At 47.3% G+C, this 130360-nt stretch overlaps 11 protein-coding genes across 15 annotated transcripts; 6 read left to right on the top strand and 5 right to left on the bottom strand.

The window, feature by feature from the left end:
- Nucleotides 1–33619: 33619 nt before the first annotated feature.
- LOC120678589 (14-3-3-like protein GF14-A) lies at nt 33620–36117 on the top strand. The gene is made up of 4 exons (XM_039959839.1): nt 33620–34454; nt 34590–34712; nt 35581–35697; nt 35775–36117. The coding sequence occupies exons 1-4, from the start codon at nt 33969–33971 to the stop codon at nt 35826–35828; spliced, it is 780 nt and encodes a 259-aa protein (XP_039815773.1). The 5' UTR covers nt 33620–33968; the 3' UTR covers nt 35829–36117.
- A 5298-nt stretch (nt 36118–41415) lies between these two features.
- Nucleotides 41416–47333, bottom strand: LOC120678820 (pentatricopeptide repeat-containing protein At1g09410, mitochondrial-like). 2 transcript variants are annotated; one of them, XM_039960208.1, is made up of 4 exons: nt 46561–47333; nt 43974–45209; nt 43829–43887; nt 41416–43255 (listed from the first exon to the last, which is right to left on the bottom strand). In XM_039960208.1, exons 1-2 carry the CDS (start codon nt 47285–47287, stop codon nt 44257–44259), a joined length of 1680 nt encoding a protein of 559 aa, XP_039816142.1. In that variant the 5' UTR covers nt 47288–47333; the 3' UTR covers nt 41416–43255; nt 43829–43887; nt 43974–44256. The 2 variants fall into 2 exon arrangements, with proteins under 2 accessions (XP_039816142.1, XP_039816143.1); XM_039960209.1 differs by lacking the exon at nt 41416–43255 and adding an exon at nt 43489–43629.
- LOC120678821 (WEB family protein At4g27595, chloroplastic-like) lies at nt 41484–43628 on the top strand. 2 transcript variants are annotated; one of them, XM_039960211.1, is made up of 3 exons: nt 41484–41653; nt 41722–41851; nt 42036–43628. In XM_039960211.1, the coding sequence occupies exons 2-3, from the start codon at nt 41832–41834 to the stop codon at nt 43333–43335; spliced, it is 1320 nt and encodes a 439-aa protein (XP_039816145.1). In that variant the 5' UTR covers nt 41484–41653; nt 41722–41831; the 3' UTR covers nt 43336–43628. The 2 variants fall into 2 exon arrangements, with proteins under 2 accessions (XP_039816145.1, XP_039816144.1); XM_039960210.1 differs by having other exon boundaries at nt 41609–41851.
- Nucleotides 47334–48128: 795 nt separating the features above from the next.
- Nucleotides 48129–50320, bottom strand: LOC120679483 (U-box domain-containing protein 15-like). Its single transcript, XM_039961088.1, has 4 exons — nt 49983–50320; nt 49773–49889; nt 49265–49693; nt 48129–49180 (listed from the first exon to the last, which is right to left on the bottom strand). The coding sequence occupies exons 1-4, from the start codon at nt 50310–50312 to the stop codon at nt 48140–48142; spliced, it is 1917 nt and encodes a 638-aa protein (XP_039817022.1). The 5' UTR covers nt 50313–50320; the 3' UTR covers nt 48129–48139.
- Nucleotides 50321–53744: 3424 nt separating this feature from the next.
- Nucleotides 53745–55472, bottom strand: LOC120679429 (homeobox-leucine zipper protein HOX20-like). Its single transcript, XM_039961015.1, has 3 exons — nt 54888–55472; nt 54441–54793; nt 53745–54301 (listed from the first exon to the last, which is right to left on the bottom strand). Exons 1-3 carry the CDS (start codon nt 54964–54966, stop codon nt 53885–53887), a joined length of 849 nt encoding a protein of 282 aa, XP_039816949.1. The 5' UTR covers nt 54967–55472; the 3' UTR covers nt 53745–53884.
- An 8193-nt stretch (nt 55473–63665) lies between these two features.
- On the bottom strand, nt 63666–69019 carry LOC120679059 (dicarboxylate transporter 2.1, chloroplastic-like). The gene is made up of 4 exons (XM_039960553.1): nt 68184–69019; nt 65933–66246; nt 65063–65511; nt 63666–64563 (listed from the first exon to the last, which is right to left on the bottom strand). The coding sequence occupies exons 1-4, from the start codon at nt 68961–68963 to the stop codon at nt 64448–64450; spliced, it is 1659 nt and encodes a 552-aa protein (XP_039816487.1). The 5' UTR covers nt 68964–69019; the 3' UTR covers nt 63666–64447.
- Nucleotides 69020–71432: 2413 nt separating this feature from the next.
- Nucleotides 71433–75413, top strand: LOC120678806 (probable bifunctional riboflavin biosynthesis protein RIBA 1, chloroplastic). Of its 2 annotated transcripts, none has more exons than XM_039960186.1 (7): nt 71433–71818; nt 72319–72673; nt 72781–73002; nt 73234–73559; nt 73851–73980; nt 74418–74714; nt 74784–75413. In XM_039960186.1, exons 1-7 carry the CDS (start codon nt 71778–71780, stop codon nt 75054–75056), a joined length of 1644 nt encoding a protein of 547 aa, XP_039816120.1. In that variant the 5' UTR covers nt 71433–71777; the 3' UTR covers nt 75057–75413. The 2 variants fall into 2 exon arrangements, with proteins under 2 accessions (XP_039816120.1, XP_039816121.1); XM_039960187.1 differs by having other exon boundaries at nt 71501–71818; nt 72271–72673.
- Nucleotides 75414–76219: 806 nt separating this feature from the next.
- On the top strand, nt 76220–77328 carry LOC120678205 (receptor-like kinase TMK3). Its single transcript, XM_039959355.1, has 2 exons — nt 76220–76782; nt 76842–77328. The coding sequence occupies exons 1-2, from the start codon at nt 76220–76222 to the stop codon at nt 77326–77328; spliced, it is 1050 nt and encodes a 349-aa protein (XP_039815289.1).
- Nucleotides 77329–82455: 5127 nt separating this feature from the next.
- On the top strand, nt 82456–96820 carry LOC120677474. 2 transcript variants are annotated; one of them, XM_039958627.1, is made up of 19 exons: nt 82456–82737; nt 83303–83801; nt 84208–84299; nt 85435–85599; nt 85690–86077; nt 86166–86284; nt 86420–86492; nt 86568–86782; nt 86883–86927; nt 87004–87085; nt 88145–88333; nt 93900–94003; nt 94113–94203; nt 94420–94551; nt 94777–94899; nt 95200–95370; nt 95641–95700; nt 95788–95982; nt 96245–96796. In XM_039958627.1, the coding sequence occupies exons 1-18, from the start codon at nt 82664–82666 to the stop codon at nt 95920–95922; spliced, it is 2757 nt and encodes a 918-aa protein (XP_039814561.1). In that variant the 5' UTR covers nt 82456–82663; the 3' UTR covers nt 95923–95982; nt 96245–96796. The 2 variants fall into 2 exon arrangements, with proteins under 2 accessions (XP_039814561.1, XP_039814563.1); XM_039958629.1 differs by lacking the exon at nt 88145–88333 and having other exon boundaries at nt 82493–82737; nt 96245–96820.
- Nucleotides 96821–98175: 1355 nt separating this feature from the next.
- Nucleotides 98176–99061, top strand: LOC120679977 (arabinogalactan protein 1-like). The gene has a single exon (XM_039961628.1). It carries the CDS (start codon nt 98320–98322, stop codon nt 98734–98736), a length of 417 nt encoding a protein of 138 aa, XP_039817562.1. The 5' UTR covers nt 98176–98319; the 3' UTR covers nt 98737–99061.
- A 3296-nt stretch (nt 99062–102357) lies between these two features.
- Nucleotides 102358–103696, bottom strand: LOC120679659 (blue copper protein-like). The gene is made up of 2 exons (XM_039961299.1): nt 103381–103696; nt 102358–102983 (listed from the first exon to the last, which is right to left on the bottom strand). Exons 1-2 carry the CDS (start codon nt 103541–103543, stop codon nt 102613–102615), a joined length of 534 nt encoding a protein of 177 aa, XP_039817233.1. The 5' UTR covers nt 103544–103696; the 3' UTR covers nt 102358–102612.
- Between the last annotated feature and the right edge of the window lie 26664 nt (nt 103697–130360).

Genomic DNA, 130360 nt, shown 5'->3' with positions numbered 1-130360 from the left:
TCGTTTCTAGAATTCGTATTTGTATATGGAGCAAAGCAAAAAAATATATTATATACATACATGGATAAAAGAAATATTAGAAATTATATACATACATGGATAAAAGACAATAATATTTACAAGTATGAATTCTCATAAGTTTTTTCCGACAAATTCTTTAATAATTCTAATCATCTTCATCGTTATCGGCACCGGCATCCTTCTTGCTGCGTTTGTTGAGTTTATCAGCTCGAGCCACACTTATCATTGGATCGGAATGAAATTCACCATTTGGATTTATCACCTCATCCAACAGGAATCCACAGAGTGCTTCTTGAATTGCCCTGATTCTTTCCGGTTCGATGAGGTTCTCTTTCAGTCTCCAAATCTGTCACCAACAAATAAACACCAATAGTTTAATTTAGTACCTGCATGGAATTAGATACAAGAAATTATTACTAATGTTATACGTACTTCGAATTTTTCTTGTGTCACCCTCTTGGTATCTCTGCAAAAAAAATGCATTTGCTCACATACGTAGTATCCGCAGAGATTGGTTCCTTGTTTCTGTCTCAAACACTATATACATATATACATGTTATGAAATATTCATGCTGTTTGAATAAATAAAAGTAGATGTGTGATATTCGTACCGGCTTGTTATGGTTGAATTCAAGCTCAGTCGGTGTTGACGCGACTCCTAATTGTGTTTTGAGGAACCGAGACCATGCCCTTTGCATGATGTCTACGAGATTTTGATATAATTCTGGTGGCTTATTCAAGGAGTCCCACACAGTAACTCGGGACCGATCGATTTCGATCACAAGTAGGATCCAGTGGAAACTGTTGATACATACATATGGATACAAGAAATGTTAGATATATACACTTATTGGCTAGTTGAAGTGACTCAAAAAGTGAAAGGACTCGCTTGAAGTTGTACGGCAACAGAATGAATGTGCGATCATGCTGCCCTACCAAGGACATGACTAAATTATTCTCGGTCCGATTAGGATATTGGCGTACACACTCCTCATGTATAACATTCGGATCTATGAAGCCAACGTTGTAAATCCCGCTCTTCCAGCATTCTTGCATTTTCATCCTGCACGATTACAAATAAAAGGAGGGAATGAGAAATCTAAACGACTTAGTAGAGGTAGAGTATACAATTGACAGAAAACACTTACATAGACCATACACTGACGAGGGACTTGTCTAGGGCGTCTTGATGGAATAGAAACAAAAAATGGTCAAAATCAATCCAAATGTCATCCATTCCCCGATAGAAATGGGTATGTTTAATTCGAGCAGCTAGCATTATATACCCCTCTGCACATGCTTTCAAGTACCACTGATGTAACTCACGCATTCTTGTTGGTAGGGTGTCAATCAACTCTAGACACATCAGAGGTTCCCCCAGTACAAATGGCTTTCTTCCTGCCCCTTGGTGAACCGGGATTTTTTCCTGACCTAGGAGCTGAGCTTTTGTGAGGTTTGTTTCCTTGACAAACTCAGCACTAGCTTCATCCTCTTTTGAAAGCACTACTAGAAGGGGTACGCTTTGTTTGGGTTGTTCGCCGAGCTGGGGGACTTGGTTGTACCTCCGATTACTCTTCTTCTCCCATGATTTTGTAATCGAGCGGTCATAGTCTGACATCAGTGGAGGCTTTGGTTGGCACATCAGGGATAGATAGAATTTCTTCGCTGCCTGATCCACTGGTTCCTTTGGCGGAGGCTTCTTTGGCTTCAACTGCTTGCGCACGTCTTCTTACACCCAAGCATCCAATTCCTCTGGAGTCATTTTGTAACCTGACTTCTCTGGCGCGGGCTTCTCTTTCTTCTTTCGTTCTCGGGTCTTCTTATATCTTGGAGGTGGCGGTGGCGACACCCAAGCAGATTTCTTCTTCTTTGCGGGGCGAGGAGATGGCGGATGCGGACTAACACTAGGCTCCCCGGAAGCGGCCGGTGACGGCGATGGACTAACGCTGGGGTCCTGGGCTGCGGGCGGTGACGGTGGATCCACACTGGACCTCGGAGACCCTTGAGCAGCTGGTGGTGACCTCAGAGACGGGCTAGGATCCCTTCCTGCAATTTTTATGTACTATTTTTTTCCAACAGATCCAAGTGTGGAGGGCCTGTCCTACTTCCTCTTCTCCATCTCCTCCGGGGATCTCGAGATCGAGGTCTTCCCATCCTTTCTCGACACGGTCAACCATGACTCTAGCATATCCTTCTCTGTCGGCTTCGATATGTCTCTATGTCGCCACTGAAGCCATACTTCCATGGAACTACGCCCATGCCTCGCACACGTCCTGTGTGTTCCGGTGTGCCAAGAGCGTACGTCAGCTCGTCTTTCTCTCTGTCTGACTTGAAGCTGCCTTCGGACACGGCCTTTATTGCCACATCGAGCCTGTCGGCCGCTTCCCTTATGGCATCGCTAGTGACGAACGACCCATCTTCCAAATTCAATGAGCCTCCATGAGCATAGAAGTAATGTTTTGCTCGCAACGGCTAGTTGAAAGTCGCCGGTACGATTCCTCTGGCAACAAGATCATCTTCCATCTTCTGCCATTTCGGAATCGCCGACGCATATCCTCCTTGCCCAAGATGATGGAAGTGCTTCTTTTTGCTCCCATTCTCCTTGGCTTGGGATGTCTTCTTCTCGCTATCCTCGGACGACTTGTACTGCACGAATGCCTCCCAATAAGGACGTTGATTCTTGAAGTTTTTCTCGAAGTCCGGCGTGAGTCCCTTTTTAACATAATCTTTGTTCAACTTTTTCTTGAATGTCTGAAAAGCAATAGCCATCTTCTTCATGACCCAATCCTTAAACAGATGTTCTTTGTCCTCCGGAAAGGTGAAGTGCCGTTTGACATCTGCCCATAACATTTCTTTCTCAGTCTCGGGAACGACGTCAGCATCGATATCTGTGGCTTTACTTTTCTTCCATAGCTTGAAGCCAATGGGAATGTGGTCCCTGACATAACATCCACATTGATTCACCACCGTCGTCTTCACACCCTTCGGAGACTTTGGTTCACCGTCAGGATGCAATGAAGTGATAATAGTGTGCCCCTCCGTGATTTTCTTTGACCCTCATTTCCGTTTTGGTTTCCTAGTCGATCCGGATGCCTAAAAAATATGTATTTAGTATGTATTATACTTACATACAGAATTAATACGTATGTTTATATATATAAGCACGAATTGTATATACCTATGCGCTATCATCTTGCACAGTCGTTTGTTCTGTCTGGTTATCATCGCCATCGCCAGTATCATTAAGGTATTGGCTGCCATCGTCCTCGGCAGCATCCTCTTCGTTGTGGTGCGTGCCCGTACCAATTATGTCCGCAAGAAAGGTCTCGTCGTCATCACGGTGAAAGGGTTCCATTTCATTTCCTAGGTGAATCAACATATGTTTGATATGCAATTTTGTACTAATTGACAATGTATAAAAAATTTACAAGTGCACCTTCAATAAAGCCGTACAACGCATACAAGATCAAAATTTCTAAAATTTACATCATATACATCTTATATAAAATGTGCCCTGGAATTTTATAAAATGTGCCCTGAATTTTCTAAGATTTTCTACTAATACACAATTCAACCTAAGCAATATAACTTCAATAAAGCTGTAAAGACATGAATATTTTTGTACAATATACCAAAGCAATAATTTTCCATACATTTTCCATAATTTTCCATAATTTCTCTACATTTTCCATACATTTTTCATAATTTCTCCACAATATCCATAATTTTCCATAATTCCTCTACATTTTCTATAATTTTCCATACATTTTCTACAAATTTAGTACAATTTGCACAAATATCTATAATTTTCTACGAATTTTCTAAAATTTCTAAAATTTTCACTATTGCGTATCAATTCCAAACATTTTCCTACTATTTTTATTATTTCTACGTATATATCTACCAATTTTTTACAAATATCTACAAATTTACTATAATTTGAAAAAATATCTATAATTTCTACTATTTACTTCATTTGTATAAATATCTAATAATGTTCGACAAATTTACTATAATTTTTTACATGAAAAATATTGTAACCGTTCGTACTATTTTCTATAAATTTTTACTAATGTTCACAAATTTTCACAAATGTTCGATGCAATTCATCATTTTCTATAAATGTTCACAAATTTGTACAAAAGTTCACAAATTTTGTCGATTTTAACAAATGTTCACAAAGTTCATAAATATCTATTGACATTCCATCGATTTGAACAAATTTCTAACAATTTCATCAATTTTCTGCAAATTTCTAACAATTAAATAGCTTTGCTGACGTCAGCACATACTCGTGCTGACGTCAGCCCCAGTTCTCACAATGGCGACGGCGGCAGTAGCGGCGGCGGCTTTCGAGGCGGCGGCGCGGAGGTGGTGCTGCGGACGGCCTGGGGCAGCGCAGGAGCCGGAGGCGGAGGGGGCCGGGAGCCGCGCGGCAGCGAACGGCGGCGTGCACGCGCGAGGAGGCGCCGGCGGCCGGCGTGGAGATCGGGGGCGCCCGCTTCCGAGGAGGAGAGGGCCCGGCGTCGCGGTGGAGGAGGCAAAGGCACGACGGGGCGTCGGCGCGGAGACGGAGGCGCGGCGCGGCGGCGGGGCGGAGGCGGAGTGGCGACCGGCGGTAGCAGCGGCGGCGAAATCGATCTGGGCGGAGGCGAGAGTTGAAGGTGAGGGGGAACGGCCGGGGCTGTGTTATATATATAGGGGTGCCACTTTAGTACCGGGCCGTGCCGTGGCTACGCCCAGTAATAAACTGGCACCAGCGCAGATTAGTACCGGGCGTAGCTACGGCCCGGTACTAAATGACCACATTTAGTATCGGTCAAGGGCATCGCCCGGTACTAACCTGCCCCATCTTGCGGGAAAATTTTCACGTAGCTCTTTAGTATCGGGCGTAACCACGGCCCGGTACTAAACAACTAATTAGATAGCTCTTCTGTTTTCTTTTTGAGTGTTTTACATGTTGTTTATTCATAATAAATTAATTATAAATACAAATATATGTTGTTTTCACCATGCAAAATTATATTTCTGTATTATAGGTCACTATGTTGGATATATTTAATGTGTATGCACTTAATTTATCATATTGAGTCCAAATTTTTTTATATCTGTTTTAATTGTGTTTTCTGTGCAAACTATTATATAAATGCATAAAAAATTTAAATCTCAGTTATTTCATACATGTTAATTATACAATTAATTAAATAGATTTTCTGTTTTTTGGGTGTTTTATCATATATGTGCATGCACTTAATTAAATAGGTATTCTTTTTTAATTATGTTTATCACATTGAGTATGCACTTAATTAATTTATCATATTGAGTCTAAATTTTTTTATATCTATTTCAATTGTGTTTTCTGTGCAAACTATTATATAAATGCATAAAAATTAAAATATAAGTTATTTCATACACCATATATTACATCAATCACTTGGTTACATGAACATGAAAGTATAACATAATGATTACACATCATTGTTTAATGGAACGTTGACAACCTTTCTTTTTACGAATGTCCCTTGATCATGATCGAGGCGTAAGTAAGGAGCGTCCTCTTTGGACAACAGGATGCTAGGGTCAACATCGACAGAGAATGGAGGATGGTCGTAAAACTGATCAAAGTCTTCTGACTTGTCCGAAATGTCTTCAACTCCAATGATTTTTCTTTTTCCTGGAAAAACTATGTGGCGTTTTGGCTCGTCGTCGGACTTGCCTTGATTTTTCTTATGTTTGCTTGACATGTCCTTCACATAGAAAACCTGTGTCACATCCTTGGCGAGGACGAATGGTTCGTCTTTATATCCAATCTTTTTGAAGTCCACTATTGTCATTCCATACCGGTCTATCATTACACCACCACCTGCTCGGTTCACCCATTGGCATCGAAACAAAGGAATATTTAAGGGGCCATAGTCAAGCTCCCATATTTCCTCTATGACACCAAAGTAACTGTCCTTATTTCCATCATGGCCTATTGCATCAATACGCTCACCACTATTTTGGTTCGTGCTCTTTTCATCTTGGGCTCTTGTGTAAAACGTATATCCATTGATCTTGTATCCTTGGTATTGCATGATTGTGGCCGATGGTCCCATAGCAAGCCATTGTAGTTGTACATCAATCGTGCTGTCACCTATGAGTTTTCTTCTCAGCCAAACCGCAAATCTATCTATATGATGACGTTTAATCCATGCCTCAGACTTCCCTATGTTTTCATATCGGACAATATTGATGTGCTCATCCATATATGGGGCCACGAGGGATGAATTCTGTAGAACGGTGAAATTTGCTTTGCGGATTTCACTTTCAGGGATGTGCATATTAGATTTCTTACCTAGTGTGCCCTTTCCTTCCAATCGCCCATCATAGCGTGACATGGGGACCCCAATCGGACTAAGTTCATCATCGAAATCAACACAAAACTCAATGACCTCCTCTGTTCCATAGCCCTTGGCGATACATCCTTCTAGCCGAGAACGATTCCGAACGTACTTCTTTAAGACTGTCATGTATCTCTCGAAAGGGAACATATTGTGTAGGAATACAGGGCCTAAAATGTTTATCTCTTTCACAATATGAACCAGGAGGTGGGTCATAATATTAAAGAACGAAGGTGGAAAGACCATCTCAAAACTGACAAGACATTGGACCACATCATTCTGTAGCCTTGTGAGCTTATTTGGATCGATTGTCTTCTGCGAAATTTCATTAAGAAAGGCACATAGCTTCACCACTGTTAATCTTACATTTTCTGGTAGAATACCCCTCAACGCGACTGGAAGCAATTGGGTCATCAAAACGTGGCAATCATGAGACTTTAGGTTTGTGAACTTTTTCTCTTTCATATTAATTCTTCCCTGCATATTCGAGGAGTAACCGGACGGTACCTTCATACTGTTCAAGCAATCAAACATGCTTTCCTTCTCCTCTTTGCTGAGAGTGTAGCTAGCAGCACGTAAGTAGTGCTGTCCATTTTCTCTCTTCTCAGGACGTAGGTCTTCTCGTTGTTTTGTTTCTTTCAAATCACGTCTTGCTTCTAGTGTATCTTTTGACTGCCCATACATACCAAGGAATCCTAGCAGATTCACGCAAAGATTCTTCGTCAAGTGCATCACATCGATTGCGATGCGGACCTCCAGGACATCCTAATATGGGAGCTCCCATAGTATGGACTTCTTCTTCCACATTGGGGCATGGCCGTTTTCATCATTCGGAACTTGTTTGCTTCCACGGCCCTTTCCAAACACGACATGGACATCCTTCACCATCGAGAAAACATGCTTCCCATTTCGTAATATAGGCTTAGCACGAGTTTCTGGTTCTCCTTTGAAATGTTTTTCTTTTCTTCTTAAGGGGTGGTTGAGGAGAAGGAATCGACGATGACCCATGTATACGACCTTCCTACAATTTTTTAGATACAAGCTGTCGGTTTCTTCTAGACAATGAGTTCATGCCTGGTATCCCTTATTCGACTGTCCGGACAGATTGCTAAGTGCAGGCCAATCGTTGATGGTAACAAAAAGCAATGCTCGCAGGTCAAAATTCTCCTGTTTGTACTCGTTCCAAACACGTACACCTTCCTCCTTCCACAGCAGCAAAAGTTCATCAACCAACGGTCTTAGGTACACGTCAATATCATTGCCCGGTTGTTTTGGGCCTTGGATAAGCACCGGCATCATCATGTACTTCTGCTTCATGCATAGCCAAGAAGGAAAATTGAACATACAGAGGGTCACAGGCCATGCTGCCCCACTCACCGAATGGATTCATTCCGTCCGTACTTAAACTGAACCTTATGTTCCTTGGGTCGTTATCAAAATCTGGGAAATCTCTATCCACGTTTCTCCACTGGGACCCATCCGCAGGGTGTCTCAGCATCTGATCTTGTTTACGCTCTTCTTTGTGCCACCGCATCAATTTAGCATTGGGTTTATTTCTGAAAAAGCGCTTCAAACGTGGTATTACTGTGAAATACCACATCACCTTAGCGGGGACTTTTTTCTTGACGGACTCCCCGTCGACCTCACCAGGATCATTTTGCCTGATCTTGTACCATTTTGCATCACAGACAGGACAAGCATCCAGTTTCTCATATTCTTCGCCTCGATAGAGAATACAATCGTTAGAACATGCGTGAATTTTCTGTACCTCCAATCCAAGAGGGCAAACAATCTTCTTTACTTCGTATGTTGTAGAGGGCAGTTCATTTCCCTCTGGAAGCATGTTCTTTACGATTCCAAGTAGCTCCTCAAATCCCTTATCGGTGACACCATTAGCTGCCTTCTACTGCAGCATTTCAAGTGTGGTACCCAACTTTTTAAGCCCCTGCTTGCAATCTGGATACAATAATTTTTTTTGATCCTCCAACATCTTCTCAAACTTTCTATGACTCCTTTAAAGTTTCACAGTCTCTTTGTGAATCCACTAGAACCTGACCTAATTCATCAGGTGGTTGGTCTTCTGCTGCATTTTCTCCAACCTCGTCCATTTCTTCAGCATCGTCCATGGGTTCATCTTCAAAGGCTCCCGCTTCATATAAATGAGCCCAGTCTGCAATATTATGATCATCATCTTCTTCACCATCTTGCATCACAACTCCAGGTTCACCGTGCTTGGTCCAAAGAGTATAGTTATCCATGAAACCCTTTTCATAAATATGGGCGTGTAGAGTGCTCCTCTTAGAGTATTCCTTTTTATTTTGGCAAACGCGGCACGGACTACACATAAAACCTTTCGAAGACTTGTGGGCCTCCGCCGCATCGAGAAAAGACTTTAGACCATCAATCCACGCCATGGTGCACCGGTCGCCGTACATCCATTGTCGGTCCATCGATCTACAATTTTGAATTAAGTTACAACATTATTTTACTTGTATTCATATCATTTGAATTGGCACATAACATAATGAAATACAAAAGCCATTTTTGCGAATTTAACATTGAAATACAAAATTAATAGAAGTCCAAATTAATAGATACATTACACTACATGCTTAAATTATAGAACATGATAAATAGAAGTCCAAATTAATATATACATTACACTACATGCTAGCTACCTAATACAAACTACTCATCATGAGATCTTTGGACCAATGCCTCGTGAACTGCCTCGCGAAGTCTTGACACGGAACGGTCGTATTCCGCCAGCCCCCACTCTTCACGTCTTGCATTATATAGAGCCATCAACTCACGATCATCATCAGTACCATGCAACTCGACATTAAATTCACGACAAAATTTATGGCTTTCTATGCCAAGGGAGAATATATAAAAAGCTTTCTTAATCAAACGACGAATACAACCGCTAACAAGACCAACACGCTCTGCAGGGTGGAACTCAAGCGAATGACCGGTGCGCTCCAATTGATTGCGTACCGCCGCCTGAGCCGCAGCTCGACGCTCAAAGGCATCATGTTGCAAAGGCATTTCTAATAAGTAATATTAATAACATGTCAATTATATGTCTCATTAAGAAAAAAAACTAATTTCAGTAAACTAATCAAATAAATATAAAAATCTGAACAAATTATTAGAATTAAAATGAAAACATAAATTGTAAACCATAATTATTTTGACACTCTTCAGTTCAATGCGAACACGTCGTTCCACGCCATAAGGGATGCGCAATCAATGTTCGCAGCTTTGTTTCAGACTCACTTTCTCTAAAACCATCGTGAAGAAAAAATATTTGTTTCAAAACATGTCTATGTCGTTAACCTTGACCCTGCGGTGACGACACTGACATTCGGGGGCTAGTATTGACATCCACGACACTGTGCGGTACAATAGGACCCGATGAAAGATTTCATTATTGGGACCAAGACCGTACTCCTTCATCGCGTCCTCATATATACCGCACCGCATCGTGGATATCGATGCTAGCCCCAAACAGCAGAGTTTTCACCGAAGGATCAAGGTTAACGACATATTCATGATCCAAAACATACATTTTTTAAACTTCTCGATGGTTTCAATATAAGCCCTAATAAATACATCATTAGAGTGACAAAATAATGCAACTAAATGCATAACAAATACCAAACTAATTAACCATGCCACTTGAAAAAAATTGAAAAAAATATGAACAAATTATTAGAATTAAAATGAAAACAAAAATTATAAACTATAATTATTTTGACACTCTTCAGTTCAACACGAACACGTCGTTCCACGCCATAAGGGATGCGCAATCAATGTTCGCGGCTTTGTTTCAGGCTCACTTTCTCTAAAACCATCGAGAAGAAAAAATATTTATTACGAAACATGTCTATGTCGTCAACCTTGACCCTGCAGTGATAACACTGACATTCAGGGCTACTATTGACATCCACGACACAGTGCGGTACAATAGGACCAGATGAAGGAGTACGATCTTGGTCCGGATAATTTCATTCTTAACTGGCTCAAAAGGTGTGGATTTCATAATTGAGACCAAGACCGTACTCCTTCATCGTGTCCTCATATATACCGCACCGTATCGTGGATATCGATGCTAGCCCCGAATAGCAGTGTTTTCACTACAGGATCAAGGTTAACGACATATTCACAATCCGAAACATATATTTTTTAAACTTCTCGATGGTTTCCATATGAGCCCGAATAAATACATCATTAGAATGCCAAAATAATGCAACTAAATACATAACAAATACCAAACTAATTAACCATGCCACTTGAAAAAAATTAAAAAAATCCCTATAAATTATCCACATTGAAACTATCCAATACACCTTCTCCAAATTCAAGTAATGGATTCTATACATCTCAAATTCATGCATAAATCAAAGAAATCGTGCTCATTCTATATATTTCTAAAAATCACAAATATTTCAAACTACAGAGCATGAAACAAATAATAAATACCATCAAACAAGAGAGGATGATGACTCCTAATTATTTTGACACCCTTCAGTTCCAGGAGAACACTCTTTTCAATATCCAGAAACCATCTCGAAGAAAAAAAAACTTTATTTCGGAAAATGTATAAGTCGGTAACCTCGACCCTGCGGTGATGACAATGCCTTTAGGGGGGACACGGTGCGGTACAAGGATGTCACCAATCGGCCAGTCGCAGCACCAACATTTCCGGTTAATAAGAACACAGCACTAGGCACAGGCAGCGTGCTCGTTGATATGCTCTCAGTGCAACAACGGTCACGCTGACTACGTCAAATGCTGTCTTCGTATCAATCGGAAGTGCTGGTGATGCGACCAACCGATTCGCGACGTCCATATAGCGCATAGTGTTTCCCCGAAAGGTAGTGTCATCACTATTGGATGTTGATTAACGACGTATACTTGTTTCGAAATAAAGATTTTTTTAGCTTATAGATAGTTTCAATGTGAGCCTGAATGAATACATCACTAGAGTATCAAAATAATCAATTCATAATAAAAAAACTATTATAATTCTTTCATTAGTTCATTATAAAAAAATTAACTATCCACATTATGGTTATATCTACTACAATCACATGTTTTGTCTACACTCATTCTAAAAATTTCTACTATCCACATGCTCATCTGAATCTAAAAATAAAAAATGTGCTACGGTCATTTGTAATATATAGAAAATGATTGAAAAATATGTCTATAATTTTTTCATATTCAACCTAGCCAATAAACCTAATCCCACATTCAAGTCATCGGTTCTATATATCTCAAATCATTGCATAAATCAAAGAAATCATACTCATCCTCACTATTTCTAAAAGTCCCAAATTTCTCTAACTATAGAGCATAAAACGAAGAATAAAGACTATCAATGAAGAGAGGATGAAGTTGCAAACCTTTGGCGTACTTGGATAACTAGAACACTCACTAAAACTAGAACAAATGGCGGCAACTCTCTAAGGGAAGAACAACCCCGAGCTCGAGCTTCTCTGGTGAAATGGCACTGGCTCGGGGAGGAAGAAGGGTGCCAATTTATAGTGGGCGCATTAGTACCGGCTGGTGGCTCCAGCCGGTACTAACGCGCCACATTTAGTACCGGCTGGAGCCACCAGCCGGTACTAAATTTCCTCGCGGCAGTTTAGTACCGGCTGGTGGTTCCAGCCGGTACTAAACTGTCACTAAGCTATCGGTGGCCGATGTCAGAGCCTGTCGGTGGCGGACTTTAGTACCGGCTGGAGCCACCAGCCGGTACTAATAGGCTCCCAGGGCCACTGTTCCTTTGGCCCGGTACTAAATTTGCACGTTAGTACCGGCCAAAGCCGTGATCGGTACTAACGGCCGCGGACGAATGTGCGTTTTTCCAGTAGTGAATTGTTCCCTCCATGGATGCTCATCCTTCGCCTCTGGGTTCACCGCGCCCCGCGCCGTATTGACACTGCTCCCTTGCTGCTCCGGTGTGGTGTGAGTCTCTAAACCATGTAATGTAACGTGATCCTACGTGGCCAGATCTTCCACCCCCCCCCCACCCCCACCCCCCAAAAAAACATTATCCCGCCATAGATTTGATTAGATACAACCGTGTAAGATTAAGTCCAAGTGAATGCATGCATTCTAGGGCAGCCTACACTCCACTTTGTCAGCAATATATATGATCAAGTCCAACTCAACCCCCAATTAGTCAACATGCATGCAAGATTAAATCCACAGGCGAGTGGTTACATTCTCAGATGAGAGCTTACACTCCACTGCATGCAAGTCAAGATGCATAGATACAGGCAAGTCAAGATGAACCGTAATCAAACCATGCAAGTCAAGTTGATCTAAATATATCTCGGCAGAGAGCTCAGTCCACAGCATGCAAGTCAAGATGCATAGATGCGTGCAACAAGTCAAGATGCATAGATGCGTGCAAATCAAGATGAACCGTAATTAAACTATGCAAGTCAAGTGCGAGTCTATATAAGCCAATGCCCATCCCCCCCCCCCCCCACCACCACCACCACCACCACAAAAGAACGCAACACGTCATCATATTACCAAATTCTCATTTTGATTTTTTCTTCTGCACCAATCGCTACTCCACCTTTCTACGGGTAAGCAGGTAAGCATTCGTAAATTGCTGAATTTTTTGTGTGTTTTTTAAAGTGTCATAATAAGTTCCTAGTGTAGCTAAATGGTATGTTCTACAGAGCGACTTCATATCAATCTGAACAGCTACTTTCATATCATTGGATGATGACTTGAGTCGTCCTAATAATTCTTATGTTGACGTGATTGCTGTTGTTGCTGATGTTGGGGCCCTGGACCGTGATACATTCTTTCCCATTGGGATTAGAAAAGTCACCATAAGAAGAAGTAGTCCTACTTCAGTTCTACAGATAGTTTCTCGCACTCCATAAGAAGAATTCAAACTATATGTAGAACTAAAGTAGTATCACTTCTTCTTATTGTGACCTCCCTAATCCCAATGGGAAAGAATGTATCATGGTCCGGGACCCCAACATCAGCAACAATAGCAATCACGTCAACATAAGAATTATTAGGACAGCTCAAGGCATCATCTAATGATATGAAAGTAGCTGTTGAGATTAATGATATGAAAGTAGTTGTTGAGATTGACATTGTGTTGCACTGTAGAACAGACCATTTAGTTACACGAGAAACTTATTATGACATATAAAACACACACAAACAATTCAACAATTTATGAATGATTACCTGCTTACCCATAGAAAGGTGGAGTAGCGCTTGGTGCAGAAGAAAAAAATCAAAATGAGAATTTGGTAATGTGATGATGTGTTGTGTTCTTTTGAGGGGGGTGGGCATTGGCTTATATAGACCCGCATGTATTTAGATCAACTTGATTTGCATGGTTTAATTACGGTTCATCTTGACTTGCATGCATCTATACATCTTGACTTGCATGCAGTGGACTGTGAGCTCTCAGCCGAGATATATTTAGATCAGCTTGACTTGAATGGTTTGATTACGGTTCATCTTGACTTGCATGTATCTATGCATCTTGACTTGCATGCAGTGGACTGTAAGCACCCAAGAACATAACCATTCGCTTGGATTTAACCTTGCATGCATGTCGACTAATTCGGGGGTTGAGTTGGACTTAATCATATCTATATTGCTGACAAAGTGGAGTGTAGGCTGTCCTATGAGAACACATGCATTCACTTGGACTTAATCTTGAATGGTTGGACCTAATCAATTATCTCTGAGAACGCATGCATTCACTTGGACTAAATCTTGCATGGTTGGACCTAATATTTCTATGGCGGAATATGAACTTGCCGAAAATAAAGCATGGATTTTGGGGGTGAACGAATTATAAAAATGATAATTGAAATACAACTTAGACAATGATTGAGGAAAATGTTAAATTAAGTGTCACGATACATATGAAGCTCTCTTCTTCTAATTTTGATTAGACAATGATTGCTGATCAGGAGAACACAGTAATTTTGATCTCACACATAAACTATGACGCATATGCTACTAAAAGGTAGATAAAATATTTTTCATCATGATAACATCCCGGTTGCTAGGTATGCGTTGCTGCGATAAGATTATATGATCAAAAGTTGCATGTATTATCGGTTATAATCTAAATGTTGCTCATCTAACCTCGGCAAAGGTGCTGATGAAAAGCTAACTGCAATTCCTTCACCCAGCAAACGCGCTTTGAAATAAAAATAAAATAGCAGGCCAAATGGTGCCATGGGTGAAACAAATAATAATTTTAATAGCAGGCCGTAGCAATGCACGGGCATTGATGTCGGTAAAGGACACAACACTTAGTCAAAAACAACACCACACATCTCAATATAAAACCTCATATTCTTCAAAATAAATAGTGACTCCAGCTTGATCCATTATGTCGGTTTTTGCTAGCTTGCAATGCATCTCGCTCTCAACATCTCCATCAATCATGCATTCCTGCTGAAGAACACTAAAATAGGCATGTCATATTTATTTTGCACACATACACACACATTGGCAGGTCTATACAAGTACTACCAGGAAAGGCACACATACACACATAATGGCTTATTTTGCACACATACACACACATTCCAGGGAAGGTAACAAACAGTGGCTGCAGCTAGCAAGCAACAGCCCAGCCGATTGTATAAGGCAGCCAAACAGGGTAAGCCAACGAAACCCAAAAACCATTTCTCAAATACCATGCTGGAGAAGACACTCATAGGGTCAAGTAATCATTGCAATTTGCAAGTGTACCAACCTGCATTTAGAGCCTTTGTGCACATGGTTAAAAGAATAGAGGATACATGGAAAATGCAGTGACCATTTACCAAGAACTGCAAATTCCAGAAAAGATCAAAACAAATTCATCACTTCCAGTGTCCTGGCCGCTTGTTCATGACTAATTTTACTGCAGGCATAAATTTTTGGGGCATCAGGGACAGAATCCATATACATATACTACACCCAATCGGCACATCAACATCCTCTCCTTTTTTTTCCAATGCATGCTTCCTGTGAAGGAGGGGAGAAGGCTTGCCAAGTGCATACCAAAATCATGGTATTGAAGCAAATCCAAGTAGCAGAAATCCCTGAGTGCTACCAGGTACGATGGTCAACCTCAATTTTTCCTACGAAGTAGTCCATCTCGCAGTCTAAGTGCAGTTGACAAATAGTTAATTAACAATCACTAAGCATTGCAACAAACATCAAGGTGATGAGTCCAAAAAGAAAAATCAAGGTAAATACAGTAGTATGCAGGACCTGGACGAGATTCCATGCATTTAGGGAGGGTACACAAAATCCATGCTTAGAAGATTTAAGTTTTTCTTATCACTCAATCCTGAGGAGTAAAGCTAATGCTTAAATCTTAATGCACAGATGATTCATACTATCTCAGACCATTCTTTTTTTAAGTAATCAGATCATTCTTCAAAACACAAGTATATTAAGACCAGCATATACCTCAGTAAAGGGGAAGAAACAACCAGCTCAATCTTCTTTTTTACTCCACTTTTCACAAGCTCCTGTAGATCCTCAACCCACTCAACAATTCATGAATATTGAAAATGTCATGAAAAAATTATGTAAAGACCCAAAATAAAACTCAGCTAATGTAAAAGGAGTCCTTTAGATTAATTTTTCTTTGTTTTAGTACATTGGCATTTGCTTCTGAATTAGCCAAAGATAGTTTGAAGTACAGGTTGCAAACAAAAAAACTCACCATTGGCTGCGTAGCTTTTTACAAATTGGGTAGTACAGAGTAAACCACAAGACAATCCTGATAATAAGTCTAGGCGAGAATCTGAAGTTGAAGCAATAGTAGCAACCGAGCCACTTCGAAGTGAATTGAAGCCTACATTTTTGCAGAAAAAATGGTACTTGCTATGTTCTCGCAAAGAATCTACTCTCTACTCCAGAGAATAACATGCTTCCTGTTAGTTCCTGAGCGGCCCAGCCTAAACCTACAAAAGAACACAGAATCTTTAACTTAAGAATCTCGCTAAGCCTTTTGGTTTGCTATGGCAAATTGCTTTATAAAAGGCGCTACTGCAGAGGTTGAGGAATATTACCTCGAAGCCACTATTGGATTGCACTTGCAGAAAATTATTGCATCAGCACAATGAAACTCCAAACAATCGTAGGTAAAAATGTAAGAGAAGTATTGCTAGATAATGATGACTTCCCGTCTTCCCTGTCTGATGCCAAGTATACTTCACCATTGCCAAGTATATAGCAAGTACCGTCCTAATAATTCTTATGTTGACCACCAGCAATGCAATCTTTTCATCTGAGTGATGTTCTATATATGCATTTCGATCATTTCGATGAGATCTACTAAATGGCGAAGACCAATTGAAAAATTGACAAAGTTGTCATGACAGGTCTGACCGGTTTACATGAAAGATCTAACCGGTCTGCCCATATTGTCTAGCAAAACTTAACTGTGCCAATTTTGGATGTCAACAAAGAGCTAAGTAGGATTGCGAAGAGATCACTAGGACAATAGCCTATTACCAACCCTATTCGCATTCGACCGGCTCGTGTGCATCGCCGGTCGCTGGCCTTCGTCGCCTGCAGCTCGCTGGCTTCGCAGTCGGCGCTTGTGCCGCGCAGGACTTCTTGGTCACGGGCTCAGGCATCAGGGATTCAAGGCCCGATCATCTGCATTCTACCATCGTCCACTCAATGAAAAGATTGCATTGCTGGTGGCCATATGGTCGTTCGTTTGATGTGTCAAACAGAGCAGCTACTTCTGGAGCAGCTGTATTTTCCATTGATGTGGCTGTAAAAAGTTGATCTGCGTCGGTCTAATTAATTGTTCATCAACAAATACTGTTGTTCAATGAAAAAATTGCTGCAATATTGACTGTTGTGTTGCCAGTTTCTATTATGATGACGCACATTGATACTCACAAAACCAACTCTAGAAGTGAACCATCAGAGGATTTTTATCCAACCCAGCATCAACTCAATAACATTGCAATCCCACTACTACAAAACTTCACACTAGTACTGATTGGGATCCCACTGCTACAAAACTCAATAGCATCGAGGATTTTGCTTTTGACGTCAGTATATGAGTGCATGCAAACCTATCCACTAGCTAGTTACACGATCAGTACATGCAAACCTATCCACTAGCTAGATAGCTAGTTAGACGTACACTATTTTTTATATTTTCATCTATTTTGTCTGGCTAATCTCTAATACTTTAAAATGCATCTGTACTTTTTTTTGCTTCTTTTCATTTTCTTCATATGTTTATTTATTTTTTCATATATTTATTCTTGTCGTTCTTTTCTCCTATTTCCTATTTCTTTGCGTCTATTTCTTTTTTTTCTAATTCTTTACATCCATTTATTTATTATTCTCTCTTTTTTAATATGAACCTTATGTACCTAATCTATATTTGAATTTTTAGCTTATCTTTTATAATTCATATAACCATGTTTGTTTCAAATGTTGACAGATTTATACTTATATGTTACTATAGTATAAATATTTATTCACATTTATGAGCGCATCATGCTAAATGTATACTAATTTACTTGTATTGTAGACTCATAACTTGAGGTGTGAGATAATTTATTTCCTTTATATGCTAAGTAGTTTAGCACGTTTATATATGCTTATAAAAATACTTTTTACAATGTAGATACATTTGTCTTCATGTAAAATTATTTAATTTTTGTGTAACTAATTTTTTCGCTACACCAAATTATTTGTTCGCTTTGTAGATTAAATTATTCCATGATATTGACTCATTTGTTCGTGATATTTATTTATTATTTTTTATCTTATACAATCAAACGTTTGCAAAATGTGTAACATTTTGTTCATTGTATATTATTATTTATTCCTTATGATTAACTTTTTGTTAAAAAATAAATTATTTGTTTATGTTGTTAAAATATTTGTTCCTAGTAGTCAAAATTCATTATTAAAAAAGTAATTTTTTTAAAAAAAATATGGTCCAAACATAGGTTAGTGTAGTCTTGTTTCGTAGATCTTATCATAAGAAAAATAATTGCACAATCCAAATTTAATTTGGATATACGGTTGAAGTCCTAAACTTTCTTGCAAATGGGATGATATTGTTAAAGTATGGCCTATTCACAGATCGCCTGATCCGTTTTCCCTCTTTCCGATCCCAGAAAGAGGTGTCGAGAGATTGTAGATTGGATCTCGTCTCCCATCCTAATACACAATAGATAGAACACAAGAGACATATATGTAGGTGGAGTGTATTATTATTAGTCCTCAATAGAGTACAATAGGGTATTATTTATAGACTTGGGCCCTCCAGGGGCACCTTCGGTATTAAGCCCATTAACCCTAATCAGGGTTTCTTAACACTACCCCTTGGGCGTATACCGCAACCAACACATACCTCATCAAAAACTCCTTCCAAAAACCCAATGGAAAAAATGAATGGAGAAAAGAGTACATTGTTGCCGCAAGTTGTATTGCACTTGCTGTCTCCTTAAAAATCTTACATGAGAAACTTCAGGAAAACTCACCAAGAAAAAAAAGAGTACAACACTGTCTTCAAGACATTTGCAATCTTCAAGATTTTCTTATGTGATTCTTCGAGAACCTAAGCAATGACTCACTACTAAGGACATGCTCCCCCTGAACATTGCACAACTGTCGTATTAAAGCAACACTTGCTACTAGAAGTGCATAGATACTTAGTGAATGAACTTCACATTATTACAAAGAGCATATCAGAGTTCCTTACCTCAATCTACTTCTGGGATTGGTGAGGTAAGGATATAGGGGGTACCAAAATGAGTAAGTCCAATCTTTTAGTGGTGTCAATCTGCTGGATCTATATGTTTAGTGATAGAACATATAGTATACACTCCCCCTGATGACGACATCTATAGTTTTGTTTGCAGACAAACATCCTTCAGAGATGCATACAGGTAAGGATAGTACAATTGTACAAAATCCTCAACAATTAGTCTTCGAGACATTTATCTCATCCTTCTTCTGGAATAATGAGAGTAAATATTATGGGAGCTATATACTTTACCACTATCATACACCACAATATATATAATTATGCAATACAAGCTATTTATCCTTATAGGATTTTGAGGGGTAACATAGTTGCAATATCATGCATCTTCTAGGTTTGAGTCATCAAGCATCAAGCTCTTATATCATTGCAACAATTTGATGTTTTAGCAGCAACCAAGTGTCCTTCAAGGGCCAACCAAGAATTATTTAAGGATCTTTAATTAGTTGCACGCTACATAGTAACATAATTTAGTCCGCAAGTGGGGATATAACTTCCAGTAACAACGAATATATCCTTAAGGTATTAGAGGATACCGCCATTCCAAATCTTCTAGTGGAAGATGCACTACAGGAATAACATGAGTACAACACGTGAAATACATAAGTGCTCATATGGCGCACTTCTGGTCTTTAGGTTCCTCATTTCAATCTATCGGGTTTTAGATGGGTCATATATCCCTTCACAGGGAATATTCAACTATTGGTATATTCGGACTATAATAAATATTCAATTCCTTCGGGGAAATTCCTTCTAGGAAATTCTCACTTCGGGGAAGATAGTCTTTCTTCTAGAAAAACAACTTTCTTCAAGTCAAGAAAGTAATATTGGTATGAGATTTGATTTACATGTTGCATTTTCCTTATTTATAGTTTCAGGTCATTCTGGGACCTCTCCATGGATTTTTTTTTGAATCCCAAATCTGCATATTTCAATACATGCCATTTGCCAGATACACTATACAGTGGAATATTATATATTCAGCACACGTGGGATTGGTCTCATTCCAGACCTTTTTGAACCATCGCATTTCACCACCTTGTTAGTAATGACCCATAAGTATCCGAACTCCAGATTCGTGACTTTCATTTAGCGATTTTGGTTCCACCTCAATTGCATATTCTAATTTTGACCCGATATGAGAGCTTCAAGCACTCTGCCATGGACTTTGTTCCGGATCCAGGTTCTCTCTTAGAGAATCACTAGCAATTATAGAGGCACATTTATTTTTCACTTTAATATTTAGATCTTCATCATTTCCCAAAATGATAGATCCGTCATTATTCCATAATCTTGGCACCATAATTTGTGCACACTTAGTGCCAAGACGAATTCGTGAGGTACCTTCGGAGTGAAGTCTCTTCAGGAGTACAAGAGGAGGATTATTCATAAACATATGCTTAGACCATGGCCGATGGATCTTTTATTCGCAGGTGTCCCCGCAGAATTAGATGAAACCAAGTCATATGTGGATATGATATTGAATCCCAGGTATATCCACATCTACTTCAGGTAGAAGCATTTACTTATACAAATAAACCAATATAAATTCTCCTCAAGAATAATAAATTTCTGGTAAGACTCCATGCTTATACCAAGTAGGAGTATTAATGAAACTACAGGTTCAGTTTGTCTTTGTGCATTTTAATTCTGTTAAGAAATATCAAGGAATTTCACAAAGAGATGAACATTTATCTCCCCCTAATGCCGAGATAATTTTTTTTCTAGCATACTGAAAGTAATCCCCTTATTATTAGCGCAAGATTGAATGAACTTCAGGTCCATCATATATCCCCAGCTTCGAGTGGTGGCCCATAAATGTACGCTATGGTGGTGATATATTTTGGGAAATTTATGCACTTTGATACGAGGGAGGTTTCAATTATATGCAGTGAGCTTAGACTTTAACAATGCAGTGACATGAATACCGCGTCTTCCTTCTACCAGAGGGTATCCTCAACATCTGGTTGGGATCCACAACTGCTGATGGGTTACTCATTGCAAGTCTGCAATTTAATATGCTACCAAATATGCGTATTTCTAGAAAACTGCATATATGTATAAATGTACTACAACACACGCTTTTAGCCAAAATATTCTTCAGGGGCTAATATCACAATTCGCCATTGAAGCCAGTAGCCGAATTCAGATCGACATGCATGTAGACCTTCAAGTCATATGCTTACGGAGGCAATCAATAGTGACATTATGCATTCTGGCGCATTGAGCAGTGTGTGCACTAGTATGGTAGCATGAACGCAGCATCAAGCCGTGGCTGCCAAGCAAAATTATTGAATGTAGAGTTAGTTTATAGTCTACCTCATTTCTATTATTGCCCAATATGGACCCAATTACTCATACCATATTGAAAACTGGGTCATGAATCTTTATGATTATCGCAACATGTTTGTGTATAATCTTTATGACAAGGGAGTATTAAAACCACACATACTACTAGTGTCCATTAGGCATAGCCAAAGAGAGATGCATAGTACCTCAATAGGTAATCTTTAGGAGTAAACCATAATGTATGGAGATAGTCGGTAGTACATACGTGTGTGGCAATAGTACAACTAGGCTTGAAGCCAACTGTCAACATGGCAATACCGGGCAAGCATCTCCAAGTGCAAGCCTCAATATATCAGTTGCACATGTCTAAATTCCCTAATAACATTAGTGGCGGTGCACCAATCAACAGGGTAGGGTTTCCCCTTAGATCATACACTACTTGTTCTATACAAAGCACTATGTTAATCAATTCATTGTTCCACATGAAGAGAAGCTTTGGAATAGAGCACGAAAGGCCAATTTTTATTATTAACTGGGAAATATAGTCTAATGCAAAGTTTCAGACTAAGCCAAAGAAGACAATTGCTTGGCAAGAGCATAAATGACCAATATCCTTCTGGGATAAACTCTAAAGAGGTAGTGCAGCTCACATATGGTATATAACATCTAGGACTGTGAGTAATCGAGGAGATTTCAACAGACCTCCAGAGAATCCTCATGATCCTTTCTTAATTACAGACCCAATCATTAATTGGTTTCATCACTAGCAACATTTTGGTCGAGATCTATAAATGGACATTTAGAGCCTAGATCAACTACCATGACCAAGAATTGGGTCAACCACTTCAAAAGCTTCTAGCTCTGCTGTGGTGTGGGATTCATATTCATCTTCCTGCTTTCAACTTCTGGTAGTAGGCAGGTAGTTCTCAGTTAGGAGATAAGAATGTGAAAAATGCAGGGTCGAGCCGTGCGGCCGCCCCGGGCCCCAAAATCCAAGGGGCCCCTTCCCCAAGTATACGTATTCTAGGTATAGTACACATCACGAGCAATGCACAGCCACGTTTGCACGTATCACTAATTAGCCCGGCCGCCTAGCGCAGCTGTTGTAAAAATCACGATCTATGATATGAATGATGATCATATATAGATAAATATATTACATGTTTGTTGCAGCTATTCACTGATATCATCAATTCATTACACATTGGTTATGAATGGAATCTACACATTGAACTCCGAGTTTTCGGTGACATTGAGTAAAATTTCCTCCTTTAGCTTATCTTATCCTTCGATTTTGTGCTAGTTTCTTATTACTTTTTTTTACAATTTTAGCACAATTATGTTGTCTAGAAAATATGCATCCAATAGGAACAATAATATTAAAATGTGTTTAACATAAATATTTATATTAAGGGCCTCAAGTTGAGTTTTGCCCTGGGCCACTCAAATCTCAGGACCGGGCCTGGGTCTACTGGCTAGAATATCCACACCTTAACCCCTACACACGTCCTTCATGGACTTAACCTTTATCACGTGGCTTATTCTTATATTTTTTTTGATAGGAAAACTCTAAGAGAAGCCCTCAGAGCATAAAGGTGCGGCACTCAAGATTTGAACCTAGGGTGGGAGCACTCCAACCAGTGGCCTTTGCCACTACGCCGTGAACCCCTTCGCTGGCTTATTCTTATATTCGACAACACATTCAGTAAATTTCCCTCTATTAAGCATTGTCTTTTCAGCGACCACAGGGGCACAATTTGTTCTGAGTCGTGATGTGCGCTTCAGGCGCAACAATGGTCAAAAAGGACAAGCTGTGTGATGCTTCATCAGGAAGGTGCACTGCCCCATGCTTCTTCGTGATGTGCGCTTCAGGAGCAATAATGGTCAAAAAGGAAGAGCTGTGTGATGCTTCATCATGAAGGTGCACTGCCCCATGCTTGTTCAGCAGCAAAAGGAGGGAATATGCTGATTTCGGGTCATGCAAATGTAACATCCCGAAAAACTTTCCAAGATAAATCACGCGCTAAAAATAATTTTCAAAATCTTTTCATTGTTGAGCTCAACCCGTTTCAAAAATCGTTCCCTGCCCGGGCTCCCAATCTCCCGAAAAATCGCCGTCCCGACACCCGAATTCAATCACCGTCTCATCTCTTTCTTTCCCTCGTTCCGCGCAATGCGCTACGTGTCGCCAACCAGCGCGCGTGCTCGTCCAACCCCGTGGTCTCCGCTGTGAAATCCGCCGCGACTCTCTCTCTCTCTCTTTCTCTCTTTCCCTTTCCCTTTCTTTTTCTTTTTCTTTTTCCCTTTTCTTTTTCCTTTTCCCTCCTTCTCACTCTCCTTCCTCCCTCTCCTTACTGCCGCGCGCTGCTCCGCTCGACGCCGCCGCCCCCCCCCCCACGCGCGCGTACTGTCACAAAACAGTCCAAATGATACTGATGGAATGCAATAATTAACAACTTAAGCTTAAACCACAGCTTCTGCACTCAACCAGTACACTCAGACTGCCTGCTGTAACCAGGATCGATTACACGGGAACTCTTGCCAAAAGACAAGCACAGGTGATTACAAGCAAAAGCAGAGTTCAAATTAATTTACTACAGAGTTTAACACAAGCTTCCGAAATAAATTACAATAAGGTTTTACAATCCAGAGTTACATTTCAAACATCAGAGTTCAAACACAGCGGAAGAAAAACATAGTTTAAAACAGAGACCCAAAATACAATACGATAATTGCCGTCGACGACAAAAGACGAGCTTCACATCTTGCCCACTGATGTGAGGCCAATCTGCCTGTACTTCATGGAGAAGACGGGACCCACTCAACGATCCAACCCGGAGGAAGAGGCTGACCAATCCAAGATGCGCAAGTCTCCTCGAAGTCTTCCGGAACACTGCCTGCTCAGAGGGGTACAACCAAACCCTGAGTACTCTAATACTCAGCAAGACTTACCCGTCTATGGGTATACTTAGCCCATTATCTAGACATGCAAAGCTGTTTGGCTCTGGAGTTATTTTGCTGAAAAGCTGCTAATATTGGATCCTTACTTTCAATATTTTAGCTCCAATTGAGTTGACAGCTATAAACTAGGTTCGCCTATTTCTCTAGAGTATACATGGTTGATCATATTAATCTTTAGTAACATACAATTCAACCTTTCCATTCCAGTCTCATTCCACTTCTTTACTATGATGCGACGAAGTGACCAAGGTTCTCATAACCGCGAGTGCAAGGTGGACCTAACTCACAAGCCAAGTGCGACCCCATCGAGTCACACCGAGCAATTGTTCCCATGATTACCCTGAAGCCTGAGTCAAGCCCGCAAACACCCGGATGATGAGCCCCGCACGTGCGAACACTCGGTGAACCTGTGGACGACTTCACCATCTGTCAACCCTTGCCCAGCACCACGGGTCGAGAATCAGATTCCGACGCAATTTAGGTAATTAGCTTACCGGTTTTGACTACCTCCTACTTCCGGCATGTGGTTAGTACTGTTCAATCTTGGTCAGCACGACCAGCAACGGTACGGTCCTCAATCGACACAGGCGGAGACTCAATTTTTCTTTATTCCATGGTTATGTCCAACTTTCCCTCCGCCCGATCTCCATTTCCATTCTCATAGCATTATTTCTTACTTTCTTACTGAAATACCAACCTATATCTCGCGGGTGACAGGAAATCACCTGTCTTCTACCGTATCCTACTTAAGCATGGCAGTGCTATCGACCTATCATGCTAGTAAAAGACCGGGGTCTCCTAAAGATAATGCATTTAAGGTTCCAAGTAACTCCTAGAACTTAATGCACAAGTACTTAAATAACACATTGCATAAGTTTTAAAGTAGCGGCTATACTCCGGGGCTTGCCTTGCAAGTCAGCGGGATTAACAATGTCTTCCGGAGCTTGCTCAACGGCTTCCTCGATCTGCTGTGGCTCCTGGACCGGCCCAGCAACTAGCTCGCAGATGGCTTCGTTCGCGGCGTCTACACATATGAAAAAGGATTCCATGCAATAATTAAAATGGTGCAATGAAATGATATAAGTGTTCATGATGCAATGATATTACCGAAAAAAGATTATTTGGCAACACAAAATGGAAAACTGTGGCTAGGAGAGAAACACGTGCAAGAACTTAACTTGCAGACAGGAATAAAGCCACAAAATTTACTAGCATGAAGATACATTGATATCACATGCAGGAAAAATTTATTAACTTTTATTGCAAAAAGAAAATATTTATTTTTGCCCTAGCAAAATAAACTGGACAACAACAGATCCACAAACATGCACATAGGCTATGCACCTGAAAAATTTTCAGTGAACTACACACATAAAGAGTAAGCTACTGCATAAATTTCATAATTTTTAGACTAATAGAGCAACCGGTATTAAATAAACTAGATTAAGCACAAACCAAATTTTTAGCAGGGGCAAAAGTGACATTTCACAACATGAGTATGTTTCCTCTGAAGATCTTAACTTAATAAACCCAAGAAAATTTAGTTTACATTTTTCGCATTTTTCTACATTTTTCTACAAATTTTCAAATGTTTCAGCCAAAATAAATAAATAAAATTGAAAAACAAAACCCAAAATAGGGGGCTGATGACTGGGGCCCACATGTCAGTGGGAGGCCCAGCCCCCAGCTCCCTCCCCTGCCCACGCCATGGCCGGCGCGCGGCCAGGCCAACAAGCGGCGGCGGCGTTCCTCGCCGGCGGGGGCTGGCCGGCGGCACGGCGGCGCTGGCCCGCGGCCAGGGCGGAGCGGGGATGCTGGGGCCCGCTCAGGGGCGGCGCGCGCAGCAGCGCTGGGCGCCCACGGTGGCGCAGCGGCAGCCCGGCGGTGGTGGCGTCGGTTTGGAACGGGGAAAGGGTCGTGGAGCGAGAGGGGCCCACGGGGAAGCTCACCACGGGCTCGGATTGGGCGGAGGGTGGCCAGAGGGGGAAGATCGGCGAACGCGGGTGGAGCTTCGGTGAGCGGCAATGGCGGCCGGCGATGGTGGGCCCGATTTCGGCCATGTTTGGGTGCGGGCGAGCTCGGGAATGGGTGGAGGAGGGGAAGGGCGAGGCAAGGGAGGTCAGGGCGCGAAGGATTCGAGCGGGGCAGCGAGGAACGGCCGGAGGAGCGAGTGACGGCGCTCTGCTCGTGCTCTGCTCACACGAGCTCGAGGAAGGGGATGAAGGGAAGGGAAGGGAAGGAAAGATAGGAGAAGCTTCTAGGGCGTGCGCGAGGATAAGGGCGGCGCGCGGAGGGCGAGGTTCGCCGGGATGCTCGACGCGTGGAGGAGCTCGCCGGCGTCCAGGCGCTGGTATGGGCGTCGGGCGAGCACAGTAACGCCACAGGGGAGAACAGTGAATGGTTTGACTAATTTTTGACTCGTGTTTGACCGATTGGAACTCAAAATTTTACATGGGAACATAAAATTTGGCCACAATAGAAGTTGTAGCGGAAGAGAAGATATACAACTTTTGTTTTGGGCAAAAGTTGATTTGAGACTCGGATCGTGGAGAAAAACGTAGTCGAACACGACTAAATCGAAGTTTACTACGCGAACTCGATTAACGCAAATGACCTTCTTAAGCCCGTAATTAGCTGGTTAACACGTGATTAGCACCTTGATTAACACAGGGGTGTTACACGCGCCCCTGCTCCCGGCCGCCCCCACGCGCCGGGATGCCCGCCGCGCCGCTCGCCGCCTGCCCGACCCATCCCATCGCCCTGTACTAGCCGCGCCGCCAGTCGTCAAGCACAGCGCCACCGCCTCGCCCGCTCGCGCCCGCACTACTCGAGCAGAGCTCAATGCCGAGCTCCACGCCGAGCAGCCGGCCCCTCCACCTGCCCACTTGCGCGTCCTTCCCTGCCCGGTCCATCGTGTCGTCCTTGTGCTGCCGCGAATCGCGCCGCCGCGACACCGAGCGCCATTAAGCCTGCCCGCCGAGCTTGCCAGCCTCCACCGCGCCCCGCTCTCCCCACCGCCTTGCTCGGCCTATAAATAACCCCCTCCGTCGAGCTCTCCACCACCACGAACTTCACCGCCGCCGCTAGCCCCCTCTCCAGCTCCCTAACGCCGCCGCCACCACCATTGCCGCCCGCCTCCGCCGGCCACCGCGGAGCCGCCTCCTCGTGCCACCTCTGCCCAAGGTAAGGGGCACAACAGGATCTCCCTACCCCCACGACCGCCACCGCGGCCGCCGTAGCTCCACCCTAGTCCTGCAGCGCCACCACCACGGCCGGCGCCACCACCACGGCCGGCGCCGCCCGCCGTCGCCCGCCACCGTGGCTACGCCTCCACAAGCCACCTCCACCCAAATTAAGTGGGGGAAACGACCCGCCGCGGCCTCATATCCCTTTTCCCCTCCCCACGGCCGCCGCCGAGCCCCAGGGCTGCCGGCCCAAGCCGCCGGCGCCGCCCTCTCCCCCTTCCCTGTTTTGGTCACGGGAGAGAGGTAGAAGAAGGGCAAATTTGCCCAGACCCCCTGCCCTTTTCCCTTTTCCATTAAGAGCCCCTCCTCTCTATGTTCTTTTTCCAAAGAAGCCCTCCCGGCTTTTCCTATTTAAGAAATGACCCTTCCACTATACAAATAATTACACCTAGACCCCTACACCTTTCCAGAGTGACCCCGATGTTTCCAAAAATTACAATAAAGCCCTTGCCATATTAAAATATTTACAAAGAGGCCCCTAAACCCCGGTTTAACCCCTAACCCTCTCTTTAACTATCATTTCATGCGCCAAAAATCCTCTGTTTGCCCCGAAACTTTACCACGCAATTTCTAATATCGGCTGTGCCATTAGAAAACCGCCCAGAAATATTAATCTTATCTCTATATCTTCATTGTTCCCGATTCGAGCTCAACGATAAAACCTTCATTTCTTTTTATTTATTGTGTGCTTGTTGTGGGCATCGTAGATCACGGTGTGAACGAGAGAGAACCCGTCGATGAGCAGTACCGCGAGCAAGTGTGCGAGGATCAGTTCCGCGACTCCGAACCCGAAGGACAGTACCTCAATCAGGACTTCCCGGAAGGCTTTGAGAACGGCAAGTTCAATCACATCCTTTGATGCATATTTTGTCCCAGTTTTATAAACACAATCTATTGGCCTGTTTTCAAAACTGCATGTTGTTTTGCTGCTAAAACCCGGTTGGATAGCCACCCCTTGATTTGTTATAACCATTCATTGACCACCTAGATTAATGTCTAAATATGATTTATTCTATTTGGATGTTAATCGCTGCTAGAACGCTTAGGACCTTGAATATGGTACAACTTGTTTTACAAAAGGAAAATGTATGAGTGTGTGTGAAGGGAGAATGTGGAATTTTTTGGAAACAAAAGAAATATGAGATGGATGGCACTTCTGTGTGAATTGCCGAAGGGTGTGCTCGTACCTGTGTGGTTGAGCAAGGTTGGGAGATATTCATCTTGTCATAATTAAAGACCGAGTTGATGTGTCATCTTGCCTAACTCTACCATCGTGCAAACCACTCGACCGTTGTATGTGGCAACGGCTTAGCATAAACCCCACTAGTTACTCTGATAGCCATCAGGCGAGCTGAGAGCAACGGGTGACCAAGGAGAAGGGATAAGCTCTGTGTGACTTATGCCCCGGTTAAAACTCGATGATAGGTCAATGGCCTCTTGGTGGATTCCGTGTTGGCTAGTCAGGTCTAGCTAAGGTGGGTAATAGCTCTGTTGGGATCTGCACCGACACTAAGGTGATCGTGCTGTGGTACCCCGCTTGTGGGTAAAGTTGCACACCTCTGCAGAGTTAAAACCTATTCGAATAGTCATGCCCACGGTACTGGGCGAGTTATGATTTGGTCACACAACTAGTGTTTCTTCTGGGAATGGATGGGTTGGCGTGAGTTGTTTTGGAGAAGTATCTGGCAGCTGTGCCGTGTGCTACGGCGGACGGGGAGTCCGGTAGCAACTTATAAACTGGGATCCTGTGTGGATCAACTCTACATGTACTTGGTACAAGATAATTGCTTTGGAAAACCTCTTTTCTATCAAATGAACCCATGCATAAAAACTAGCTTTTCGCAAATAAAACCCTAGCCTTATCCTTAATCTATTATGTGCATGTATTCGGTTTATACCCCCTTCGTGGGTGTGGTTGGACTTGCTGAGTACGTTTGTACTCACCCCTTACTTAATTTTTACAGAGGAAGAAATTTTTACAAAGGAAGATCCAGACTTTGTTCCCAAGGACGTTGAGTAGGGGTTCCATTCTGCATCCAACCTTGCCTGTGGATAGGGTCACCCGCAGGAGCTCCGTATGGCGCAAGACTTTGATGATTTCCTCGTGCTTCACGTTCTTGTTTGGGTTGTAGTTGTTGTCCTCGCGATAGTGACGCTTCACTGCCCATTACCACGATGTACCATCTGATGTAATAAATGTGTTATCAGCCTCCTGGAACTGATATTGTATCACATTTAAGTCTTCTCTTATGAGGGGACGCTTCAGCAAATAAGCCTATAGTTGATTGTTTGGTAGTAATGCCCTAAGTAAGGTGGTATAATATTTGCCATTCACGGAGGTTGAAAAAAATCCCGATATGTGATGTCTGATGGGCCAAGGAAATTTCATGCATTAGTCTTACTTCTGGTTATTACTTCGGGTAAATAAACCTAAAGCATGAAGGAGAGCGCAAAGAGCCAAAAAGAGATGGTCTTATCTATATCCATAGATATTTATTATTTTTCCAGAGTTTTTCGAGCATCTGTATGATTTTTTTAATATTTCTATGGTCTTTGGGCAATACTTCGGGATTAATAAACCCTTAGAAAAACATAGCACACAGAAACATGCAAGGAAAATAAATAACCCTATAAAAAGAAGCTTCCAAGAGGAACCTAAGACTAGGTTATAACAATTTATGGAAGCACATAATTTAGAAATTCAGTTCCTAGATTATATAGTGAAAGTTGCATTAATTATGCTAAAAGCATAAAAACCATAAAAAAGGAGGTGTTATGTGGTGCTACAGGACCAATTCACAAAAGAAACCTTCAGGGTAACATGTGAAAGACATAACAGAACAATAAAAAGATGCATAAAACCCTGGTCTTTAGGGGTTAGAACTTAGAACGGATAAATAGCACCTAATGGGCTGCACAATTTGAAGCCCACCTCGGCGCAAGGATGATGCGTAGGCCCCAACAATGCGCACGCAATTGTTGGAGTTGCATGGTAGCATACGCCAGATGAAATTGGGAGCCGTGATGGCAACATGGTGATGTTGCAGCTAGCAGTCGTGCACACAAGGGCCGCGGTCGAGGCAAGCGCCGACGCGTCTAGCGGGTGCCCAATGGGCAATATGGTTGGCGGCACACACCTGTAGGGTGCGACCAACGTGTGGAACAGCTGGGCCAGATGATACGCTCGACATCAATTTTGGAGCTGCGGAGGTGCTGCATGGAAGCGAGAGAGTGAGACGACAGGTCTCCACAAGGCCACAGCAGACAGGAGTGACTACAGCACAACACGAGACAACCCATGGAGCCAGTGAGGCGCCTGGAACGGTAGGATGCCTGCGATCCGTACAGGAACATCCAGGTCAATGTTCTTCAGGAACAAATGTATAGCTACTATTTACCGTGTGATACTGCTCATTATCATGGTAAATTACAATGCGTGAATTGCAAACTAATTAATCTACAAACAAAACTAATCTACAGGATTAGTCTAATAGAACTTGAATGTAGAATAATTCATATTATTCAACTGCAAAACAAGATTATCTGCAATAGGATTTCCATGTAATAACAAGTTTAACCAATAAGATTAAATCAAGTTAATAGGGAATAAAGAGTAGTAGCATGCACCGTGATCATGTCGAGGAAAATTCGTGCCATGTAGGGCATATAGGCCTAGCCGCCTAGGCCCCTGACATGCACGCCTGTTGGTTGACGAGGAGTTGACGACGTGGCCGCAGACTGCCGCCGCCGGATACATGCAGGCTTTGTTCTTTGCATGTGTACAAACGTATAGATGCAAACTGCATCCGTCCCTGTGCTCGATGGATCGGCTTCGGTTGACGAAGAGGCTGCCGTGGATGAGTCCAGTGGCACGTGGCCGCGGCCATGTGACCGCCGCCGCCAGCGGCAGATCAGAGGTAATACATGCCAAGCGCGACGGCGTGGAGCCATGGATGAATCCAAATCCAGGACTTGCATGTGTCCGCTCATGGTGGATGTCGCTCGATCCAGAGTAATAAAGAGCACGCGTCGTCACGATCAGGGAAAATCAATGTCATTAGCATCGGCCAAAACAAATCAATCTAAACATCGATGATCAGGACTGCTGATAACGTGTTAAAGTATGGTCCATTCACAGATCGCCTGATCCGTTTTCCCTATTTCTGATCCCAGAAAGAGGCGTCGGGAGATTGTAGATTGGATCTCGTCTCCCATCCCAGTAGACAATAGATAGAAAACAAGAGACACATATGTAGGTGGAGTGTATTCTCATTAGTCCTCAATAGAGTACATTAGGGTATTATTTATAGACTTGGGCCCTCTAGGGGCACCTTCGGTATTAAGCCCATTAATCCTAATCAGGGTTTCTTAACAGATATCACCAGTTTTATGTATTTTGCATGCATGCTTTATGTATTTTGCATGCATGCACCGGCTGTTCTCTATCTTGAAGCAGTGCAAACGGACCGAGCTTACAATGGATGAACTTTTTTTTTTGAGAAAACCGGGTCATATTTCATTGATATAGAAGATTACAGTCATTGCTTACAAGAACACCCCACATAAAATAGAAATTACATCCAGATCCTTGTAGCACAAACCCGGCCGCCTTGACACCTTCACTGCTGGCCGCCGGAGCCGCCGCCCAACACCGCATCCCTAGAAGGAATCGCCGTTGAACTTGCGCCCTGAAGCCGAGCTCCAGCTCGACGAAGGCACTTCCGAAGAAGTCACAAAGCTTTTCAAGAAACCAACCTTGGCAACAAATGGTACACCGAAAGCATCGATGCACACTATAATCGCTGAAAGCCCACACAAGCAATCTCTCGCCGAGAGAACGGAGATCTGGCGCCTCAAGGATTGCAAGCAATCCAAAAGCAGCCAGCAGCGAAGAACTCCAACCCGATCCGTGGTAGGAGTAAACTAACCTCACAAAGCAGACTTCCACGCCCACGCCGATAGCAACGCCAACATCCAAGCCGCTCTGGAGGGACAAAAACACCAGCTTCCTCCTCCCAGGACCGCCGCCGCACATGACGCCGGAATCGAAAACGAGGAACTGGTAGAAGACGTACCCCATCTTGACCGCAGGCAGCAGATCCTCGTCGGAGGTCACCGTCGCCGAAGACCAAACTGAAGTCGCCGCCGCCGCCGCAGAAGAGAGGTACAGACATGAACTCCGAACCCGCGACCCCGATTCGGAGGAACCAAACCCTAGCTCATAGAAACCTAGTCTAATAAAGGTGGGTATGTACACCGCCCATCGATTCCACCGCTCCCTTCCACCTCCAGCGCCGGAGCAGCCGCCGGAGGCGAGGGGAAGCCAGCGGAATCGACGCCGGGACACGAATCGCCCTTCAGTCGTCTTTCTCAACTGTAGCAAGGGGAAGAAGAGATGCGAGAGTTCTATGGATGAACTAAATAAACTGTGCATCCAGATTATTGGGCTGGCAGCCCATTAACCAAGCGCGAAATTTTTTTCTTATCCGCTCCCTGATGACACTGTCATTCCCATCTAATCTGGCTGGTGGGCGGGTGATAATCTAGTCCGCTTCAGTCTGAGCCCATCTGAGTCCATCTCACTCAGCAGGCCATGCGGGACGAAACGGGACGGAGGCCCAACTCAGATGAAACCTCAAGCGTTTCGGCCCAGCTGATGACCAAGCCAGCTACGGGCCCGGCGTGGCCCAAGCCGGCAGGCCGCCGCACCCACGCATCCCACATGGAAACCCCAGGAGACCAATCACCAGCCGACACCTCGTGTGAACGCGCCGCGGCGGAGATCCGATCCCCAATCTCGGCGGACGGCGGCGCTCCCCCCTCCTCGGCTCCTCCTGCTGCTGCCGTCACCCGTCTCGTTTTTTAAACTGACCCGGATCTCCTCCGTCCTTTCCTCCCTGGCCTCTCCCGTTCTTATCTTCTTCTCTCTCCTCCGCCCGCAAAGGAAAAGTGGAGGGGAAAAAGGCAAGGGCGCAAGGCATGGCGGCACCCCAGCCCAGCCAAGCCGAAAGCCCCCCCACCCCTCGTCCGTTTTAAAACCGCAGCCGCTCCTTCCCACTCCCCCTCTCCCCCCACCCACCCCCGAAACCGCAAGAGCCACACGCCCCGCGCACCCACCAACCCAAAGGGCAAAGGGGAGGAGGAACAGCCGCCGCCGCCGCCGCCGCGCGCGGAGTCACACCACCACTCCACTAGCGAGCGGGAGGGAGGGAGGCAGAGGGAGAGGGGGGAGGCGTCGTCTCGGTGGCGGAGATGGCTGCGGGAGCGGGGACGCGGGAGGAGATGGTGTACATGGCGAAGCTGGCGGAGCAGGCGGAGCGGTACGAGGAGATGGTGGAGTTCATGGAGAAGGTCGTCGCGGCGGCGGGCGCCGGGGAGCTCACCGTCGAGGAGCGCAACCTGCTGTCGGTCGCCTACAAGAACGTCATCGGCGCGCGCCGCGCGTCGTGGCGCATCGTCTCCTCCATCGAGCAGAAGGAGGAGGCCCGCGGCGCCGCGGGCCACGCCGCCGCCGCCAGGGGCTACCGCGGCCGCGTCGAGGCCGAGCTCTCCAGCATCTGCGCGGGGATCCTGCGCCTCCTCGACGACCGCCTCGTCCCCGCCTCCGCCGCCGTCGACGCCAAGGTCTTCTACCTCAAGATGAAGGGCGACTACCACCGCTACCTCGCCGAGTTCAAGACCGGCGCCGAGCGCAAGGACGCCGCCGACTCCACCCTCGCCGCCTACCAGGCCGCCCAGGTCCCGTCCCCCACTCTCTCTTCCACCAACTCTCTCGTCGTCTCTCGTTTTTCTTTTTTGGGGTCCTTCAGTTACTGATTTGATTCCATATGGCTGGATTGGATCTCGGCTGGTTTTCCTTTTTCCTTTCACCAGGACATAGCCATGAAGGAGCTGCCGTCCACGCACCCCATCAGGCTCGGCCTCGCGCTCAACTTCTCCGTCTTCTACTACGAGATCCTCAACTCGCCGGACCGCGCGTGCTCGCTCGCCAAGCAGGTGAGCCGATGCTTCTTGCTCAGAATCTTCGTGATTGTTTCAACATCTGCGTGTAGATCTGTATTTAGGTGGGGGTGTAATGGTAGTTGCTAGTAAGCTAAACCCCTGAGATTTGTAGGGCAAACGGTGGATTTGATATTGTGCTTGCTGATGATTTAGGCTGATTCAGTTCCCACAAACCAATGCATCATGCTGTATTTTAGATTTCTCTTTGCGATGGTAGATTAACTACTTTTCTTGCATCAGTAAGACTCAGATCCTCACCATGTATGCGGTTGTTTGGTAGTGCAAATATTCTTCGGTTACAGTCGCATTTTGGCATGTGTTAGACTGCTAAGCCCCCTCAGATGCTTTGGCCGCTGGTTTCTTGGCAACCTGCCTGTTGTAGTTGCGTCCCATGCGGCCATGCTGGCTCAAATTGCCTAGTGCTTCCAAGATGTGATTCTTAAGTATCTTGCACAGTGTTGTCCCACATGCTTGCATGCTAGTTGCAAGTAGTCATTACATGTGCTGCTTGATTGATATCAAGAGAAGTTCCATGCTGCCTTTCGGGATCAGCTGCAACTTGCTAAATCCAGATTCGGGAATCCAAAAAAAAAACTTTGGCTGCATTTGCTGGTCAGCTTGTGCATCTGAGTTTTTTTTTCTTCTTTGAGTCAGGTGTTATTCCAATCTGTGACAGACTGACCAGGCCTTTCTTTAATCCTCGGACTATTCTATGGCATTGAATTATTAATTTCATTTACTTGTAAAAGTCTTACTGATGTAGAGTTTACAATCCTGTAAAGCTTTGGTGCATGTAGTTACCGACTAACCAATAGAATTTGCACATGCTGTTTCATGTGATCATACCCCTACTTGGTTTCAGGCCTTCGATGAAGCCATTTCAGAACTGGACACTCTTGGGGAGGAGTCCTACAAGGATAGCACCCTGATCATGCAGCTTCTTCGTGACAACCTCACCTTGTGGACTTCTGACATGCAGGTGGATCAGTGAACTACATAACAATGCAAAACACTTGGAATTCTATCATCGATAATGCTAATCATGCTGTTTATCAGGATGATGCTGGTGATGAAATGAGGGATGCCAGCAAGCCTGAGGATGAGCAGTAGCCATCAATCCAAGTGACTGCCATCTCTATCCCTTAACCCTTTGGGTAGTCGTGATGCTTGTACAAGGACCATTTTCGTGTGTCCTTTATCATCGGTCTGCTTACCTTTCGTTTTGTTATATTGCTATATTGTGTTATCCACGTATTGTTTTACTTTCCTACTGGAACCTGTTAGTGTGTGGGAGAGAATAACCTAAGCCTGCCTTTAACTAGTACAAGGATTGTCAACTCTTTTGTACTATGATTGAATGGTTATGCATGTTCCATATATATCCAGCAAATCTTAATGATGGCTAGGTTGTGGATTGTTAGCTGTGTGATTGCAATCATCACCCTTTTGATCTTGGATGAGATGGATCACAGCTGGAGCCACAAAAAATTGCAATCATGTGTATTACACGGGTGTTGAATTAGACTACGATATATCATTGTACTGGCCGTGTTTGGTTCATTTTCACGTTTTTACTGTAGCACTTTTGACCAAAAATTTAAACTATCAAACGAAGTCTAATTACAAAACCACCTCCACAACCCCCCGTGTAAATCTCGAGATGAATCTAATGAGGCCTTTGACCGCGCGATTAGAGGATGGTTACTGTAGCATCACTGTAGCAAATCATTAATTAATTACAACAATTAGATTCGTCTCGAAAAGTTACACCCGTCCCTAAAAAGGTTTTGCAAATAGACTTCATTTAGTACTCCATGCGTACGAGATTCTCTTCTCGAAAAACGTGCGCGAAAATTTTTTCATCTAACCAAACACGGCCACTATTGAGCTTTTCTGCTGTTCTGTAGGCTTTCCAGCTAAAGATATCTAGGAGAGGATTAGGGGAACATGGTCTGTCTGCTAGTAGTTGCACTCGTGCTGTGATGGATATTTTGTGTTGGAATCGTCATCGTGAGGTGTGATGATCTCATTTGTGGGGTAGTGAAAAAGGGTTCACTGCAGCTAGTCACTTTGCAAATCTGTTTGAGGAATGAGGACGCCACTTTGAAAAAGGGTTCACTGCAGGTAGTGAAAAAGGTTCAGCGCGATTAGGCATGAGGGGGGAGACGTTAGTCTAGATGGGCAAGTGGTGGTCCAGAAGGATACTTTTCGGTATTTAGGATCGGTGCTACAAAAGAATGGCGATATTGATGAAGATGTTAGGCATAGAATTTCAGCTGGCTGGTTGAAATGGCGGCAAGCTTTTGTCATCCTTTATGACAAGAGGGTATCACAAAAGCTAAAAGGCAAATTCTATAGGACAGCAATTCGTCTGGCGATGTTATACGGTGCTGAATGTTGGCCTACAAAAAGGCGACATGTCCAGCAACTGAGTGTAGCAGAGATGCGGATGTTGCGGTGGTTTTGCGGGCACACAAGGAGGGATAGAGTCCGGAACGAAGTTATTCGGGATAGGGTCAGGGTGGCACCAATTGAGAAGAAACTTACCCAGCATCGGCTGAGATGGTTTGGACATGTCCAACGAAGGCGCCGGTGCATAATGGGGTTCTTGAGCGGGTCGATAATGTAAAGAGAGGTAGAGATAGACCTAAACTGACATGGGATGAGTCGGTTAAGAGAGACCTTAAGGATTGAAATATCTCTAAAGAGAAAACTTTGGATAGGAGCGCTTGGAGATTAGCTATCAATGTGCCTGAACCTTGAACTTATTTTTTTGGGTTTCATCTCTAGTCTACCCTAATTTGCTTGGGAAAAAAGACTATGTTGTTGTTGTTGAATGAGGACGCCACTGTGTGCTGTAGACTCTATTAAGGCCACCGTCGTAAACTGTTGCAGTCATAATTTGTCTTCTATCTTTAATCTTGTTCCTGAAATTTGAACTGATATATTCATATGTACTGTCGGTACCTCTGGACTAGGGTACCCCCTTTTGCTGTGTCTAGGCGAGAGCCTCCTAGTTATCCTTGACTACGCGCTGACGGCCTGAGCAGCCGGACCCTCGCGGTCCGGAGCTCTTCTCACCCAGTCAGCGGCCCCAGACCCATTTCTTGTTAGGGAAGGGTTCAGTGACGCCGCGTGTCCCGGAGAAGGGAGCGTTCAGCCAAAATAGCCGGGGCCCCGGACCTCCCACGGGATCCCGGACCCCCATATACTATCCGGACCCCTCAGCGGGGAGGGAACAGACACCCTGCCTGGGGCGGGTTCGGAGCCGCCACGTGTCCGCAAGCGCAGGCACGCACGCGGCCGCGAAGCTTCCTCGGGAAGACTCGCCCACCTACCGCGTTCAATACGGGAGACGTAAGTGCGCTCTGCCACATCAGAGCCCGAGGCGATTTTTGCCAGGCTGCACTGTTGATCGCGCGTTACCAATGCACACAGTGCAGCCGCTTGCGCCGCCCACGCCACGCAGGTCAGTCTGCTACGCCAGTTGGACACGACGGCTCGCCTTCGCCCATCATGACGCCTACGCGGTAGACCCAACAGTCTACGCCGCAACCTACGCTACCTCAACGGGCGCCTCGCCGACGGGACAGGTGAATCCACTCCTCGATCAGAGTCTACAGGGCGATGAAGCGTATCCGGGGAGAGATTCTCAACCACTGTAGCACCATTAATGCCTTCTGCGCAATATACTATACATCCGCGTTGGACCCACCTGTCGGGGTCTCAACGCCTGTGTGCGCGTTCCCTTGGGCTATAAAAGGGAGACGCCCGTTAGAGAAAGGTCAAGGCCGAAGAAGTCCCGGCAGAGGCCAGTACCCAGCATGAGCAGAGGATAGATTCATTCATATGCAAGAGTAATACAACTCACAGTGGATGTAGGGTATTACGCCCCGGCGGCCCGAACCACTCTAAATCCTCGAGTGTTCTTGTTTCTTGCTCCCTACGTAGACCTGCCGAATCGCTTAGCGCTTCCCTGAGTACTCACCTTCTGAGATTAGGCGGGTGCACTACGCCACCCGGCTGTGGGTCTCCACAAATCACAACATGTACTTACCATGCTGTTAGCAATAGGATAACTTGTGAAGCGAATTCTTTTAGAATATCTTGTGTATGATTTTTCTTTCGAACAATCTCTGTGTAACAATTCAAAAGGATTTGCATTGATTTCCTGCTTTTTCTGGCTTTGCTCTTGGTTTGATCTCGTGGTGCATCTTAGCACTCATGACAGATAAAGCTAAACTTCGGAGCATTTTTAACTCGAGGTTACGATTTTGCTGCCATGGAAAGTGAAAAAAAAAAGAGTGACAGCAACAATGCTTCGATGAGCGATGGCATTGTGGTCGCTCCACTGTTGAAGGGTGTTACCATAAGTTACCTCCTGACTTATGTTGCTGATTTATTTTAAGTCACTTTATTTAAGCCATCTTCTGTTTGGTTGTAGTGATTAAAATGACTGACTTAAAGCTACCCTTGGGTGGGAAGAGGCTAAATAAGTCCTTTAAGCGACCCTTGAGTGACTAATGGATTTAAGTTCCTTCAATCCATTTTAGTTCCTATAAGTTAGGTCCGTTTGGATCTCAACTGATATAAATGGATTTATTAAAGGGAGGTGACTACAGGTCCAAAGTATCCATTTTAGCCATGGCTGCCTGATGGAATAAGATCCTCTTAACATTATTGAAACTATGTGAGAGGGGAGGCGCATCACTGTTCCTTCGGCAATGTCAAGGCTACTTGGTTCGACCCACAGCTCCTATTTCTAGGCCACCTTCATAACTCTGTTATCAAACTGATGTGAATTGAGATTGTTAGGAAATATTGATGTCAAATTGTCAATCACTGAAGTGTTGCGAACTGTGATTATTACAGTATTGTGATTAGAGATTACTTAATATTGTCAATTTGAGAGCATGCAGCTGATGTTGTCAAGAGAAGATATCAGTGATGAAACCAAAAAAGAAGTCTTTGTTAGAATGCAGACACTTGGATTGACAAACTAAATTAACATTCTTTTTCAATACTGAAGTCTCAGTTTCTTTTGCATGCTGAATTGATAAAACAAAAACCTGAGGAAATTACAATATTCACATTCCCAAATTGACACAATAATCACTACCTCATTGGCAAAGACATTTAATCATCTTACTCCCTATGGAGCCACAATCTAAAATCAACATTCAGTCAGATCTCCAGTCAAAAAAAAAAAAACAGTCAGATCATAGTCTGCTCCTATTCTGAAGCTCGACATAACTGGCTTCTCCATGCTCTCGCCCCCTCCAGAAAATCGTGTGTGGTGGCATGGATGAGGGATGAGCGGAGGAGAGCGGCGGAAGAGGGAGCTTCCTCGGGGACCTGCTCCACCTCCATCCGCCCCGGCAGCCAGTGGCCGCCGGCCATGGCAATGGAACGAGTGGGGGGTCGGCATATGGACCGAACCTTGTAGCTTTGCTACTGAGTTTTCTGGATCAAAAAAGTTCCGCTCCTTTTCACGGATCTACCGTTGGATATCGAAGGAACGGAGTGCAGTTGGCTAGTGTTCTTGAAGAAGAGTTGGCGGATCATATTCAAATTCTAGTTTCTCATATTTATTCAGGTAGGTATTTAATATATTTTCGTAGCTCACATCATTTTATACAGAAAGAACGGCCATGCTGCTCCAAACGTCCCTCTTACATATTTCCAATAATATTAGAGGATCCGGTTCCTGCCCGGATACTCTGATAGGTGTTTGTGCTCGTGACAGCAATAGCGCGCACCACTACTACGTGCCCACTCCATGGCCACCACTTGTAGAGGAAGATAAGAGAGATGTAGCATTAAAGTTTACTCATCTATTTCAAAATGTAAGAGATTTTGGTCTTATTTTAAGGCACACTCATCTAACTTTGAAATTAACATCAAATTAGCATCATTAAATCCACCATAAAATATGTTTTACCATTCATTTATTTGGCATTATGCAGTACGCATTAATATTTTCTTTTAAGGCACACTCATCTCTTGCAGCTCTAGTTATGTCAGTGCTCCATGACAAACTGTGCAAAATGAAGGCTTTAAACGCCATTTGCGTACGGGCAAACTTGATCACCATTCGCGGCTGCCATTGATACTGGCCAGAGCTTCCTGATCTGCGCTCTGCACATCTTCGCAAGAACGTTAACGAGATCAGCAGACAGCAGGTGCGTTTAAAGAGGGCAATTGTGCCCAATTTGTTAGGCATCAAAACGTGCACATCATCATTACATTAGTCCAAGCATTTCCTTCTCTTTCGGGATGTCAATTAAATACCGTGATGGGCAAAACGTGCCCGCTACTAGCACACTCCCAAAACAAGTGCTTCCTGATTGGCATGGACGGCATGAGGAAGGGGCAAGACAGGACGAGACGAGCTGCATGCTCGCATGAACAGAACAGAGGATCCAAACCTGGAGGTGTTATTCACCGTGTTCGGCAGGCTGGAGCTGGAGGCTGGAGTAGTGTGAGAGAAAAACATTGTTATCTGGCTGGTGGCCGGAGGCTGGAGCTAGAGTAATATGTGTGAGAGTTACTGTAGGGCTGGAGGCTCAATCCACCAGCCGAACAGGGTGATTGTTCCATCCCTGAACCGCGTAAAAGGCGAGTCAAGCAATAGTCTCACAGGCTGACTACTGGGCCCCAGCTGATGACGAGAGTCAGATCAGAGAAGCACAACCCAACCCAACCCAACTGGTACGCAGCATATAAATAAATAAAATCTAGGTATATAGTACGAAACTTGGACCGTCTCTGTAATCTGTACCTGTGCGTTCACTCCCGTCGAGACGGCTCCGGAGAGTGCGACCGTTTCAACACCAATCCGCCGCGATCCTTCCCCAATAAGGGTTGGCTTCATCCTCCTCTGCTCTGACGACAACAAAAGAGAAAACTCTCTGCGAGATAACACCTGGTCTCCTGTACGCGTCTTGCATACATCGACTTTCCGGTGATCATCTGACTTAAAAGTTGGGTGTTCGTTTCATAGGAGCAGCGCGAGTCGACGAGCGGTATGGTTGGTTGATTGTCTGAGCCAGGTTGCCGCTTGCAGTTCTTTCTGGAGGGGAAGCCTGCCCGCAGGATTCTCGATCGGAGAACATGTTTTCTTTCAGGTCCAGGTATGTATACGGTACTGCTACTAGTTCACAAAGTCTTTCTTGGATCCAGGGATCATGTTTCATGGCAAGTCGATCTTCATGAACTGAGATCGCTTCTTGATCTTTCTTTTTCTCCCCTTCTTGTTTTGGTTCCTGCCATCAATCCATGAACCGATATGAGTTTTGTTTCTGTTGACTGCGTCAGATCATCTTCCAATGGCAACAAAGTTCCAGACTCAGGCTTCTTGGACGAATCGGACATGCAAAAACAACTAAATAGACTGCAGGAGGAGCTGAGGAAGGAGAAAGAGGAGAAGGCACGTGCCCTAGATGAGATCGAAGAGCTCAGGAAGATGAACACGAATAGGAACAAAAAGTTGAAAAGCAATGGGTCCGAAGGGCAGTTGGACCTTGCAGACAGATTACAGCAGTTGGAAGGTGAACTGGAGGCTGCAAGAGATTCAGAGAAGAAGATGCTACTGTCTTTGGAGGCCCAAACAAAGCAGCTTGAGCAGACCAAGGTATCTCTGGAGGAGGCCAAGCTTGAGATAGCTTCACTAAGAGACAGCAGCAAAAGTTTAGAAGCCTTTAATCCTGGTAAGCAGCCAGTGAAGAATTTGAGGAGAAGGGGTGTGATGTCCTTCTCCTTTGCTGATCCGGGTGAAGTGGAGACATGGTCACTACAGCGAGAGCTCAAGCTCGCTGTGGAATCCGAGGAGAAGTGCAAGAAGGCCATGAATGACCTGGCCATAGCCTTGAAAGAGCAAAGCACAGAGGCCAGAGAGGCAAAAGGGAAGCTTCTGTTGGCACAATCTGAGTTGAATAACGCGAGGACTGAAGTGGAGAGCTTGAAAGCCTCGTTAGAAAATGCAGCAGACAAGCTCCAGTTGGCACTGGAAGAGGCAGGGCGACTAAAGGTTGAGTCAGATGAATTGGCAGCAGCATCAAAAGAGAAAGAGAGGGGACTCGTTGATTGCATCAAGATGTTTGAGGAGGAGCTAAGTAAAGGAAAGCAAGAGAATGAGACGTTGATTGAATCACAGAGGGTGATCAGAGATGAGAATTCTAGGCTGAGGGAAATGCTGAAGCATGCGGTGGGTGAAGCTAATGTAGCAAGGGAATCACTGGAGATTGCCAGGATGGAGAACTCTCGCCTTAATGAACACATCTTCGAGAAAGAGAGTGCCTTACAGAGTATCAAGCAAGAATATGAATCCCTTAAGATCAGTGAGGCAGCAGCACAGAGTAGTATTAAAGAGTTGAAGGATATGATTGATGCTATGTTCAGTTCAGAATCGACCAGAACCTCAGCAGAAGCATCTCCTCGGGATGCCAAGCGAGGTGACATGAAAGAAAGTTCAGTGGCAGCAGATGATGTGTATTTTGATGTTCAAAGATCTACTCGCCTGGAGGACATCAAGAATCCTGGAAAACAGAAAAAGAAAACAATTCTCAGAAAGTTTAGTGAGATAATGAAGAAAAGCAACTCTCAAAATGCAATCTAGTATTTATGAAAGCAGTATAGGTTCCATTTTCTTTGTTCAAAGCCCTTGAGCTCATGACATATGGAATGCCAAAGATTTCACTCCAAGAGATGAAAAGCTATTTGCAGTGACCTTTTGTTTTACTTTGTGTCACGGATTTAATGTACAGAGAATAGAACATGAAAAGTGGAATAGCTTGCAATTGCCCTTTGTATCTTGATGTTCATAAGTAACCCACATATTGAACTTGGGTCTGTTGTAAGGGTTCTCTACCCTTTTTTCTTCTTGATATAAAGATACACAGCTCTCCTGCATCTTCAAGGGAAAAAAAGAAGATTAAAAGAACTTTGGCAAGCTATCAACCTTTTTTAAGTTAATTACGTATGTAACACTAGAGCGCTTGTCAGTCGAATGGACCAAAAGTAACATTGCATTATCTCATTAAGGTGTTTAAGGAAAACTGCAAGGGTTCTGTGGAGGACTGGCATTACTATTTCCAGAGAACCATATTTACCTTAATTTGGATCAATTGATCCAACTAGCCATCCATCTTACTAAATATTGCTGGGAAGCCTGCAATAAGAAAATTGGATCTATATTTTATTTTGTAAAACAATAGTACTTCCAAGACCAACATAAATTAACATGATTATTACTACCTGAAAAAAATTGTTCATATGTTCCTTGTAATTTGTACTTCCAACCATCAAGTTGCCACGACCTCCTCATTTATTTATTGTGAAGAACCTAGTTGTCATCATTGCGATACCCACTAGACTTGTCTGATTAGAAGCCATGCTTGATATACATGTAACCAAGGTGGATAATCTACTCCGTAGAAATCTGATCCTTGAACTCATGAGTCATGACTAGCGATTGGGTAGAGTGGGTGTTTCAAATGGCATAAAAACTTGGAGACTATCAGAAGTAGCAGCCACATTCTTATGCCAGTTCTGCCATTATATGAGTTTCATTGGTGACCATTTTCATATGGAAGTTGATTTTTCTCAGCTCAGATATGATCTTGCTCATCTCCGGATGAGATGCATCACCACCCACAAACATATGAACTTCATTAGCAATCTCCGTCCAACTGTATCCAGGTTGTTTCTTCACCCCTCTTTCTTTCATCCGACCTCTTATTTGATTGACTTGACCCCACATGCCAGCAGCCGCATATATGTTTGAAAGCATCACATAAGGCCCTGAATTTTCGGAGTCTGACTGAACGAGCATCTTAGCTGCAAGTTCGCCCAGCTGCACATAACCATGTGTCTGACAAGCTCCAAGCAAGGCACCCCAAACATTCTTCTCAGCTTCTAATGGCATCTCTTTTATATAATTACAAGCTTTCTCCAATTGCCCCGCTCGGCTCAGTATATCCACAATACAAGCATAGTGTTCAGCTCTTGGAGATATTCCGTATTTGGATGACATCAGATCAAACAATTTCAAGCTTACATCCACCATGCCAACATGCCCGCATGCTGATAACACACTAAGGAAGGTAATGTCATCAGGAGTGAGCCCACGGACTTCCATCTCATGGAATAGTGCGATAACTTTCTGATATTTACCATGTTGCGCATACGCAGCAATTATTGTGTTCCAAGAAACAATGTCCTGGCTTTTCAGATTTACAAAGACTAACTCTGATTCACCCACACTGCCACATCTGCTGTACATTGTCATCAAAGCATTAGAAAAAGAGGTGCTAGATTCTAACAATGTTTTGATGGCAATAGCATGTGCGGACTTTCCTTGTCTGAGCAAAGCAAGAGCAGAACATGCAGTCAGGACTGCAATAATTGTTGCATGATCTGGTTTTACACCTTCTTTGTGCATTACCACGTGCAGTCTCATAGCTTCTTCTCCGTATCCATTATGAACATATCCTGCAGAAATTTGGAAAAGTGAACTGTGGTAATTTTCCTCAATGCATGTTCAGTGGCAGCAATAGCAACAAGAAAAGGGGCTAGGCATATGATCTTCAGTTTTTTGATAACTGAACTACCTTCTTTATGCAAAACAAATAAAATACATAACAGGACTATATCAATTAAGGAAGACATGGAGAAACAGGGATGGCATTGGGCAACTGAGACCAGCACTGGTGTTCTGTGTTTATCAATTTAAATTGTCTTGTCAGACTGCTACAGTAGCTAATGCTTGTGTTGTGGTTTAGCCACAGTATTCCCAAACCATGTTGCAGATCTGCTTTGGGCTGTTTTCTCCATGTGGTTGGATAGGTTTCCTGGGAGTTTAGTACTCCCATCATTTGAAATTACAAGGCGCATTTCATTTTGTTAGGACAAGGCTTTACCAAAAACTACTCTATAAGTACATTTATGTTTTTTTACACAAAATTGATGTTACTATATTTGTATTGAAAGAATACTTAAGTGTGATTATGGTTTTGTATCACATAAATGACATATCAATGGAATAGCTGTCAATTGGTTTTGTATTATCACATAAATGACATATCAATGGAGTAGCTGTCAATCCAAGTCCCTAACGGAACAGAATACGCATTATAATTTCAACTGGAGGGAGTGCCTTCTAAAGGAATTATTTGTCTCTTAATCAAATCACAGAGGCCCTACAAATTTTCTAAGAAAAGAGAAGAAACTCCTAAACATAGAACATCATAGCAGCTGAAAGCTTCAAACACTACAGTCCAATGCTTCAAGCATTAAACAGCCAAAAAGAACTATCACACTTCGTCATGCAATCTGCACTCCAGAGTTGGCAATCAGGTATGTTAACAAGGAATAAAAATTGAAGCATTGAGTTCATATCGTTGAAAATTTTGAAGTGGTCAAGAAAATGATTATGTCAAGCACACATTTGTGGACTCCCCAGAGAAGTTATTGCTTGACACTAGCACGGGTGACATAAATTTTGTATCACAAAAACAAAACTTTATTCCTTTTATTTGCACCTTATTAAGAGAATTTGTCGCAGCTATCAAATAGCACCAACTATTATCATTTCTTTGAAACAACTCAAAACAATAGATATACAGATGCAGATTCGCAACTGACAAAGTCACTGAATAGCTGAGGGAGAGGGATGCACAGCCCCATATAGAGCTTGATATAGAAGGCTACCATGGCTGCATCATTCAGGTAAGTTACACTGCTCAATTGGCATATCTAAGCTATTTCACAATTAGTAGTCCTTCGATCATATTATACTAGCAAAATGGAAGCATAAGAAAGGACTCTAGCCTGTATAAATTACCTGAGATCATAGCATTCCAGGATATGACATCCTTAACAAGAACCCCATCAAACAGCCTCCTTGCGCTCTCCACATCCCCCTCTTTGCAGTACCCAGTGATCATCGCAGTGCACGCCACAACATTCTTATCCGGCATAGCCTCAAACAGTTCCCTTGCCTCGGTGAACATGCCGTTCTCAACGTAGCCACTGATCATCGCTGCCCACGACACGAGGTTCCTCTCGGGCATTGAGTCAAACACGTCCCGCGCCCTCGCCACCTCCCCGCGCCGGGCGAGAGCGTCCACCATGGTTGTGTACGACACCACGTTCCGTGCGGGCATTTCACCGAACAGGCTCTCCGCGTCCTCCAGGCGGCCGAGCCGGACGAGCCCCGCGAGCATGGCGTTCCACGTGGCCACGTTCCGCACCGGGGCGCGCGCAAAGTAGGCGGAGGCCGCGGCCAGGTCACCGTGCGCGAGGCACCCCGCGACGATCGAGTTCCAGGAGATGACGTTGCGGGCGGGCATGGCGTCGAAGAGGCGGCGCGCGGCGGGCAGGTGGTCTCGCCCGCCGCGCCAGAGCGCGGTGAGGAGCGCGTTCCAGGAGACGACGTCGCGCCGCGGCATCGCATCGAACACCCGGCGCGCCGCGGCAAGGTTGCCGGCGCGGGCGAGCTCGCTGATGCGCTGGTTGTCACGGAGGAGGCGGCGGGCGGCGAGCGTGGCGGGGCTGGGGAGCGGGCGCATCGGGACAGCATGGGTATCGCCGAGGCCACTTCGAGCTTGACAGATGATGGTTGAAGCTAGAAAAAAACAGCCCAGATAATAACAGTAGACCTAATCATTTGTGAATCGGGTTGGGTCACTTCGAATTTTGAGTCAAAAAATATTGGCGCATGCCCGGTCCATGACATAATCGGGTTGGGTCGGGTTCGGATTGGGTCGGATTGGCCTGCAATTTTGTGTATAATTTTCAGATTGAATCTGATTTTTTTAGTTTTGGGTCAAATATTTCGGTCTATACCCGACCCATCACTTGATCGGGTCGGGTCGGGTTAGGTTTTTTTTGGATGGGTTGGGTCGGGTTTATCGGGTCGGGTGGCCCGTGATCAGGTCTAAATAGCAATTGACTCACCGACTTGTAGATCCAAAACAGGAGCTCACATGTCGGTGTGAGATGACATTTTGCACATAAGGCTCTACAAGTTATATATACCACGCTCTAAGGCGAAATAAGTCGAAACAAAACCGAAAGGAGTCCAGCTCTTAAAATTTGTTTTTCAAAAAAATGAATTCGACAGTTGGTGTGCTTTGCATTCATAAAAGGCTGGGTGTTGCGTGTGTTTGGGTTTGGCTATGTGTGACCTCCTCATCACCTCTATGTTTCAAAATTCCAACCGTTTCGAAATTCAAAATATTGCTCTATGTAACACACAAAATTCAAAGTTAGCCAATTCCTTCCACCCTAGCAAAACACGAGAAATCTGTTTGTTGGCCGTGAATACGAGATGCACAAAAGAAACTCTATGCCCCCCCCCCCCCCCCCCCCCCCAATGGATTACAAATACATTGTGCGCCTCCAGCCTCCAACACAACCAGTTAGCACTTGCGCGCCAGCTGAATGAGCGAGTTGGCCTTCCTCTGCGCTCTGCTGGTTCCGTTCTTGGCGATCTTGGAGAGGTCCTCGTGGAGGCCGAACCTGAGCCCGTGCACCAGGAGCGGCTTGCTGTTGGTGCCCAGCTCCAGCAGCACGGACAGCGCGCACTCCTTGTTCTTGGGCGTGCCGTCCTTGATCAGCCGCACGAGCTTCTCCACGAACGCCGTCGTCCCGATCTCGGCGCGGCACGCGGCGTGGGACGACAGCAGCAGGAAGATGGACAGCGCCTCGTCCACCATGCCGAGCCCCTTGTCGTCCATCACCCTGAGCAGCGCCGGCACGATGCCCGCCTGGGTGGCCCGGGCCCTGTTCTGCGGGGTCAGCACCAGGTTGAAGATGGCCGTGGCGGCGTCCTTCTTGCCCCGCGCGCTGCCGCTCCGGAGGAGCTCCACCAGCGGGGCCAGCCCGCCCAGGCTCCCGATCGCCGCCTTGTTCTCGTCGAGCATCGACAGGCTGAAGAGCGTCGCTGCGGAGTTCTCCTGCGCCTCCGGGGTGCCGTTCCGGAGAATCTCGATGACGAGCGGGATGGCGCCGCCCCTGGTGATGAGGACCTTGTTCTTGTCGTCGATGGACAGGTTCAGCAGCGAGGTCACCGTGTTCTCCTGCACCTTCTTGTCGGGGCAGGCCAGCAGGCCGATCAGGGCGGGGATGCCGCCGTTGTCGGCGATGAGCTGCCGGTTCTCGGGGCTCTCCTTGGAGAGCATCCGGATCTTCTTCACCGCCTTCCGCTGCACGTCGGGGTGGAGGGACGACAGGCCTTCCACCAGCGACGGGATGTCCTCCTTCCGCTTGTCGTCCTGCTCGGCGGCCGGCTCCGGCTCCCTCTTCTGCAGCTCCACCATGTTCTTCTCGCACCACTGCAGGATCAGGTTCTTTAGAGCGTAGTTGGGCGCCAACGACAGGTGAGCCAGTGGCTGCCGTGTCTTCGGGCACGTCCTCTCTCCACTGTCCAGCCACTTCTGAATGCTTCTTCTTTCGTACGTCTGGAAAATTCAACTATAAATTCCTCGCCTATTTAAGATTGTACGTGGGGAATTGAATTTCATCAGGATGTAAATTAAAGTCACCTGTCCGCTGGCGACGATGACAGGATCGGTCATGATCTCCAGCGTTATTGGGCAGAGGAAGTCGTTCGGGATCATCAGGGAGGGGCACTTGTCCAAGCTCCTGGGCATGGAGACGTCGCCCAGGACGTTCTTCTCGTCGACGCCGGCGATCTCCTTGAACTTGTTGAGCAGGTCGATGATCTGCTTGGTGCTGTCCCCTTGCTGCCCGTTCCGCTCGTTGATGATCTTCTTTATGGCCTTGGTCTCCGCCCTCAGCTCCGCCAGCGTCTGCAGCTCCAGCTTCTTGGCCAGCCTCTCCAGGATCGCCCTGTCGGCGTTCCTCTCGTCCTCCTTGTTCTGGAGGATCACCATGATGTCCATCGACAGCTCCATGTCCTGCGTGTCCGTTCGCTTCTTGCACCTCATCAGCTGCGCGTTCATCAGCTCGACCTGAAAATGGCGGAAACATTCGATGTCAGCACATGGACCAGGAAACGTGCAGGTGCAATCCCGTGATCCGGCGGCTTACTTGCTCCTTGACCTCGTCGGAGATGGCGAGCTCGGCGTACGGCATCCCGTCCAGCGCGCTGTGCATCTTCTCGTACACGCTGCGGAACTTCGCCAGCACGGTCTCGCTCTCAAGCGCCTGAAATCAGCGGACGATCGGTCAGGGCAAAGAACACGCAACGCAAGGTTGATGATGAGGTGGGGCCGGCAGAGGAATGGAGCGCGATCGAACCAGGTAGATCTTGCTGCCGTCGTGGCAGGAGCGGAGGAGGCGCCGCGCCGCGGCGAGCGCGCGGCCGAGCAGGACGAGCCGGCGGTACGCGTCGTCGGTGAGCCGGGGCGCGGCGTCGCGGAGCTCCTCGAGGAGCGGGAGGACGAGCTGCAGCCAGCGCAGGAGGTTGGCGCACTCCTTGCGCTGCGCGCGGCGGAACTCGGCGAAGGCCCGGGCCGAGTTGACGGTGACCAGGAGCTCCTCCACGAGGTCCTCGTCGTCCATCTCCCGCGCCACCGAGGGCTCCGGGTCGTCCGGGGACGACGGCGGCGGCTGCGTCGGTGGCGGCATGCGGCATGAAGCGGCGGCGATCGACCGGCGGCGATCGACCGGCGGCGGACGCAGAGGGCACGAGAACGGCCGGGACGAAGAGAAGGAAGAACAGGGAAGGCAATGCCAGGGACGTGCAGGGATCTTGCTTCACCGTCACCGACGGGGATGCTTCTCGCGTGGCGAATTCCAGGGGAAGTGCTCCGACGCTCTGGGCCAGACAAGGCGCAAAGGAAATTTGGGGAATGCTATGAATAGTGTGTGCGGGCCAAAATGCATACGATCCCGGCCTCAATTTCTTTCTCTAGGACATGGAAGAAGTGAAGCCGAGAATAGTGGCCCTGCTTCCAATCCTCTAGCACATGGCTGCAAATACAGGTGTAGGTGTAGCATACAATTTGCAAACCTTGTTTAGTTATTGTGATGTTATTGTCATGAGTTGAACAGGTTCTGTAGAGGTGCTGTTTGTCATGTGTGCAGTTCATGTAGGCAAAGTCATGTCCATGTTAGTGAAGCAAATTATACAAAACGGATCAGGAGATGAAGTAACTATGAAGTCTCCAGTACTAAAGTGTTTGGGATAGCAAAATGACTCAAGGTTTACAGTTGTCTGAACAACAGAGGCCATGTTTAGTTCCCAAAAAATTTCAAGATTTCCGGTCACATCGAATTTTTAGACACATGCATGAAGTATTAAATATAGTTTTAAAAAATAACCAAATGCATAGTTTAGTTGCAAATGATGAGATGGATCTTTTGAGTCTAATTAGTTCATGATTGGACACTAATTATCAAATAAAAATGAAAGTGCCACAGTAGCCGAATCTAAAAAATTTTGCGAACTAAACACGCCCAGAGTGGATTATTCAAGGAAATAAAATGGTTTTTTTCTTTGTTAATGGCGCGTCACGAGTACTACAAGAGATTCTTCTGTTTGACGGACATCCAGTTAAGCTTTATTGCATTACGAATTTACGATCTTTGAATCACATTAGAGAATATGATCAACCTGTTTCAGTTTTTTTTTCTTTTGCAGAGGCATTGCCATGTTTTGTCACTACGGGGTTGTTCTTTTCTGAAAAAGAGAGCTGCTCTTCTTGTTTTTTGAAAAGACGATGCTCTTCTTGTAGCAAAGCAACTATTTCTACAAGAACAATCACACGGCCTCCCTCAGGATTAATTGTTTACTCACTCTTTTATCGGCTTAGCCGGATTGTGATAATCTTCCTCCTTTATCAATGAAACAAGCATAATCTTTTTCTTTTGCGGGTGAAACATGCATAATCTTGTGCCCGTTCGTTCAAGAAAAAAAAATTCGTTGCAACATTTCTTCATATGTTTTGCACTTCAAATTGCGCCATACTTACATCCTTCATCTTCATGTGTCAACAGAGGCCGGATGTTTGTCTGCGTTATCGAGAAAAGAACATGGTAATCCAAATTGTGATTCCTGATTCTCTTTTTCGGGGCATATGCTTTTGAGAGAACTGGGCCTAAAATGAAAGGAAACTAAGTCAGCCCGTATCCTTTTGCTACGAGCCCAATGAACTTTTAAGATTGGACTGGTTGTTAGCCTATAGACATTTCCACATAGAACCTCTAGGCTCATGTTGCCTCCCACTTTTATGTTCTTTTTCCTACTTTTCCGTTTACAAGGGAAATTTCTTGGAAACGTTCAAAGGCGTACACGAATTCAAAATTGAGAAGCATACTTCTGAATTTCTCTTGAATTCATCGACAAAGATAGATCCTGCCCAAAAGAGAGAAAAAAAAGTTAACAAGCAGGTTTCTGCTGGATAATAAAACAAACAAAAAGAGCACCGTAACATCCACGAGCTCCATCCCTCCGCCTGCCCAAACCTACATGTACACACACCTCCTCCCTACCAACGACCCTGTCGCTCGCAGGTCGGGCCGGCACCCATGACCCATCCCATCCAACGCCCACGTTTCGTCCCGGGCGGTCATCTTGGCGCGCGCACGTCACCACCCTTCGCTTCGGGCGGCGGCAAATCACGCTCCTGTCCAGCCCGTGCGCGCGACGCCGCCGTCGCCCTCCACCCCCGCGTCGCTCTCCAACGGCAACATATGCCGGGCCAAGTTGCTCCACGACAGCAATCGGAACTGGATGGAAAGAAGAGGTGGACGGGAAAAAAAAAGGGTCAAACGGCGATCAGTCCGTGCTCGTGGCGTGCGGGCCCGTTTGCATATCGCTCATGCCGGTAACGGGACGGGGGGGGGGGGGGGGGCAGCCCCGTGGCCTTTTTTTGTCTGATCTGACCTGATCCACATCCGGTCATCCGGATGAATCACAGTCACAGGGGTTTTGTTTCGAATTTTCACGTGAAACAAGCAGCTCGCCTTGGGGCACGACGCCGAGCCCAAAGGGATCGGATAAAGCGGGGGGAGCCCGAGCGCGAGCGCACCCACGCCACGCCTCTTGGAGCGAGGCCGAGCAAAATATTCTAGCGGCAGCGGGCGGGGAGACGCCGCCGGGGCGCAGGTCTTTTTTTACCCGGCTGCCGGCGACCGCTCCGACCGCCCAGGGTCGCCGCTCGGAGCCACCAAATGGCGCGGCGGCGTCCGATGAACAGCAGGACATGCCGTACGCACCCCTTCACGCACGCACCAGCTTTTCGTGGCGCCCCTCCCTGCAAATCTTCTCGCGGCTGTTTCCGAAATTCCGCCCGGAATTCGATCGAGCGAATGATTCCGTCACGAAGGTTGCTTGGATTTGCCCTGGGTTGGCTGGTTCCCCGGAATTGAGCTTCAAAAGGCCACGCGCACCTTTTTCCTATTCGCGTTGGAGGGGAGGGAATCGGGTAAGAATGGAAACGGAGTCGTACGGATACGAATTCGGATATTTCGGATAATCATATTTGTGTTTCTTTCTAATTTCCATCCCTTAGGATGGAAACAGATCGAATTCGCACGGATACGAATTCGAATATCTCGAATATTTTCGAATATCTATTTTTTTATTTTTTTACCGTTTCCATCCCTAGAATTGGGAGTGAAATTGCCGTGCGCATCTTTCCTGAGGGGGGGGAGGAGAGGAGGGAATTGCTGTGCGGCCACGGGGGAGGGGGGACCAGGGCGGCAAGGCCTGTGGGGCGCCCGGAATCGCTGTCAGTGACAAGCCTGGCTTTTCACGTGGTGCCGGGCCCACCGACAGCGACGCTGTTCCGCCAGCGCTGCCCCCGCGCTCGCCTCTACTCGCCTGGCTCCTTCCCCCTCACTACTCGTGGCCACTGTCGCTGTCGACCCCGTCCCTACCCGCCCACCTCACATCGTCTACGTGCCGTTTTGCGTAAACACCCGTGCACTTCCCGGTAATTCCAGCTCCCCCTTTGCCCCGTCTCGTTTCACCGCGGGAGGCAAGCCTGGAACTGGGACTCGTAGGCTGTGGCTACAGCGGCAGTGACGCTGCCCGGCTGCAGCGCGACGGGGGAGGAATGACAAAAAGGGACTAGGTACACTTCCATTTTACAAAACTTGCAGAAACGCCCCCGCTTCCCTGACGAGTTCTTTATTCCAACCCAACCGCTTGCGATGGCCTGGACCGGCCCGGTCCGGCCTGGCTCGGCTCGGCTCTAGGCCCAGTGCTCCGTGGGCTCGGTCCACCACGGCAGCGACGGCGGCGGCTGCAGGTCGGCGAAGAAGCCCCCGCACGCGGCGTCGTCGTCGCCCAGGAACGCCGCCTCGTCGTCCTCCACCTTCAGCGGGTGCCCGTGGAAGAACACCACGCCGTGGTGGAGCGCCGCGCCGGGCACCACGGCCTCGGCCTCCGCCCCGGCAGCGGCGGCGGCGGCCGCCGGGGGGTGGACGCTGGCCTTCTCCGGCGCCGCCGTCATCTCCGCGTCGTTCACCACCCCGCTCGAGTCGCTGTCGGACGAGCCCTGCGCCGCCGCGGCGGGGGGCTCGACGCCGGACGCCGCCGGCTCCTCCTTCACGGACGAGAAGCTCGCCGCCGCGTCCTCGTCGCCCAGCTTCGCCTTCAGCTCCTTGATCTGCCACGACCACCACCAACGGGAACGGGCGAACGGCACATTAAAAACGCTGCAAAATTTTGGCATTTCTCCCCCTCTCCTGCCGCTGTGCACGTGAGGAGTTAGGATTCAGGCGGCGGCGCGCCGGCGGCGTACGTACCTCCGCGAGGAGCGTGTCCTTGTCGCGCCGGAGGGCGTCGTGGTCGGCGCGGAGCGCGTCGTAGGAGTGGCGCAGCGCGGCGTAGTCGCGCTCCAGCTGCTTGGTCTTCCAGCGCGCGCGGCGGTTCTGGAACCAGACGGCGACCTGGCGCGGCTGCAGGCCGAGGTCCAGCGCCAGCCGCGCCTTCCGCTCCGGCTCCAGCTTGTTCTCCGTCTCGAAGCTCCGCTCCAGCGCGCGCACCTGATCCGTGCTCAGCCGCCGCTTCTTCTCCCCGCCCCCACCCCCGCCGCCGCCGCCGCACAGCACCATGTCCTCGTCGGCCTCCTCCACCCCGACGCCGCCAAAGCCGTCATCTTTCCAAACAAACCCCACATCAGCGAAACCGTCCGAAGACGCCGAAACAGAACACAGCACAGAATCGCCATGGAAGAGATCAGCAGAACCTACCACTGTGAACAACCGGAAGGAGGCCGGGACTGCCGCCGCCGCCGCTGCCGCCGGACACGGAGCCGCTCGGTCTCTTCATGCCGAGTCGCTCGACTTCACGCGAAATCCTCAGAGATTCCAAGAAAAGAAGGCTGGTCTGATCCCGAGCCAAGGGGAAGGAAGGATCACAGAGGGTTTTCGATCAGGGGAGGGGCAGTCGGGGAAAGGGTGACGGGGAGAGGCGGTGGTGGCGCCTCCGGTGATGGTTCTCGTCCGTCTTGCTGTGGCCACCACCCAGGACCATCACCACGGTTGCCTTGTCTTCTTCCCCAGCTCCGATCCAAGCGCCTCCTAGTACGACTGAGAGCTACTTGGGATGTTCCTGAGGTTTCTCATGATCGCCTTGCTCTCTCTGTGTGCGTGAGTGTGTACTGGAGAGTCTGGAGTGGAGTGAGGGGTTTTTTCTTCGCTCTTTCCGGTTACTATTTCCGGGGCGCAAGAACTGTGTGCTAAAAAGACGAGCGCAGAAGGGTGAGGAGACTGGAGAAGGGGGAGCTCGGGTTGGTCAGGTTACCTGGGATGGTGTTCGACTGACTCATGGTGCAAGAAGAAATCAGCGATCACCGTGGTTAAGCATCCACGGCGGCAGATGGGACCAGGCGACCGGCCAGTCACAAAAAGGCAAGCGTCCAAGCGCGAGAGCTGTGATGCGCACGCAGGCATCGTGCATACTGCTGCTTGCTGCATGGCGAGGAGAGAATTTGGTGACAAATTTGAACTGACTTTTTCTTTCAAAAAAAACAAATTTGAACTGACTTCAACATCTTGTTGGTCTTTTTTGCTCCAAACGCACCGGATTTATATTGCACCGGAAGAAAAATAAGAGAAGAATTGAATGTGTGCTATCTGCATTTTCCTTGGTTTCCAAGCCGCAAAATTTACATTTCTCTCGCCTCCTGCACATTAGTTGCATAAGAAAATTAGAGAAGATTTCTTATTGGGTACCAGTAAAGTTGAGAATTACTAATTTGACATTAAAAATTTTTAGCTTTCCTATTTGACACTAAGTTAAACTTTCATTGCTTATTTGACACCTCCGTATGTTCCGTCAGCTAACTAAGACTAACCATAACGTGTGGGTTCTCCTCTCTCTTTTCTAAACTAAAACAAAATCATCTCTAAAATTCATGAAACTTTTTATAAGGATACAAAGAGTGGAGATGAGCCCATTTTGTATAACAACACATATGTACTCTCTCCGTCCCAAATTATAAATCATTCCAAGAATCTTGGAGAGTCAAGCCATCTCAAAATTTGACCAAAATTATAGAGAGAAACACAAAAAATTATGACATCAAATAGGTATACTATGAAAATATAGCTAATAAAGAATCTAATAATACTTAATTGGTATCATAAATGTTATTATTTTGTTATATAAATTTGGTCAAATTTTAAAAACTTTGACTCTCCAAGATTTTTGAAATGACTTATAATTTGGAACGGAGGGAGTAGCATTTAAGATCTTAAAACTAAAATTCACCAAAGCGGACTACTATTAAAAGTTATCCGACTTTATTGAGTACAAAAATACTAACCAACAATTATGAAAAATACCAAATATTCTTATAGTAGGATAAGCTAATTTATAAAGCTTAATCGCTCGAAATCGATGGGCTGAAATCGGACCCCAGTCGGTCGCATCATCCTTATATTCCGTGCATCTACACGCACGGAAGCGAAGCAAAAGTTCTATCCAAGCCAATCGTACCCCAAAGGCAGTGACAGCCCCTCCACAAACGTACCCACGACCATGTAGGTGCACCACGACCACGACCACGACCACGACCACGACCTTTTGCGCACCACGACGAGCAAAAGACATTGACCGAGCTCACGGCACGAGGCGGAAGCAGCAGCAGCAAGTGGACGCAATGGTGGTGCCGAACCGCCGCCGGTGACGCCAAGCCGGGCCGGGAGCCAGCCGCCCCATCATGGGCCACCGTCACGGCATCACAAGCTCGGAGCCGGAACGCGGCGGCGGGGCATGGGCCGACCGGCCGAGGAGGGCCCCAGGCGCGCCGGCCGCGGCCGCGGCTGGGGAAAGGGAGCTGGCTTTTCGGCCGTGGGGCAGAGACGGGAGGAGGAGGAGGCCAAAAAGGCGACGCGCCTCCATTGGCCTGGGCGCCTGGCCGTGGCCGCCGGGGCTGCCCCTCCCCGCCGGGCGCCGGCCCCTCTGCAAGATGCCAATCCATACGGCAAGCGGCAGGGGCACCAGCCTTTTTTCGGGAAAACGTGGAGCCCCCCGCTTTTCCCTTTGCCCGGTCTGCCCCTCGGCCACCTTTTCCCTCTCTCTCTCGCGTAGCGTAGCCCTCCTCTCCCCTTTCCACATATACTGGTTCGCCGTCAGGACTCCGGAGCCTGCCTGGAGCCCTGGACCAAGCAGACGGGGCACGCACCGCGCCTGCACGGCTCGGCCGGGTTCGTCTCGCTCGCGGTCGCGGTCCTTCTACACGTGGGTACGCGACGCTCCCCCGGCCCGGCGGCCGGCGCCTCTCGCCGGACCGGCGCCGCGCCGGGATCGCACGCCCGCGCCCCTCGCGGACCGGTTCTTCCTTTGGGTTAAGCTCGCCGTCGCCGTCGCGATCGCGGCCGCGGGTTTTGACTTTTGAGAGACGCGCGCGTCCGTTGTTCAACCTGGCTGGATCCAACCGGATCGCGTCGACGCGGGAACGGCGGTGAGGCGCGTCCGTTTCTGTTTCCCCCATTTTCTAACCCCGGCTTGTTCTATCGGATCATACAAAGAAAGCAACCGCCCAGAAAACGACGCGGATTAGAAAAAGAACAGGAAAAGAAAGAAAGAAACAAATTTTTTTGTTCTAAAAGATGGAGCTGTTTGGACGTGTCCGTGGATCTTGTGCTCATCTTTTGAGACTACATGGCTCAGGGCTCATTAGTTTTTTTAGTAGCCTTTTCTTTTTCTAGTCTGATGGTGGTTGCTGTAGGTCTCGCCTCTACGTGCAGCATGATTTTTGTTTCCCGATTTTTCCCCTTGTTTAGTTGCAAAATTCAAATTTTCAAAAAAAAAAAATTCGGCACCTACATGGAAACTTAAATCTAGGCAAAATAAAAAACGCATTGCATAGTTTATCTGTAAATTGCGAGACGAATCTAATGAACCTAATTAGGCCGTAATTAGACGTTAAATTACTACAGTAATGCTACAGTGCCAACCTCTAATGATAGATTAATTAGTCTCATTAGATTCATCTTGCGATTTACAGACGAATTCTGTAATTTATTTTGTGATTGGTCTATGTTTAGTATTTTAAATATAGAAAGATACTCTTTTAAAAACTTTACGACCTGCAACTAAACAAGGCCTTTGCCTAGAATTGAGGGGAGAGCTATCCAATTCGAATCTTGAAAAAGAAAGGGGGAGAAGCTTTTGGGCCGTTTTTCTAATGGCAACGGTTGGCTTTTCTGAGCGCACCGTGTCGTTTCCGGTATGAAATGATGTCCAGGTGATTGGTAGTAGTTGGTACCCAATGATGCGTCGCCCTACGCTCCATGTCAAAGGCTCAGAGCTGTAGCCTGTAGCCAACCGACTGCTCAAGTGGTTCAGTTCAGTAGGAGTATCTTGACTACTACGTCACTCTGCCCCCCTTTCTGCATTGCATGGTGCCTGGTGGTATTGCCAGCTGCCCCACGAAGAAAACGTCCGAACAGTAGCTTGTTTGGTTCAGAAACTGAGATATGTCAATGAACAGGGGCGCCAAGACCTGTCACGGCCGAAGAGAGCTGGTCAGAATCGGCAAAAGCAGTAGACCAAAGACCACGACCACATCAATGCCACACCGGCATTGCGCATCAGTTTTATGCAACAAAACCCTAGCGTGCTGCCTCTCAGATCAAACGCAAACATGAGCAGAATAAAGTGCCATCTGCCGTGGAGACACACCTGAATTCAGCTTTCAGCCGCCCTTTTTTTTATTTGAAAGCGAATTCAGCCGCCGTGGATTACGCTTGGAAGGTCTTTGGAAAAAGGATTGCGCTCAGAAGAAGCAGCTTGAGGCAGCCAAGCCCAAGAAATTGCCCGGGGGCACCGATCAATTTGCAAAAGAACAGTGTGCCTCACTCGATCTCTCATGGAAAAGGCTCGAACCTTTCCCTCTCTCTCTCTGGTTCGCGGCACATCGCGCTCGTTCCTTTCCGAGAACAACAGCGCGGGGGTTGGCGGCACGCAGTGGCGGATGCAGGATTGGAGGCAAAGGGGCTGAAACAATAGAGATGTTGATTTGTGTGAAGATTTAATGGTGATTTGGAGGTCTTGCTACAGTGTTTTACGTGTAATTAGAGGAGCTTAGGGGGGCTTGAGCCCCCTCCTGTATCCGCCCCTGGCGGCACGTACTATGCATCAGCACGACGCGCGTACGCAGACCCGCGTGACAGATGTCTGGCCCGGCCCGACCCGACGTAACCCGGCTGTGGGGGCTCGTGGCTAAGAATGGTAACGGGTCGGGTTCGGATCGGGTGGAGTCTCCGCGCACCCAAAACCGAAATCCGAAAATCGAAACCCGAACCCGAAACCGATTCGGGTGGAAATCCATCACCAAAACCAAATCTGCGGATACCCGAAACCCTAATGGATACCTGAAACCCGCGGATAAATATACACATATTCACATGTATAAACAAGAGGCAACAAATAATAAATATTTTCATGACTCAACTTTCAATAAATTTAATAGTCTAAGTAACCAAATTATCATTAACATATTATAAAACATGAGTTTTAATTCCAAATAATTTATTTCGGATATCCATTGGATATCCACGGGTGGAAACCAAAACCCGAAACCGAACCCGAAACCAAACCCAAACCCGAACCTGAAAACCGTGGGCGAAAAACCAACACCAAACCCGAAACCCGCGGATACCCGCACCGAACCCGATCCGCTGCCATCTCTACTCGTGGCTCGGGACGACACGGCCGGCGCAGGGGCGGAGCTAGAAATTTATTTTTTTTATTATTAGAGAGGCTAATTATATTAATTTATAAAAAAATTAATCAAAATTCAAATATTCAATAAAATTTTGAAGACCATAAGGGCCCAGGCCCTGCCCGCCCCTTGTCTACGCCCCTGGTCCGGCTCCGGCCGGCCGGCCAGCGGAGAGGACAGGAGCTGTGCCCGGGTCGTGGAGGAGGAGGATTCTTCCGCAAAGGCGACGGGACCTGTCGGTCGCCGCCCGCCGGGCCTGGCGTGAAAACGGCGGCGAAAATTACACGGGGGATCCTGATCCACCGGCGCCCGGGCCCGGCGTCTATCTTCCCGAACTGTCAAAACTTAAAACCCGTGGCGATCTGATCTCCCGGCTCCTCTCGCTTTTAGGAACTTGATACGAGGGCATTGAATCTTGACAGCGGCCGGCGGATGAGTAGAGTTGCCCGCCACGCCTGCGGCGTGTGCGGTTAAAACCGGGGGGATTGTTCTGATCCGATTCACCTCGAGGAAAGCCGGAAAGGGAAAAGTCTCGCCGGGCAGGTCGCCGGAGCTTTAAGCCGGCAGTGGTTTTGGTTACTGACAGGCGCGCTGCATCGATGCGGCAGTCGCTGCACTGTGTCGCTGCGCACAGTAAAAGCCTCGCCCTGCGGAGGCACAGCACCAAGGACCGGGGACCGAACGGGGGGATCGCAAGGAAGGCTCGGGAACGGGACAAGGGCGGTGGGGCTCGGGCTCGGCTTCTCCAATCGCTCCGTGCCAAGCAGGGGAGTTGCGCTGACGAAGGTGCGTGGACCATTGGGGGCCATGGGGATGGGGATGATGGGGCGGAAGGGGATGAGCAGTCGAGCTGAGCAGAGCAGGTGCGTGCAGGTGCAGGGCGCAGCCTGCATGCCTGCGAAGCTGCCTGCAGGCTGCGACCGCGAGTTCTCCAACGAGGGGGGGGGGGGGGGGGGTGTCATCCGGTCTGGCGGCCTCGATCTCTCATCTCCCGGCGCACGGAGACCGATAGGAACGTACAAGGAGCCGCGTGGTGTCACCAGGATCCCGCCTGCGGCGCGGCGCGGCGCGTGGAACGGGACGGAGGCGCGCGGCCGGCCGCCGGCGTGCGCGCGAGGCAAGGCCGGCGGCACGCGCGCGAGGCAAGGCCGGCGGCACGCGCGCGACGTGTGAATCGATCCTGACCGGGCCGGAAAGGCGCCCCACGTCTGCCGTGGCTGGGAGGGCGACACCGGCCGGCCGCGTGGTGGGGCTCTGGCGTTCTGGCCTCCCTGGTCCCGCACCGCCCCCCGCTGCTTTCCGCGCCCGCGGCGTACGTGCCGGGCGAGCCCCCACACGCGCTCCTAACGGCCGGATCGGTCCGGGTGTGGGCGCGGCGGGGGCGGAAAGCGCCGAGCCGGCGAGCCCCAGCGGCGGGTCCGCCGCCAGTCCTGGTCGATCGATGGACCTTGGGGGCGCGGCGGAGAGGGAGGGGTGTTGGCGACGGCGAGAGCGAAAACGTTCTCGCTTGCCCCGCGTCGTCATCGCCGCCGCCGTGGAGGTCGTGTGACTGGGGGAACGAAGCGGCCGGCGCGTGAGCTTGTTGGTCCGGCTGCTGGCTGCACGACCGTCCGAGATGCTCGTGCTCGTATATCTCCTCAACGTCAGGTCGGCCTGGGCCAGGTGTCGTCGTCACGTAAAAAGCTGGCCCTGGCCGGCCCGGGCCGAGGCGCCCGTTGATTCCGACTCCCGGGCGTGCACGGTGTCCATGTATTCAAGTCTCGTGCTCTCTGGTCGGCTGGTGCTGCTGCCATAGTGCCATGTCCCCGCCTCACCCCCGCCGCATTGCTGGACCGCCGCGAACAGAACTGGAGAAGCGTAGGCTTTGGTAGGACGGCAGAGCCGGAGAGAGGAGGGCCTACCTACGGCCTACGGGGCTACGAGTACGACTCTTCCCGAACAAACAAAGGCGTTCCCAAAAATTTTTTGCACAGTATCTATCATATTAAATTTTTGAACATATACATAAAATATTAAATATAGTTGAAAAAATAACTAATTAGCACGAGCTGAATATTTTAAGTTTAATTAATTCATAATTGGACATTATTTGTCAAGTAACAACAAAATATGCTACAGTATAAAAATCCAATTTTTTTCACCAACTAAACACACCCAAACCCCTTCGTGAATTATCTGGCTTGCGTCCGGAGCAACTGTATCCTGTTGAATTGTTCCGGTCCAGTAGATCGCAGCCGCCGCCCGCATTAACCAAGTTGAAGAGGAACGTCTCGACCGCCTCTCACGAATTTGATCAGAACAGCACACCTAAACGTTGCATCATCATCGTCTACCTCTCGCACGAGCACCTGAACGGAGTACCACTCTCATCCTATTTAGGAGCCACCGTTTTGACTTTCGAATCTGACCTCCTAGTACTGGCGGTTTAATACTAAGCCGCGTCGTCCCTTGTTTCAGACAAGTGCACGGCAACTATACCCGTTATTCAACTTTCAGTACCTCTACTTCAGATTGTACGTTGCGTGGAGCGTTAGAGCATGTTTGCTTCATTGTCACAACTAATCACAGGTCCATAATTCGCCGTTAGTTGTTTGAAGCTTGTCAGGCAAGTGCAGGTCTTCTGTTCACGGGCACAATTCACCGTACCATACTTTCCCTCGATGGCAACGGGTCGGGTTCGGTTCGAGTGTAATGTCTCTTGCTTCGGGTGTAATGTCTGGGCACCCAAGTCCGAAATCCGAACTTAAAATCCGATCCTGACCCGAACTCCGATTCGAACTCCGATTCGGGTGCAAATTCATACCCAAAACCGAAAGCTGGGAATATCCGAAATCCAAATTCTTTTACAACATTTCCAAGTGACGGGGCGGGGTCGCGGAGTAGACTGTCGAGCTCCGGCGACGGCGAGTGCAGTGCGCCTTGCCGCCGAGTCCAGCAAGGCTGTGCGGCCGGCCGGGCGCCGTGCGGAGCAGGCTGCGGGCGCGCGGCTGGCCTCCGCCCTCCGGACGCCGGTGCAGGCCTGCCGGGGCGCTGGCCGCCGGGCAGCCTCCGCCAGCGGATGGCGAGCTCCGGGGGCGCGGGGCGTTGGGGTCCTCCGGGCTCTGGTCCTGGGGAAGCTGCGGCTCCGGATCGGGGACGGGGGCGACCGGCGACGGGTGTGGGGCGTTGGGGGTCCTCCGGCTCCGGTCCTTGGGGGCGCTGCAGCTGCCGATCGGGGACGGGGGCGACCGACGACGGGTGCTGCGCCGGGGGGGCTGAAGTGCTGGACGGGATCACGCCATCACGGGAGGCAGCAGCGCCGCAGTGGGGGGAGGTCGGGAGGATGGGGTGGGGGTGACCGGGGGTGGGGGTGCGGATAAGATTCTGAGTATATATTGCTAGGGTTACTAGACGGGCTTTAATGGGCTGAAGATTTGGGGCTCCAATGGAGCTCCGCTAGTTAATTTAGGAATCCGCTCCAAATCCGAATAATTTCAGATACCCGAACCCGCAAATCTGTGGATCTAAACTAAAAACCGAATCCGAAACCCGCAAATCCAAAATCCACAGATATCCGCCCCGAACCCGATCCGCTGCCATCCCTCTTCAGCACAACCTTTTGTGATGCCAAAAGCGCAACCATCGCACATGCTCGCTTATCAGCTGTACCAACTACAGTCCTATACTCCCATAGACATTTGTAAGGGAAATAGTAATCTGGTCCTGGATACACTGCACTCTGGAGCTGAGACTGCTTCATATATGCAGGCAGATAGTAGGCATAAGTGAAGCAGACTGTTGCAACCTTTTTTTTTTCTCGAACCACGCAGGAGAGCTGCGCAGTCATTTCATTAAGGTAGAAAAAATAAAGGTCTAGACAGACCACACCCGGCACCGATGAAAGTGCCGCTTACAACCAATTACATTCACACCACACGTTATGATGGAAACAACCCAACGACCTCCGGCTTAGGCCAAGGACGTCAACGACCTAGACACCAACTGATGTAACCGGGAAGCCCCAGCTGAACACCAAAGGCCCCCTTCCATACTAACAAACCTAAGAACTTCCTGTATACTTGGCCTCTTCTTTTCAAAAACACAAGCATTACGATGTTTCCATAACTCCCAAGCCACCAAGATTATTAAGGAATTAAGGCCCTTGCGAGTTTCTCTTGGAGCTGCAGCAACACTTTCCCTCCACTTTTCCAACACTGTTGCAACCTCGAAAGACAAGATCTGCGGTATCAATACTTGTTCATGCACTTGATTCCCTTCGTTGGAGATCCGCAGCCTCAAAAGGCCAAGATTCGAGGCATCAAAACTCACTCACGCTCTTAATTCCCCTGAGGGGGGTGATACGATAGTACATCAAGGTGATATTAGACGGTCTTACCATCCTACGAAAACCCATCTGCTTTCTGGGTTGATCATTTTGTGCAAATGTAGCAAGTTCAAAAACTTCAAAGATGGACACCACTCTATTATTATGCATTCACCGAGTGCCTCAAGAAAAATGACCCCCCCCCCTCCAATGGTGGATCATGAGGTACAGGTTTAGTAAGGTGCAATTTTCATGAACTTACATTGTTCTGAGACTCAATAAAGCCCCAAAAATTTCCACCAGAATGCACCAACAACTCCCCAGATTACAGCATTGATCACGGCTGTTGTAAAACCCAGCTTGAATACATCAGGAAGATCAACATACCCCGCTGCACAAGGAAAACATCAGGTTACCCACTAGAAAATAAATATACTAAACCAAAATCCACTAAACGAATAACCTAATAACAGTAAAAAACAACAAATCTATTCATATGTTTGTATGCGCATCGGCTTGTCTTGTGGTTTCATTCCACTACAAGGCTCCACAGGGGAGACGTTACACATGGTTTTGTTCTGAACAAAGATATGGAGGTAGTTTTCATAGTCAAATACGCTTGACATATCAAATGAAATAGATTGATGCTAAAGAAAGATTCAGTAAACTGAAGTGATCAAATGGAAACAAATGATATGTCAGAGACATTGCAATACCAGATAGAGCCATTGCAATACCAGATAGAGGCTAATCAGTTAATGAACTGCTCCATGCATCTATATTGAAAGCTGGGGCAGAACAAGTATGGAACGTACCAAACCAACACAGTGGATTGCTAGCAAATGTGGGAAACATGTGTTCAGGAAAAAAAGATGGAAAAGAAAAATTACCTCCATAGTATACTGCAGATTGCCCACTACTATAGTGAGTTAATGCACCGAAGAGATTTGCGTTGTACGTCAAAGCAAGAGCTGCCATTAGAGCTGGCACACCAGCAGCTAAATGCATCGCAAGAAATGCTGAGTACAAAGCACCAACATGTGCAGTCTGGCTTGCAAACAGATAGTGAATAAAGAAGTACGAGGCCTGAAGAACACCAAATGCTGCAGGCCAACTCAACGAGAAGGATTGGAGAACCTTGGCAACACAATTTGACATCCATGACACAATCCCGACGCTAGTAAGTTGCCCAGCCAAGCCAACTAGAATAGCAAACCAAGCTAAGGTGTCCCATGCAGACTTCTCATTCAAACAGTCCTCCCAGTTCAGCACTCCAAGCAGGAGAAGAATTGAGAGTCCAATCATTGCAGCAACAACGCTCGATACTCCAATACTTTCCCTGCACCATTAGGATCAGAATAAGCTTTCCCACATCTAATAAAAGGGGAAACTGATTACATTAGAAACATATTAATTCTTGGCTGCAAAGAAAAAATAAATATTTTAAACATCCACACAAAACCCTGAGTGGAACCCACAGCTTATTTCAGACTGATAAAGGAACCTTTCAGGGGAGAACACTACACGGAACAATACTGAATACACTAATAGCATGCTGAACAGTGCTGTTGGTGAACGCGGTTCGCAATGAGTACTTCAACAGGCACCAATCAAGAAAGGTACTTCTGTGTGTGTATATGTGTATGCAATCCACAGAACAGTGTAAAGAAAGAAATTAAGAACAAGTCAAGTTCATAAAAGTAAAACTTGAGATTGCAAGTCAATTTATGGGAAGAATCCTCCTAAATGAACAAACTTACCCAAAAATCCATAGTGAGACTGCAAGAAGCATTGTACCAATCATGATCCATTCATTTCTTGTTACTGGCCCCATGTTTTTAAGCTTCTGAGCAGCTAATGCTGGAGCATCAGGAGTGTCCTTTATTTCAGGGGGAAATATCTTGTATAACAAATAAGGAGTCACTAAAAGCCCAACAAGTGCTGGCACACTAGCAACCTTTAACCAAGTTATCCACGGGTTTCCAATCTTAACACCAATCTCCTCTGCTAACTTCAAACACAGAAGGTTCTGTGCGGCTGCTGTCAAGAAGAGAGCACTGGAGTTGCCAGACGCCTGCCAAGTATCAAGCACAAGAAACACATACATTAATGACATTTGTCAATTTTAAATGAGCTTCATGAGTCAGTGAAAGCATAACTAGTCAAACTACAGAGCACTCATGCGTACAAAACTATTTAAGAGGCAGCATTTCCAAATTAAGTGCAGTTGATTTACTTCACATTTCCAGTCAGAGATTTGAACTCCCAAAGAAAAAGAACACATGATCCCGAAATCAGCCTGCATTAACACATGTATATCTCTGCTATTTTGATTAATTATGGCATCATAACACACCAGAATTCTCCTTTTAAGAAGTAGACTCTTCATTTCAAATCATAACGCTTATTCGGATTGAGTGCGCACAAACATAGAAGCTCATAAATCATGAGAAAAACAAGAAAAAATATCAACAAGTGGGAGAGAAACTAGTTAGCAAGAGATTTACTTATATGATGGAAGATGGAGCGACAGATGAGGGTAAACAAGGAAAGCAAACAATTCACATGCATTCTTATAAAATGAAAAATGAGGGAGGGAGTACTACTACTACTACGTAAGGTAGTAGTAGATTTTCAAGTGGAAAATAATTTATTTCATACAGCAGTCTGCATCACTCTTAATTGCAAGCCATGAGTTTTCCAGTATTCCAATGCAACCAAGGAGCCAAGGATGCACTCGCAGAGACTACTAAGGATTTTTTTCACCTCCATATCACCTAAGGTGATATCATCTAAGGGGTAGGCTCAATGCTATATAACACAATCTTATGTATAATATCAAAAAAAGGAGGTAAGAAATAAAGTGGCATCTTTAAATGTAGGACTATTATGTTGAAAATGAAAAGTCAGGTGCAAGAGAGTATATTGGTCAATATATGCACAAACCCAATCATGTCCTTAGGATTTAATCTGAGTGAACCATGTGGGAGGTGAGAGTTTTCTAAATCCCTCTCCCTGATTTAGGCCAATTAGATTTAGTCCCAACAAAAAGGTGGACACGAGAATGGGGCGATTTCCTGGGCCATTCACATTTGATCTAAGGGAGGAAATGTTGTGCGCCTGATATTTCCTTTTATGTTGAAAAAGTTGAAATGTCCAAAATGAGACTCTAATGTTACTGATACATAATATCCCCTAAATAAACAGAGCTGTTGGCGACTAATGAAATTAGCACAAACACTAAAAAAATTAAAAGCCCATTTAATCAACGGTAGATCCACCCAGTGGGTCGAGGAGCATATGAATCCACAGTTTTTGATGGGGGAAAACTAGATATACAAGGATCTAACAAACCACTAGCCAAAAATTGAAAAGATATTATACCCCACGGGTATCAAGGTCTGTACTTGCCCCTGTCCGAAACAGGCAGCCGTCCATGAGACTAGCAGTGATTTGTAAACTATAAACTACAATTTATACCAATTTCACAAGGTGTAGAGACTAATGATCTGCCATTACAAATATGTGAACTCGAGGTTCGATCTATTATGGCCTAAAATGCACTCTTCAGTATACACTGAATAATGAATGCACTTTTCCAGTTCAATGGTGATTAGCAACAATGCAGATTCCTAGAAGACATTGAAATATCTTAGGAGCGGAGTTTTCATTACCCCCATCCTAGTAGCATCTTATGATAATGCACATCTACGAGAAAATTTATCCTGAAAAGCCTCTAGATCAATTTTATTAATCCTACTAGCATCTACAATAGTTAATGCACATCAGCAATAACGCATATAGATCAATTTTATTCGCTCAGTTTAGTAGGATAATACAAATGCAGGCGTCTAGATCTAAGCACACGCACAGATTCATCCATCTGGATCAAAATTTAGAAGCCTCCGAGCCAAATTGTATCTATAACATAACAGCGGGGTTTATCAGCAACATCTTACTATAAAACCAGAGCCTGCAGGCATCTGCGTCATCAAGCTCAACGTTCATTACCTGTAACTGCGATTGCACAAGGTAGGAGCCTAGCTTCTTTGCCGATGGGTCGTTTGGCTTGCTGCCCGACGAGAGAGACAGTGACTTGACAATGGGAAGGAAAACCCCTCCTGCCCTGGCCGTAGTACTGGGCATAGCAGGCGCGATGAACGCCTCACTGATGGCAAGCCCGTAGGACAGACCGAGCGTGCTGCGCCCCAGCCACTTGACGAAGTAGGTTGCGACGCGGTCGCCGAGTCCGGTCTTGACGAACCCGCGCGCGAAGAAGAAGGAGATGACGATGAGCCAGATGACCTCGTTGGTGAAGGCCCCGAACGCGGCGGCGAAGGGGAGCGTGCGCGTGGCGACGGTGGCGGTGAGGCCGAGGAACGCCCACGCGCCGACGGGGAGCGGGCCGAGGACGAGCCCCGCGATGGTGGAGAGGAAGATGGAGAGCAGCTGCCACGCCTGCGGGGTCACCTCGGCGGGGCGCGGCACGAGGAAGCGGACGGCGAGGCCGGCGGCGACCGAGAGGAGAAGGGGCAGCGGCTTCGCGCCGCCCGCCGCCGCGGCGGGCTTCGGGGCCGGGCTAGGGCTCGCGGACGGAGAGGCTGACGCGGAGGCGAGGAGCAGGGGGAGGTGGCGGCGCGCGGCGGGGGCGAGGCGGGGGGAGATGGGGAGCGAGAGGGAGAGGGAATTGGGCGAGGGCGGGAGGTGCACGTGGCGGCGCCTGAGGGGGCCGTGCGGAGTAGGGAGCGGGAGAGCCGGGCGGTGGGAGACGGCGAGCCGGAGGCTCTCCATTGGCAGCGGGCGGCAGCGGCGGCGGCGGCGGCGGCGGCGGCGAGGGATGCTAGTGGCCTGCAGTCGTCGGAGAGCAACAGCTAAAGATTCTGTTTTAAAAAAGCGGGGAGGCGCGATCTGTCAGGTTGCTACTGACAGGTGGCGCTAGTGTCTAGATGTAAAGGTGGGGCCAAAATGTCAGCTTCCCTGCGTGAATGCTTCTTCGATGTGAATCGGTGCCCTTTCTGTTTACAGATCATCACGGGGCGTGGGCCCCAGAGTCAGCGAGGGTAGAGCTCGGGATCATCAGGTGTGGCCTTTTATGGCTCAGCTGTCGATATGGGATCGCATAATAAGGTTTGTGCGCCGTCTGATAAGGTTTCTGTGGCATGCGTTACTGAAGAGTGTGGACATCTACGGTATGGCTAAATGAAGTCTATTTGCAAATCTTTTTCAGGGATGGGCGTAACTTTTCGCGACGAATCTAATGACGGTAATTAATCGATGATTTGCTACAGTGATGCTATAATAACCATCCTCTAATCGCGTGGCCAAAGGTCTTATTAGATTCTTCAGAGTCACTAGCGCGGGAGTTCTGAAGTTGGTTTTATAAACTAGCTTTGTTTGACACCGTAATTAGCGGTCAAAGTGTCACTATTCACTAACACGCTACAAAACTAACGCGAACCAAACAGGGTCACGGAGTAACAAGATGTTCTTTCTCTATGCCGAACTCGATCGAGTAGACTGAGAATTGTGTTGAGCTTTTATACCAAGCATCGCAGAGAAGTGTAGCTGTTCATTTTTCAAAGCCGAGCTCAAGCTTGCTGAGGAGTAGCTAAGTCAGTTTTGGGTTGGAAATAACTGAAATACTCGCAGTCGTGCGCGTGAGTGCGCGTCGAGATCTATGGACACTGTAGGTTGATCCCATCTCTAGCATTGTTCATCTTCTCTCGTGACCGAAGTTCGGGTGGAGGGTTGGTTGGATGTTCTATAGCCTCCGGCTCGGAAAGGGAGAGGGGGGAAGGAAAGCCAGGTGGCAGACGCGGATTTGGGGCGGCGCTGCATGGCAGCGGCTGAGGTGGTGGCGAGACAACCAGTTGGCCAGAGTTTAGGTAGAGGTATGGTCGCCGCTCGTCGGCGGTGGTGGCAGCAAGTTGGAGTTCAAATCTACCCGCCTCTGGAGATGAGCAGCCTGTTCGTTTGGCTTGCTGGTGGACCAGCCGCTACAGTGCTGCGGCTGCTACAATACCTCTATATATTGTCTAATTATTAGTACTTTAGCCTCTATAAAAATTAGCTGCTACAGTGATCAGTTGCTACCATAACAGCCGCTATAGTGCCACAGCCTCTCACAAAACACTATTGAAGCAGCTGCTACTGTACTAGCAGTCAGCCAAGCGACACAAGTTGGAGGAAGGCAGCCGGCGCGGGGCAACCTCAGGAGTGAGCCTTCTACGGTACCACCACTCTGCACTCACATATGTAGGTCCCTGAAAATAATGTAGGCTTCTATTTATCGCTCTTTGCGATTTGCTGCGGAGCCATCGCAGAAGAGCTTCTCGTCCTCCGCTTCCTCCGGCTCCAGCGCCGCCGCCCTCCAACGCTGCCGCCACGAATCTCCTCAGACTTGAGCTCCCCGACCGGCGGTGTTCCAGCCGCCAACCGCTGCTGCCCCAGGGTTTAATTAACCGACCGGTCCGGTCAAACCGGCGGGGTCCGGTACCGGTATACCGGACCGGTTTGGCCGAAAACCGGTAGAAACCGGTCAAACCCAAATTTAAAATCGCATGTGTAACCGGTTTGGAATGGTATACCGGCCGGTTTGACCGGTTTACCAAGTGGGCCTTAATGGGCCGTCTCATTTTTTCTCTTTTTTTGGTTTAACTTTAAATGCCCGAAAAGTATATTAAACGAATAAATTTTTGAGAAAATTTGACACCATTAGATTCGTCGCACCTTGAAGTATTTTTAGAATTTTTTTTTGGGAATTTTGCATTTTTTTAAATTTAAATTTGAATTTTGAATTTGTACCAGACCGGACCGGGTCAAACCGGATCGATTCCCACCGGTTTTGTAAACCCTGTGCTGCCCAGCAATTGCCGCCGTCACCGGGCTTTTTTGCCCCCACCCCCCTCTTCTATTGCTGCCGGTGGCCAACACTGCTCCCATATAAACCCTGGCAACCCTAGAATATAAGATCCGCCATCGCTCCACCACTCTTGCCGTCGGCCATCCCCTTCCCTCCGCTAGCTCGCAACCCTCGTCGCCGTCCAACTCCCCACCCCGAAGTCCGGCTGCCATAGCTCAATGGGGAAGAAGCACAGTAACAGCGGTGTGATAAATAGACGCCGCGGGGATTAATAGCTTACACCGAGACCAGGAGAAGAAACAAAAGAACGAGCCTGATTTCGATTTCACGGGCCGAAAACCTCTCCGCGCACAGCTGCGGAAAGTCCTCATGTCCCTCCGGCCCATCCGCTCCATCCGCGTCGAGCCGATCAATCGGACCGCCGTCGACTTGGCTCGGATCACACGGCCAGAGCTCTCCACGTCCACGGCGCGTTCAGTCATCAGCTCATCCCTTCGATCCTATCCACCGCCTTCTCGAGTGAGGTGCCGGGTGCGAGGGCGGCGTCCCCAGCCGTCCGTCCCCGTCCCACCATCTGGAGTTCTGGTCCTGCCCCCAGTCCCCCACCCGGCCACCCCCACCGGCGCAGCGCGAGGGGAGCTTCGCAATCTGCCGCGGCTCGTCTAGCCTCGTCTTTCGCCTCGAATCCCCGGCGCCGGCGGCGGAATTTCGCGGGCGGAGCAGAGGGCACGCTCGTGAAGAAAATGGCCTCATTCGCGCCGCCGTCCACGGCGTCGTGCGCTCGGTGAGCCCCTCAACTCAGCCGACCTGGCTTAATTTTGCTTTGAAACCGGTGTGGCGGCGGTGTGGTTCGTGCGAGAGACGGCGGACTCGCTTCCGGAAAATGTAGTTTAAGTCTTTAAGAGGTCTTAGTGGTATCACCACAAGCATGTCTGAGCAGTAAACCTTGGTGGACTGAGGTGAACTTTGGTACTGTGTTTGGAGCGAGTTGGTATCCAATATTGGCTATGTTTTAGATTTTTCCTTTATTATAGCATCGGAGTGTTCTAGGGTCTGTCAGGCTCGAGGGTTAGCCCACATATCGCTGATCGGAACCCAAATAGAAGCAGATGGGTGATGGAGGAAGTCCATGGATTAAATTAGCTTGCTTCTTGTTTTGTTTCCCTTGCTTGATTACACTCTTCCTTGAACTTGGGTGAGCTATTGACAAAATTTGTATTATTTTTTTTATCTCAGATCCTATGTGCTCGTTTCATGACTGATTTTGTTCCCTCGGTTGAACAGCATCAATGGTAGGTACAGGACTTCTGGGTTGCCTTGTGATACTTCGCTTCTGCCCAATGCTGCATCAAACAGTTTAAGGATAATCAGATCCATTCGCTTGGAAAATACCCACCGATTCAGAAACCTCCATGTATCTTATGCTGGGGGTGATTCATCAGAGAATATTATTATAAATGGGAAAACCAATCCATCTAATTTAGTTCAAGCAGATGCTGTTGCACTTGGGACCATTGCAGCTGATATGGCTCCTGTTGTTGATGGGTTTTCTGCTAATGACGATGAGCTTGACTTAGACAGCCCGACAAAGGGTTTCTCATCTATACCTGAAGCTATTGAGGACATTCGTCAAGGAAAAGTACTCCCTCTTTTTTTTCTCAGAATTGTGTTTACTATTTATGTGCTTATGCCAATCAAGTCAATTCTATTGTATATATGAATTGCTAACTGAGTTTTATGTTGCAGTACGTCATTGTTGTGGATGATGAAGACAGAGAGAATGAAGGTGATCTTATAATGGCAGCATCAAAGGTCACACCTGAAGCTATGGCTTTTATTGTGAGGCATGGCACTGGGATTGTTTGTGTCAGCATGAAAGAAGAGGATCTGGAAAGGCTACAACTTCCTCTCATGGTGACGACAAAAGAAAATGAAGAGAAACTGCGAACTGCCTTCACTGTTTCAGTGGTTAGAGTTTTCCCTTTTAAGAAGTTCTTTTTGGTAGAAAAGAACATTCAAATAAGTTCGTATTAACGGTAAAAAAGTGCAAGTTGCGCTAATTGTACTTTGGGAAGAATAAACTAAGGTAGCACGTTTTTGAGCGAAAGCATTTTGCGCGTAACAATGATCCTCCTTGATTGCATGTTGTTGTTTATCCTTCCGTCAATAATCTTTCCCTGCTAAATATATGTATTTTAGGATGCCAAAGAGGGAACAACAACTGGGGTTTCAGCTAAGGACCGGGCAAACACAATACTAGCACTTGCATCTCCTAATTCCAAGCCTGAGGACTTCAACCGGCCAGGACATATTTTTCCTCTTAAATATAGAGAAGGTGGTGTGCTGAAAAGGGCTGGACATACTGAAGCATCAGTGGATCTTGCCATGTTGGCTGGGTTACCTCCTGTTGCAGTTCTTTGTGAAATTGTTGATGATGATGATGGCTCCATGGCTTTGTTACCGAAACTGCAACAATTTGCTAAGAGGGAGAACCTGAAGATAATATCAATCGCAGATCTGATAAGGTTAGCTATATCTTAACATATTGAAGTTGCAGTTCTTTACAAGGATGAATCCATACTTGATTTAGATAAAACAATGATTAGATGCTTAATCCTGACAGCTGTATGACAACAAACGGTAAGTAAAACAGTTCATTTTTATGGGTATTTCGTAGGTGTGTATTACAGATGTGTTCTCATTGTAAGTAGAGACCCATATTGCAATTGATGGATGATTATACTAGGATGCAAAATGTTTTATGGTACCCTCCTTATTTTATAAATCTAAAAGCTGCGAATAATTCCCATATGCAGATATAGGAGGAAGAGAGACAGATTGGTAGAATGTGTTTGTGTTACACCTTTGCAGTTGCAATGGGGATCGTTTAAAGCCTATTGCTATAGATCTCTTATTGATGGGATGGAACACATTGCCATGGTGAAGGTATGCATGCCTTTCCTCTCAAGAACAAAAGGGTATGCATGCCTTAGTAAATGTTATGCTCAGTAGAATCGTGGCTGCCATTAGAACATCAGGTTTAAAATGTTGCAACATTGCAGTACAGCTTACGAACTATGAAAAACAATGACTTCATTGCATGATGTAGAGAGGTAAAATAGCATGCAATGGATTGAAGGGTGTAAAATGCAGTGCCCAAATGCATCACGTTGAAATTAATTGAAGTCAATCCATTATATCAACCAAAGATCTGAATTTCTTATCTTGCAGCCATATCCAGGATATGGCTTTACTTGCAGACGACCAAAACGTTCCTGTGTTTTCGAGTTTAATTCTTGTGTAAATGACAAATATCGCCTAGTCTTTCTTTTCCTTTGGCACTAGGTTTGGAGTTCAGAATGTTTCATTTCACTTGTATGCAGGGTGATGTTGGCGATGGCCAGGATATCCTAGTAAGAGTGCATTCGGAATGCCTAACTGGGGACATATTTGGATCTGCAAGGTGCGACTGTGGGAATCAACTTGCTCTGGCAATGACCATGATTGAGAAAACCGGTCGGGGTGTAGTAGTTTATCTTCGTGGTCATGAAGGCAGGGGTATTGGGCTGGGTCACAAGCTTCGGGCTTACAACTTACAGGATGATGGACGGGATACTGTTGAGGCTAACTTGGAGCTAGGGCTGCCTGCTGACTCTAGGGAGTATGGCATAGGTGCACAGGTAAGAAAACTTATTTGAGCTGTTTTCAGCGAGCTTCCGTTAGTACTGATTACTCTCTCTCCTCTGCAGATACTACGCGATCTTGGTGTCAGGACTATGCGGCTGATGACTAACAACCCTGCGAAATACACTGGACTCAAGGGTTATGGTTTAAGTGTCCTGGGCAGAGTGCCGTTGCTTACACCAATAACCAATGAGAATCGGCGCTATATGGAAACGAAGCGACTAAAGATGGGGCATGTTTATGGAACCCACCCTAGTGGTCATCATACAAATGGTAGTGGCATGACTGATGGTGGCACGAAAGGGGAGGCAGGGCAAGAGCAAACTCCAGAATCTTAACAGCATATATCTGTGTTACTTCTGGCAGTAAATAGACTCCCAAATTCCATTGCAATATCTTCTATCTTTCACTGCTGCTCAAGCTTTTGGTCATATGAGTCGCGTAAGTCTTGTCTGTGTTGCTGACGTTGATACCCAAACTACCCTGTGGTCTGAGGGACTCGTGCAAGAATTCTCATGGAAAGTACGAGTAGAGGATATGCTTTCTTCGGTACTTTTAATGCTTTTTTATTTTAGATTTAGAAACCGTTGACGTATTCAGCTGTTGGACGTTTGTATGAGCGTAGTGACATTGTTTACTGTACCGTAGTGTTCTTCTGAAATGAAGTTCGATGACTGCAGTATTTGGCACGAACATTTCGGTTCAACGTTTATCCTTTGCATTGTGCCATATCTGGAGGGCTTAAAAAAAACTAACTGGGCACTTTTATGAGCACATGGATTAATGGATATTATGGACTTGGGCACATACAGACACATGAGGTATTTGTTACCAGGGCAAGATGTGGATGTGATTCCAAAATGTGTTAGATCTGGACGTTTCACTGTTGTCAAGTGGGCTGACATGGTATCACACTGCAAATGGGCTGGGATCCACACTGTACATACACCAGCCCATGTGCAGCATACGATGATTAATTTACCTACCCAACCTATTCATCGATGCGTAGAATTCAAAACACGACTTCCATTCATCCCACACGGCCACACCTAACCAAACAAATGCTTTATCCATGGGTTTTACCCATTAAAAAGCCATTTCCAAAAAATGGATTCAGTTCAGCCAGACTGCTGACCCGCTAGAGTCCATCATTGCAAGCTGCTTATATTTAAGGAAAAAAAATTTGAATGCTAAAATGATACTCTACTTATATTGAGACGGAAAGTACTCATGGAGTACGTGCGCGATTGGTGTTGAAACTGCATTTTTTGTGCTAGCTAGCTGGAGGAATTTATTAGTACTTAATGACTAATGAAACCGAATGCAGCACTACAGGCTGTGACCAACCAGTGCACGCGCGCGTAGTCTCTTGGCCTCCATTTTCATTCTTTCTTCCTCGATCGATCTCAAGAGGATGGAGCAATATAGAGGAGAAACCGATCGATGCTGAGGATCCATGAATCATCTCTACGCAAGATCGACAACCTATCTCTATCTAGCAATGTCGACCACTGTCCATCGCCAAGGATGCACCACCACGGTGAAGAGGAGGCAGGAGTGTCGTCTCCTCCGCGCCCTCCTCCTCACATGCTGCGGTCTTGCTGCGGCGGCGGCGGGACGCCGCTCAGACGCCGACGCCGTCGCTGACCTCGCTCGGTCCCTGGCGAAGCCACCTTCTACCTGGACCACGGCCGGCGGCGACCCCTGCTCCTTTGAGGGCATCTCTTGCTCCTCCTCTGGCCGCGTCATCGCCATCGACCTCGCGGGGATGGGCCTGGCTGGGACCCTGCCCCCCTCCCTCTCCTCGCTCCCCGCGCTCGAGTCGCTCCAGCTCGGGGGCAACGCCCTCTCCGGCGCCGTCCCGCCGCTGCGAGCCCGCTCCCTCACCAGCCTCTCCCTCGACGGCAACGCCTTCACATCCCTCCCGAAGGACTTCCCGCTGGGGATGCCCACGCTGAGGCACCTCAGCATGGACAACCTCCCCCTGGCGCCGTGGCCCTTCCCCCACGCCATCGCCGGCGCGGCTGCCCCTCCCTCCGCACCTTCTCCGCCTCCAACGCCTCCGTGGCCGGCCCGTTCCAGGCGGCTGCGGCCATTGTCATCGCAAACCTCACGTCCATCAGGACACTGAGGCTGTCGCGGAACGCGCTCACCAGAGTGGTGCCGGCGGCTCTGGGCAAGATCGCCAGCCTGAGGGAGATCTCCCTGTCCAACAACTTCCTCCAAGGGCCGGTGCCACAGTTTGCTGCCGGAGTGGCCGCCGACGTGGTCGACGGTAACTGTTTCTGCTTGGACGAGCCGGGGGCGTGCAACGCGCAGGTGAGCACTCTGCTCCAGGCGGCCGAGGGCTTTGGCTACCCCTTCTACCTAGCAAGGGCATGGAGGGGGAACGACCCTTGCAGTGGCGACTGGCTTGGCACGGTATGCGACAGCTCAGGTAGTGTATCCATGATCTACCTGCAACACGCTGAGTTATCAGGTACAATATCGCCGGCCATTGCGGACCTGGTAGACCTTGAAAGGCTTGTGCTAGCCGGCAACAATCTCACCGGGGAGATACCGGAGTCTCTCACGAAATTGACGAAACTTGAGCTTCTCAAGTTGAAATAAAAACCAAAATAAAAGTTGTTGATCTTCAGAAGTTGAACAACTTTGTAGTTGAAATTTTTTAAATTTGAAATCATCTTGTCAACGAAAAGTACGTTTGAACTTCTCAAATTTGAAATTCAAATTTCGTAAACGACATCGGATGGAGAAAGTACCAAAATGAAAATTGTAGATCTCAAAAAGTTATGAAACTTTATAGTTGACAATTTTTAAATTTGAATTTATTTAGGACATGAAACAAACCATTTAAACTCGAAGAAAAAAATAAAAAAACATTTGCCGAGTGTTTTTAGGGGACACACGGCAAACATGTGGGCTTATGGATCTGCACGCCCAGCTCCTCTCTCGGTCTCCAATCCCCCTCCCCCTGCTCAAAAAATAAAATCCCCCTCCCCGCTGTCTTATCCACTCCCCCGCTCCTCTCGTCTCTCCGGCTCTCCCCCTCCCCGCGCTCTCCTCTCCCTCTCCACATCGCTCTCCAATGCACGGTGGCTGGCCCCTCCTCTGCTTCCCCTCCACTCTCTCCTTTGCTCGCCCCTCACCGGCAGTGAAGAGCAGCGGCGACGGGATCCACAGCGGCAATGGGATCTACAATGGCTCCTCCAAGCGGCGACGGCGGGGACCATCTCGTCGTCGATGGAGTGGATCCGGGCGGCGCCGGCGTGGATTCGAGTGGCGCCGGGGTGGATCCGAGCGGCGGCGGCGGCCTCGGGCCTTGGGCAGTGGTTACGGCTCAGCCTCGAGCCTTGGGGCGGCAGTGCGGCCTCAGGCGGCGGCGGTGGCCGGCGGGGCCACCTGCGGGCGCCGCCCCCTCCCCTCCTCTCCTGGCTGGCCGGCGTGGTGGTGGTGACGACGGCGTGGTGGTGGTGCCCGGCATGGTGGGGGTAGCGGCTGCCGATGTTTTTTTTTATTTTTTTGGAATAATGTTTGCCGAGTGTCGCGCTAACACACGGCAAAGTGGCTCTTTACCGGCGTTTGAATGTCGTGAGTACTTTGCAGTGTGTTACACACAGCAAAGATTTCGCCATGTGCAAAAGGGCCTGTGCAAAAAGGTTTTTGCCGTGTGCCTCAAACGCTTTGGCTCCCGTAGTGGATATATGTTCCTCATGCTCTTCTTTTCTCTTTCTCAACCAACGCTGCTGCTATATATTCATTGTATTAAGGACTTTTGTAACTTTAGGCGGATCTTATGCAGAACACGAGCTCTTCAAACACCATTAGAGTACCATTTTCCGCTCAAAGTACGGAAGCATCGTAAACTAATATAATAAATAGACGGATTTTTCTTGTGGCTGGATACATTTTTGGTGGAAGGTGTTAGTGGATGAACTTGTCATCACAAATACAACAATAAGCACTATGAAAGCAAGAAGGCTACACTGACGTGTGACTCTTCCTGTCTGTGCTCACGCTCACCACACATCGTGGATCTTCATGTTTTTCATTTCCTTTTGTTTTCTTGTCACCATATTCACCTATTTCCATCGTACGTACTACACATCGTGCGAGCTGTCTAAGCCTCCAAACTTTTATGTATGCCGTTGGTTAGGCTAAATTTTGCCTAACCAAAGTCTTACATTAAAAATAGGAGGGGGTATATTGATAGGAGAGTAACGAGTAATGATCTCTCACATTCGCACCCGTTCGGTTAAGAAAAACAAAGATATATGATTTGAAATTCTTCTGAAATTTATCGAGTTTCTGTTGCCTCAGCCTGAGTCCCCCCCACCACCCCCCGGCTCTGGGCCTGGGTCGGGATGGTCCGAATCCCCGTCACGTGTGTCGAGCTCCTCGTATTTTTTTACAATTTAACCTTTTATACAAAAGATATTCACATTTAGACCCCTGGAGAAACAAAACGTGGGTTTGGGGGTCGGCCCCATAACACGTGGCGCCAAGGTTACATGTCTCGGTGCCATGAGTCACGACGCCAAGCCACACGACCCTGGGATGATGTGGTGGCGCCAGCGTGGCATGGAAATGTATAAATAGAGCCATTGTAGGACACATACCGAGATGAACGCTAGCTCAGTTAGTGGGTGCGCTTCGGTGGGCAGGCCTTCCACAGTGTGGGGCCGGTGCCCAAAATAAAAAGAGCTTTACTGTACGAAATAGGCATAGCTCTTGTTCAGCTGCAGTGGCAAGCATCACTACAGGCATCATTTGTTGGTCCCACGGTACAAGTAGAAGCAAATAAACAATGAAGCAATGTGATGCTGTCACATAGTAGAGGATGAGGAATCTTCATTTTTCTCATTTGTTTAACTACAGGAATCGATCGCTTCCATTTTTCTTACGTGTGGCATCGCTCTAGCATCAGTAGCAGCAATGTGTGAAGTGAAGCTGAGATACTCTCTTTCTATTTGGAGCTTCACTTAAGGCCAACACTGTGGAGGGCCGGCCCCAAGTTTGAATCCGGCTTGTGCCTTTTTTTTGTTTATTTTTAAACTAGGCTTAACTTCATTTTTTTGGAAGTATTTGAGTGCAAACGAAAATGAGAAAACGATCCCAGATTTGATTCAAACTTGGTAGGACAATAGTTCAAGACATGAAAAACCTATTTTTTTACCAAAATTTGTTAGAAAGGATTCAAACTCATATTTAAACTGGAAATTGAAAATTGCTAAATGGCCAAGTTGAGAACATAGCAGTTTTGAAGTTCTCTTTTGCCGAATAATATTTGAAATAATATTATTTCAAATTCTCCTTCAACAAAATTTTTTGTAATAATATTATTTTAAATTCTCTTTTGCCAAAAATTTGAAATAATATTTCAAGTAATATTACTTCAAATTCTCATTTACCAAATAATAGTATTATTCCAAATACTTTGGCAAAAGAGAATTTGAAGTAATATTATTTGAAATATTATTTGGCAATAGAGAGTTTGAAATAATATTAGTTCACATATTTTGGCAAAAGAGAATTGCTAAAAGAGAATTTCAAAAATTCTCATTTACCAAATAATAGTATTATTCCAAATACTTTGGCAAAAGAGAATTTGAAGAATTGAAGTAATATTATTTGAAATATTATTTGGCAATAGGGAGTTTGAAATAATATTATTTCAATTATTTTGGCAAAAGAGAATTGCTAAAAGAGAATTTCGAAACTGAAAAAAGAATCTGGCCAAAGCAAGGTTCAAACCTGGGACCTTAGCTGCACAACCAAGCTCATCTACCAACTGAACCAGCGCACGTCATCTGCACATATCCTAGGGCGTCTCTACTTATATATTGTGCATGCCACGGTGGCGCCATGTCATCCCGAGGTAACGTGCCTCGGCGCCGAGACGTGTAACCTCGGCGCCGTGATCTACGGTGCCGACCTCTGGGTCCAAAGACGTGTATAGTTTTTTTAAGAGTCTAAATGTGAAACTCTTTTATATAAATGGTTAAACTGCAAAAAAATGCGGTTGAGCTCCTAAGGGCGCAGAAGCAACGCCCCAAGATCGGGGCGACCTGATAATCATCAGAGAAACACGTGCACCGCGTCCTCCTCCCAGCATCGTCGTTCACTGCTTTCACTGACACGCAGCCGTCATCCCTCGGTGCCGACCCGCCCCCGCCAAACCCACACATGTCAGGATGTCATGACACTAATACGGGACCACGCCTTGGGCTTGGGCAATATGGGCTCAACTTGGCTTTCGCCCATGACGAAGGTATATACTCCCTCCATTCTCTATTGATAGTTCTATTTTAAAAACTCAAAATTTCACAAATGATAGTCCTATTTGCTATTTACATAAGTTATGATAATAAATAGCACTAGTAACAAAGAGTTTCTAGTTAAAACATTGGAGGACTAACTAAAAAGTCTACATTGCATTTATTATATAATAAGTAAAGTTGTTTTTCTTGGTCATTGTGTTAAAGTGAAATAGGACTATCAAAAAGGAATGGAGGGAGTATCGTAGAAGCAAGAGCAGCAGGGCACATCAATGAATTGAAGTGAAGACCACTCATACCTCCTCCTTCCTCAAGCTCTCTCTCTGTGAATCCCTACCTTCCTCTCTAGAATCTTCTAGACCATTCTAGATCCTACTCTGCATTCTCCAACCAGACTGCTTACTCCTCTTCCTCTGCTCTAATTTCTCTCAATTGTATTCGAATCCTACTATTGTTAGATCCTGTGGTGGTTGATTTGGAAATGCTGATACTTCCATGTTGAATCAATGGATCGGAGGTTGCTAACAAACTGGTATCAGAGGCACAAGTCCTAGAGCAGCCATTGTCGAAGGATGAGTGCTATGCTGCTGTAATACTCACTGAACCCAGGAAGATGAGAGAGGGCATGGATGGATTGGTGAGGAGGTTGAACAAGTTTTGTGCTTCTGCGGATGGTTCCGTCAACGACCTTGGCTCTGGGGACATCATGTGGAGGAGGTTGCAAGTGAAGATCACGTTTGTATTCAGCTGTTGGACGTTTGTATGAGCGTGGTGACATTGTGTACTGTACCGTAGTGTTATTCTGAAATGAAGTTCGATGAATGCAGTATTTGACACGAACATTTTCGGTTCAACGTTTATCCTTTGCATTGTGCCCTATCTTGAGCACATTCAAACTTTACCTTGGAGATCTGGACTTTTTTTTAAGAAAAATTAACTGGACACTTTTATGTGCATATGGATGAGCACATACAGACACAGGTATTTGCATATGGACTTTTTTCAGACCTAACACATTTTGGAATCACACAACAGGGCACGTGCTCACACCATCACACGCAAAAGCCATAGAATTGAGACAAGTCACAGTACAGTCTTACACTCAAACCACATCTACGTGATCCGAATCTTTTTGGGCATGATCTTCAGTTAGTACGAGATTGCTCTTCACTTAATACAGCTGCAGCTGGAGCAGCTGGAGTCACCATCACGGCAAAATGGAGTGAGCTCGTTACCATGTCAACTGCCAAGTGCCAACTGCCGAAGAAGAAGATGATCGGCTCAAAGAAACGAAGACCGGAGGTAAGAGAGAAAGGGGACGGCCGGACCGCGACGCCAAAACAGAATTGTCTAGTCGAGCGCCCGAAAAAAAAAACAAAAAAGCAAAGGAAAAAAGGGAGACGCGAAATGGTCTGGTCCCCGTGAAGCGTCCCGGCAAAGGCACCGGTGGCCTCGCCCAGCGCCTATCGTTTACGGGGCCCTCGCCTCTCCTCTCTCCCTCCTGCTCCTCGCCTCCCCTTCTTCCTCGTCATCGCGCTCCTCCCCACCGCTAGCTTCCCTCCCCATATAAACCCTATCCCTCTCCGCCTGCTCTCGCTTGTCGTGACGCCCCCCCGCCAGCGCCGGCCCCACCGCCGCCGGCGAGACACCGCAGCAGCCGCCGCCCGATGGCGACCGCCGTGGCGTCGCAGCCGCGCCACCTCCCCCTCGGCGCCGGCGCCGAGCCGAGGTGCACCGCCAGGTTGGTCCCGACCGCTCTCCTCTCCGCTTGCGCTGCTGTTCGGCGCCACGGTTCGGCGTCTGGCCGTTATCTCGTGGGCGGGGGAATCGCGCGAATGTGTTGGTTGGAATCGAGAGGTTGGTTCAATTGGGCGTGGAATCGCGCGGATACGTCGGGGGTTTGCGCTGGACAACCGTGCCAGTGTGTATTCCGTCGCTTAGTTTGGCCATTTACTGTGTAGCATTTCGGTCTCGGACCCCGGAGCTTACAAACCGGAAATCTCTAGAACGGACTTGGGGGGATCGGGAATTGGGATGCTCTGCTAGATTTCTCTGTCTGATACCTTGAGATTGTTCTCTATGAATGATGCGACTTGATACACATCGAATTTGCTCTCACCTGTAATTAGGGACTGTCATCTCAGATGGTTAACTGCCTCTGGCTTGTATTGATTGGAATAGTTGATGGGACTCCTATGATTATCTATTGTGATACATTGATTGAGAGTTTCCATTCATGCTGGAGTTAAATTCATTTGCATTGTTTCAGGATCAGATCATTAATGGCTAAGGGTTTGTGTTTGCAGCACATCGAGGGTTTACACTCTTGAGAAAGTATATGGGTTCAGATTTGTATGCAGAAGCATCGTAGATCTGAAGAGTCAAAAATTCCATCCCCGCATTTCAAAGAGAAATTGCCACTTGAGGAGCTCAACGATAGGATGCGACAGGACCATTCACAGTGCTAGATTGTTGGAGTTTCGGAGACAAAAGGGAGTGTTCCAGAGAACTAGAAGGATACTTCACATTATTCCTTTGGCTTCTAATGATGAAGGAAACAGTGTATCTGTTAATGGAGCTCCGCAAGTTGGTTCGGCAAGCAGCATGGAGGAAATAAGGCTGAAACTGAATAAAGCATTTCAAACTGAAGATATCAGCAATGGACTTGTCCAGTCAATTCATGATGCTGCGAGGTCTATTGAATTGGCTTTCATAGAGCACAGCAAATCATCTAAGGGCTCATGGTTTCCAAAGGCATGGATGGGTGTTGACAACAATGCATGGATAAAATCACTGTCTTACAAGGTAGAGTACTGAACATTCTCCAGAGGTACATTTGCCCCTGTTCTTCACATGGAGAAACGGAGGAATATTTGCAGTCATTTTTATCACATCATTTTGAAATCTTTAACATATTATTAAAATCATCCACCCGCAAAAAATATTATTAAAATCATGAAAAGTAAATATTAGCTTTCTGTTGTTCCTTAGAAGAAACATAAATTTCTCTTGGATTTTTTATTATGCGTTAATATGCTGCCTAAAACCAGCTTAGAGCTAAGCACCACATCTGAACTTGTTCGAGTGGATGTTTCTTAGTTCTTAAATGAAATCTTCAGTATGCTCCATTGTAGTTGTGCCCTGCAGGGTCCAGAATTCCCGCGAGATACATATTTTCTATTCACTGAAATCTTACAGAAGATGTTTGCAGGCTGCTGTAGACTCATTGTTGCAAGCAGTTATCGATGTTTCATCTCGCGGGAATGGCAGAGATAGAGATATTAATATATTTGTTCAAAGGAGGTCTACCTTCTAACATTCTCCTTTGCCTTCATGTCTTATTGCTTAAATGTGTTTTTGTAGCAGATTACTTTGTTTCTAAGTCCATAGTATCCTGTGCTGAAGTTTGGTGGGAGCAAATTTCTATTTTAAAAGTTCCATTCCGTCTAAAATGATAATAGCTCATAAGATTTAAGTATGCCTTTCAGGTGTGCCATGTCGCGTGTCAAATATCGAAATGGTATCGAGCAGAGCTTGTAAACACTATAACTTTCTGGTCCTGTGTTGCAATGCATATGGATCAGGGCGTTTGTACCTGGGACTCTTAAAAAAGATTTAAGTATGCCTTTTCATTTGTTGCCCGATTAGTTTCATTTTATGTGGGCCGGTGCAGGACTGCTACAGTAACATCATGCCCTCTTCCTCAGGGTTAGGGTTAGTTACTGATAAGATCAATAGATTAGATATCTTTCTTAGAAGCCAAGTAAACCTCCCTACATAAAGAGGAGAGTTTTAACAATCAAAGCAAGGAAGAAGCAATCAATCTAGTCCCAATCTTGTGTTCATCCCTCTCAGCTATGACATTTTAGAAGAAGTTTGGATTCTAATTGGAAATTTTCTCTCAGCAAGAAACAAGTTACTGCAGCGGCCTATAGTGCTAAGTTGTAGCTGCATTTCATTGATTCAGAAGTAGCCCGGCAATTTCCAATTACCAAACTGGCAAACACACAGAACTAATAAAGTATTGATGACAAGAGTGTAAAGGCAATATGTGGCTAGTGGAGTGATATTAAATTATTATTAACATGAAGGTCTTGGTGCCGCGGTTCTATTCATGCCAGTACATATAGTTAACCAAAAGAATTTTTAAATGTCCATGTGCTAATTTAACATGCAGACTCTCCAAAGCTAAGCATTAGGGGTAATTTTATTTATCATGATGCCAACTAAAATGTATGTTGTTTTCGTAGTTCATTTAGATTTTGGTCAGTAGCTGCATAAGTAAATGAAGATGAATCTGTATCTTCTTCAGTTCTTCATATTGATTCTTTTTTGCTTGTAGCATGTTCAAGTGACATTGGATTGATCCTCTGTATTATGATTTATTCAATAGAGCTTTTCTTTGGTGTCTATTCAGTGATATTTTACTTTACTGCAGTTTGTCCCGCTTGCGCAACCCCCTCGAGAGTGTTATCAAGATTGAACTGTCGAAGAGGGAACCTACATTGTATGAATGGTATTCATCCAGTCAAAATCCTTTGGTTATGAGACAATTTGTAAACATTTTTGAAAGTGATCCACTGTTTAACTCTGCAACAGCAATGTAAGTTCCCTGTATTCTTTAAGACAATAAAATGCGCACAGGCAGTAACTAGTCCAAGACTCATGGATATTTTCTCTTGTTTGCTGTCAGATGCTGTGAAGATGAGAAGATGAATACTAGCAAAAGTGACCGTTCTCTGCTTATGCTAGGTTTGATCTGTCTTTCTGCAATCACAAAGCTTGGATCAGCAAAAGTTTCTTGCCAGCAATTCTCTTCAATGGTACCTGATATTATTGGTCGATTCACGGATATGCTTCTTGAGTTTGTCCCTCTAAGTAAAGTGTATAACTTAACGAAAGATATTGGGCTTCAGAGAGAATTTTTGTATAATTTTGGTCCTCGTGCTGCTGTTCCTAAACTTACTAATGATCATGGACTTGAGATATCATTTTGGATTGATCTGGTTCAGAAACAGTTACTTCGTGCTCTTGATCGTGAAAAGATATGGTCAAGATTGACAACAAGTGAAAGTATTGAGGTTGAAACTAAAAATGATCTATTTATATAGTCATAGACACCTCTTCCTTGACTGCAAATTTGATATAGTTATTTATTTCCCGTTACAGGTTCTGGAAAAGGATCTTGCAATATTTGGTTTTTTCATTGCTTTGGGCAGAAGCACACAAGGGTACTTATCTTCCAATGGTCTTACTGATTTGGATGATTCACTCAATGGTATTGTAAGGTACGCTCTATGTGAATGTAGATTTTTGCATTTTCTTAATGAAACCATACTTCAGTTAATAAGAAGCTTTAACATACTAGCTTAATTGCCTAAATATGATTCACTATACTGTTTAATGAGCTTATAATAATCCAGGTATCTTATTGGTGGGAGTGTATTGTATTATCCACAGTTGTCCTCGATTAGTTCATATCAGCTGTATGTGGAGGTCAGTATGCTGGCAGTGTGCTGAGCTTTTAATGCTACTCAGCATTCCATGTTCATACGTCTTTCTCACCTTCAGGTAGTCTGTGAAGAGCTTGAGTGGCTTCCTTTTTACAATAACGATGTTCCAAGTGCAAAAACCGATACTGAAGGTAGAGAAGAAGTATCTAAAGGAGAAGAAGTAATATCAAGAGTCTTAAATGTATGCTCTTATTGGATGACTAGTTTTATAAAGTACAGCTCATGGCTTGAGGACCCTTCAAATGTGAAGGCGGCAAAATTTCTGTCTAAGGGGTAGGTCAATATTCAGTCATTACGATGATTATCTTGTTCTTGTGTGCAGATATGGATATGTGAGTACTGATTAATTCTCTACTGAATGTTCAAAATGTAGGCATGTCATGTTGAGCGACTGCATGAAGGAGATTGACATATCAAAGTAAGAATTAAGCAGGAGGTTGCACTATTTGTTCTCCTAGACCAGTAGATTTATTTATATGCTAAATCTGTTGTAGAAATAATATGTCAAAAGGCCGAGGCTTGCCAGAACCAGAAGAAGACTTGGATACTGGGACAGAGTTAGCTTCCTTTGACAAGGTATTTATTGTGGAGTGCCTTTTAGAATTGCTAATATATTTTAATGATTTTACACATCCGAACAAAAGTATGTTCTACAATACTATTGATAGAGTTCTTAGTGTATTTAACATGTGTATGTCAAAGGTGTTAAAAGGTAACTATGAAATGTTGTTTCTTAGTATGGTGTCTACACAACAACAACAACAACAACAACAACAACATAGCCTTTTGTCCCAAGCGAGTTGGGGTAGGCTAGAGATGAAACCCAAAAGACACAAAGGTCATGGTTCAGGCACGTTGATAGCTAGTCTCCAAGCGTTCCTATCCAAAGCTAACTCCTCAAAGATATCCCAATCTTTAAGGTCTCTCTTAACGGACTCGTCCCAAATCAGTTTAGGTCTACCTCTACCCATCTTTACCTTATCAACACGCTTTAGCACCCCACTACGCACCGGCGCCTCCGGAGGCCTCCGTTGGACATGTCCAAACCATCTCAACCGATGTTGGGTAAGTTTCTCCTCAATTGGTGCCACCCCTACCTTCTCCCGAATAACTTCGTTCCGGACTCTATCCCTCTTTGTCTGCCCGCAAAACCACCGCAACATCCGCATCTTTGCTACACTTAGTTGCTGGACATGTCGCTTTTTTGTAGGCCAACATTCAGCACCGACTATATGTGCTACACTCTGCTACACTCAGTATGGTGTCTACACCTCCACAAAAATTAGAAACATCCTTATAGCACCGACTATATGTGCCCTTCATAAGAGAAATCTCTTATCTAAGAGATGGCGTGTGTCCTACACTCTCCTAGTCTGCTTCACCTATGATTTTACTGACGTGTTAAGATAGTTGAGGTGGCACTATTGCACATGCCTTTATATGTACTAGAAGATCTACTTGAGTAAAAGAAAAAGGATGGACAATTGCATATATGGTGGATGAACTTAATTTGGGAATTAAATCCATTTTGCATATGTGAAGTGCTTATTTTAAGTTTATGATGACAATTGCCTCTAAAATAGACGCTATCCCCAGTTGGTAAAATGTTGTTGAAATTGGTTTCAATCATTGCAGTCACTTGAAAGTGTTGAGGAAGCTTTGATTAAGTTAGAAAATTTGCTTCAAGAAATGCACGTTTCCAGTTCCAACTCTGGTAAGGAGGATCTAAAGGCTGCATGCTCTGGTCTTGAAATGATAAGGAGACTAAAGAAAGAAGCTGAGTTTCTTGAAGCATCCTTTCGAGCAAAAGCAGAATATCTGGATGTGAGATTTCTTGGTTTGCTTTTGTTTCAGTACATTTTAGCCATGCTTGATGCTTCTAAGAAAGCATAGCCATGCATTAATGAGTCTCTGATCTCATTGCATTGGGAAGGGTTTGTTTTATGGATTTCCAGTGCACTCCACCTGTCATGGGCAGTGCACCAGGATACTTGCACGCATGAACAGCTACTCGGATTTACTGTAGCACTTGGTTTGCGTAAATTTTCTTCTGTTGTTATCTTAGCTAAGATTGGATCTTTTCGTTGCATTGGTTAGTGATAGCATGTTGTGGTAAGTTGGGACTGCAGAGAGAGAGATGGAGGCGTGCTCGCCCTCCTTGCGGAGGCTCTGAACAACCCGATTAAGTGGCTGGAAATTATCTCTTTGCTTAACCTTAACAAACTGGTTTGTGGTGCTTATATAGCAGAGCACTTACAACTGAATCCTAACAAAATGGAGCGCTTATCTCAGCGCCTAACAAATGGACTAACAAACTGACTAACAGCTCCTATTATTCAGCCACTAGACCCTGATCCGGCCACCTGCTTCTTGCGCCTGCGCTGATAATGGATGCCAGTGAAAGCGTCCACAACATTTCCACCCTCCTTTGAAAACAGTTTGTCCTCAAGCTGAAAATCGGGATATGTAGCTCTGAAATCCTCCAGGTGTTCCCAAGTAGTGTCAGCTGAAGCACGGCCAATCCAACTGACACAACTCTCCCAATGCCCCCGAACCACTCGGGCCATCTTCACTTCTGCCGGCGTAGGCACCACTCTGCCATGAACAATGGGTGGAAGAGGAACCATGCTTGCTGGCGAATCGCCGGTGTACTTCTTGAGGAAGACCACGTGAAAGACATTATGAATCTTGGCACAGGGCGGCAGCTGTAGACGGTAGGCCACTGGTCTGACACGTTCCAGGACGAGATATGGCCCATAGAAACGAGGGGACAGCTTGGCCGCTGAGGAGTCGGTGATGCCTACTGCCTTGCGGTGATGGAGGCGCAGCCAAGCCCAGTCCCCCGGCGCGAAGACGATGTCGCGGTGCGCCGTGTCGTAGTGCTGCTTCATGTAATCCTGGGCGTGAAGGAGCCGCTCCCGGATCTGCGACAGGAATGTGTCGCGCTCCACGAGCTGCTTGTCGAGCGCCGTGACACGCGCGACGCCGGCCTGGTACGACGCCATCGTAGGAGGAGGCCGGCCGTAGACGACCTCGAATGGCGTGGTCCGCAACGCCGTCTGGTAGGACGAGTTGTAGCAGAACTCCGTCCATGGAAGCCACCGCAGCCAGCTCCTGGGACGATCACCAGCAAGGTAGCGCAAGTAGACTCCCAAAATCCGATTAGTTACCTCGGATTGGCCGTCCGTCTGGGGGTGGAACGCCGAACTAAGGTGCAGTTGACGCCGGCAAGCTGGAATAGCTCGGTCCAGAACGAGCTGGTAAAGACGGGGTCGCGGTCGCTGACGATGGAGCAGGGGATGCCGTGTAGCCGTACGAACGCCCGCGCCACCTATGTAGCCGAGTAGGGGTGGCCGAGCGCGATGAAGTGCGTGTATTTGGAGAGCCGATCGACCACCGTCAGCACTACCGATTTGCCGCCCACCTTTGGAAACCCCTCAACGAAGTCCATTGCGATGTCTTGCCAGATCGCCGAGGGAACGGGCAGGGGTTGAAGAAGACCCGTCGGGTGGAGATGTTCCGACTTGTTGCGCTGACAAGTCGTGCAGCTGAGGACGAAGTCGCGCACCAACTTGTTGGCGTGCGGGCTGTAGAACGAGGCGCGAAGACGGTGGAGCGTCTTCTGGACCCCCTCGTGGCCCACGCCATGGGCCGTTGCCAGGATGTGCGCCCAGAGTGCCGAGGACTCCGGAACGAAGATGCGGCCGTTGTGGACGATGAAGCCATCCACCAGGGACCATGCCGCACCCGCCTCGCCGCGCTCGATCTCCTGGCGTTTGTCGATGGCGTCCTGGAGTGTGGTGAGCTCGCGGCGCAGGTCCGCAAAGAGCTCGAGCTCTGGCATGGAGATGGCACGCACCGACACGTCCTCCTTGTTCTCGTCACGGCGCGGCAGAGCGTCGGCCGCCGCGTTCTGTTTGCCCGGCTTGAACTCCACCTTGAAGTCGTAGCCGAACAGCTTGCTCACCCATCTGTGCTGCGGAATCGTCGACAGGCGCTGGTCCAGGAGATACTTCAAGGCAAAGTGATCCGTGCGGACGGTGAACGAGCGCGCCCAGAGATAGGGACGCCAATGGCGCACCGCCTTGACCAGCCCTATGAGTTCTCGCTCATATGCTGGGAGTTTGGCGTGATGAGGAGCCACCGCGCGGCTGAAGAACGCGATGGGGCCACCACCTTGGTGCAGGACCGCGCCGAACCCGGATCCGGAGGCGTCGCAGTAGACGATGAAGCCCGTAGTGAAATCCGGCAACTGGAGAGCGGGGCCGGTCGTGAGGGCGTTCTTGAGCTTGACGAAGGCCTCCGTGGCGAATGGTGACCAGAGGAACGCCTCCTTGAGGAGCGCCGTCAGCGGCGCCACGATCGCGCCATAGCCGTTGATGAAACGGCGGTAGTAGCCCGTCAGCCCGAGGAAGCCGCGTAGCGCCTTGATGGAGCGTGGTTGAGGTCAGGACTGCACCGCCTCAATCTTGGACGGGTCCATTGTGACGCCGTCGGCCGAGATGATGTGGCCGAGGTAGTTCACGCTCCATTCGGCGAAGGAACACTTGCTGCGCTTGAGGAACAAGGAGTGATCGCGCAGCACTGACAGCACCGCACGCACATGGCGAAGGTGCTCGGTGTAGGAGCTGTAGATCAAGATATCGTCAAAGAAAACAAGTACTGATTTGCATAAGAAGGGTCGCAGCACCTCGTTCATCAATGCCTGAAAGGTTGAGGGCGCGTTCGTCAGCCCGAACGGCATGACCACGAACTCAAAGTGACCGTGGTGCGTTCGGAAGGCTGTCTTGTGGATGTCGTCGGGGTGCATCCGAACTTGATGGTAGCCGCTGGCGAGGTTGAGCTTGGTGAACAAGCACGCCCCCTTGAGTTCATCCAGCAACTCATCGACGACGGGGATCGGGAACATGTCGCGGACGGTCTTCGAATTGAGGGCGCGGAAGTCAATGCAGAAGCGCCATGTTCCGTCCTTCTTGCGCACGAGGAGCACCGGCGAAGAGAACGCCGATGTGCTGGGACGTATGATGCCCAGATGGAGCATCTCCTCGCATTGACGCTCGATCTCATCTTTCAACAACTGCGGGTAGCGGTAGGGGCGAACCGCTATGGGCGCTGTGGCCGGTAGGAGATGGATGCGGTGGTCGAGACGGCGAGACGGTGGCAGTTGCTTGGGGGAGTCGAACACGGCCGCGAACTCCGCTAGAAGCAGAGCCAGCAGGTCGGCCTGACCCATAGCATGCACCCGGGCCGGTGACGTCGCGCTCGCGTCGCGCTAGTGGACGCGGTGACCGTGGCGCTGGAACGCCATCGACTTGCGCTCGAAGTCCCAGAGTATGGGATCGAGTGTCTTCAACCACGTGCAGCCGAGGACGATGTCGTAGTCGTCGAGGGGGAGGACGTAGAGGTCGACGTCGAACCGCTCGTGGCCGATGGAGATGGGCAATGCGCGACAGACGCCGGCGCACGGGACGCGATCGCCGTTCGCGATGCCCACCGACAGGCCTGGGCGAGACTCGTAGACGAGGCCCAGTCGCGCCGCCGCACTCGTGGCGATGGAGTGTGTCGATCCCGAGTCCACGAGGGCGCAGTGGCTGACCGGCGATCTTGGTGGTGAGGTGCATGGTTTCGCCGGCGTTGATGCCGGTGAGAGCGTGCATGGAGATCTTGGGCTCCTCGTCCGAGTCCTCGTCATCCACCGGGGTGAAGTCGTCGTCCAGCTCCATCAAGTAGATGCCCTTCATGGTGCAATGTTTGAGGTGGCCGGGCGTGAACTTTTCTGGGCAGTTGAAGCAGAGGCCTTCGACGCGACGGCGCGCCACCTCCTCCGGAGACAGGCGCTTGAAGCGCGTTCCCGGTGCCGGTGCGCCCTTGGTGGGTGCTGGGGGAGTCGGCGGCTGCGTTGTCGACGACAGTAGAGGCGGCGTGTGCATGGAAGCCGATGGAGGAGGGTGCGATCCGAGGAACGACGGGGCGACGCGAGATGACGAATGTGTCGCCAACGGTGGGGAGTCGTCGTCGATCTCCAACCGGCGTTCGAACGCCCTGGCGAGGCCCATGGCGTCCTCAAGGGAGTCCGAGCGTTGCAGCTCGACGTCGATGCGCAGGGGGCTGCGCAGGCCGGCGGTGAAGATGTCGATCTGCTGTCGCTCGGAGACGTTCTTGCACCGCGCCAAGAGCTGCAGGAACTGATCTTCGTACTCCCGGACGGTGCCCGTTCGGCGGAGATGCGTCAGCTCACCAAAAGGATTGCTGCGCACTGGCGGCCCGAAGCATCTGTTGACGAGATCCACAAATTGTGGCCACGTCGGTACACTGTGGTTCTGCTCCAAGCGGTAGTACCACTGCTCGGTCGCGCCCTCCACGTAGAAGGAAGCCATCAGGACCTTCTCATCCTCCGGCGTGCGCAATTTCCGAAAAAATTGCTCGCACTTGTGAAGCCAGCCGAGGGGGTCATCGACGCCGCCGTACTTCGGGAAGCGAAGCTTGTGGGTTGGTGGCGCCGACAGCTGGAGCGGTGGTGGCGAGGCTGGTGCGTCGTCCTCCGTCGGTCCCTTGCCGGAGCCAGAGGAGGCGAACATGTCGGTCTGGAGGCGATTGACCGCCACCGAGAGCCGGCTTTGGTCGCCCTTGATGGTGATCATGTCGTTCTTCACGGTGGACACATCGCCTTTGATGGACGACAGCTCCACGAGAAGCTTGCCCATGCCGGCCTTGATGTCCGCCGCCGAGATGTTGTCGCTCATCGTGGAAGGAGGAAGAGAGGTGGGCAGGGAAGGATCGCGGGTGGGAGGAACGATGATCTCAGGATCAGCAAGACACTGATACCAAAGAGATCGCCAAAGAGAAATTATCTCTTTGCTTAACCTTAACAAACTGGTTTGTGGTGCTTATATAGCAGAGCACTTACAACTGACTCCTAACAAAATGGAGCGCTTATCTCAGCGCCTAACAAATGGACTAACAAACTGACTAACAGCTCCTATTATTCAGCCACTAGACCCTGATCCGGCCACCTGCTTCTTGCGCCTGCGCTGATAATGGACGCCAGTGAAAGCGTCCACAACATAGCATAGCATCAGTTGCATCTCTTTTCAATTAAGCAATGAGAACTCGATCTAATTTTCTCACCGACATTTGTCATTCTTATACGTTTCCATATAAAAAAAAAGACATTTGTCATTCTCATCTTAAGTCCTATTTTCTCATGCCTTGCAGCTGTCACCATCAGTCTATCCTCCCAGTGCTGTTTGCATTAATGATCTAAGATCATCACATGCATAATGTATCAGTTGGCAACATTAGACCCCAAACTGTATAGTTTATTGCACTACAGTTGGCACTAGAATTGATTTACAATCATGATAATGTGCTATTTTTTATGGTTCATTAGGCTGATGAAAGTAGCAGTCCAGTATCTCCTACTTCAGAGGAAGGACGTGGAAAGACAGATAGCAGGACCAATGATACCGCAGCACCACAAAAATCAGGAAGCAGGTGGCATTATCTTGTAATTAATTGCCTATACATGGTTGTGATATCTTCTGTGGTTTGGTTTCAGGGCAGTGAATAAACCTGCTCAGTGGTTTCTTATTTCTCTTGTCAGGGTGGATAATAAACGCCGTCCATTTTGGGACTTCTTTGGCCGGTCTTCGGGAAAAAAAGTTGAGCCAGCTCTTCAAATTGCAGATCAGGATGTATGGATGCTGTACTGTATATTTGTTTTGTGCATTTAAGAATACATCAGCAACTAGCGTAAAGTGGTTTAAAAATGCATCCCTGGTAGCACTGGCCATAGCTTTAATTAATTACTGAAAGTTAATTCTGATCCTCAGATGAATACCATTAAATTTTATCTCATAAGATGTTGCAGCAACTCCTAATCTGACAAGATGGTCCATTTTTTGCTGAAGGGCACTGTTGCCAATGTGGAGAAGAAAGACATGGAGTCAAATGACATACTCCGCTTTGAACAGTTGAGGCGTGAGCTGATCGAGTTAGAAAAGCGAGTGCAGAAGAGTGCAGATGATGCTCAAAAGGAGGAGGTATGCCTGTTTAACAGAATTTTGGAATAGAAAACCACAGGTTATACAGAATTTGAGTGAACATTTGGAACTGAGATCAGCTATCTTATGAGATTAATTGCACTCTTTTTTGTTGTTAGCTGTTGTTTTCTGGCTACGGTTTTAACCATAGTGGATGGTGTCACTGGTACATTTTTTCTTTCTTTCTGAAAGAACTCTCCGTTCAGTCGAAGTCTTGTTTTCCAGGAGATGGGTGTTGCAGACGGAACAACTGCGCCGTCACCTGTTGCATCAGTGCCTTCCGGTGAGGCTAGCAAGAAAGAAAATGTTATAACTAAATCAGTGGAGAAGGTCAAGGAGACTACAACGGTATGGCCATCTAAACTTAAGATCCCATAGCAAGTAAGAAACACATGTAGCGTATACCATCAGAAAAATTTGGAAACATTGTTCATTAATTTTATAAGCTTTACAAAGCTTTTCTTCTTCTGCTGTATCTCATGATAATGACGCTCGACGCCGTTCGTGGTATCATTGTGAATGGTTATAGTAGGCATTGAATAATCCAATTAACTCTATCAAAGAGCCTTTTTTCCATCCAATGGAGCTCATCACAATATTTACTTTAGTCCCATTCCTCTCATTTCTTATTTATACTTTTCTGCACAGACTGTGGTGCAAGGGACACAACTCCTAGCAATTGATACAGGAGCTGCTATGGGTTTGCTGAAAAGAGCTCTTATTGGGGATGAACTAACTCAGAAGGAAAAGCAGGCTCTTCAAAGAACCCTGACAGATTTGGCATCTGTTGTTCCTATAGGAATACTTATGCTTTTGCCAGTGAGTCTTTCTTCTACTTGTATTTCTGCTTCTTAAACAAATAGAGGATTTGTAGGCCCACTTTATCATTTCATTTAATTTGGGTGGCGTAATCCTGTTAACGTTTTACCTTATCTGTGTGGACTCTGGACAACCTAGAGTCCCACCATGATCAAGCATTTTATTCTGTGTCCAAGAGTGACATCAGTCATATACTCTGACCTGCAAAATAGCAGGAGTGTAAATGTATTTGGTGTTGGGAGCATCGTGACAATTGCTTTTGTGTCCCAGGTTACTGCAGTTGGTCATGCTGCTATTTTGGCCTTCATCCAGAGATATGTGCCTTCTATGGTATGTAGTTTTGTGATCCCACGCTTCTTCCACTCTGTGGCAATTTTTTATATAATAAGTTTTATTTGTTTATTTGTAATTGTGTAGATCCCATCCACATATGCTCCCGATAGGTTAGATCTCCTCAGGCAGCTCGAAAAGGTGAAGGAAATGGAAGTTGCTGAGGGCAGCAGCGAAGATTTATTGGAGACAGTTGGTTCGAGAACGGAACAAGTGAAATAAGCTGACCATGTACAGATGGACATTATTATACTCCTTAGCTTACGATCTTTCCTGTGAAGTGTAAGTGCATATGTCTGCTGCTTTTCCTTTCTCGTTTTCTATCTACTTGCGTTGCCCCCTGTTTAGCTCTGATATGGAACAGCTCAAGCATAGACATTAGGCACGTGAACACCTATATATATATATATATATATATATATATATATATATATATATATATATATATATATATATATATATATATATATATATATATATATATATATATATATTCCCCTCTAATCATTTGTTTACCATCTTAATCATGTTTACTTTTGTACAGTGTTTCGGAACAAGGTGTTCGAGGGGTTTATTTCATTTACGGGATTCTTTGAATTACATACTTCTGGAAACACGACCTGCAAGGCTATGTAAATAACCAATCACTGCATCGAGAAATCGGAGGATTCTTCAAAGAGCTGCACTTTTGTAGGCTGTATCCATACTTCAGGGCATACGTGGGCGCTCCGTGCCCCCTTCAACATAGAAGATGATGAATGTCCAAGTCCCTCTTGGACAGTCTCTTTAGGTAGATATTTTGGTAGAGGTTTCTGTGTCTAGCTGATACGATGGCCACCGCGTTTTTCTCTCCTATGTACTCTCCACCGGGAAAAAGAAAATAAAACCCGGTAACCTTGTTTTCTTAGGAATCAAGGGGAATGCCACCTGCTTCTCCTGTAGACCTGTACCCTAATGCTCAAATTCAGTGACCTGGAGTTAATGGCCAAGTTTTCGTGAGCAAGATGTGGAGATAATTGTAGTGTTCTACACCCTAGTCGTCGAGTCCCGCACAAATTTGTCTGACGTTACCCTGTAAATACGCCTCTGTATTGTCTACTGTGTTACGACTGTGATTTGACGTCGAGGCCTTTGGTCGTCGCATGGTTCCACACGTACCGTACGGCGTACTACGTGCTTTGAAGCTACTATCGTCTAGTTACCCTGTGACTACGCCTACTGTGATGAAGAAGCATCACAGGATGTGGGCTACACTTTGGTCCAGTCAATGCTGAAATTTTAGTGTCTCGATTTGATACCCGTAACGTAAGGCCGTAATCCATTGTAGGCTGCAGCGGCCATTGAGGGCTTGGTGCTTAAGAAAAGCCTTCATGATTTCCAATTGAATTTCTCAAGGGTCCACACCGTCACCGTCACCCTGAAAGTTCATTAGAGATAGTGCTAAGGAATTCGACTAAATGTCCTAACTCCTAAGGAATGTATATCATTAGTGGGCATAAGATGTGATTCATTATTAGCTTCACCAAGGATCTTGGCGATGGCGTGATGCCATGATCCATAAGATGTGTGTTTTCTGTTTGCGTGGGGACGGTCAGCAGACAGCAGCTAAACGTTAGCTGGTAGTGTCCACAATTTTCAGCGGCAGAAACGTAATCATACGAGAGGCGCGGGGCATAAGTCAAGAAGAATACAAAGAGCAGAGGAAAGACCGAGCCAAATTTCCTTTTTCTTTTGAAAGCGAACGACACCGGCAACCACAAAAGTTGGACGCCATCACCGACCGCAGCGTGGCGCAAGGAAATTTACAGGGATCTCACATCACACATGCTTTAGCAAAGTGGTAGCGTGCACTCTAAGCTGAATATTGGATTTTTTTCCTTGAACGGCAGAATAGTATTCTTTTTTTTTTTGAAGTGGGCAGAACAGTATTCTTGGTTGTTAAAAGAGATGTAAATTCAGACTTCAGAGGTTGGGCGAACAAGCGTGAGCGACAACCAGGCGTCAGGCACGCAAGCGGTAAGCAATGGATTTGGGAAAGCTACCAAACGCGCATGGTGGCGTCACGGACCGCCCCTGCCCGGCAAATTTCTCGGTGTTCCTTGCCAAACATTAAAAGGACGCACACTTGTATTCAAAACCTATTTTTGGGAAAAACTATTGATTCATTTTCGACTTTGAAAGTTGACAAGTTGTGCCGAAAATTAATATGGGATCAGGCCTATTGGAAGCCAGCTCACAGCCGACCTTATCTCGCTTACTTTAAGGAGAGGCATTTTCTATTTTTCTTCTCATGCTGTTCACATTTGACTTTTATATTTAAAAAATACGAGGCGACGAAAGAGTTTTTTTAATGCCGCTGGATCGCCATCTGACGGCCGGAATCGTCTCACAGCGCACCGACATTTGCGCGATTAGAGCGTAGTTACGCCGCGCTAATTCCTTTTTAATACTTCCCCCTCCGCATATCCCACCCTTTTTATATCACCTTCGCACGATTCCAAGCGGCCGCCTCCCCCACTTGCGAAAGCCAAACGCGAAAACCCACCACCTCAAACCCTAGCGCACTCGCCGCCGCCGCCACCGCAGAAAAGAGACAGGCACCTTCTCCGGCCTCCTCCCATGGCGCGCATCCACCTCGTGGCCGTGGCCATGGCCGTCCTCTTCGCCGCTGCGACGGCGCAGGCCCCGGGCGCGTCCCCGACGCCGGCCCCACGGGCGCAGCCCACGCCACCGCCGCCGCCGCCACCTCGCGCCCCGGCGCCGGCCCCGGTTTCTCCCCCCGCGCAGGCCCCTGCAACGCCTCCCCCGGCCTCCGCCCCGGCGCCCGCCCCGACCCAGACGGCCCCCGCTCCTTCCCCCAAGGCCGCGGCCCCCGCCCCGGAGGTCCCGGCCTCGCCGCCGGCGCCGGCGCCGGGCTCGATCACCCAGCCGCCGTCCGAGGCCCCGGCCTCCCCGCCGCCGCCCAGCGCCGCGTCCAGCGTCGCCCCCGCCTTCGCCCTGGTCGCCTTGGCGGCTGCCTTCGCGCTCTTCTTCTGAGATCGCGGCGCCGCCTCCGCGCCGATCCGCTGCGACCGTGACGTGGCGCGGCATGGCCGCCGCCGCTCGACGTCGCGCCGCTACCGCTATTTATTCGCCTTTTCTTCTGCTTCCTGGTTTGGTCATTCCATTCGTGGTTTTGTCTAGGGCGCGTCCGATCTGATCTAGTGATCTGGCGTTTGTGCGTGCGTGTTGAGGGAGAGAGTGATTGAGAGCTGAGACAGTGACGTGGGTTGCCATTGTATAATTGCCGCGTTTCTTTTGTAGCGCATTATTCTTTCTACAGATCTGCTCACTAATGTTATCGTGTTATTTAGCTCGTTTATCTTGTTTATTTGATCGCTCGATCCGTGCTTGTTCGTGCAGATCTGGAGCTTTGGGTCTCCGGATCTGCACGCGCGTTCTTCTGTTCTAGCATTTTGCCGATGAATTTCTTCTCCCCCCCTGCCTCCTCTGTCTAGCGAGTCTGCGAGTGATCCGTGATGGCTGACGCTTGGTGGCCAGCTGGGGAGCACCATGGAGGAAAGGTGTGGTGGAGAAGCGCCTGGAGCGCGCGGGGCTGAAGTGGAAAGCCAGCGTAAAGGTGGCGGTGGGGTGGGGGTTGGTGGCCGCCGCACGGCAGGGGCGGCGAGGGCCGCGTGGCCGAATGCCACGTAGTCATTGTGCGGAACAGCGGCGCCCGTGATGGCGACGGCGTCCTCGGTGCGCTGCGCCGTGGCGCGTCGAATCGAAAGTCCCCGGCCCAAGCGGCGATAGAGAGGGACAGCCGGCAATTCAGGAGGCCATTGCTCTGCGGTGCCGTGGCCCGTGGGAATGGATGCTCGGAACAAATGCTAGCTGGCAGGGTGCGGCGGATGGTGTGATCATCAGATTTGCCGGAGGAGGGGATTCCTCCCGGCTGTTTGTTTTTCTCCTCGTTTGCGGCGTGCGTACGGCCGGCCGTGCTGGACCGTCCGGTCATGGTCCGCCGGGTGGAGCGGTCGGAGGGGCCGGCCATCGGGCTGTGGAGTGCACGGCCAAGTGCCGACCAACCTTCACGGAGGTTCACTTGGGCCCTGGTGGATGGTGGAAGTGATAGCAGTTGTACATGGTCCCGGGTCCTCTCTCTTGCATGATTGCATCAAAACTGGAGGGGTGAAACAATCAGGTGTTGAGCGTAGAGAGCAGCAGCAGCAGAGTTTGCAAGGTCAGCAGAATCGTGGGGTCAGCAGAAAGGTTGCCAAAGTCGTGGATTCTTTTTTTTCTTCGAACATGCAGGAGAGTAGGAAGAGAGTTATACATAGACCCGAATACACCCATACTCTATCCCTAGCAAGAGAGAAGTGGATTCTATCGCCTGAGTCGCAAAATTAAGGCCCGTAATCAAGACCATAAAGGCGTTGAATCAAGGAACTTAATCAATACTATCAGTTAGATGTAAAATAGGCCCTTAATCAAGATTACAAAGACAAATTCGGAGCACGGCACCTTGATTTTTATGAAAACTATGATCAGCAAGTGATTGCTGCAACTAACAGCTGCTAGCCAACAATTGTTACATCACCTCCTATGGCTGGTGGTGCAGCTGCAGCGCAGTGGCTTGTAGGCTTTGCTTTGTAGCCCAGCCGATCAGGAAGGGATCAGGTCCATTCCCCAACGTGTGTTTATCATATGTAGCCCATGGGCCAGATGTAGGTTAAGCAAGCAAGCACTAACGAGTTCAGAGATTGAAGGCTTTACAATTGCCCAGCCTATTATAAGATGTGGATTGTTTATCATAGTATTGTTTTTTCACCTGTAAACTGTTGCTGAACCCTCCGAATTCAAGAGGCTCTGGCAATATACGGTGGGGACTCTCTCCCCCGTTCACATAAAAAAAATTATAATATGTCTTGGATTTGGGCCTCACAGTAGCGGCTATTCCGTCACACGGCGTTGGCCCATCCTTTTCGCCGAGACTAGTTTTTTTTAATCATCGCCGAGACTAGGTTGCCGTTGCTCTCAAAAGGAAAGTGGAAAGAAAATACGTAAAAAGAGACTTGTGACTTGTGAGAGTCTGGGAGCACCACCTGTCCACCTGAAACGCTGAGTGAATTCTTACTCCGCCTCCAGTCTCCGCACCTACCACCGGAGACGCGAAGGAAACTTGGAAAACCCTTCACCTCCATGCTTTCCTCCGATCCATGATGCATCGCCATCATCCCTGATCTATCCAAAGACGCATGATTCCGTGTACCTGCCCCGTTGCAGCGCTGGTCACAGTCACACGCTGCGAAACCGCCGGATTCGCACGGCCCGGAGCAAGTGTTGACCTGGGAGTTCAGGCGGCCGAGGACAGAGTCAGAGCACGACCTGAGCACACAACATTCGCAGTCGCAGGGAGCAGTTGAACTCTGCTGATCTTGTTTAGTTCTCTTCAAAATTCCAAAATTTTATAATATTTTTCGTCACATCGAATCTTTAAATACATATATAAAATATTAAATGTAACTAAATAAAATAACTAATTGCACAGCTTGTCTATAAATTGCGAGACAAATCTTTTGAAGCTAGTTAACCTATGATGGGACAGTAATTATCAAATACAAACGAAAGTAATACAGTGCTTTACAGTTTCACTTTTACGCATCTAAACAAACAAGGGCTGAATCTGGAAAACATACGCCAACCTCTAGTGAGATGCTTGTCATGTCATTTCCCGCAACCTTTTTCGCAGAGCCGGCATGAACAATCGCTGGCTGATGACATCGCTCGATGCTGACTTCGCCCTCTGGCTCCGAGTCTTTCTAAGATCTCGGTTGATTTTTTAAGTTTAAATCATTTGTCCCATCACATCACATATTTAAACACTAATTATGAGTACTAAATATAAACTTATTAACAAATTAATTTCATAAGTCACGATTTAATCGCGAGACAAATCTATTAAATCTTATTTAGTCCATAATTTGACCACTAATTGATACAATAATCATCTGCTGTTTGTGCATTAATTATACTTAATTAATATATTCGTATAGAGTTAAGCTTGCAACTCATGTAATTATTTTTATATTAAACTGACATATGAACATTCGAATTTACATCTGAACATTTGATGTGACAGCGATTTAAAAAAAACCAAACTAGACCTAATGGTCGTTCTTGAAACGGTACCAACTGCCAAGTCTCTTTTGTAACCTTCACGTCTCCCCTTCCGTGCGCCTTTGGCTGCCTGCTTTCGTAAAGATGTGTCGCAACACATGTTTTGGGACGTACATTTTGGTCTCTGAGAAAAGCTTGTAACGACACGTACCGTCCAAACGAAATCACCGTCATCCGGCATTGTTTTTCCGCGCATTCTTCCAAGCCGTCCCGTCATCGTCACCTAACCCAACAACCGCCCGAATCACTCCCGCCCTCGAGCCACATGTACACCGGTAGGTCCAGCACCTAATGCTTTCCTCAGCATGACTAATCCGTTGTGTTCTCTGAATTTTTTTGCTACTGTTACTTTGTGCCTGTTTGGTCGAACTCTGGCTCCAGTTTAAAGCTTCTAGAAGCTAACTTTTGAACAAGTCAAGAACACCCAACTTTTCAGGTTTTTTTTTCTCTCTCTCCAGCAAAAGAACACCGTGATAAAGCAACATAGGAACGATCATGTCATAGCAAAAGTGATGCAAATTATATCCATGGATGGGAAAAAACAATGAAATTATTCCAAGTCACCAACTACTACACTCGCAAGTGATCGAACACAAAGCGGAACAGCAAAGGCTAGCATCATCAACAGTACTAGGTACACGTACGCCGGCCGTCAGATGGAAACGCTCAAGAATAGTAACAATCCTGCACTGCCTCTACCCTGGCCACGCAAACAGCCAGGCCGCGCCGTACATCTCCGGTGGTGACCGGCGATCAGAACATGGCGAGCTTGAGGAGCACGCCGGCGGCGGCGGCGGCGAGGGCGGGGCCGGCCGAGCGGCGAGCGGGTGCGGCGCTCGGGGAGGGGCTAGCGGGGGTGGTGGGCGTCGGGGTGGTGGGCGTTGGGGTGCCGGGGGCGGACGGCGTCGAGGGGGAGGGGGAGCCGGAGCCGACGCTGACGGCGAGCTTCATGCCGCCGCCGCAGTGGCCGCTGATGCCGCAGATGTAGTAGTGGCTGCCGGCGGTGAGGGTGACGGTGGCCGGGCCGTTCTGGATGGTGTTCATGGCGTTGCCGGCGTTGCAGGCGTCGTAGTCGCTCTTGGAGACCTCCAACACATCGTGGCTCCCGGTGGCGAAGTTGAACGCTGAAGGAGGGGAGGGAGAGAAAAAAAATGATCAGAATAAAATTCCCGGTCGATCGTAATTCTGCACGATTGCTTGTACTACAAAACTTTTAAAATACAGTTTCGTTATTTTATCACTGCAACGATTTCTTGTTTTTTTTTGGTATACTTAGCGAACAGAGAAGAAATCAAGAAATATTCAAGTGCTGTACTAAGCAAGTAATGTGAAAAAAGATGTACTGAATTATCACCAACCATGTGGCCATCATTCCGAAAAGAGATGCTATTGGTGATCATTTTTTTTCATTGTAATCATCTTTCCATTGCATGTTGAAAAAGCTGTGAAGCAAGCATGAGAGGCCGCAAATAGTTGATGAGTAACCAATAGCAGCTAGCTTGCCGAGGGCAGAGCACTCACTTAGCATGTCTCCGACCTTGAAGGTCTTGCCGTTGGCCCAGGTGGTGTAGTCGACGCCCAGACTCCACCCCTGCGTTTCGCCGACGGTGAACGTGTCCGCCGAGGCCGCCGCGGCGCAGCTCACGGCGACGAGCAGCGCGATCAGAGCGGAACGGGACGCCATGGCGGCAGAGGCTCTGCTGCAGCTAGCTAAGGAGCAGCTCGTGACGGAGCAGCTAGCTGGTGGAGCTTTAGCGACGTCTCTGTCTTGTGTGACTGGGTTCGCACGGTGGCTGGATGGGCAAGGCAGGTTGCAGGGTTCCCCTTTTTATAGCGCCACACCGCATGGTTCTCACGGAATTGTAAGCTAGGCCGGCTAGACGCCGGCGCGGCTGCAGGATAACAGGAGTAGTCGTTGGTCCACGCTTGGGCTCCTTCTCCCTCACCTTCCTCGTCTCATGGTTTGATCTTTTCGCTCTCCACCATCATCACCAATCATTTTTTTTCCTTTTCTTTTTGGAAATCCATCATCAGTCACCACCGATCGCAGGTGTGAAAAAACAGCTCGCGTTGAATTTGTACGCGCTGCTCGTTCAAAGATTTCTTGATGATCTTCATGTTCCAACTAGTATTTTAGTCCCCAGTTCTCCGAAGATTTTGCGCATCCGGGACGAAATGCAAAGGTTAGGAGATGATCTCATGCCACATTCCCTTGAAATAAAAAGGCCTTGCCTTTGAACGGCGAAATGGATCGCCGAAGACAAGGACTCTGGTTGGCCGGAGCTGGGCAAGTGCCCAAGTGGTTTTCAGGAATCTGTCGCTGTCCTCCTCTTCGTTTCCAGCCCCGAGCTGATCCATCGTGTATGGTAGGTGAGGGTCGTCGTCAATGATCGTTATCCTCCATCGCTTGTCGCAGCTCCAACCAATCCATGCATGCGTTCCCGGCCAGCCATTACATGGAGATCGATTCAACTAACAATTAGTTTAGGAAAAAAACGCGGCGGGGGTGGGGTGAACGGACCCCACCGTTTTTCATTAAGAGGAAGCGACTATGACTTCACCCGGCCGTGGAAAAAACCCCCGAACCCTGGCCCATGCCCAATTAGTTTACACTGTCACTGACAATTAGTTTACACTGTCACTGACGACCCAATTTTTCTAATGAGTGTCCATGGTTCAGTACTTCTAGACGGCCGGACCTCCATGCGCTTGTCAGTTGTCACCGAACAAGCAGCACAGATTAAAAAGGAAAATGTCGATGGATTAAACAAAGGGAGCGGCACGGTGGAGTGGTTAGGAGACCCGATGCCAAAGCTCGATGGCACTAACGGATTGCATAGCCGCCGGAGCAGTGGCGCAGCATCTACCTTCCTAGCTCTCGGCAACTTTTTTAAGCAACCTAGGGCTTGTTTGGCTCCGGGACTTTTTTCAAAAGTCCCTATCACATCAAAAGAAATCTTACTATTTTATAGTATTAAATAAAATCTGTTTATAAATGTTTTTTTGACAGTTGAGTGTTTTTTCGCGAGACGAATCTAATGAGCCTAATTAATCGATGATTGGCTACAGTGATGCTACAGTAACCATTCGCTAATCATTGATTAAGATACCTCATTAGATTCGTCTCGCAGTTTAGCCCCAGAGTTCTGCAGTTAGTTTTATAATTAATATTTATTTAATACTTCTAAATACTAAAAAATTCCAGGGACTTAAAAAAAGTCCCTGGAACCAAACAACACCCTAGTCGATGAAGAACAAGCATGCTGATTCACCATTCGTCAAAAAGGCTAGCAGGCCACTGTTACAAAGAGGCGAAACCTCCCCGGAGCTCGAAGAAAATAGTTGCTATAAACCTTTGACATGGCGTCGCGTTGCAGGGCGACCTCTCTTACGAACTAATCGCTGACCTAATCCTAGGTAATTTTTGTTTTATCCCGGCGAGCAAGCCATGGCCGGGCGTGTGTAAAGGACGCTGCTAGTCAGACGATCTGATTGCCCTTTTTCACCTAATGCATTGACCGAAAGGAGGAAGACGACGCCGTCTTGGCTACATCACAGGCGGTGGGTGTGCAGAGGGATGTGCCAACGGACCAGCCCGCTGCATTCAGTTGAGCAGGTCAGGCTTCGTCTCAATCAGGGGCTGAATTATTTTAGGGCCGTGTAATAATTCATTGAGGAATGGATATTTCTGAAGAAAGGCAGCTTCAGAGATTAGTTGAGCAATGGATGGGGCCTCACCTGCTTCAGGAATGTTTGCTGCACGGTGCCAATAATTTCAGCCCTGGCTTGGACTGCACGTCCGTGTTAGCCGTCGTCCTTGAAGCTTGGTGCTGGAGCAACGTTACGAGTCAGTGAAGGTGGAATAAGCAAGCTGTTATGAACTAATACCTTTTTAAAAAAAGAAGCTAATACCTTTATTTTGAACGACTCAGAAAACGTTGAAGGTTCATTCCGCATCACACCTAGAGAATCCATACCGTCCATAAGATACTAGCCAAGAGATCCATGCCAATCATTCCTGTATTTATCCACTTGGACCTTTTTGGCCTCTGTTTAGTAGGGCTCCATAGCCACTAGCTACATCATCAGTTTTCAAAATTACCGTCCATTTAATTCAAAAGGCAACCAAGATTTTTTTTTTGGGGGGGGGGGGGGGGCATTTGGAATTCTGTCCCAACTTTAATCTCCAACTGCACATTTTCCCTCTTTTTTTTCACTTTGCACAATTACCTCTGTTTCAACCAAGTTAACGCAACCTTGTCCCTAGTTTTGCCACTTGTTGCCATCAAAGCAGGTAAAATCAGAGGCAACGGTACATTATTTCGCCAAAGCTGGGGCGACAGTGCAAAGTTGAAAAAAAAATCGACAAACGTAGAGTCGGAGGTCAAAGTTAGAACGTGTGCAAAATTATCCTAAAATTTATAACAAGGAAGCTACCTGATGCGTTGCACGCCTACACAACTATCTCCAAATGAACGGGGAGTACGGCCAGTCATGCCTACTAGCCCATGAACTTGTGCTAATTAGAACTAATATAAAAATAAAGTTTTGTAACTAATAATTATAATTATCTATCTAATTGTAATATATTTTATTTAGCATCACACCTCCATGTGTGTGTAATGTATATTTAACTATTTGTTTGTGAGTTGTATTCTTATCTCTTGCATCATACATGAATACATGGGTGATATCTCGTCACCGAACATAAATAATACATTAATAATGATAGAAATAGTAATTTAAAATTTTATATTTGTGCACTTTAATTTATATTTGGATTTAGGGGGTACTTTAACTTTTTATAATGATATAATTGATAATTTATATACAAATTTAAGGGATTGTTTGCATTATTTTTATATTGGTATAGGTGAGTAATTTACAAGAAGATTAGGTGTCACATAACAGTCCAAATAATACCAATCAAGTGCAATAATTTAACACTTAAATTCGTTACAGAATTACTGCACTCAACCAGTATACTTAGACCGCCTGCTGTTACCAGGATCGATTACACAGGAACTCTCGCCAAAAGAGGAGCACAGATGATTACCGATAATAAAAGCGTTCAAATCCATTTACAACCCGAGTTTATAACAGAAGTACCAACTTAATTTACAGTAAGTGTTTACAAGCCAGTTTTACAATTCAAACCTCAGAGTTCAAACGCAGCGGAAATTAATTTAGCGTTTAAAACATGATCTCAAAATACAATACGATAGATAACGTCGACGACAGAAGACGAGCTTCACATCTTGCCCACTGATGTGAGGCTCACCTGCCCGAACTTCACGGAGAAGACTGGACCCACTCGACCGACCAACCCAAAGGAAGTGGTTGACCGACTCACGAGGCGCAGATCTCCTCGAAGTCCCCCGGAACGCATCCTGCTAAAATATATTACAACAACAAGTCTGAGTATTCTAATACTCAGCAAGGCTTACCCAACTATTAGTATTTACTTAGCCGACTCCTAATCATGCAAGCTTTTTGGCTCTGGAGTTGTTTTGCTGAAAAGCTACTATTAGTGGATCCTTACTTTCAGTATTTTAGCTCAGGTTTATTATACCAGTACCAACTAGATTTGCCTGAACATCTAGAGCACGCCTGGTTGATCACATTATCTTTTCAGAGTACCACAGCCAAACATTATCAGTTCAATCTCATTCCACTTCTTTACTACGATGTGACGAAGTGACCAAGATTCTCTTAGCCGAGAGAGACGGCGAATCGATCCGATTTAACCTTGCAAGGTGGACCTAACACACACGTCACATATAGGCCCCGTTGGACCATACGTGGCAACCCTTCACATATGCACACCGAATAGCCGAACTGCCCTGCGACCCGGGACTGCAAGCCCCACCGATACCAACGAAGGGTCAGCCATGAGTTTGTATACTAGCTCCACTGGTGAAGACAGTATCAAGTCCGCCTACCAGTGCACATATGGTACTGAGCTTACCGGTTTCGACTACCTCCTACTCCCGGCATGCGGTTAGTACTGTTCAAACTCGGTCAGCACGGCCAACAACGGTATGGTCCTCAATCGACACAGGCGGAGGCTTACTTTCCATCCACTCCATATCCATAACCAAATCCATCTCCGCCCGGTCTCCATTTTTCCTTTCTTTTTCTCAAAGATTCATTCTCCAATAACTTTTTCATAAGAACAAGACCTATCTCTCGCGAGTGACAGGAATCACTCGGCTTCTACCGGGTTCCTAATTAGCAAAGCAATTCTAACGGTGCCTGTATACTAGTAGAGACCCATAGGTACCTAGGGAGAAACATGCATACTAGGATTTCTGTAACATCCCAAGCCCATGGGCCTAGGGCCCAGATTCGAGCGGGCTACTGTAGCAACGAAGCGAGATGGGCTGCTTTTGGTTTACTGTAGCTCTCGGGTACTGTAGCATCGCGGAAAATACTGTTGCAACAAATGTTTAGTCCACACTGAAATCCTGTAGCGATCCAGACCAGCTTAAATGCTCAGCCCTGGGAGGGTTGATAATTCCGGATCGATTTTTTTGCGCGAAGTGAGGACGAAAGCGCAAGAGAATTAATTAGCAGGTGTGGTTTACTTAACTTGTAGAGTAGATCTTAGCCGTTCTCCCGGGCCGGGTCGTTACAGTGGTATCAGAGTCGAATCTCGCGGTTTCACGGGTAGGTGTGGGTCACGGGCCCAGCCTGTACACGGGCGTGTGTGGGTCAGTGCGCGGGCATCGGGGATGCGCCGTTAGCACTGGACGCATGGACGTGTACATGTGTTGTACACGGGCGTGTGTGGGTCAGTGCGCGGGCATCGGGGATGCGCCGTTAGCACTGGACGCATGGACGTGTACATGTGTTGTTTGGCACTAGGATATACAGTCGTAGCCAAGAGAGGAGATCCTGGTCCTTTGTCCCATATGGGTAAGTTGGTTCGATGGTTCGACGAGGACGTCGAAACTAGAAAGGTGGGTGTATGTAACATCCTAAGCCCATGGGCCTAGGGCCCAGATTCGAAGCAAGCTGGGCTGCTTTCGGGCCCAGATTCGAAGCAAGCTGGGCTGCTTTTGGGTTACTGTAGTTCTCAGGAAATGTAGCATCGCGAAAATACTATAGCACCGAAAGTTTAGTCCCATGCTGAAATTCAGTAGCGATCCAGACCAGCTTAAATGCTCGGCCCTGGGATGGTTGATAATTCCGGATCGATCTTTTTTGCGTGAAGCGAGGACGAAAGCGCAAGAGAATTAATTAGCAGGTGTGGTTTACTTAACTTGTAGAGTAGATCTTAGCCGTTCTCCCGGGCCGGGTCGTTACAGTTTCATTCAACTCCTAGAAAACTTAATGCGCAATATTTAAATAATAACGTTGAATACTGAAAATAGAGGTTATGCTCCGGGGCTTGCCTTGCCAGTCAGCGGGGTTAGCGACTTCTGGATCTGGCTCGACGGCTGCTTCGGCTTGCGGCTCCTGGATCGGCTCAGCGACCAACTTGTAGACGGTTTCGCTCGTGACGTCTACACGTATGAAAAAGGATGCCATGCAATAATTAAAATGGTGCAATGAAATGATACAAGTGTTCATGATGAAAGGATAACACCGAAAGAAAGATTATTTGCCAGTGCAAAAAGGAAAACTGCGGCTAGGAGCGAAACACGTGCAGGAACTCAACTTGCCGACATGAATAAAGCAGCAACATTTTACTAGCATGAAAATACATTGACAACACATGCAAGAAAAATATATTAACTTTTATTGCAAAAAGGAAAACATTTATTTTTGCCCTAGCAAAATAAACTGAGCAACAATAGATCCACAAACATGCACATAGGCTATGCATCTGAAAACTTTTCAGTGAACTACACATACAAACAGTAATTTAATGAATAAATTTCATAATTTTTAGAGCACCCAAACGGCAGGGACAATTTAAACTAGCTTACGCACAAATCAAAATTTTAACAGGGGCAAAAGTGACATTTCAAAAGCATGAGTATTTTTCCTCTGAAGATCTTGATCTAAGAAACACAACAAAATTTAGTTTACATTTTTCGCATTTTTCTATATTTTTCTATAATTTTTCAAAGTTTCCAGCTAAAAAAACAAAAACTATTTAAAACCCTAAACCCTAAACAGGGTTGACAGCTGGGCCCCACATGTAAGTGAGAGACCTAGCCCAGCCTGGCTCCTCTGTTTTGCCTGCTCGCATGTGCGCACCATGGCCGCGGCCATGGGTGGCACCGCGGCGGCGGCGCGTCTCCCCGCCGGCGGCGCGTCTCCCCGCCGGCGGCGCAGCGGGGCGGGCCGCGGCCAGGACGGCCGGGCAGCAGCGGGGCACGCGCGGGTTGGGGCGGAGGCGCACGCGGGGTGGCGGCGGCGCAGGGCGGCCACGGGGTGGGGCGGCGCGGCGCTCAAGGAAGCCAGGCGGCCTCGGGGCGTGCAGCGGCGCTACGCGAGCTCGTGCAGGGCAGTCCCGCGGTGTGCGCCGGTGGCGAGCGGGGCGCACACGGCGGCGCGGCGGCGCCCCGGCGGCGGTGGTGCTGGAATCGAAAGGGGGAAGGGTTCGAGGAGGACGAGGGGGTTGCGGGGGAGCTCACCGAGGGGTTCAATCGGGCGGAGAACGGCCGGAGAGGGGTTTTCGGCGTGAGGGGTGGAGCTTCGATGGGGACGGTAATGGCGGCCGGTGGCGGCGGCCCGATTCCGGTCGGGGAAGGGCCTAATCGAGGTCGGGGCGGTGCGGCGTGGGTGCAGGGCGAAACGAGGAAGGTTTTGGCGCGAGGAAAACGAAAGGGGGCGGCGGGGTTTGGCCGGCACGGACGCCGGTGGCGGCTTGCTCGAATTCGGCTCGACGTGAACGCGAGGAAGGAGAAGGGGAGGGGAGAAATGGATGAGCCTTGCGAGTGGATAAGGACACGCAGCGCGGAGGGAGAGGATCGCCGGCGTGTGCGACGCGTGGAGGAGCTCGCCGACGGCCACAATCGCCGGCATGGGTGTCGGGGCGTCACAGTGAAAGCACAGGACAGCACAGTAACGCGTTTGACCGATTTTGACTCATGTTTGACCGATTGAAACTCAAAATTTTATAAAGCAACTTGAAATTTGGCCAAAATAAAAGTTGTAGAGGAAAAAAAGATCTACAACTTTGCTTTTGGGCGAAAGTTGATCCGAAGCTCGGAGTAAGGAGAAAAACGAGATCGAACGTAGCTAAGTCGAAAGTTACTATGCGAACTCGATTAGCGCTAATGATGGTGATTAGCCTCGATTAGCGATTAAGCATGATATTAGCATCAAAATTAACGACGGGGTGTTACATTAGGGGTCACCTTAGATATTTTTTATAATCACGGAGGTGATAATTTAGATACATATTAGGGGGATTACTTTAGTATATTTTTATAATAGCAGAAATGAGTAATTTATTAGGAAAGATAACCAATCCAATGACTATTATGATTAGAGTTGTCAGATTGATGGCCGGAAATTCTGAGTTTTTTTTTAAAATTCTCTATTTTTAAGTGTCCATTTAGAATTCTAGATATCTTCACGTGATTTTTTTTTAAAAACTACTAATTAGTAATAGTAAGATGGGCTATGTCTATGCTCTTCAAGCCTTCAAAAGCCGGCCTTGGTGACGCAGCAAAAGCATCAATCAAACAGTGCGTGTGTTTTAAACCGAATGCCTGGCAGCGAAGCAGGCAGATCGGCAGACCGTTGAATCTTCGCCGTCCAATGGCTTGCACGCTTGCGCTACAACGTCGCATACCGCACTGTGCGCGCTAGAAAATTCAGAGACTTCAGAGCTAGTTTTTCATCTGCACGGTGAGGGTTGTTGTTTTTGGGCGGCTGGCAATGGCGTCACCGTCGCTTGACTGCGAGGGCGCGTCCAAGTGCAGGTTTTTTTTGATGAAACAGGAGGGGGGTACCCTACTGGTTATATTAAATTAAAAGTTATTACAAATCTGAAGATAGAGTTCAAGAAACAAAGAAAGAAATAAAGAAAATAAGCAAAATTACACAAGGTTGTCTAGCCATAAAGACATGGATTCTTTGTGTCTAATCTTTGCTCTTAGGATAACTAGGGCAAATTCTTTCTTGAAGTGGGCCAGGCAGCTTGCGGTTGATGGCTGAATTCATCTAAAAATGAGATCATTACATTGCATCCAAATGCACCAGCACATGATTATGATGACTTTCATATAGAATCTGACATGTAGTTGCACTTTAAAGTGTCCAAAAGCAGCAAATGGGTTATTTGAAACAACTTGCAAACCAATAGTTGCCCAACAGTTCTGTGCAAAATTACATTGCAAGAACAGATGTATCAAACTTTCCTCAATGTTAGATGAACAGCTGACACAATTATAAGAAGGCATCTGCATGTTCTTCCTTTTTAGTATGTTTCTTGTACTCAATCTGTCCTGGAGGAGTAGCCAGAAGAAGAATTTATGTTTGGGTTGACAGGCTGAAGCCCAGAGCTTATAGAAAATTGTATGAATCATCATGTGACCAGTGAGATGAGTATAAGCCCTAGCAGAAGAGAAGATGGGAGACCCCCAGTTATAAGTCCAACTATCATGATTTGCAGAAACATCAAGCTCATTCAGCCCTTGAACTAGTTCAGTGAACTGATGCAATGCCTCATTTGAAATTGGGAGGTGTAGAAGTTGCTCAGGTCCCTCCCCATTCCATACCATCTTGAGTGAGATGAGAGGATCCTTAGCAAAAGAGTAAAGTTATGGGAAGGAGATTCTAGGGACCCTTGAATTCCATAAGTCATCCCAAAAAAAGGCAAGTAGCCCCATCTGAAACATGTATCCTGGCCATCCCTTTGAAGGAGTCAATTAATTTGAGTATGTCTTTCCACCAGAAGGATCATTTTTTCTTATTGGAAGAGGGTAGGGATCCATCATTATAATATGATTCCCATATCAGATTTACCCATGGAATATCTAGTCTGTTATAAAACTTATGCAGGTTTTTGAGCAAGAGTGCATCATTCTGTGTCTCAAGATTTAAAACACCCAAACCTCCTTCTTTCTTTGGTAACCTGACCAACTCCCATGCAGCCTTTGGAGTCGATCTTGCATTAACATCAGAACCTCTCCAGAGACAATGTTTTCTGTATTTATCTATCTGTTTGACCACTGTTTTATGCAATTTGAATGTACTCATGAAAAACATTGGCAAAACCATGAAAATAGAATTTGTCACTTCTAGTCTTCCTGCTTGTGAAAGGAAAGCAGATGTAGCTGACAGATGTTGTTCACATTTCTTCACTAGAGATAGACAGTCAATCACTTTGGGTTTGTTGACTCCAAGAGGCAGGCCTAAATAGGTGAAGGGAAAAGAGCCTACCTCACAACCAAATGACTGAGCTAAAACATCTGCTCTCTGATCATCCACATTAATGGGAACAAGTATTTATTTAGGGTAGTTCACCTTTAAGCCTGTTGAACTGGAAAACACCTGTAGGAGTCTCTTGAGCTCAGATAACTAAGTATCACAGGCCTCCATAAAGATTAGGGTGTCATCTGCATACTGAAGAATAGGGAAATCCTAATTATGCTGACAGTAAATGGGAAGTTGTAACATTCCATCCTCTTTTGCATGGTTCAAAAGACTTTGTAGGATATCAGCAGTTAACACAAAAAGAAGGGGTGAGAGAGGGTCTCCTTGCCTGACTCCTCTTTTATAATGTAATACTTTACCAGGAACCCCATTAAGAAGGACTGAAGAAGTACCAGAGGAAAATATCAATGACATCCACTGTAACCATTTATGTCCAAAACCTTTTTGTTGCATAATCTCTAACATGGCCTTATGCTCCACTTTATCAAAAGGTTTTTCAAAGTCTAATTTGAGGATAATCAATTGTTTGTTAGATTTTCTACAGAGATGAAAATATTCCAAGGCCCATGCAACACAGTCTTGGATCGTCCTAGTCTGAATGAAGCCATATTGTTTCTTATGAACTAGAGTCTGAATCACTGCTTGCAGTCTGTTGGCTAGGAGCTTTGTAATGATTTTCATCGAAGTATTAAGCAGAGAGATAGGTCTGAATTCAGATACTTTTGTAGCTCCATCACACTTTGGAATTAAGGTTATATAAGAACCATTAATGTTTTGCAGACAAATCTGTCCTGAAAAGAAAGCTTCACAGAGTTGGTAAAAATCCTCTTTAATAATAGGCCAACACTTTTTTATAAAATTAGTATTAAAGCCATCTGGACCCAGTGATTTATCTGAAGGTAAACTTGTAATGACTGCATCAATTTCCTGATGGGTGAAAGGTGCTTCTAGGCAGCCCAAATCTTCAGAAGTCTGCAAGAGGGAGTTTAAATCGAGTTGCATTGCCTGGAAATTAGTTTCACCCAATCTTTCTTTGTATGATTCCCACAACAAATTGGCTTTGATAGAGTGATTTGAATGCTGAACCCCACTCTGGTCTTCTAGAAAGGTGATGAATTTCTTCTTGTGTTTGATGGTGGCATGAGCATGGAAAAATTTGGTACCTGCGTCTCCAGTGGTAACCCAACGAATAGTTCGTCTTTGCTTCCAGTAGGTTCTTTGCTGTGCTAGGAGAAGAATTAACTTATCTTGCAAAATAGATATAAAATTCCATTCTTGAAGAGAAAGATCTCTGAACTCCTCCAAAAGACCCAAGAAGGATAAGATGAGTTTGACATTTTGAATATTGGCTTTCAAGCTAGAAAGCTGTGATTGCCAAGCCCGGAGGACCCTTCTGAGATTTTTGAATTTAGCAGTAATTCTTTTGGCCACATCTAAATGCTGTACTGGGATGGACCATCCATGTTGTACAATTTGCATGAAATTTTCGTGTTGCATCCAATAATTTTCAAACCAGAAAACTGAACCTTTCGGAATATTTGTAGTGACAGAAGCCAAACAAGGGACATGATCTGAGGTTTCCATAGTAGGGGTAGAAACTGAGGTACCGGGAAAATTATTAGTCCAAGAAATAGAGGTGAAAAACTAGTCCAGTCTCTCTAGAAGAGGTGACTGTTGCTTGTTAGACCAAGTGAACTTTCTGCCATATAAGGAGAGTTCCACAATTCCTAGTGTGCTGATTGCTTCATTAAAAAGAAACATTTCATTTGCATCACCCCTAGGTTTATTTCGATGGGCTTCTTATCAAATTGAAATCTCCCAAAATAAGCCAATCAACCTCCTCGGGCATTTGGATGTTTTTAAGCCAATTAGTAAAAGCCAGTTTACCAGGCATGGTGCATGGGCCATAGACGTTGGTTAAAATCCATGCACAAGCGTTTAGGTTTGAGGAGAATTCTACCGTGATCCCAAATTCATTACTGAACACAAGATGACCTGTAAACTGATGAGATTTCCAAATTGTAATAACTCCTCCTGAAGCCCCAACAGATGGGAGGTATTCAAAGCAGTCAAAAGCAGGTGGACAGAAATTTTTGATGAACTGAAGAGCAAAAGATTCTTTTTTGGTCTCTTGTAAACATATCACATCACAATTTGACTCAGTAATCTTATCTCTGATACCATTCCATTTAGAATCAGAATTGATTCCATGCACATTCCAACAGAGAATCTTCGAGCATCTAACATTGGTTGTATTAGCCATAAAAACAGGAAGGGAGGTGATATGGGAAAGTACACACGCAGACCAGGCATGTGTAAAAAAGATTCATAGAACCGGATTCATAGTTGAAACGAACATGGCACCATTTATGTAATTTCGAGTGATTTTGGTGATCGAATGACAACACAACACTTGGACTAATATGATTGTTAAGATGACCATTCTCAGGCTTTTAGGTTCAAGTGATGACAAAGAGAAAGAGAAGATAGGCGTAGCAAGGCCCGAAGGCCTAAGCATCGGTGCATCCGACGCTTGTCGGAAGAACCGACGATATGATGTTTGGTGCAGGAGGGAATCGAAGCCAAGTCAGCCTATAGTCACCGTTTGAACCGACGGTCCAAGAAAGGGCATCGGTGCATTGGGCGTACTGTGTACCAGAGACGATGTCAAGTGCCAAGGAGAAGTTTTCTTCAGCACCGGTTCAACCGACGGTGCATCGGAGTATTGCGTCGGTGCATTGACGTCAGCAGAAGAGAAGAAGGCTGTGAGTGACCGGTTTAACCGACGGGCAAGCATCGGTTCAACCGGTGGTCACTGTGTCAGCAGTCAGAAGTTCAACGGCTACTTCGTGTCTTAGAGTGACCGGATGAACCGACGCTACCCCTGCCAGAGTCATCGGTTCATCTGATGATACGCAGATTTTCTGCTGACCGTTGGAGCAACGGCTACAAGACTTGGTGGCCTATATATACGCCTCACCCCGGCCATTTGAAGATTGCTGGAGTTGCTGAACATCCCACACACACCCAAGAACATCTCCAATCCATACAAAAGCATCAAGATTATATCGTTAGCCCTTAGCACACTTTGAGAGTGTTGTGTAAAGGATTAGCTCTTAGTGAGTGAGATTGCAAGGCTTCGAGCCTTTGTGCTGTGGTTCATTAGCGAACCAAAACAAGAGCGTGGTGCGCCGGCACCTTGGAGCGTGAAGCTCGCCGGCAACGTCATCGACCCTCCGACTTGGTGTGGAGCGGCGACGACATCTTTGTGCGGAGGACGTGGAGACCCCCATCCTTTGTGGAGAAGCTCCTTAGTGGAACCCCGGGGCCAAGGTGACCATGATTGTGTTCACGGAAGAGACTTGGTGGCCGAGTAGCAATACTCTTAGTGAGTGCTACAACAACGTGGATGTAGGTGTGCCTTTGTGGCTAACCGAACCACGGGATAAACACCCGCGTCAAGAGTTTGCTATCTCCTATCCCGCTCTTTCAATAGTCACTGTCCACTGAAGAGGATATAGAACCAAGCTGAAAAGGGTTCATAGGTTCACATGGAGGCATATTGAGATGAGAGATTTTTGAACTTATATTACAAGACCAAAATGAAGATGGCCACACAAGCAAAAGTGACCTTGTATCTTGCCAAAAGACAAAAAGATTCTGAAGCAGGAGGAGCCTTTCAATTCTTAGGCTTCTTGGGGTCATCCTTAGGTTCCTCTGTATCATTGGGGCTGGGCTTTGGTTCTTCTTGCTGGTCAGCTTTCGACTAGGGACAGTGACCAAGTTTGCCTCTGAGTTCTTGGAGATTAACTTCTTCTTGGGAGCTTTGTTGCCACCAGGCGTGGAAGCTTTGTGTTTCTTGTTTAGCTTTTCATCAGTGAGCTCCATCTCACCTAGCTTGCAAAAGGTTGAGCCCAAATTCCTAGTCACAGAAGGACTGAGGTTAGGATGAGACAAGGTACAACCAAGGCAACCTTTAATTTGACACTGTGATTTTTTGAAACCCTGCCTCTGATCCATGACCCTCTTGCTCCTTTTAGTAGGGTCCTCCAGCAGCTCTGAGTGTTTCAGTTGGTCTGCTTTCTTCAGAAAATTCTTGGCCCAGGGACCAGGAGATGAAGAGACTTTATGAACCAGTTTTTCAATGGGTGTACCTGGAGAAGATGGAGAAGCCAAAGATTTACTTTTACCTTTATGATCAGTGGGAGATTGCTGAGTGGGGAAGAAATATTAGCTTCCTCAAGTGTGGAAGGGATTTGTGGTAACTCAAGATCCTGTAAGCAGGGTAAAGAGTTTTCAGAAGGACATGAAGCAGGTAGAGAGAATTGGATACCTGCGTTAGGCTGGCCCAACATGCTGCATGCTTCAGATGACAAGAACTGCTTGGCCCAAAGAAAGCAGACTGGGTTAAGGAGGACTGCTGTGAAGAAATCAGCCCAGATTTGTGGTATAAGCACAAGAGTGTGTGAGCTGCCAGGTGCAAAAAATTTTGCCCACAGTCTGGTAGCCTCAGCATTTGTCTTGTAGGATTGCAGACCAGCATTAAGATAGGACAGATGTAACTGAGGATCCACTGTCCATTCTGGAGTTTCAACAAAGCCAAGCTGGATATGTTCAGGTGAATTATCCTGCATCACATCATTTTCTTGTCCATCCATAAGCTCATCAGGATCAAGTTCATCAGGGTTTATTTGTTCCAAAGGAATAAAAACAACAACATAGCGAAGGGGAGCAGGTGATGGCCTTGCACCACCAACCCCTGCCGGCCGACCGGCTCATCGACGACCGCGAGCGACCTGCTTCCATTTGGATGGGAGCACGCACAGGGGAATTAGAGAAGCTGCCCACCTGGGCATGGCAGACAGGCAGAATCGATGAGACTTCAAAGGAGGGAGATTAATTTGCACGAAAGAACTGAGGACGCCATTTGGCGTGTTTGGTTCTTGACCTAGGAAGCCCAGGCCAAAGTTACGATGTTGCTGAAAACCGATGATTGGTCAGTGGCAGTGGCCAAGTAAAAGTAAGTGGCCAAAAGGAAGACAGTGCCACAACTGGGAGGCAAAATGGTGTTTTGAGTTACATCGGTGCCAGACTTTCAGAGTTCTGAGTAGACAATTACGAAAACGGATCCGGGCATGTACAAAAGTCTAGACAGCTGTTGTTTGTTTGTTACACACAGACAATTAAACAGATAGCTCGTACAACGAGTTGTCTGTTTATCTGTCTGCTAGTTATTTAATTCACTATTTGACACATGAAATTATGATGATCTAGTGTATAATTTGATCTTTGTAGTCATTGTGTTGCATATATGGAGAATACATGGAACTCCTATCAAATTCCTCAATGGGGCGTTTAGTTCCCAAAAAACTTCCTACAGTAACCGTCACATCGAATCTTCGGACATATACATGGAGCATTAAATGCAGTTAAAAAAAATAACTAATTATACAGTCTAACTGATTACCATGAGCTGAATCTTTTAAGCCTAATTAGTCTATAATTAGACATTATTTGTCAAGTAACAACGAAATGTGCTACAGTAAAAAACTCAAACTTTTTCACCAACTAAACACACCCCGAATTGAGCATGAATAGCGAATCTAAATCCTTCCTTCATTTCTTGGGCTGGATCCTCCCCAACTGGAAGCTACGCGTGAAGGAGGTCGCGTCCGCACCGCCGGTGGAGGTTGCCCCAGCTCGCCGGTCCGCGTCCGCCCTGCTTGCCGGTCCGCGCCCACCCTGCTCGCCGGTTCGCGCCGCCGGGGCTGGCCTGGAGTCGGCGACACAGCAGTAGCAGCAACAATGCCGCCACTCGGCGTCGACCCAGATGGCCGGGCGCACCTGGCGCTGGACCGGCCAGAGCGCGTGCCAGCATGGGCAAGTGCCCGCTGACGGGAAGTGTCGGGCGGGACCGGCCGTGGTGGCAGCTGGCCGAGAGGCAAGCGGGGGAGCTGCTCTTCCATGGTCGTCCTCCCGGCCGCGGTGGTGAGGAGGACGACCGCGGCCGAGACGGCGTCGGCCGCTGCCGGCGAGCGGCAGCACGGCGGGGGCATCCGGCGAGAAGGACGAGCGCGGCCGGGACGGCGTCGGCCACTGCCGGCAGACGGCGGCGCGGCCCGAGCTTCCGGTGCGGCGGCGAGGATTCCGCCCACGCACACCCGCCCACGCATTGGATCCTTGCGGCCGGCGACGACTCGGGGTGTGTTTAGTTGGTGAAAAAGTTTGAGTTTTTTTACCGTAGCATATTTCGTTGTTATTTGATAAATAATGTATAATTATGAACTAATTAGGTTTAAATGATTTATCTCGTAGTAATTAGTTAGACTGTGTAATTAATTATTATTTTCAACTGAATTTAATGTCTCATGTATGTATCCGAATATTTGATGTGACGGATACTATAGAAATTTATTTTTGGAACTAAACACCCCCTCGGCTCTGCTCCTGTAGCGGTTGCTCGGAGCTGTCGACTTCCATCGGAGCACGCGCTCCCGCAGTCGACGAAGGAGGCGATGGCACCTCTCTCTCTCTTCATTGAATCGGCTGATGCAAGTCGTATTTTGTTTGCTTTGATGCATGTCGACGGCACTGGCTGAGCGTTGTACATGCTCTCTCATAAATCAGGTGAATGGTTCACATGGTAGTACCTTGGAACTGGAACTGGAAAAAAACAGAACCACGACCTAATCCAAAATATGGGCCTTTTTTTTAAGCACATTACATACACTCGTATACATGCACAAGTATGCTACCTCAGGAAAGTTGTGCATGCACACCCTACTTTTAGGAGCAATTCTGAAACTGAATCAGCAGATCTTGAGTTTGACAATCAACGTAAATGTCTTGTTGTTGATAAGTATGTTGCCTACCAAGTATCAATAAAAGAATAGCACATTCATCCCTAGAATTCATTTTTTTAAAAGATATAGGAACACCAATGGTGTCGTGGAGTGGAAACCCACAGCCGGGTGTCGTAATGCACCTGCCTAAGCCCAGTGGGTGAGTACTCGGGGGTTAGCTAGGACTAGTTCGATCTCGCTTGAAGAACACGATGAACACAACAGGTTTAGAGTGGTTCGGGCCGCCGGAGCGTAATATCCTACGTCCACTGTGTGTTGTATTGCTTGTGTTCCCTTCGTCTCGAGAGAGTCTGAGGATCTGAGAGTGGTGTGTGCAGCGAGCGCCTCCCCTTTATATCTCAAGGGAGGCGCGTACATGACCGTTGGGTCCCCGACAGGTGGGCCCAATCGATGTAGTATAAAATAACGTATTGTTCATACATTATGGCGTTGCAGGCGAATGAGATCTCATTCCTGGATTTCCTTGCCTGCCTGCGGGGATCCTCCGTCCAGCATATCCATGCACTGTCTTGTCGAAACGGCGTTAGGGTATAGCTTGCGGCGTTACCTGCAGCATAGCTGAACGGGCCGTGTATCTTGCGGCGTAGGTGGTATGATAGAAAAGTACCGTGGCGTCGTATCCAATTAATGCGGCAGACGAGCTCTGCGCGGGTGCGACGCAGGTGGCTGCACTGTGTACCTCGGTAATACGCGGTCTACAGTGAGACCTGACAAAGGCTGCCCCGCGTGCCGCGGCGGCAGAGCACGCCTCAATGGGTGGGCGAGTCTTCCAGCGGAAGACCCGTGCCCGCGCCTGCGGGACACGTGGTGCCTCCGGACCCCCCCCGCGGTATGTTGGTTCTACGCGCGTGGGAGGTCCGGATGGACGCGGGAGGTTTCGGACCCCTATGGGGGGGGGGGGGGGGGGTCCGCGCCCTCGGCTGTTGGCTCGGAGCTTCCCCTCCTCAGGGACACGTGGCGTCACCGGACCCGTCCCAGAGCGGGGAGCGGGTCCGGGGCCGTTGGCCCGGTGAGGAAAGAGCCTGACCCGTGGGCCTGGCTGCTCCGCCCCTCATCGCGTAGTTACGGATGACTACGCGAGGCCTGCCTTGCTGCAGTAAGAGTGGGTATCCCTACTACAGGGTACCGACAGTGGCCCCCGGGCCCACCTCGGGAGAGGTGACGAACCCGCAGGTGGGGCCACCACTGCGATTTGGCTCTGCATAACTTGAAGCCTCTTACTGCAGGAGTCTTGACCGGCTTTGACCATCCATCGGGTTTTTTGCTGCCTCATCACATCGCAACAGCTTACTGACTCGCGGTCCCCACATACAGTGGTACACCTAGTCACGCGAGCGACGCTCGGCATTGTTGCGGCCGGAGTAAACGGGATATTTACCACCAACGCAGTTCCCGAAAAGCCTGGTCATGCCAGTGCTTTATGTGCGCACGTCAGCTCAGCTTCCGCCTCGCTTTATGTGCGGGTGACGGTTCAGATCCCGCCTTTTCACACCTTTGCTTGTCACCCGCCCTCCCTGACAGGCGGGCCCGGGCCCCCTTGTCATGGACTGGGCGGTTAACACCAGGTGTGAGCGTCGCTTAGGTTCCAGCGACGGTTCTGGGGCGCGCCGGTTGGGTCAGGCTTCATAAAGGGACGAACCGTATACCGCGGTTACTTTTCCGCATTCGCCTTCTACCTTCCAAACCCTTGCGCCCCTTTGCCTTTGAGCCTCCTCGCCCCTTGCTCATCTGCGTAGATTGTTGCTCGCCTCCATAGCAAGATGACGTCCCCTGTTCGCCCCCGTCGTTTCCAGACCGAGGAGGAGCTGAACATGGTGCGCCGCCTGCTAGGGTGGAGTCCACAGGAGACTGCCTGGGGGATTCGAGCATGCTCGGTTCCCCTTGGTGATCTGCGCGCCGGGGAATTTGTGCTGTTTATCTCACACATTTCCACCGGCCTGTGGCTGCCGATCTCCTCATTCCTGCTGTTGCTGCTGGAAGATTTCAGCCTCCAACTCCAGCACCTCACGCCCCACTCTCTCCTCCTGACGTCCATCTTCGTCCATCTATGCGAGATGTTCGTGGGGCTGCGGCCCTGCGTTATCCTCTTCCGCCACTTCGTCGTCCTGGTGAAGTCCGGGAAGGGCAAGGATGAGGTAGGGGCGTACTACTTCTAGACGAGGAGCGACCTGCCGACGCCCTACATTCCCAGCCTCCCTGGCGGGAAGTGGGAAGATTGGCGCAAGGAGTGGGTGATCGCCACCACCGAAGCCAACGAGCGCCTCGCCTTGCCGACCGAGGGATCCGCCTCCGACCGCCAGTCCTGGCGGGCTAAGCCATCCCTGCCGCCGGCGTTCGATCCGGTGCTGAGAAAGATCAGTTCGCTAGCGGAGGGCGGCCTCACCTCGCTACACATGCTCGGGGACTTCCTGAAGCGCCGGATCGCCCCCCTAAAGCAGCGGCCGCATCCTGCCTGGAGCTTCACTGGCCCCAACGACTGCAGTAGGACCCACCGCGGGGAGGGGAGCGATCTGACCCAGGAAGCCCTAGAGGTCCTGGTGCGGGCGGTGACGGGGGAGATCTTCATCCCGGAGCACATGATCCTTCCCCAGGGTGTCGTCCCCCTCTGCGAGGACTCACGCCTGAGGACTGCGGTCTTGGCCACCCTGCCGACCCTCGACGACAGTGGGCTGGCAGCGCGCCAGACTGGAGGCGACCCGGACCGTGGGATCCGGATCCTTGGTGCGTCCGGGGAACAAGCCGTGCCGAGCGCCGGGGGGTCCGGCCCTTCTGCCAAGGGCAAGCAGGCCGTGGCTGGTAGCGCCGCCACGAGCGGTCCCAGCCAGGCCCGGAGCAGCTTCGGCGCGTCGTCGGGGGAAGAGGGTCGGCGCCGGTTGCACCGCGGCGACGGGACCCTAGTTATGGAGCCCGCCACAAAGCGTCAGAGGACCGCTGAGGACGCGGGCCAAGGTAGCTCCCGGGTCCCCGGCTCTCACGGGACCCCCGGAGAAGCCGTGCCGCCATCACCACCGCCGGGAGATGCCTCCCCCCGGCAGCAACAGCAGCAGCAGCAGCAACGGGTTGCGCCTCCGCCGCCGCCTCGGGAGCAGTTGTTGTCGGTCGAAACCCACCAGCGAGCAACGACGGGCAGCACGAAGAGCCGGGAGGTCGCCGGGGAGCTGGCAGGCACTGCTCTCTCGTCGACGGCCCGCAATTCTGTCACGCGCCCGGAGATTCTGTGGAAAGCCGGGCGTGCCACTTGACCTATACCCGATCAGGAGGGTGCGAACGTGCTCCAAACAGTTTCCTGCATACAAAGACACGTGTAAATGTAAGTCCGAGCCATGGTCGGCTCCCCGGGACTACTCTTGCATCGGCTTTAAAGAGCCGATCGAGTCCCGGTGTCAGATTGGATCTGTATCTATCCAGATATTGATAAATAAAGCGAATGACTACAAAGCTGCTTCAATTAAATCTAATTAATCTAATCCACGATGGTAAAAGCCTCACTGCTAGATCGGAACATCCTACATGTGACTAGGCCTAATGAACATAATAGACAACTAAACCATAACGCAAAACAGAGGCCTAAGAACTAGCAAGAGCTGATTCCCGGAACAATCCCTATCAAGGCTAAGATAAAGCATCTACTACACCACCGGATCATCCAATCCGTTTGCAAGGCCTAACCTAGCAGATATTACGCAAACTCTTAAGACAAGAGCAAACCATAACATATTAGATCTACTAAACATAAAAGAAGCAGGGTGTTGCCTCTGTGCAACTAATTCTATGCAACAAGAACTAGCATAAGATTGAAAACGTGACTGTACAGAGACAACATGATATTCGTAGATGATAAGCAATGAAGCACAATAGATCTGCTAAAAGCCATGCTACGAACATCAAGATAACTAGCATTACTCGCCATCAAAAACGCTTCAGTACGAGTAATACCAAGGTAAAAGCAAGAACAACGCTGCCCTGATCGCAAGAAGCGATCAGGGCAGTATGACGCTTACTTGGATGAAACCCTAGGATTAGGGGTGGCGATGCGCCGAGAGTTGTTGTTTGCGAGACGTGATGACGCTCTCTCTTTACAAATAACAAAGGGTACATATTTATAGTCCGGAGACTTGGGAAACAATCTAAACTAATCTTGTCCCGATTGGACTCTATCTCTAATCTTAAACTAAATCTAAGGATACATGGCCCATGTGGCCCATATGCTCACGCAGGTGCCGATTTACAAGTCTTCTACAATCTTCTGCTTTAAGCCCATCTTGCTTTCGGCCCATAAATTAATCCTGTTAATTTATGGCGGTAACACATGCCCCCTGGTTTTGGCAATGATAGTTCCAAAACCAATCCGTCGCTTCATCTTCCTGTTAATGCTCATTAAACACACTGCTACCACCAAGGAAGACGCAACGTCTCTGCAACTGGCTCCTCGTAGAATGTGAAACTGCCGATCCATCTTCCATCTTTTCACTATTTAATCTCACCCGAATCGTCTCTTCTCCACAGCAAACTCCTTCTTCCTCCCAGAGCCAGTAGCGCAGAAAACCCCAATCCTCCAGCAATGGCCATCTCTTCTTCCTCCGGCTCCAACTCCTTTGGAGATTCCTCTTCTTCCTCTTCTCCCTCTTCCTCTTCTTCCCTTTCCGCCTCCTCCATTGATCCTATCTCAGAGAGCCGAGAGCCGACCCCCGAATGGGACCCAATAGCAGCCTACGAGGCGCTGGCTCCTCTGCACTGGGATGCAGAGGAGTTCGACTTCGGGGTCGCCTCCGAGGAGGACGAACCCACGACTGAGGGAGAGGAAGACCTCCAGTTCCAGTTCCAAGCGGAGCTGGAGAGCAGTGAAGACGACGCCTTCTCCTGGGAAGGAGCCGACTCCTCCGAAGAGATCGGCTCCTCTTCCAGCGACGACACGGCAGCAGGAGGAAACCCCCACCAATTCCTCCAAGCCCCCACGGAGGGAAGCGAAGAAGAAAGCAGCGGCAGCGGCGGGCGAAGCAGCAGCAGTGCCGAGGACGACGGCAGCAGCAGCAGCGACGACGGCGATGACGACGACGACGACGGCGGAGACGCACCGTCGCGAAGCCCGAAGTGCCGTAGGCATTCAGACACCTATGACTGGTAGATGTAGGTAGCATCGTAGGGGTAGGATCACAAAGCCGAAGGATTAATTCCTTTGTAACAATCGGCTTTCCTTGTAATGAACTTTCCATTAATGAAATCGACTTCCCTAAATTATGTGTGTCTGATATTTACTTTCCAAAAAGCCGATGGCAACGCATCAGGCTTCCATAAATATCCAAGAGCCGACGAAATTCAAACCAGAAGCAACCCGCACAAGAGTAGAACATCACTTCTAGCTTAAACCGAACTCTTGAACGAGCATAATTCGAAAACCAAGCTCCATAAATTAGAGCAAGAACTCTCCAAGCAGCTGGAATTCGAATCAGAGCCTACAACAATCAAACCATAAATCAATGGATCTAAACCATGGCAGATTCTGCAGCTCTGACGACAAGCTCTACAATCGATGATGTGGCAATCTGCGGCCTGAAGGTAATATTCGGCCTAATCCTTTAATTTTCTTCAGCTTACTAAGCTTCTGAAACTGAAACTCTGAAACATGACACCATACGCATACTTCTGAATTTCTGAACTTCAGGTGTCAGACATCCTTCTGCCACATCCCCCAATCTAAAATCTTTCTGTCTTGGCCCACAAACCCATGGACACCCCATAGATTTGATCTCTTGTGAAGCAAATAGGATCCCTTTTGTGAGTCAAAACATCGATCTGAACCTTTGGGCCGACTGCTTAAGAGCCTGGCCTAACCCCGCTGAGAGTTGGATTACATGGTACAGCAGAGTAGCAAAAGCTCACATGCCCTTGTGGCAGGATTTGAACATAGCCGATGCACTTAGCTTATCATTATCACCCCTTGACAAAGATGAAAACCTTCTGAAAACCATCGGCTATTTTTGGTCTGATGCTCTGAACTGCTTCCTCTTTGGTCATGGACCCATGACCATTACTCTGCTAGATGTTACCATGATCACTGGCCTAGACATAGGATCTCCTAATCCTGCTGCTCACAAAATGGCAGAAGTCCCCTTCAAACTTTCTTCCAAGGTTAACTGCACAAACTGGGGTACTTATATGAACCAGCACATGAAAACAAAAGGTCCAGTGACTGAGAAGGAACACACAGCCTTCCTAAATCTTTGGCTAGAGCACTTCATCTTCTGTGGTCCTTCTTTAGCTCCAACTAAAAACTATCTTCCCTTGGCCTATCACCTGGCCCATGGCAATCACACCGGCCTAGGCAAACTCTTCCTTGGAGAAATTTACAGATATCTCCATTTGATGACATCTAACATGCTTAACCACAAAAAACTGAGAACTGTGGGCACAACTGTACTTCCAGCACCATATTCCCAACTTCCAAGGCCTGACCAAGAACTCTTTCCCTGATGAGAGTGGCAAACCAATTAGATGTACTAGTTACGACCAAGCTTTATTTAGTCTCCCTGGCAGTAAACTCAATTCATCAGATGCAGCAAATTGGGTCAGAGTCTTCTACAAAGGACTAGATAATCCTCTCTACTTCCCATTTACTGAATCTGAATCCTTTGAAAACCCAACTGCCTTCAGATTAGATAACTTTGCCGATGACGACAGCACTCGGCATCTATATTCTTTGATGATTCGACCTGGCTTCCTCCCCGTTGGCATCAACACTTCTAATAGAATTATCAAGCCAGATTATGAATCTTACCAACCAGTTATAGTAGCTCGGCAATTTGGCCTAGGACAGGTCCCTCCCCACTTCCATACTCACCACTTGGTGGAGAGCAGAGCCGATCTTCCTGATGGTCTCACTAGCTCAAGATGCTACAGCATGTTCGATGACCTCCACATTCCAATACCAGCCGATCTGTCCTTCACCTCCTCATCAATCGGCTTCAGCACATGGTGGGGAATGTGGAAAACACATGTATTCAGGAAAGCTCTAGGCCCCCGACTGCAGCAAATTGATCCTGAATATGTGATCCTCGAGGAAGAGGTACTGAATTTATGCATTTTGCCCTTTCTAGATCATCCATCCTTCCACTTGTCTAATTCCTACTCACCCTGTTTGCAGCAACAAGATGGTCCAGAACCTATGACCAGCAACGGGGAGCCATTCCACTTTCTTCCAACTGCTCCTAATGTACTCTTCTGCAAAGGATCACCAACAATGAAGAAAGTGATAATGACTGTTCAGCCAGACTTACTTCAGTCGGCTTCCAAACAAAGACAAACTTCTGCAAGCATTGCCCCCCGAGTCTTTACCAAGAAAAGGAAGATGATCATGAGGCGAGTGATCAAGCAACCAGCACCAGCTTCTCCGAGCCCATCAGAGTCTAACACCAACCAGGTAACTCATCTTTCTAAAACTTCTTCTTTATCTCATACATATACACTCTGGTTGACTGTAATTCTATTTCCAGGATGCAGCTGAAGAAATCCTCGATGTATAAAGCCTGGAACAACATGAGATGGCTGCAACTCCTGATGCACTAATGGATGCAAACGAGGAACAAGCCGATACAGTCGATGTTCTTGATGTCACCACAAGCTCTAACAGGACGATTGTTTCCGAACCGCCCAACGCTTCTTCTTCAGAACAGGTAACTTTACAAAACCAATTCTGAACCAGCCGATAGCCCCATAAATGCATCTTGCTCTAACTCCAGACATGTCCATAGAGCTTTGATGTTTCAGGTTTGCTTTCTTTTGACCCGACATCATTGGGTCTGACTGTTCCTGGAGCAGAGACATCATCTTTGCAGCAATCGGCTAACTTGGCACATCAGCTTCAACTCATCAAGGATCTACTATCTGCTCCAATCACTGCTCTGATTGATGATTCCAGCAAGATAAAGAACATCTTCGAGCAAATAGAATCCCAACTCCCGGAGCCATTGCAACTCAAACTCTGGATCCTCCATGTCATCGGCAAACTTCCTGAATTCCTCTGATATAAAGACCGATCCTCCATCGGTCGTAATGGTCTGAGGAATTCCAAATCTGTGGATGATGTGCTCTTTGACAAAGCTGATCACATCTCTTGATGCTACTGACCTCATGGGTATTGCCTCCACCCACTTTGTGAAATAATCTGTGGCAGCTAAGACTCATTGGTGACCCTTGCTAGACGACGGGTTGATCTGACCAATCATGTCCATGGCCCAACCTCTGAATGGCCACGGTTTGATGATAGGATTCATTACTGATGCTGGCACTATCTGAATTTTGCCAAACCTCTGACATGCCTGGCATCCTTTGTAATATTTGAAACAATCTTCAAGCATAGTGGGTCAGTAATAACCCGGTCGCCTAATCAGCCACTTCATCTTGTGAGCCGATTGATGAGTACCGCAGGCTCCCTCATGAACCTCATGCAAGAGCCGATTTGACTCTGAAGGTTCCAGACATTTAAGCAGTAGTCCTTCCAAGGTCATGTAGAATATGTTATCCCCTATCAGAACATACTTCATGGCCTTGAGTCTTATCCTTCTGGGTGCCCCCCGAGCCGAATCCTTCAAATAATTGAAGATATCGGCTCTCCAGTCTCCGGGTTCTAGAAACTGAACCTCCACGTCAACTCCATCGGCTGTCTCCCTGTAGCCAGAAGCCATCTGTGCCAAATCATTGGCTTCATTGTTCAGAGTTCTGCGTATCCAGTGGAAATTGATGTACCTGAATTGTGACATCAACTCACGGCACTGCATCCATATCGGAAATAGAGCCTCGCTCTCACATCTATATTCTTCCGTGAGCTGAGAAATCACCAACTTTGAATCGCCAAAAATTTCCACCGCTTCTGCACTAGCTTCGAGGAGCAGCTCCATCCCTTTGCGAACGGCTTCATATTCCACCAAATTATTGGTGCATGGGGCAGTCATTCTGATGGAAAAGGAGTAAGTCACCCCACACGGCGAGACCAACAGAATTCTCACACCGCACCCATCATCACAAGCCGATCCGTCAAAAAACATAGCCCAAGCACGAATAAATAATGCAACAATATCAGTGCTGATCCTGTCTGCAACAAGATCCGCCAGTGCTTGTCCTTTGACCACTTTCGCAGGCTGATATCGAATATCAAACTCTGACAATGCAAACATCCATTTTCCTAGCCGGCCTTTCAGGACAGGGGCCGACGGCATGTGCTTTATGACATCTGATTTGCATATGACAATTGTTTCCGCCGAGGGCAAAATATGGCAAAGCTTTGTACATGTAAAGTATAAGCAAAGACAATGCTTCTCGATTTCAGGATACCTGGTCTCGGCATCTAACATGCACCTGCTGAGATAGAAAACCACCCTTTCCTCGCCGTCGTGCTTCTGGACTAACACCGAAGCAATAGAAGTGTCACCCACGGATAGGTACACGTAAAACGGCCTATCTTGCTGAGGAGTAACCAACACTGGAGGCTTTGACAAATATTCCTTGATTTCATCAAAAGCTTGCGGCTGTTCTGCCCCCCAGCGAAACTCGTCATCGGATTTGATCTTTACTAAACCCATGAACGGTTCGATGCGCCCAGACAGATTAGAAATAAATCGTCTGACAAAATTAATTTTACCGATGAGCTTCTGCAGCTCTTTCTTCGTAGTAGGTGGCTTCATCGTCTTCACAGCTTCTTGACTCTTCAGGCCGATCTCGATTCCCCGCTCATGCACCAGGAATCCCAGAAATTGACCGGCCGATACTCCAAAGGCACATTTCTTTGGGTTCATTTTGAGCCCAAACATTCGAGTCCGTTCCAAAACTTGGCGCAGATCTTCTAGATGCCCCCCAGCTGATTTGGATTTAACCACGACATCATCAATATAGATCTCTACCAATTTGCCGATGAGATCATGAAAAATATAATTCATGGCACATTGGTACGTTGCACCGGCATTTTTCAGTCCAAAGGTCATTACCAAGTACTCGAACAAGCCGACCGCGCCTGGTACTCTAAACACGGTCTTGTTCACGTCTTCTGGGGCCATGAAGATCTGGTTGTAACCAGCATTGCCATCCATAAAACTCATCATTTTGTGGCCGACAGCTGCGTTGATCAAAGTCTCTGCAACAGGCATCGGGTATTCGTCCTTTGTCGTCGCTCTGTTGAGATCTCTAAAATCGACGCAAACACGCCATCGGCCATCCTTCTTTTGCACCGGTACCACATTGGAGATCCATTCTACATACCGGCACGGCCTGATGAACCCAGCATCCAGCATTTTCTCCACCTCTTTCTT

This window comes from Panicum virgatum, chromosome 6N, assembly GCF_016808335.1.
Source record: "Panicum virgatum strain AP13 chromosome 6N, P.virgatum_v5, whole genome shotgun sequence".
NCBI lineage: Eukaryota > Viridiplantae > Streptophyta > Magnoliopsida > Poales > Poaceae > Panicum > Panicum virgatum.
The sequence above is the reverse complement of the archived record's forward strand: the minus strand, read 5'-3'. Positions and strand labels throughout refer to the sequence as shown.

Excerpts from the sequence above, each read along its gene's own strand:
- LOC120678589 (XM_039959839.1), top strand. The coding sequence starts at position 33,969 with ATGGCTGCGGGAGCGGGGACGCGGGAGGAGATGGTGTACATGGCGAAG. Across the intron at positions 34,455-34,589 it reads CCGCCTACCAGGCCGCCCAG|GACATAGCCATGAAGGAGCT; the intron begins GTCCCGTCCCCC and ends TCCTTTCACCAG. Across the intron at positions 35,698-35,774 it reads TGTGGACTTCTGACATGCAG|GATGATGCTGGTGATGAAAT; the intron begins GTGGATCAGTGA and ends GCTGTTTATCAG.
- LOC120678821 (XM_039960211.1), top strand. The coding sequence starts at position 41,832 with ATGTTTTCTTTCAGGTCCAG. Across the intron at positions 41,852-42,035 it reads ATGTTTTCTTTCAGGTCCAG|ATCATCTTCCAATGGCAACA; the intron begins GTATGTATACGG and ends TGACTGCGTCAG.
- LOC120678820 (XM_039960208.1), bottom strand. The coding sequence starts at position 47,287 with ATGCGCCCGCTCCCCAGCCCCGCCACGCTCGCCGCCCGCCGCCTCCTC. Across the intron at positions 45,210-46,560 it reads CTGGAATGCTATGATCTCAG|GATATGTTCATAATGGATAC; the intron begins GTAATTTATACA and ends AAATTTCTGCAG.
- LOC120679483 (XM_039961088.1), bottom strand. The coding sequence starts at position 50,312 with ATGCCGCCACCGACGCAGCCGCCGCCGTCGTCCCCGGACGACCCGGAG. Across the intron at positions 49,890-49,982 it reads ACGGCAGCAAGATCTACCTG|GCGCTTGAGAGCGAGACCGT; the intron begins GTTCGATCGCGC and ends CGCTGATTTCAG. Across the intron at positions 49,694-49,772 it reads CCGACGAGGTCAAGGAGCAA|GTCGAGCTGATGAACGCGCA; the intron begins GTAAGCCGCCGG and ends CGCCATTTTCAG.
- LOC120679429 (XM_039961015.1), bottom strand. The coding sequence starts at position 54,966 with ATGAAGAGACCGAGCGGCTCCGTGTCCGGCGGCAGCGGCGGCGGCGGC. Across the intron at positions 54,794-54,887 it reads CCTTCCGGTTGTTCACAGTG|ATGACGGCTTTGGCGGCGTC; the intron begins GTAGGTTCTGCT and ends TTGTTTGGAAAG. Across the intron at positions 54,302-54,440 it reads AGGACACGCTCCTCGCGGAG|ATCAAGGAGCTGAAGGCGAA; the intron begins GTACGTACGCCG and ends TGGTCGTGGCAG.
- LOC120679059 (XM_039960553.1), bottom strand. The coding sequence starts at position 68,963 with ATGGAGAGCCTCCGGCTCGCCGTCTCCCACCGCCCGGCTCTCCCGCTC. Across the intron at positions 66,247-68,183 it reads TTGTGCAATCGCAGTTACAG|GCGTCTGGCAACTCCAGTGC; the intron begins GTAATGAACGTT and ends GATACTTGGCAG. Across the intron at positions 65,512-65,932 it reads GTCTCACTATGGATTTTTGG|GGAAAGTATTGGAGTATCGA; the intron begins GTAAGTTTGTTC and ends CTAATGGTGCAG.
- LOC120678806 (XM_039960186.1), top strand. The coding sequence starts at position 71,778 with ATGGCCTCATTCGCGCCGCCGTCCACGGCGTCGTGCGCTCG. Across the intron at positions 73,003-73,233 it reads CTGCCTTCACTGTTTCAGTG|GATGCCAAAGAGGGAACAAC; the intron begins GTTAGAGTTTTC and ends TATGTATTTTAG. Across the intron at positions 74,715-74,783 it reads AGTATGGCATAGGTGCACAG|ATACTACGCGATCTTGGTGT; the intron begins GTAAGAAAACTT and ends TCTCCTCTGCAG.
- LOC120678205 (XM_039959355.1), top strand. The coding sequence starts at position 76,220 with ATGTCGACCACTGTCCATCGCCAAGGATGCACCACCACGGTGAAGAGG. Across the intron at positions 76,783-76,841 it reads TCTCCGCCTCCAACGCCTCC|GACACTGAGGCTGTCGCGGA; the intron begins GTGGCCGGCCCG and ends CACGTCCATCAG.
- LOC120677474 (XM_039958627.1), top strand. The coding sequence starts at position 82,664 with ATGGCGACCGCCGTGGCGTCGCAGCCGCGCCACCTCCCCCTCGGCGCC. Across the intron at positions 86,928-87,003 it reads AAGGAGATTGACATATCAAA|AAATAATATGTCAAAAGGCC; the intron begins GTAAGAATTAAG and ends AATCTGTTGTAG. Across the intron at positions 94,552-94,776 it reads ATGATGCTCAAAAGGAGGAG|GAGATGGGTGTTGCAGACGG; the intron begins GTATGCCTGTTT and ends CTTGTTTTCCAG.
- LOC120679977 (XM_039961628.1), top strand. The coding sequence starts at position 98,320 with ATGGCGCGCATCCACCTCGTGGCCGTGGCCATGGCCGTCCTCTTCGCC.
- LOC120679659 (XM_039961299.1), bottom strand. The coding sequence starts at position 103,543 with ATGGCGTCCCGTTCCGCTCTGATCGCGCTGCTCGTCGCCGTGAGCTGC. Across the intron at positions 102,984-103,380 it reads CAAGGTCGGAGACATGCTAA|CGTTCAACTTCGCCACCGGG; the intron begins GTGAGTGCTCTG and ends CCCCTCCTTCAG.